The 142,042-nt window shown below is 35.8% G+C and overlaps 4 protein-coding genes across 4 annotated transcripts; 1 reads left to right on the forward strand and 3 right to left on the reverse strand.

The window, feature by feature from the left end:
- Window positions 1-636: 636 nt before the first annotated feature.
- On the reverse strand, window positions 637-10,424 carry LOC138304905 (glycoprotein 3-alpha-L-fucosyltransferase A-like). The gene is made up of 2 exons (XM_069245295.1): window positions 10,043-10,424; window positions 637-2,041 (listed from the first exon to the last, which is right to left on the reverse strand). Exons 1-2 carry the CDS (start codon window positions 10,068-10,070, stop codon window positions 780-782), a joined length of 1,290 nt encoding a protein of 429 aa, XP_069101396.1. The 5' UTR covers window positions 10,071-10,424; the 3' UTR covers window positions 637-779.
- A 10,440-nt stretch (window positions 10,425-20,864) lies between these two features.
- LOC138304904 (uncharacterized) lies at window positions 20,865-71,124 on the reverse strand. Its single transcript, XM_069245294.1, has 4 exons — window positions 69,520-71,124; window positions 68,397-68,550; window positions 53,606-53,729; window positions 20,865-22,073 (listed from the first exon to the last, which is right to left on the reverse strand). Exons 1-4 carry the CDS (start codon window positions 71,058-71,060, stop codon window positions 21,706-21,708), a joined length of 2,187 nt encoding a protein of 728 aa, XP_069101395.1. The 5' UTR covers window positions 71,061-71,124; the 3' UTR covers window positions 20,865-21,705.
- Window positions 71,125-96,183: 25,059 nt separating this feature from the next.
- On the reverse strand, window positions 96,184-98,774 carry LOC138304908 (ragulator complex protein LAMTOR5 homolog). Its single transcript, XM_069245300.1, has 4 exons — window positions 98,662-98,774; window positions 98,166-98,227; window positions 97,211-97,325; window positions 96,184-96,578 (listed from the first exon to the last, which is right to left on the reverse strand). The coding sequence occupies exons 1-4, from the start codon at window positions 98,694-98,696 to the stop codon at window positions 96,515-96,517; spliced, it is 276 nt and encodes a 91-aa protein (XP_069101401.1). The 5' UTR covers window positions 98,697-98,774; the 3' UTR covers window positions 96,184-96,514.
- Window positions 98,775-98,793: 19 nt separating this feature from the next.
- LOC138304907 (beta-TrCP-like) lies at window positions 98,794-134,695 on the forward strand. Its single transcript, XM_069245299.1, has 14 exons — window positions 98,794-98,886; window positions 100,734-101,912; window positions 106,386-106,451; window positions 108,070-108,214; window positions 109,746-109,906; window positions 110,146-110,236; window positions 110,480-110,544; window positions 111,813-111,938; window positions 112,216-112,305; window positions 118,178-118,266; window positions 123,218-123,296; window positions 124,206-124,399; window positions 125,260-125,317; window positions 125,826-134,695. Exons 2-14 carry the CDS (start codon window positions 101,145-101,147, stop codon window positions 125,967-125,969), a joined length of 2,076 nt encoding a protein of 691 aa, XP_069101400.1. The 5' UTR covers window positions 98,794-98,886; window positions 100,734-101,144; the 3' UTR covers window positions 125,970-134,695.
- The last annotated feature ends 7,347 nt before the right edge of the window (window positions 134,696-142,042 follow it).

The following is a 142,042-nucleotide window of genomic DNA, read 5'->3' on the forward strand; positions in this document are numbered from 1 at the left end:
TTTATTCGGGGAAACTTACCACCATACAATGTGTAGTGATAAGTTTCCGCCATAAAATATAGTGCATAAATAGAGAGCCAATGTTCTATTGTTTAATACTTTGAATGAGCAACTACCTGCTAAACAGTAAATGCAATGATATTTAAAAGTGATTGCGCTGTGAAAGTAGCCCGAAGTTGAGAGCAAATCAGAATCAAGATATCTTGGAGTTGACCAATCAGAGGCGCCGTAGGTGTTATCACATTAGAATAAGTAAACATAAACGATAACCAACTGCTATGGAATTTATCACATGGGTTTTCTATTGTGAAACATGCATAGTTATGGGATATAATGCAATCTCTCATAGCTTAAATGAAAAGCATTAAGGGCGAAATGTCACGCAACATATGTTGGCTACATGGTCTTGTCTAGACGTTCCGTTATACAACTTCTAAAATTTACTTATATCATATGTCGAGTAGCACAACGTTTAAATGCATTGGTCAGCGAAAGCGCATCATATTCTTTTGGGTTTTCTTATTTTTTTCTTTTTTTTTACGCTGAATGTTGAATGCCGTTGGTTGAGCCAACTTTAAGCAACAGATCGATAGTGAGATTAAAAATCCATTTAGATAATGAAAAGATAAAAACAGAAAAATCTAATGTTTTACTACAGAATTCGCCTTTATACAAAAACTGAGATCTTGAGAGGAAACCCCAATCAATAAGAACAGTCTAAGAATTATCTTAACGTTTTGACCAGTTCAGGTCATTTTATCCAGGCAATCTGGGTAAGATTATGAATCAGTCGGTGCATGACAAACTGGTGATATCGGATTGCGTGACCTAAACGAAGCGACCATGTTTCTGTTTACTCTTTGGTATTTACGCTGGTCATTTAATCGTTTGCAAATTTCGCAAAGGTTTTTCTGCAACACGGCACTGATATTTTCAACAGAAAAATACTTTTTCCAATGGAAATATCTCTCATAGGCGGCAAAATTGTGGCTTAGTAATTTGATATAATCTGCTAGTGCCTTAACGGATATGAAGTCCTTGGTATCCAGATAGGAGTTTGGAGGATGGAACAAAGAGCGGTTTGAGCCGTCTCTAATAATTGGTAAAATATCGTGACGTAACACGAGGTGGAGGGATTTTTCTGTGACGTAGTCCTCACATAAACTATTCTCGAAGGAAAGATAGAATTTATACTCGCTGTCAAGTACTCCAAAGCAATCTCTTTGCATTTCAAAATTCATTGACACGTTCCAAACCGCTTTTTTATTAGCCATTATTCCAAGTCCTGAATGACAACTCAAATTTCCACAAGATCCATATACATCTACATCAATGCCATGGCTGCGTAACTTCTGAATATATTGCAATCTGTTAGATTGGTCACGGCAATGACTGATAAAAGCTACGGCTGTCTTTGTCTTGGACTTAAATGTCGTATGCAATGCTCTCTTGTCGTAGGGATATGAAGCATTGGAAAATAATCCGTAATTTAATGTGAAATCTGTGTCCCGGCGATAGCTCATCGTCCAGTTAAACAAGTTAAAATTGCAGTGCGTTTTCAACTCTCTAAAGAAAAATCTCGTAGGTGGCTCGTGTTCGAATACTATCCAAACTTGCCCTCTTTTTGTTTTTCGTTTGCATTCATTTAAACTCCATTGTCTAAACACAACTGCGTCAGCTTTATGTAAAGTCAAACGATTTTTTGTCAAGACACACGTTGACACAGGACACTTTTTAAAGACATCTGAGGTGTCCAATTGATTCCCTATCCAGTCACCGAACCAGAACTTTGGCTCCCAAAACAAAATAAGTTCATTTGATGTATGCTTGTCATTACGATGTGTTTTACTGTTCATCACATCATGTTTAACCCCTAAGTTTACTTTTATTTGCGTATTCCTCTTATCTTCTGCACTGGTACCTTTTAAATATACGGTCATGGGTGGGGCCACGCTTCTTTGGTAATTCCTCATAAACTTCAGACTCAAAATAAATCCCAAAATTGAAAAAAGAAAAATCTTCATGAAAGTCAGTTTGTGTCCTGAAAACAGATGGAACAATCATGATCATGAAAGAAACTTAATCAACTGAATGCAAAAATTATAAAAATCGGTTCATTTTAAGAGTTTATCTCATCTTAGAGCATTTTGTTCAAACATTTAATTACAACAAAATACATTTGTACAGTTAATTAAAGTTGTGTTACAGTGATACTCCGATTTTCAGGTAAACTTGTACACATGATATAAAGAAACGATCAGTTTTAGCCAATTCTCAAATAGCACAATTTGGACCCAATATTTACGACATTAAAAATGTAATTGTTCATGCCTACATATATGTTTATGAAATAATGCAATCATGGATGTAAAGAAAGATTTTCATGCCTAAAGAATAATATGGCGATTTAATTATAAATGGAGCACAATTCCTCATTCTGGTGAACCCTCAGGGACCATAGATGGCACAGCTGAATTCTTTGTGGCCATAAATGATGTTTGCATTGAAGTTCAACTCTTTGCCAAGTCTGGAAAACACTGTAGAGAACTTTTTTTATGGAGAGTCTTCAATGGTGTCTCCACGAATACACCAGATGTGACACAACCATCACCTTCAAGGAGTGTGAAACGTCAGATCAATGGAAAATATTGAACATTTATTACCTCATTAATGACCTCGAGGATATCACCTGTGCAATCTTTGGTCGCGCGAAGGTCCACAACGTTGATGAATGGTGCTTCATACGAATTATGGAGCTATGTGCGAAGGAGAACCATTTCAACCATTCGAAGAATTTAGATCTGGTGTAATTTCCATTATGCCAGAGTAGTATGAAACAGCATGTACGATATGTTAGAATCTGAAGGAGATCCCGCTTCCTTGAACATGTTGTTTCTGATATGAACTCTGGTTATGGATGGGTCATAAAAGATAACAAGCTAGAACAACACTGGTAATGTAGTGTCACATCAGCTCATCGCCATCGAAGACGACGCACGATGATATCTCGGTTACTCTTATTCGGACTGCATGTACCAGCTACCAGACATGCCGAGTCACTTCAGTGGATAGAGCAGTGAGGGGAGAAAGCACGCACAATGATAAGTATTATCATTGAGAACCAGTGAAAGAAATATGTGATACTGTAGTAACCACCTGGCATTTTGCTTACGCTATGCATATGTAATAAACAATGGGTGTGTTAATTATCATAGACACACACATTTCGAAAACTATTAATGATATTAACGGAAACACAAGCTTAGCTTAGGTTACATTTGTTACGCTATCAGTAGGTGTTGTGCTGTAATAATTATTTTTGAGACGCTGCTAGTGTATAAAATTTCAAAAATGAAAATGGATTATGTTTGGAAATTTTGAAGTTAGGAAACTGTTATTTGTCCCATCTAGATATTCTGTCAATTTTACATTCATTATTTTCTACTTATAAATCTTCAATAGTCAATGTTCTATTTAAGGAATTTATAATACACCAGGAAACTGTAGTGTCAGTGGTTTGGAGTTCGAAAAATGGCATATGCCCAGTATACGCACCCGGTGATGTTTTGTAAACCTAAAGATGGTATGACAATAATTCTCTTTTGCATCTCTATATACTTTTTGTTTTACTGATTGATAAGAGGTCAAATGACTGATTAGAAATAATAGTTTGCTGTTGGGGAAACATTTGTGCTGCGTCAAGCAAATATAAAAAAATTGCTAAAAGATAAACATTTTTCAGCTTAAAATCTGTTTTTTATTTCCTGCGTAGAAATCACCACATATATTTGATTTTTTGGTCCAGATATGTATTTTTGTTCTATTGTGGTTATTTTGATACCTCACTAAGGCAGGATGTTAGAATTATGCCTGCTGCCCCACTGCATGATCGTGAACCAAGATGGTAACATAGATGAAAATATTAAAGTTCATATCTAATTAAACAAACTGAACCTTTTTCAATCTTTGAACTTTGGACTACAGTATGAAATAAGCGGAACAAAAAGGAACAAGAACTCATAACCTAAAATATCAGATCTGATCTTGAAATCGTTATTTTTATCTTTTATTTTAAAAAAGTATTTTGCGAAAAAGAATAAAATTTGAAGTCGAATTGTAAGAATATTGCACGTAATTATACCATCCTCTTTGATAAATTACAACATTATTACAATTAAATGTGTGATGTTAAAGAAGCCATGACACCATCTATGTTATCTATGCCATATCACACCATCTATGTTATCTATGTCATATCACACTGTCTATGTTATCTATGTCATATCACACTGTCTATGTTATCTATGCCATATCACACCATCTATGTTATCTATGTCATATCACACTGTCTATGTTATCTATGTCATATCACAACATCTATGTTATCTATGTCATATCACACCATCTATGTTATCTATGTCATATCACACTATCTATGCTATCTATGCTATATAACACCATCTATGTTATCTATGCCATATCACACCATCTATGTTATCTATGCCATATCACACCATCTATGTTATCTATGCCATATCACACCATCTATGTTATCTATGTCATATCACACCATCTATGTTATCTATGTCATATCACACCATCTATGTTATCTATGCCATATCACACCATCTATGTTATCTATGTCATATCACACCATCTATGTTATCTATGTCATATCACACCATCTATGTTATCTATGTCATATCACACCATCTATGTTATCTATGTCATATCACACCATCTATGTTATCTATGTCATATCACACCATCTATGTTATCTATGTCATATCACACCATCTATGTTATCTATGCCATATCACACCATCTATGTTATCTATGCCATATCACACCATCTATGTTATCTATGCCATATCACACCATATATGTTATCTATGCCATATCACACCATATATGTTATCTATGTCATATCACAACATCTATGTTATCTATGCCATATCACACCATCTATGTTATCTATGCCATATCATACCATATATGTACTATGCATATCACACCATCTATGTTATCTATGCATATCACACCATCTATGTTATCTATGCATATCATCACACATCTATGTATTTGTTATCTATGTCATATCACACCATCTATGTTATCTATGTCATATCACACCATCTATGTATCTATGCCATATCATCTATCTATGCATATCACACCATCTATGTTATCTATGCCATATCACACCATCTATGTTATCTATGCCATATCACACCATCTATGTTATCTATGCCATATCACAACATCTATGTTATCTATGCCATATCACACTATCTATGTTATCTATGCCATATCACACATCTATGTTATCTATGCCATATCAAACTATCTATATTATCTATGCCTGCCATATCACACAATCTATGTTATCTATGTCATATCACACTATTTATTTTATCTATGCAATTATCACACCATTATGTTATCTATGCTATATCACACCATCTATGCCATATCACACCATTTATGTTATCTATGTCATATCACACCATCTATGTGATCTATGTCATATCACACTATCTATGTTATCTATGTCATATCACACCATCTATGTAATATATGTCATATCACACAATCTATGTTATATATGCCATATCAACACATCTATGTTATCTATGCCATACCCACCATCTATGTTATCTATGTCATATCAACCATCTATGTTATCTATGTCATATCAACCATCTATGTTATCTATTCATATCACACCATCTATGTTATCTATGCATATCACACCATCTATGTTATCTATGCATCATCACACCATCTATGTTATCTATGCATATCACACCATCTATGTTATCTATGTCATATCACACCATCTATGTTATCTATGCCATATCACACCATCTATGTTATCTATGTCATATCACACCATCTATGTTATCTATGCCATATCACACCATCTATGTTATCTATGCCATATCACACCATCTATGTTATCTATGCCATATCACAATATCTATGTTATCTATGTCATATCACACCATCTATGTTATCTATGCATATCACACATCTATGTTATCTATGTCATATCACACCATCTATGTTATCTATGTCATATCACACCATCTATGTTATCTATGCATATACAAATCTATGTTATCTACATATCACACATCTATGTTATCTATGCCATATCACAACATCTATGTTATCTATGCCATATCACACTATCTATGTTATCTATGCCATATCACACCATCTATGTTATCTATGCCATATCACAACATCTATGTTATCTATGCCATATCACACTATCTATGTTATCTATGCCATATCACACATCTATGTTATCTATGCCATATCACACCATCTATGTTATCTATGCCATATCACACCATCTATGTTATCTATGCCATATCACACTATCTATGTTATCTATGCCATATCACACCATCTATGTTATCTATGTCATATCACACTATCTATGTTATCTATGCCATATCACACATCTATGTTATCTATGCCATATCACACCATCTATGTTATCTATGCCATATCACACCATCTATGTTATCTATGTCATATCACACCATCTATGTTATCTATGCCATATCACACCATCTATGTTATCTATGCCATATCACACTATCTATGTTATCTATGCCATATCACACCATCTATGTTATCTATGCCATATCACACCATCTATGTTATCTATGCCATATCACACCATCTATGTTATCTATGTCATATCACACCATCTATGTTATCTATGTCATATCACACCATCTATGTTATCTATGTCATATCACACCATCTATGTTATCTATGTCATATCACACCATCTATGTTATCTATGCCATATCACACCATCTATGTTATCTATGTCATATATCACACCATCTATGTTATCTATGTCATATCACACCATCTATGTTATCTATGCCATATCACACCATCTATGTTATCTATGCCATATCACACCATCTATGTTATCTATGCCATATCACACCATCTATGTTATCTATGCCATATCACACCATCTATGTTATCTATGCCATATCACACTATCTATGTTATCTATGCCATATCACACCATCTATGTTATCTATGCATATCACACCATCTATGTTATCTATGCTATATCACACCATCTATGTTATCTATGCCATATCACACCATCTATGTTATCTATGCCATATCACACCATCTATGTTATCTATGCTATATCACACCATCTATGTTATCTATGCCATATCACACCATCTATGTTATCTATGCCATATCACACCATCTATGTTATCTATGCCATATCACACCATCTATGTTATCTATGCCATATCACACCATCTATGTTATCTATGCCATATCACACATCTATGTTATCTATGCCATATCACACCATCTATGTTATCTATGCCATATACACCATCTATTTATCTATGCCTATACTATGCATATCACACACTATGTTATCTATGCTATATCACACCATCTATGTTATCTATGCTATATCACACATCTATGTTATCTATGCCATATCACACATCTATGTTATCTATGCCATATCACACATCTATGTTATCTATGCCATATCACACATCTATGTATCTATGCCATATCACAACTATGTATCTATGCCATATCACACACATCTATGTTATTCTATGCCATATCACACCATCTATGTTATCTATGCCATATCACACTATCTATGTTATCTATGCCATATCACACATCTATGTTATCTATGCCATATCACACCATCTATGTTATCTATGCCATATCACACCATCTATGTTATCTATGCCATATCACACTATCTATGTTATCTATGCATCTATATCACACCATCTATGCCATATCACACCATTATATGTAATGTATGTCATATCACACCATCTATGTGATCTATGTCATATCACACTATCTATGTTATCTATGTCATATCACACCATCTTTGTAATATATGTCATATCACACAATCTATGTTATATATGCCATATCAAACATCTATGTTATCTATGCCATACCGCACCATCTATGTTATCTATGTCATATCACACCATCTATGTTATCTATGTCATATCATACCATGTATGTTATCTATGTCATATCACACCATCTATGTTATCTATGTCATATCATACCATCTATGTTATCTATGTCATATCATACCATCTATGTTATCTATGCCATATCACACCATCTATGTTATCTATGCCATATCACAACATGTATGTTATCTATGTCATATCACACCATCTATGTTATCTATGGCATATCACAACATATATGTTATCTATGTCATATCACACCATCTATGTTATCTATGCCATATCACACCATCTATGTTATCTATGTCATATCACACCATCTATGTGATCTATGTCATGTCACACCGTCTATGTTATCTATGCCATATTCACAACATCTATGTTATCTATGCCATATCACACCATCTATGTTATCTATGCCATATCACACCAGCTATTATGTTATCTATGCCATATCACACATCTATGTTATCTATGTCATATCACACCATCTATGTTATCTATGTCATATCACACCATCTATGTTATCTATGTCATATCACACCATCTATGTTATCTATGCCATATCACAACATCTTTGTAATCTATGTCATATCACACCATCTATGTTATCTATGTCATATCACACCATCTATGTTATCTATGCTATATCACACATCTATGTTATCTATGCCATATCACAACATCTATGTTATCTATGCCATATCACACCATCTATGTTATCTATGCCATATCACAACATCTATGTTATCTATGCCATATCATCACACATCTATGTTATCTATGCCATATCACACATCTATGTTATCTATGCCATATCACACCATCTATGTTATCTATGCCATATCACACATCTATGTTATCTATGCCATCATCTATGTTATCTATGCCATAATCACACATCTATGTTATCTATGCATATCACCATCTATTATCTATGCCATATCACACATCTATGTTATCTATGCCACATATCACTATCAACATCTATGTTATCTATGCCATATCACACACATCTATGTTATCTATGCCATATCACACATCTATGTTATCTATGCCATATCACACACATCTATTTATGTTATCTATGCCATATCACACCATCTATGTTATCTATGCCATATCACACATCTATGTTATCTATGCCATATCACACTATCTATGTTATCTATGCCATATCACATATCTATGTTATCTATGCCATATCACACACTCATCTATGTTATCTATGCCATATCACACTATCTATGTTATCTATGCCATATCACACCATCTATGTTATCTATGCTATATCACACCATCTATGTTATCTATGCCATATCACACCATCTATGTTATCTATGCCATATCACACCATCTATGTTATCTATGCCATATCACACCATGCCATATCACACCATCTATTTTATCTATGCCATATCACACCATCTATGTTATCTATGCCATATCACACCATCTATGTTATCTATTTCATATCACACTATCTATGTTATCTATGCCATATCACACCATCTATGTTATCTATGCCATATCACAACATCTATGTTATCTATGCCATATCACACTATCTATGTTATCTATGCCATATCACACCATCTATGTTATCTATGTCATATCACACCATCTATGTTATCTATGTCATATCACACCATCTATGTTATCTATGTCATATCACACCATCTATGTTATCTATGTCATATCACACCATCTATGTTATCTATGTCATATCACACCATCTCTGTTATCTATGTCATATCACAACATCTATGTGATCTATGTCATATCACACCATCTATGTTATCTATGTCATATCACACCATCTATATTATCTATGTCATATCACAACATCTATGTGATCTATGCCATATCACACTATCTATGTTATCTATGTCATATCACACCATCTATATTATCTATGTCATATCACACCATCTATATTATCTATGTCATATCACATAATTCCTGTCATATTGCACGATATACTTTGCAAGATCGAACACAAATAAAGAAATAATGCCTACCTGTTATAGTATTACTGTAATAAGGCATTTCTGTGTAATCAGGTTTTGAATGTCAACATCACACTTTGCGTCCTTCTTGCTTACGAACTTATAAGTACCAGTTACACTCAGTTAAATATCATCACGGTGTATTGGACTCCGCCGAGATCATGCAGGAACGATAACTCATTACAGGTGGCGCCACTGCGCTAAGGTGCATAGAGTTCCGGCTCACTTCCGTAAACAAACACGCAAGGTCATTTAACGAAATACGAATATGCCGGGTAGATACTGTTGTGTGCCTGGATGTAAGAATCGGGGTGGCCACAAATTTCCAGCGAACCAGGCAACAGCATATGCATGGCGAGTAGCTGTCAAAAGAGTCGACCAATCAACCAAGAAACTTTGGCAACCCATGTCAGCTAATGTGGTATGCAAGGCTCATTTTGTTCCGGGGGATTATAAAGAGACTCTATTAGGTGAGAACACTTTTGCGAACATTCACATGAATTTTTATTTTTCAAATTATTATTTTTTCATGGTTTTGATCTTAATTACATTCCATCTTTCGTCTATCTCCATCGATATAAGTATTAAAATATCGTTATGATTTACATGTATATATATAAGCATATATTAGGGCCTACGATGTAATAACACTTAACAGATACATGTACTGACTAGATCTATGTAACAATGTAAGCTGACTGTACAAATGTGTAGTATAATGAAAAATAGTAATAATGAAAAAGTATCGTTTCTCACAGCACCTGTTGGTCAAACAATGTGAATTTTCTTTATCTTATCACTTCTCAGTTTACACAACATCTAGATATTTCTTCAATTATAAGTTGAAGTTTATGTCAAGTTGAGCGAGTGTATCTAAAGAGAACAAGAGGCCCAGAGGGCCTGTATCGCTCACCTGGTTTTTTTTAGTAGTTATCACGAAGACTCTGACAATTAGAAAAATTAGCAAAATTGACTCCCAAAGTTTAATTTTGAATCACAACCATACAATGATGCTATTGATACCATACAAATATGCTATCCAATACATAGGTTCAGAAACGAAGTAATTTATATGAAATAGTAGCCTAATTGACCTTTTTGACCCCGCATCTATTGCCGTCTAGGGCCCCAGGGGTCAGCGCTATCATTTGTACAATTTCAAATTCCAACCCTATAAGGATGCTACCATTGCATTATGAGTGCTCTTCCATGCTTAGTTGGAGAGAAGAAGTCGTTTATATGGAAATAGCTAAATTGACCCCTTTTGACCCCACCCTTCAGGACCCCCCCCCCGGGGGGGGGGGGGGGTCAGCCCCGTCATTTGCAAAATTTTGAATCCAAACCCTATAAGGATGTAACCATTGCATTATGAGCGTAATCCCATGTTAAGTTGCAGAGAAGAAGTCATTTATATGGAAATTGACCACTTTTGACCAGGCCCCTCAGGCCCCCATGGGGGTCAGTCCTATCATACGCACAATTTGGAATACCCATCCTATAAGGATGCTACCATTGCATTATAGGTGCTATCCCATGCTTGGTTTCAGAGAAGAAGTCGTTTATATGGAAATAGCCAAATTGACCCCTTTTGACCCCGCCCCTCTGCCCCCTCGGGGATCAGCCCTATCACTTGTACAATTTTGAATCCCCACCCTATAACGATACTACCATTGCATTATCAGTGCTATTTCATGCTTGGTTTCAGAGAAGAAGTCGTTTATATGGAAATAGCCAAATTGACCCCTTTTGACCCCGCCCCTCAGGCCCCCGGGGGTCAGCCCAATCTTTTGTACAATTTTTAATCCCCATTCTATAAGGATGCTACCATTGCATTATGGGTGCTATTCCATGCTTGGTTTCAGAGAAGAAGTCGTTGATATGGAAATAGCCAAATTAACCACTTTTGACCCCGCCCCTCAGGCCCCGGGGGATCAGCCCCATCATTTGTACAATTTTGAATCCCCACCCTATAAGGATGCTACCATTGCATTATGGGTGCTATTCCATGCTTGGTTTCAGAGAAGAAGTCGTTTATATGGAAATAGCCAAATTGACCTCTTTTGACCCCGCCCCTCAGGCCCCCGGGGGTCAGCCCAATCATTTGTACAATTTTGAATCCCAACGCTATAAGGATGCTACCATTGCATTATGGGTGCTATCCCATGCTTGGTTTCAGAGAAGTCGTTTATATGGAAATAGCCAAATTGACCCCTTTTTGCCCCGCCCCTCAGCCCCCTGGGGGGTCAGCCCCATCATTTGTTCAATTTTCAGTTAGTAGCCCATAAGGATGCTACCAGTCAAATTTTGTTGAAATTCGACCAGCGGTTATGGAGAAGAAGTCGATTGTTGACGGACGACGGACGCCGGACGCTGCGGTATCCCATAAGCTCACCTCGGTCCTTTGGACCAGGTGAGCTAAAAATGAGATGGAAATTGTTCAATAAAATTGTCATCTTTTATATTCGGTTTTAGTATTCATGAATTTATTACATACTAACCTTTGTTCACATTAACATGTTTTGTTCGCGTTTCTTTGTGGTTTCTTGTTTTGTTTTTACCAGGTTTCAACAGTCTGGAAACAAGATTGACACAGAACACAGCGAAGGGACTCAATTCTTGTAAGAAAACAAGCAAACCAGCCACTTTCTATAAATATCAGCAAAACTCCAATCCAAGAAGTGACCATTTCAGTTTTACATGTTTTAAGATTTTTTACAATGGATAATGAGTTGTCGCAAATAATAGATGGTTATATAAAATTTTAGATACACCACTTGCATCATCAAAATTGATCTTCTTATCCAGAATTATATTCATCTGCTTTGCCCTATGTAATTTTAGGCAAAGCATTGTTGGACCTTATGCATGAATACCTGGAACATTATTAGGATGAATACCTTTAACAAATTTTAATTGTCTGTATGCTTCTTTGTTACTAATCAATCTATATGGAAAGTAAATCTATACAATTTACCATGTACATGTACAGGTATATATACGTGATATTCATAATGTTTTGGATACAAATGGTCGAAAATGTTTGAAGTAAAATAAGTCCAATTTGGGCAGCATGCTGAAATTGCAGTATTCTATATCAATCTCTATTCCCTGTACAAATAAATCACAGAAGGTATAAACAACAAAATAGCATAACTGATGCTTTGACAGAAGCATCTGTCCCTGAATTTGGTCATAGTACTTGCTATGTACATTTAGAACAATCTGTCCATTTTCATCATATTTAAGGAAGTTGAAGTGAGGTCCTGGTTTAATGGATTCATTTCTTCCTGAGTATGGACACTTTACTTCCACTATTGCTTTTTTGTCTTCTTCTGTGATGATTCCATCAGGTGTTGCACCTAAGTATGGATAGTCCTTGTCAATAAAAAGTCCACATTTTTTACCTTCAAACCAGTTTTCTGTTCAAACTTAGTAATTGCCTTCCTCTCGTATGCCTTTCCATGAAACACAGATTTTTTGATAATAGGCTTCGAAGATAGAATGGATGAACACAATTTCTCCATGTTGCGTCTTGAGGTAGCGTGAGTCACATCCCCAAACTTTGAAGCAGTAATCCTCCACTTTCTATTATGGATTCAAGCTTGTGACTTTGCTTGTAGTTTTGTGTCACTCTGGATGTCCTGTGCTTGTCTCTCCGTTACCTACAAATAATAATATATTTATATTGGTAAGTCTAAAGACCTCTATGTCAAGTCATATACCTTCAAGATACATTGTATATACATGTCCAACATATACCGTATATAGAAGCAAGAACATTTTTATTTATATCTTAGGAAAAAGTTACACATCTTGACTCGGTGGAGTGTTAATGTTCCCAATATACATGTTTATACTTTTGTTTTTAGAAAAAAGATCGGTGTTTTGTTTTAAAGACCCTAATAATTAGCTTCTGTGCTCTATCAACCATGTGTTGTGTGAATGGAAGTTCTAGGTAATCATAGTCTTAAACTGCTGTCTTGATAAGAAGATTAAGAATTGCTATTGTAATACATTTAAGGATATTTAAGCATTACAAGAACTCCACACCATACAAGAGAATAAACTTGTATGCATATAAATAGTGCTTTGTTGGTCTTTACGAATTTTTGCAGTTATTTTAACATGATAATATTTATTTATATGCATGAATTTATATATATTAATTAATATAGAATAAAATTGATATAGTAATTTGCATATGTAATAGAAACAAATGTGAATTGCATACTGTGATCAAGTATTTATCATCAATATATTTCATTTGGTGATCCTATCCATCCCTTCTCAAAAGCATTGTAAATGAGGGGCAGCAGTATTAATGAGTATTTAAGTTGTGTGTTAAAATTAAGTACCTGTAAATCTGCAACTGGAATCAAATATCTCATGGCCATATCCATTGAAGATTGTGAGTAATAGTTGATTGTAGCATTATGAACATATGATGTGTATCCAGGGTTGTTTCGGTATTTAAATGGTCTTGGATCATCTAGTATGGTATCAGGATAACATATCTTAGTCGGTATGACTGCAGATGGAACAGGCTTTCCTGGAAGAAGGGAAACATTTATTATCATTAAAACAGGACTGTAAATTAGACGTGGTCGAATATTACCATGCAAGTCTGGCCATGGTGTAACCTGTACATATACCCAGATATACCTTACACATATACATAATTATACATGTATATATGGCTACCCAGAAAGTCCAACACTTATGGTATACACACAATATAAATCATAAACTGTTATTTTGGCTTTACACATACAGATCAAGATTTGCTTTACAATAATTGCTCTAGCAACATCCCCTTTTCCAGCAACAACAGTTGTTTGATAGGGATAGTGAAGGGGGAATTAATATAAGTGTACACTAGAATGTATTTTAATGCTAAGTACTTGCCTTCATATTGAAACTTGGGTTTGTGGAAGTTTTGAAGGTTCTCTGTACAGGACTTTTCTACTCTGATCTCTCCTGAATCTAGATAGTAGATAATTGAAAAATAAGTTATATTATTAATTTAAAAGAAAATTAAGTATTTTAATTCAGTTACACTCTGTTATATATATATTTATCAAATTTAAAGTGCTGATAAGTAACTCAAGTTCACCCAGGGCTACAGGTTTTTTTAAATGATACCGAAATCGAGACTGAGCTATAAAAACATGTTGTCATTCCTCAATTTGTTATAAGAATATCATATAAATCTTATAATTAGAAAAAATGTTATGAAAAGCTGTTGAACTGAAGTGACAATTCAGAGTAGCAGGATATGTGCTGTAACTGCTTTAACATTGAAAGTTTAAATTATTTTTGACATGATGAAATACCTGTAAATACTTCAAGCATAAGCAAAACAGCAGCAATGTGTTTGCAGGTACTGTGTGGTCCCATTCCTGCCGGACATTCACATTCTGAGTTTACAGGCTCCCCACTAACTTTCTCAAGCCGGAGGTTATAGTTATAAGAAAGCTGAAAAATATACATGCCAACAATGAAATTTAAGTTAAGTAACTTAAGTTTAAAGGCCCACTACCTTTTCGAAATGGCTTTTAAATTTTAAAATGGGAATGTAAAAAATATTTTTTAGTGTTGCGAAAGTTACTAATGTGTATCATCACCTTCTGAACAATTTGATTAAAATAATTAAATTGTTTATTTTCATAACGCGGGTTGTCTTATGTTTCCCGCCGTCGTCTTAAATACTATGAAACAGCAAAATGACTCTCCATTGTTATCATATATTACACAGGAAATCTTGCATATGTTTGGTGTTGTAATCTCAACTTAGGCCATCGGTGTATATTTTCTGATGTTATATTGTTATCAATGTTTTTTAAGAAGCCTTTATGTGTTGGTCCAAGAAGGTAGTGGACCTTTAATAATAAATATGATAATCTAAATAAACTTTAATTATTTAGTTTACATTTTAACTTTTCACAGATGACAGATTTGCTTTGAATTTTATACTAAAAAAACTATTTCGGTCTTCTATTTGTCTCAAGACTGATCCTTATATGCTGGTCATTAGCCTACTCGGTTGTATGAAGTGTAAACAAAGTTTCCTCGTTGTCGGATTACAAAATAATAATAAAGAGTTGTTATTAGATCCAATTAAAATGTATTTGACATCAAGTTTTGTTCAAGCATTGTAACGGTAATAAACAACAATCATTGGATTAGTGAAATTTTCATTTCTCATTTACTGTAAAATTTATGATTATATCTTCACTAAACTCATCAAGTAAGTGGAGAAAAGAGCTTTTAAGATTCTTGTTAAACTTTGTAAAATTTGTATTACCAGAAAATAGTGATCTTGATTTAAAAAATTGTCGTTAAACTGTGATCAGCTTAATCATCTTTTGAACAACTGGGCCCAGAGCTCAACCTCTGGTTTGATTCCTGACACTGGACAGGAATCATGTATGTTACCTTGTAAGTGTAGTTTGTCATATAGCATTACATCCATACAATGTATAGAGATTGAACAGTGTTTTGATTGCGTGAAAGGTGGTATGAATGCAATAGGATACAGACATATTCAATGTAATAACTGTTACATCGTACGTCTGAAGTAGGAAAACTGCAATCCGAGTCTGGCTTTGGTGTGTAGCGTTGAAAAAAATCCGCACGATATTTAAATTATATATTATACTATTCAAAAATATATCAGGAAAACAATACCATTACCTTTCTATCAAATCGATATTCCGACCAGTTACCACTGCCCCTCTCGCTCTCAATTCCGCTTTCAATTTGGGAATTGCCCAGTTTCGACAAGGCTTTGCCGTCATATTGTTTGTAATCGCTATGGACCATAGAACACTAGCGCCACCACAGAGTTACCGTTCCTGAGTGATCTCAGCGGAGTCCATTAACATTATCTTAAGGGCAACGCAACAATCTCTATAGATACAAAGTGCAATAACACCAACAGGACAATGCGTTGTGTATGGAACACTGGAGCTGCCCTAAGGTTGCATACACTATATTCTCTCATACCTACACGTGTAATACTGGCTGGTCTAAGGCAATACACTCATGTCCCATGAAGCTGTATTGCATGGCTACTGATGCAATAAAGCCTTGTGACGTCACAGCGTCAACAAAATTCTTATTTCTCGATGCAATTTTAGTTTTTTTTCCAGAAAGTAGGCTGCATTTACTTTAAAATATAAAAACAACGGGATTTGCGTTGAAAATATCACGCATATTTCCATATATGAGTATTGACATGCATTCGCGTGTTTTTTCCAATTTATTTCAAAATGGCGGAAAGTTATAAAAGTAAAGTTGCAATATAACGTCGAGGTATGAGAGAAAAATACTCTTTCATACGTTGATATGAAGGATAGGGATATTCTACCCTCGGCAAGCCTCGGGTTTTACAACATTTTGTGTTTGTTACCCTCGGATAGAAAATCCCTATCCTTCATATCTACATATGAAAGAGTCTGATATTATCCTGTTACCATCAAATATCACAAATACAAATTCGATATGGTCATGAATTTATAATATAATGTCAAATGATAATATCATATGGTCAACAGTCCATGATATAGTGTCAAATTGTTCTATCATATGGTCAACAATTTATGTTATAGTGACAAATTGTTATATCATATGGTCAACAAGTGATGTTATAGTGTCAAACTGTTATATCATATGGTCACCAATTTTTGTTATAGTGTCAAATTGTTATATCATATGGTCAACAATTTATGTTATAGTGTCAAATTGTTACATCATATGGTCAACAAGTGATATTATAGTGTCAAACTGTTATATCATCTGGTCACCAACTTTTGTTATAGTGACAAATTGTTATATCATATGGTCAACAAGTGATGTTATAGTGTCAAACTGTTATATCATATGGTCACCAATTTATGTTATAGTGACAAATTGTTATATCATATGGTCAACAAGTGATGTTATAGTGTCAATAAAGTGGTGTCAGGACAAAAATGAAGTGACGTCAGAATTTAGAGGTCGGCGAACCAAAATGTCCGTCTCTGCTGAATATTGCAGCAAATTATGGTTTTACAAATATTTTCAATGTCAGTTGGTATAACTATGTGATGAAAAATGTCTGAGAAGTTCTTGCTTTTACGAGCAACACCAATTTAAGATTCTGCACATATATAAATCGCGCGTTTGTTGTCTTTCTCCATGGATGACACTTGCAATAAAACACATACACAAACTCTGCCTATGGCTCGCTCCAGCAACTTTCTTATCTTCTTTGGTATACTGTCGACATAATTAAGTAATCATATTGACAATAAATGATTGCATTTCTATCTTAATTGATACATCGAGAAGCTAGCTGTGTTCACCATGCTTTCCTTATTTTTTTTAATTGTTTTTACGAAAGTCACCTATATCTTTTGAAATAGAAACCATTAACAAAGTACCGATATTATAGTTTATTTTCTGGTTAACAACTTTGATTAACTTAACGTCAACGTACAGGTCATTGTGACGAGTGGATGATAAACATGTTCCATACGTAAACCATTATCTATCAATTATGAGATCTAAAAGGAAAGTCTTTGGGAGATAACATACACTAACGTCATGTGGATGTAGAATATTGAATTATGGAGATATTGATTTTTTTCTATTTAGATTATTGTACAATATGCAGATTAACAGCTTCATAATAATATGACAAATGTCTCATCTCGTAAGAGCAATTAAAATGCTGTTTGTTCAGGCTAAGATCAAGGACAGTGACTCATTGACATTGATCTCTGGCACAATGACCTTGATCTCTGTACAACGTTATTTCATTATGTAATAAAAATAATGTTTATCAGACAAAATGTAACATGATCTTAACCTTTAAATCTATAACCTTGGCCCTTTCAGTCAACTCCCTGTGTAATTATGAACTATGCTTTATAAAGATTTAACAAAACGTTTATGTAGCTGTAAAACCCTTTTCGCTGAGCATCCATTTTAAATGCGATTAGTCCAAGGCGTTATACAGTAGATCTAGCTGGTATGGGGAAAATACCAACCAAAGGGATCAATGTCCTATTTCCTTCTTCGTAAATCATGGTTTGAAATATCCTTTTAATGGTTTCGTAAAATTGTCCCCTATAGATACAAAAACATATTTGAAATACAGAATATATGATACGATTATAGATGTTGGTGTTATGTGTTAGGACCTTTCTTCGCTTTGGATTTAACTTAGGGTGTATCTCTGAACGCCATTAATACAGTATGTGTACCAGTAAAGGTCACATGCTAATACTTTTCTGCAAGTGTTGACTAACAAATTGGTAATGCTTTATTAATTTCCATTTTATTAAGTGTTCAGAATTGAAATTTATGAAAACATATTGCAAAATTTGTGTTAAGCGTCACGAATAAAATAAAATGAGTGATTACGTAATCTAAAATTAATCAAAAGAACTGAATTCTAATTTCATTTAAAGAGTTTAACAAATTTAATATTGCAATAGTGTTATTACACATATTTATCACATACTCCGCCTGATATCCAATGACCTCGTCCATGCACTTTTTCTATGTATATGTCACTAGAGTAATGTAACCTAGAGCGTTTTTCATTGGCTGGAATTCCATTGCAACGTCATGACGTGACGTCATTAAACAATGACGTCAGGATTCGAAGACGTCGTGACAAAATGGCGGCCTCAGGAGGATTTTTGCAACACATTTTGATATTGAGATTTTTTCTTTCTTCAAATTTATGTTGTTTTAGTTATGTGATAAAAGGTATCTAAGTGTATGTTCATTTTCTATATAAGATTTTACGAAAGTCGTTTCAAAGTTTTAATGTTTGGCTAGGAAAATAAAAAAATTCTTCGACTCGTTTCATAAAGTTCAATATGAAATGAACATTTCTTAAATATGCTATATTTTAATATAACCTTATGACATGAATGAACGGGCCAATCAGTGCGTCCAGTAAAACATTTACGTCATGCATTTTATTTGTCACCATTTCACCATTTATCCTGTAAAATTCCGTTAAAAATGTTCATTTGCCAAAGAAGTCCTTAATATCATGTTGCAAGGCTGGTAAAGATTTCAAAGTACAAGCAAACTATACGATTGTTGACAGGATTTTGTTCTCCATGAAGTGTATATACCAGACATAATTTACACGTATCGTTTGTCTTCATAGTTAAACATGAACCAATGACTATCGTAATTGGCTGACAATCATAGATGTAACAAGTGATTTTTTGGTCATATGCTGCTATAATACCCTATCATAACACGGACTCTGGCTTTCCTGGCCGACTTTTTATTGTAAACATAACACGAAGATTAATAGGTAAATTTTAACATGATCACATTATCAACCACTGTCTAGAAGTGTGGTTACTAAGGGTCGTCGGGTGCTATCTCAGACTTTGCTTAGTGCATGCGTGTCATATTCATTATGTCGATGAATAGTTGGCCAATCATGATTGCGTTTACAACATAATTATTATACAATGTAACAGATAGTTTTAATCAGCTGATGGGAATATAAAGTGATTTATTACTAGCGCCATGGTAATGTATGGATCTAGAATTGCAATACCATGGCTGCACATACCTCGATATTTGCATAGTTCAGTAAAGTATTCGATCTTAAGATTCCAATTTTGTGTTCAGAATTATGACCTTTGATGATAAATTCCCTATACATATGAACAATATCAAAAAATGTCATATCTAAGTGCGAGGAGTTGTCGCGTCAATAGATAGTTAATATGGGTACCGTGTATATTTAACATTTTGGCGATAAGATATTTTCAAGAATAAGAGTCATGGTATTCTTATAATGAACACCCGGGTATTGAGTTACCTTCAAATTTATTAAGTAATACGACAGAAGGATGGTACATCAGACAGTGCATATGATTGAATTTAAAGCTGGCAAGCGAACGAACAAAATTAAAAAAAAATGATACAGTTTAGATCAATAATATTGGTTTAAAAACATAATGTTAACGTTTTTAACGTTTTTTTTCCGTTTACAGTCGTTGTCAGCCTTTGCTCAGCCATATCCAATAGACCAGGGGTTTCTAGAGGAGATCTACTCATGTAATCCGCCCTGTCTCCCGGACGAGTGCTGTATCCACGAATATGTACCAGACAACCCGATCGGTAGGCGAAATCCGGACTTTCCTTCCCGATTGAAGAACAAAAGAACTGTGAGTACCCACTGTGAGCCATTAAAGGCCGAGGGAGCGGAGTGTGCGGTACAGAAAGATGTCGAGATCTGTCCGTGTGGTCGCAATCTCGTCTGTGTTCCTAACCAGGGAAGCCTTGGCTTGTATTTCGGTACGTGTAGACCTTAGTGGCACCTGTGCAGCTTTTATCTCCAAGTTATCATCTTTCAGATGAATATTTTATCAGTGCAATCAGCGACTGTCTAGACATTTTCTATTAACTACATCATTTTTCCACAATAATCTATCTAATAAACGGCTGTGTGTCGTTCTCTGGACATTCCGTTATATCATTACGACATGTGCTTAATGGTTCCCCAGGTAAAATAAACAAAACTTTAAATGTTAATCAATATTCTTTTCATTGACAGCCGAATAAAAGTCAGTTTCTGACTTTCTTTTCTTTCTAAATATGCAAATTTGCGATGTTACGGCAACGCCGTCGCCACAGTGTCCAATCTGGAACTACTTCTGTGTAGCTCGTTTTGCGGAGCGATATGCATTTGATGGTGTTCGTACGTGAAGTCCACATGCGCGTCCGACAACGGAAGTATTCAAACAGAGATGAGTAGTAGAACCAGTAGATACTGCCATGCCTGGGACCCACGAGTCAGGACGTGGAACACAGAGGGCAGTCAGGACACCGAGGATAAATAACGACGCGATCCGCTCAGGTAACTCGGACGAAAAGTCAGTTGTCAGGCGCCCTGTTTTGAAATCTAACGAAGAGTTCCCTATAAGGAGGTCGAGGTTCCCGGATTCGTTAGGGAGGGATACATACAGACAACGTTCCTCTTTGCACAGGTATATCCTGAACCCCATAGAACCGTCTCCTGTAAATAGAAAGCAAATGTTAAAAAAAGATATTCATGAAGTTAACTTTAAAACCTTGATCTTAGGCCACACCAAATTAATCAGTTGTTCGTCGGGAAACCCGCTCATTTCGTCTAAGTTGAGAAAAAAAGTATAAAAAAAATTGCAGCGCACCTTCAAAAAAATCGGCAAATCCAGATTTTTTTTCAGACGTGTCCATACGGTTAAATCTGCTAATCCTAGCCATATCTACAAACCAGGCCGTAAAGCACTAGCCATGGCTTGATAATGAAGTAAAAAAGAGGTGTGAATACTCTCTGACCAACATCAGCAGTCATATGCGTACATTCATGTGTGTAACGTACAAAGGTGAATTAGCCTACAGCTGAGTCTGAGGTCGATCGGCTGCTTATTAAACAATCATCTGACTTTTCAAGGAATTTTGTGCATTATAGATAGTGAGTATTACTTCAAAAACAAACACTGTTTACAACTGTAAATGATTTACTCACGTTTTTAATGTTTAATACGCCTATCTATCCATGGACGTCAAAAACTTTGCAATCGTAATGGCCGCCATTTCGGCAAATTGTAAAAATGGATCCGGATCATGTGTTTTTAAAGGGGATTGATTTTCCGGAATTTTGATGTAGACTATATGTTGATAAAATAATAAAATTAACTATAGTTAATAAATATAAATCAATCAAATTTTAATTTCATTTTTTTTTTACTTTTTTCTCTCTCTCAGATTAGTTACATTGTGATTAATACTGTAACAGGTCTGATATGTTCTAAAGTTAGTACTTCTGATGAAATGAAAATTAAGTACATAACTTCATTATACATAATTGTGAAAAATGTCAAACTGTTGAATGTTAATTCAATGTAAAGCCTATTATTTTTTTTCCAATAACAGATATATTGAATAAGGGTATAATAAAATTGAAATACAGGCATCTTCATCGATAAACTTAGATAATTTAAGACAAGTAATTTCCAACTGCGAATCAAAGTTTCGATCTAGAGCTAGTCTGTTTTTTCCCACTTTGATTAAAATTTGATATGAACAGGGGCTCAGTTGAATCATTCAACTTTTGTTTGTTTGTTTTTGGGTTTTTCTTTTCAATAACATTGCTGTTAAGATATTTTTTTCAATGAAAGGGTGCAAAATTCGCCTCTGAAAATGAATATTTTATTGAAAATTAAAAAAAAATGGCTAGCTCGCACCCATTTTTTTTCTACAGTTCCCGAAGAACAACTGTTTTATTTGGTGTGGCCTTAAAGATGCTCCACCGCCGACAGAGCATAAGTGATATTCATTATTTGAACAATAATTGGTGTTTAATCGTGTATATATATGCCTAATTAACACAAAAACTAACATGAAATAATTTGTTTTGCCTTTGGTGCATGCGTAATCATTACTTCATTCTATATAAGATATAGTGCCACGGAATTTTTTCGGGATGCAATTAATTATTTTTCATATTTTTAACTTGAAGTAAAATTAGAAGCTCAAACTTTTCAATGGTGGTAATGGTGTAAAGTAAGTAACTTTTTTAACTGAAGAAAAATACAAAATCGTCTGCTCCTGTTTTTGATAGTGTAAAAATACCATTTGTCAGCGGTGGAGCATCTTTAATAAGTATAAATGCTACATTAAAAGCTATCAATAGTAAAAGAGTCGCCTCTGGCAGCCTTTAACGACATGGGATCGTTACAACGCAAGTACATTTAAGCCCCTTAGGCATCTTGAAATTACTAGTATCACAAATTCATGATTCATTCTACAAAATTATATACATGTATAATCAAAACAATACATCATCAAAATGTTGCTTTTATCCACAACAAGACTTATAATACTATATCAATGCAGTATCCAATGTCAAAATCAAGGAAACTTTAGTATAATTTGTTCCAATAGAGCTCTTGAAATTCTCAAAATCGATTATCAAAACGATGATTGTCTACACCACAACTAAATGTAACATTTACAATCATGTATCTAGACAAAAGGTCAACGTCAATTCTACCAAAATCTTGACCTTGTACATTGGGGCCGTGTGCTTCTTGTAATATTCTGTGTGTCAATATCTTTTAAAATTATTGTCCATAACCCATCACGGGGTAACAATTTAATTGTATTTTATTGACATTTCAATTCTAAGAATATCAAATGAAACCTTTGATCATAACCAATCAATCATCATCTGCCGCCGAACCCGTGTGTTGTTATACCTGTATCAATTAACATTGGTCGACAAGCTTTTCGCGTTAATGGAAGAACAGAAACATGTAGATTCTATAGATAGGGGATGTTACTATTTTGATAGGGAAATCTAATATTTGCGAAATTGAAAATTCACATATATTTACTGCCTATGTTTAAATGTGACCTTATTAAATCCATTGTAAGTATATATGGAGGAAATCCATTAAAAAATGAGAGGCTTCTTGATAAGAAACAAAGCAAATACAAGGACCTAACAATAAGTAACCACCAAATCTCGTTTGAGAGAAATTAATGACAATAAGAAGCAAAAACAATATGTCTCACACTTTTAGGGAGAAAATAATTAATTCATTAAAATATTCTAAATGTGCATCTATTTCTGGTATCTGTGGCATTAACTGTTTCCTAATGGTTTAACGGCAGATACGAAGCTCGGGTTCAAACTGTAGGCATAACGGTGACGTTTGTTAGTGAACACACGAGATATTTATAACAAATTGTCATTTATATAAAAACTCATTCCGGATAATCCGGGCCCATCACCATTCCGACTTGAGTGCCGCTGTGACATTTGACACCTGTATCGGATATATTGGTAGCACAGTTTCCGGGAACTGACATAGATGGATGTGACAAAAACTACTGACTGTCACATTGGTTTTATTACAACAGAATTAACAACTGAGGTTATGGAAAACGGCACAACCTTTCGGTACCATTTCCGGTTCCTCTCTAAGTTTTCCGGTTGAGCGGTAGCTAAGATACAGACCCTGCTGCTTCAGATCTGATTAAGTTAATGTCATCAAGGGAGGGGTACAAAAAGGTAAAGGGAATTGTGATATGGATATATGTATCATTAATCAATTTCCTCTCATTGTTTATTAGATTGGTGAATAGTTTCCTTGACAACAGGAGTCTAGGTATTTCCTCTATTGTACCTTATATTGCCGGGAAATGGAATTGGAATGGCAGAATTAGCGACGGTGTTTCCGGTCCAGAAATCACAAAATGTGGGTCGATGTTGCTATTGACACACATATATAACAACTACCATTTTGATACCTAACTTATAGCTTATCTGGGTGTAATGGTGAAATAGAGAAATATATGTCGCCTACATGAAACCATATCAATAAGCTGATTCCTATATCATCACCCAGTGATACATATCGATCACATTTTCGGAGGTAGATTGTAATCATAACAATGTGGCTACAAAAATATTAATTACTTCATATGATTTACCGAGAAAACAAATTCGTAATCCATATTTGCCTATCAATCTGCAACACGTTCTTAGAGAAAGAAAAGGTTCAAAACTGCTTTTTATAACTTTTTAAACAAGTCATTTTATACAATGTAATACCATCGGGTCCTAGAAAATGAAATACAATTTTTGACAATATAGATTATGAAACTTGGTGTAAAATATGAAAAAAATCCATTCAATGTTACAAAAAATAAAACACTACAGTGGTTGCAGTATAGATTAATCCATTTCATTATGAAATCATCATACTTGTAAAGCTGTACATTTACAGAATGAGATGTTTACACAGTTCAGTAAGCATCAACGCCTTTATCATCACAATTAAAGACCATTATATAATTCAAAAATATATTTCAAATAGTAAAGAAGAAAAAGTAAAACTTGAATCTGAAAATGAATGGAGAAAACGAGGAAAAGTAATCAAGTTATAACTTTGTCACACATTGGCTTTATTTAGCCTTTTAAATCCATAATTTTTATTTTTTTAACAACCCCCCCACCTCATATTTGGTTGTTATTGTATGTGTGTGGATGTATAATGTAACCGTGTGGCAATCATTAATAACAAGAATTCCACGGAAGTGAATGTGTCGCCTGCAAAGCATCACAAAAAATTAGTTATTTACAGTTGAAAATATTATTTGTAATTAGGGGAAGTTATCAAGTCCCGTAACTCTTGTAAATATTGATGGATTTTGACCAGTATCAAACCACTCCGAGATCTTCTTAATATAAAGCAAATTTGTTTTAAATTGGACAATAAATGATTAATTTATCGATCGGAAGCCATAGATTTATCTGTTTTGACGATTTTAAAGTCCCGTAATTCTTGCAAATATTGACGGATTGTGACCAGTTTCAACGCATCTAAGATCTCTTTGATATAAAACATCTAGCAAATTTTGTTGAAATCGGACAATAAACATTTAAGTTATCGAGCGGAAACCATGAATTCATCTGTTTTCACGATTTTAAAGTCCCGTAACTCTTGCAAATATTGACGGCCATTATCGAACTCATCCGAGATCACATTGATATAAAGCAATATACCAAATTTAGTTGACAATAAATACTAAAGTTATCGCACGGAAACTATTTCCTGGACGCCGACGCCGAAATATAAAGTGATACCTAAGTGTCGCCCTTGCGTAGCAGGCGACACAAAAATTATATATATACAATGTATATATATAGGTGAGTGTAAATGATGCACAGCTTGTAAACAGTTAAGAAAGCATGTGGAGGGTGGAATGAATATATCTGAATGCATCAGATACTGTACGTGCATGTGTTAAATATAGGAGTTTTTTTTACAGTATGTGTCCATGTGTTTGTGAGTCTATTGAGTGTATTTGTATATTGTATTGAATGGATATCCTGAATAAATATAGAATTATAATAAATATAGGAATCTGAATTACTGAACATGTTATCAACATATGTTGTTACGTGTTAGGTATGCAAACCCTAAAAAGGGTGATTTTTATCTGTTAAAAGAAAATAAATACAGAGAACAAAATAAAGCATGATATGTTAGTGTTCTAGCAGTAACGGCAACCAATACAGCAGATAATTAATATAAGGCCGAAATGTTTTTTGAAGCAAACATTTGTACTAAAGGTGTTTCGTAAGTGACCAACAGACCTAATTCATAATACCCGGAAGCGTTAGCGTCCTTGCGACATACATATGTACTTGAAGATCATTTACAGTGCTAAACCGAACATTGACCTTGAAAGGACAAGAAGCTTACAACCATTTTATGATATGAGATGGCGAAAATATCGTCAAAAACGGTGTAATGAAAGTCTGGAGGAAAGTAATATCACTTTACAATATATATTAATTGAATACTTATAGCTGCCTAGAAATTCAAGCGCAATGATTTAAGCTTTAGGTTCAGGTGAAAAACAATGTAGTATTAGTGTGGGTTGTGGGGGATGTAGGCGACAGGCTGAAGGAACATCATTGGTGTCCTGTGTTGTCGTCCTAATATCGATATCACCGTGACCACATACAAAACAATCGAGGCTATAAAACTTCGATTGACTTCAAAACACAATTAATAAAACACAGACGAAATCAGATAAAAAGAGACTGATCGTACAACACGCCATGTTTTTCATTGATCTACTTATTTTAAAGACAGTGTTATAAAGAATCGAATTTACATATAAAATTAAAGCTATCTTTAAGAGAGCTACACGTTACGGACTATGGATATATATGAGATCACAAGCTTGAGTATATATTACTTGGAAGTATATTGCAGTACATCAGAGAAGTTCTAGTCTTTTGAACCGATGCATTGGATCCTCGAAAGCGTGCAGATGGCGTAAATCGATATGCAGTTGCGTTGACCCTTTCTTTCGTTTCTGACGATCGTTACGAAATTATTTATGACTGGCGCTATATACGGGCTCTAGGCAGATGAAAAACACTAAACCCTGACACAAAGAACTGTAAACTGTGGCGGTAAGACTTTAAATGTAAATCAATTAGTGGCGCTCTCCTTAGGCCATGTCCCCAGCCACCTTTGTATAAGATGCCGATCATCGTTCTCAACCTAGGTTAATAATTGACAATTTACCGAGCACCCTGGTGGGTCTACGTAAATTAGACAGATACGGAAAATGTCGGCACTAAACCGTCATTCTTCCGATATAACTCATCTGTCTGACACACCAAATGGTAGTTACACGTCACTATCACCATTTGATCATGATGAGGTCTGCAGGATATTTTGAAATAAAATTAACTCATTTAATTATTAACTCAAACATCGATTGAACATTTTAATGAAATAATATACAACTATATACAGTAGATGGTCGTACAGACGTACGTCAGTAAACGTTTATGATGAAGACAATGTAAAGACTTGTTATGTAATTTACTCGAACGTTTATGATATTATTATACAATTTATGATATTATCATTTCCTCATTAGCTTGTTCAAATGTAATGACTAATTATCTTTTATGGATGGTGAATAATTACAGAATTAAGTAAAGAAAAAATAACAGTCTTAGGATTGGATAAATATATACACGTAAGCAATAGATTCGAAATGTAAACTAATTGTTTGCAATGATAGGCGAGCTTTACAAAATACTAGTTAGAATGCATGTGCAACTCCATGAATAAACATATTGATATGACAAAGTATTTCAACCATAGGTAGAAAATAATTTGGCGTCTCATATTCAGAAAGGCTAAAAAGGCAGAAATTACCAACACGCCAGAAATCAGAGGCGGTATGATTAAAGCATTCAAATTACCGAGTGATTTGTGACAAGGTGGCAGCAAATGTAGAGCAACTGTATACCATGTCAAGCAACAAATGGGTATTCACAACAGATCTACTTACGCACAACATAGTTAATTAGGCATCGGAATGTTTTTGTTTTTGTTTTTGTTTTGTTTGTTTTTTTGCGATGCGAGTTATCAAGATATGGAACAATCCCAGCAAAATCGAAAATCCATTTCAGGTCAAATTTGAACACACACTGGAAGGATCAAGAAGTGTACTTTAATTCATAAATCAAATATATCCAATCGTATGGTCCCGTACTGGTATAAAGAGGCCAAAGGGCCTTACGCTGTAACGGTGATGTAACAAGCTTTGCTAACAGTTAGCAAACACAGTTTTGAGATGATGATTGTGGCGCCCATCTTGAATTTGAGAAATAGTAAAAAATGTGTTTTCAAGATGGCGGCTATGGCGGCCATCTGGGATTTCGGATGGACCCGAATAATAACAACACTCTGTCGCGATTATGTCAGGCAAGTTTCAGCTCAATTTAACTGGTGGAACACGAGAAGAAGTTCAAAATCTGAAAAGTGTACATGTACATGCCGTGCACGGCAGGCGACGAGTGACGAAGCACGATAACTATCGTATTGGTCAAAGGGTCAGATGACCTAATAAACTTAAATAAACTTACAGCTTTAGGAAAGCTAAAATGAAATTTCGCTGTGTTCAAAAGAAATATAAAGGGAGATAGTTATCTTGTTGAACTTTCATTTCTTGTTAGCATTACTAATTATTACCCAAACGATTGGCAATGATAATAAGCGTTCTCGTTTACGTAACATAATATACTATGTAGCAAACCGTTGACGATATGACAGAACTACTGAGAATCCTTGGTAACAAGATAGTCATAACTCAAAAAACACCTCCGATGATTCTTAACAAGAAATTACACAGTAGTTCTAACTCACAGAGGCCACTAAAAAGGCGACTTTACAGTAAAAACCCAAATTTTAAAATAAAAACAACTCTTGAAAATTACAATTATGGGACAAAAAATAAATATAATGTAAAATGGATACGATTGAGATAGATATCCAGTTCATCTTTTAGATAAGTTAAATTGCATCGTTGTATGTTTACGGGTCAATTACGTACATATTATGTCGTGGTGAGTTGCACATGGTGTTAAGCTAAGAACATTGAATGCTATGAGACCAGGCTATATAAATCCCCAGTCCGTATTGGCCTCAGGGAGGTGTAAATGTCGTGTAAATCTGGAGAGGAGACGGGAAAGGTTAAATGCGATGTGACAAAGTAATGGGAAAGACAAATATGGTCCCGAAATAAACACAAACTTGTTTTGGTGTCCGTTCTTTGGGAAGGTAATTTTGATGCTACAGGGAAAATGATGCGGTATGTTCAGTAATGCGTATTAGAGAGGGGTTGCTGGCTCAATAACGCCAGCTAAATCTTATAATGGAATACATGTACCGACTTCAACGTCATTTTCCACATGTTCCCAAAGGAAAATCAGTAATTGGCATGGAATTAAGCCTCTGAACAGTATATACATCGGCTACTGAGGCTTGATAACGTTGCTATATCAAAACCGTACCAATTTATTTCTCTCGCTCTTACGATGCCTGAAACACATACACAGCGTGCATAAAAATCACATTTATCTGACCCTCAAAGTATAGTTCATTTAAACACGAATATGTACGTATACGAGAAAACCTAGTTGTTTAATTAGCTTTACATAATTGATATTCTGTTGGACTCTTGATTTCTTTTGATCAATTTTGAGATTTGAGATTTATCCCCCTCCCCCCCCCCATCAGAAATGAGTTTGATCTTTTTATCCCGGACGAGTCTCATCAGAATGATACAATTGTATCATCCACCTACTACATGTCAATTTTGAATACCTGAAATGTAGGCATTGAAGCAGCTGTTTTATTTGCATCATAGGTATATTTTCAATGCTCGTTTTTGTAGACTAGACAGTCTCAAATAACATATCATATAAATGTTTAAAGGTTTGGAAGTAGGAAGTATTACGTTGCAGAATATAGGTCATTCCTTGTAGGTGTACAGAACAGTATAAGGTCAAAACGTTCATTAATTTAAAACAATGTATCCTAACATTAGAGCCGATACTACAAATGCAATGATTTGATATAAGTGAAAGTTTTTTTATATAGCACTACATAACCCCATAATTAACACTGTTGAAATCTCAATATAACAAACCGTGCATAGTAAATAAAAGGATAATCGTATGTCTATCTGTGAATCCATTGTGATATCAATTTTTCTTGTGTGATACGAGAACATTCACCTTAAAAGCAATGAAGTAATAATTGAACTCAAAAGGAAGGTAATGTTTTAAACTGCAGGGTGAAATCCAAGTTAAGGACATACTTGTGTACAGTCATTATTTCCTAACCTGAATTTCAAATCAAGATTTCTTGACATGAAATTCACCTGAAATTGACCAGAATTTCACATGAATTTGACCAAAATTTGGCCTCAGCGAATTTTCATGTGAAATGTAGGTCAATATCACGTCAAATTCAGGTTTGTTCTTTAACTAATTTTTTTTTATAATTTTTTTTTTAAATCCTTTTCCATTTTTTGCATATAACACATTTACAAATACATGGGACATCAACATAAACTTGACATGACATATTCATTACATTTCTATCGGAAGGAAAAAAAGCACATAAGAAACATAAAATAGCATGCTGAGTAAGATGAATTTGCAAATTACTATATTTGATAAATTAGTTTTGTCGGCTATTAATCTTATAGGAAAAAATATACTTGTATGTGTATTTTGATTGATTTATGAACAACTATTAGTAATAATAATATTGGTAAGGGGAGGTAACCCAGATTCACTTTACTCAGCAGCTATAAAGACAGGGAAAAACAGAATAAAAACAAAAAAAGTCATACAAACTACACAATAATGAATAGGAGCCTATAGGTATAAGTATATGTAGACAGCATATTGATTTTCAAAGCTAGAGATATCTAATAAACTAAAAAAAATATAGCAACCAATATGTAAATTCAATACTACGCACATGTAAATAGATAGAGAAATCATGAACTGAAGATGGTTTGCCAGCCTTCCCATAATTTGTTGAAGTGATCCATACTAATATTTTTCTGTGCAATTGTTTTTTTCAATATTAAATCGATATATCAAATATTTTTTAATATTATTGAAAGTAAGCTTATTACCTTTCCTGGAATAAACATAGATAAGGTATTTTGTATGAAGTATTAAAATGTTTAGAGGAAAGTAAGTTTGATAACTGTTGTTTTTCCCGAATAGGATTGACATAAGATCTAGTTCTACATTTGTATCGATTGTATTTTTAATCCATCTAATTAGGTGTTGCCAAAGAATTTTAGTTTCATCACATTCCGAAAAACATGAAATTGACTTTCTGCTCCTTTCAAATCAATTTCAGGTCAGAATTTTAACCAAACATTCTGGTCAATTTCAGGTCAATTGCAGGTTAGGACATATTGGCTCTGTAAGAGTACAACAATAATGGATAAGCATTGTCCATAGATTGAATACATGACGACCTTAAAGTGATAGGTCATAACCAGTGAGCCTAAACATAGCATTAAATCATATTCTGTAAAGTGCATGTCCTACTTACCGACTACAAGCGTTCATCAAACCGTGTTTCACGCTTGACCTATTATACCCATAAATTTTAATCAAAGAACAGTGCATGACATGTAAAATTCACGTCACTGCTGACATACGCTGCGTGATTTATGTAACCTTCAAAGACTGATGTCGGAGTAAAATTATAATAAATTAATTGGGTTATGTAATTGAGTTCTCCATGCTTGTAATGGTAACACAGATGGCATATTCAGTGTAACAAACATGGGTATAGAAATAACCCATATGTCTCAAGAAGTGGAGTTGTTTTTAGAAATCAAGGTGACATTAGATGTTAAGGTGTCAAATTATTATTTTAAAACTATAAATGCATTGAAAGAACGAGTAGCGATATATTGAAGGATTTGTTGTGAAATCTTCAAAACTAATGATTAATATTATGATAAATATCATTAGGAGCACGCTACACAAAACTGAAATCAATACAATAGTAAAGGGCGAAAGGAATAACTGTAATAATATATATCTTAATGGTAGTCTGCACAACATTCAATCTTTGTACACAATGATTTATCCTAAATCGCAATTAAATTAATATAATTGGAATGATATCATGCATGTTACGACAAACTTTGGACTACGAATTGACCCAGTTTATCTGTTATCTGCCTTAGGATAGCGTGTTGAAGATTTTGATGGAATATATACAGTCTCCAACCGTTTGCATTTTTTTAAAATTATTGTGTACCCTATTATTTTTGTTAGTAAGCTAGCTAACTACTTTCTAACCTTAAGTTTCAGTATGGAATCATCCTCGGTAACAGGTGTATGTACGTATCACTTTCGCTCATTATCCTTGGGACTATTGCAAGGAGATGGTTTACGTCCTCGATGTATTGTAACAAATACTTTTCTTAAATTCATCAGTACTTTAAAATGTGAAATTATTTTGAACTTTGTTATTAATTATGTTTTTTGTTACATAGAAGTGTGTTTATCATCATATTGATACGATAGACCTGTTTCGCTGTTCAAAATAGTCGTCCGCTAGAACACCGTCCAGTCTCTGTGCACGTGGTGACTTACCTGTGCCACGCTTGAACGCCATTCTGGGGTAAATTGACCGATCGCCAGGTGTAATATAGCCACGCCTCGCGCTCACAAACGCACGTGTTTCTATTCAATGTCGGAGCAAACATCGTAGCGCACACAATACAAAATGCAAAGTCACGTGCGGTTTGATTGACAGCTGGCGATCTGTCAAATTTAAATCTAAAGCTCCGACACCAAGACAGACATTTTTTAAGGTTTTTATTTTGTTACGCAAGGTTGGGTAATAGGTAAAATGTATTATTGCTCGGATGATGTTTCCACGACCACAACGTCCACTAAATAGCGAATATATCAACCCCGCAAACATTAAAGTAAATCGTATAGGGTTTCATGTAAATACATCCTTTTTTACGTATCAAACATGCAAAATGAAGCAGAAGTCAAGTTGGATCCAATGGTGAAAATGGTTACATTCATATTCAAATAAAGAACTTTCCAATAAAAGCAAACATCCCTTGCGCTGTGGCGACATAAATAACAGGAAACCTAGATGAAACAGAACCAAATAAATGCGACCGCAAAGGTATTTTTTATCAAAGTCACCCATAATTCTAAGATCACATAAAGAATAAGGTTTCCGCTGGTACACCGACTACGGGTCATTCCGACAACAATACATATGTCTACAGAAGGAGAATTAATAACAAGGAGATATTAAAACCGATGTATGCGAAATCAAATACGGTAAATATCAATTTCTCAAGAACGCCATTTACTTAGCGACAAAGGGATCAATAAGCAGAATTTTGAGACATATGTTTGGTAAAGTACCGGCGCTCTCAGGCGTATACATCATCAATATGACGATATCCTATGATAGGATTTGGTATCGCCAATATCTTGGCAAAGTACAAGAGTCTGACAGTGTGATATACTTAATACACGTAGACCAATATTTTGTTTATATATCATCTTAAATGTATTTCAAAGAGTGGCTGGTATGTTATTTTATTTCGTCTATCACATCTTATTTGGATGACTGTGTTGTAAGGCATTTAAAACATTTATTTTCAAAATAAAATACTGTAACTAATACGAAATCTAAAGTAACAGTATCCTATTAGCCGTAAAAGGGTAATGGAAAGTATCGTCTACATGATGCCTAAAACAACGTGTCCTATAACAGGATGTTTTAATATTCGCCCTTTCGAGACGCATCCCTTATGCCTCTTGGTTTTCCAACAATAAAGTGTTCCTTTTGGATACCCGACTATCTAGCCCTGAGGCCAGACCCATGGTCTCAACCACATTTCTCGTACCTCTATTCATGCTGCAAACTTTTAGTAACTATCCATTGAAACTAACACAGGGAACCCAGGTCAACATTGTGGTGCAATTAGAACAACCATAAAAACGGGATGACATGATACTATTACGTCCTGACAAGCCTATACAATACTCAATGTAATATGTTACTTATACAGTATAAGGCTCGCATAGATTTGTACCAGAGTAAGGCTAGGTAAGGGTTGTTCAAACCATTTACTCCCTGTAAAATATAACGCACTTTCAAACAATAAGGAATTATATTCTCCAGACTTATAAATACATCATTGGCACCATCATGAAATACAGAATGCTATCTGACATGGGATTATAAATCGATTTGTGTGAAACAAAAAATAACTGAATATGATTAATTAATTAGACTGTTCAGTTTCCGAATTACATCATAAGGAAATTTCCCAAGGATAATTGTTAATAATTGATAAATGTTCATAATGACAAACAATGGAAAAAAACAGATGTTAAAATGTCAATAACCTCATCTGATACCAGTCACAACATGTCGCAGTAGATAAAATAAATACAGCTTGCTTTCATTATACAAAATCATCGCGATATGTCAATATTAGCCCAACTACTGTACAATGCTATAAACAATTGGCAGCAAGATGTTGGTCCTGTTTATTGTTATATAAGCATAAGTAAAACAATACATTTACCTTACTTCATTAATTCTAAACGTCTGGTTTTGTTTCATTTTTTTTATATTGCAATGCGTTTAGTTCAGTGCACAGAGTTACAGATGAGAGATAGATAAATCAATTAATAGCTTAAATCAATATCATTGTTGTCGGGGTATCATAAATTCTAAATTTCTATTTTGTTTGTAAATTTGAATGTGTTAAGTTACGTTGAGTATAGTATAGATGAGAGATGAAATAATTCAGGTTCAAATCTAACAGCAGTATCATCGATTGAATGGAGTCGAAGAGTCACAATGGCCAAGTGGTTAAGATGTCCCTACATAATACCTTAAGCCCATCACCTCTGGGTCACGAGTGTGAATCCCATGTGAAACCGTGGCAGGTATTGACCCGTGATCTTTTAAGTGAGTGTACTCCGGCATCCCTCTACCATATCAATCTGGCACGTCCTTAAATGGCCGTGATTTTTAAAGGAACGTTACACAAAATCTGAGTGGTGATTTGAGTGGTGGCATCGTGTGTACGTTCATCAATGTTAGCATGTCCTCCATCGACAATTTACATTACACTTGTGTAGACGTAGCATATCGAACTCATCAGTATTTTACAGAACATTAATTAAGAAAATTAACAAAAGCGTGTACCATGTAAGATGATGAGTATGATAAACTATCGATAAGGAGACCATAAGACTCCGTATTTACGAATCAAAGATGAAGTACATTTGCAATATGTATCAGAAATCGGGGAAAGAAGTTGCACTAAAAACGTGAACTCCTCTTCTATTGCGGGGGAAATATATTGAAATTGATGATGATCCGTAATTGTCCAGACCGACCGTCAGGCCATGATGAGCCTCTTGACGTGGTAACAGACAATATAAGGGTATTATTGCTTTTGTGGCGTATAAGCTACGATGTCATATATATAAAATTATATCGTCGGCATTGACCCAATATCTTATAAATATTTCTACTTAGTAGGTGGATCATGGCGGCGAAGTACAATTGAATATTCGCAGCTATACATCACAGCTGATGTGGGCGTGATTTGGTGTCCGTCCGCTTCCTTGTCCCTACGTGATTTACGTCCGCTTACTGTCCCTACGTGATTTATTCATTGGCTCTCGGTGATGGCGATATTGAATATGTCATCTGCAGCAATGTTTTAAACTTTTTCAGTTTTGTTTTGTAGAAGAAAAATGAGTGTTCTGAGCAACTGATAAAACAACATTTTTTTACCGGAAAATAGCACAAACTTACATGTACTAATGTCATACATAAAAGCATAATCGTTATCGTATCAAATCATTACTAAGTTATCAAGACTATCAAAACATATTTAAAAGAACAAATGGTGAATGCAAAAACACGTACGTGGTCACATCAATTAATTCGCATGAGAAAATTGACAACATTAAAACCACCAAAAGGAAGAAATAAAAGAAGGAAACACGTGGGTGACAAAAAGGTCGGGATGACGTCTTCAATATACCAACTTAGTTTTATGACATCATACTATATAACCATAGGGATGAAAACGGTTAATGGTGAAAATTGATATTAAAACCTTATGTAACATGCAATATTCTAACAGGGTCAGAAATACATATATATTACAGGTATTAACCGGTTGTAGTACTGACCTGATTTGTCAGTCGTATTTATCGGTGTGACGAATTAAAACAAAACATGCCAGAGCGGAGTAGACCTATATACTTGGTATTCATTGCCGAAGATGAAGTCTATAGAGAAGCACCAGTAACACTTACATGGTTGTACATCTTATTGATTGAACAACACGATGTATTTGACTAGTACATAAAGCAAACTGCCTTAAAGTACATACGAAATGTATGTAGGTCAGAGATAATTTAATTCCAATGTTGAAGGCAGATGCTGAAGACATATACAATTAACCTGTATTTTTTCAAGCCTTTGAAAACAGTGGACCTAAAATATAAAATAATTACCTAAAATATTGAAAGTAATCAGTTATATACCAAAAATTAGATATATAGGATTTTAAATGAGTGTTCATTTCAAAAAATAATATTTTATGAAAAGAGTGGGAAAAGTTTTATTTTTCTAAGCCTTGGCGAGCCAATCTCAAGACGTCTAAACAAGTTTAATAAAATCTCGTATGAACTGTCGATTCTTGGAAGCTTTTTTTCAAGCCAAGGCTATTTTCTTAAAAGCTCATATAACACAAAATAATTTTATTATCACATAGCTACAACAACCTTCATTTTGAAGAATTTCACCGTCAAAATGTATTGAATCTTGACGTCACTTCATTGTTTATTGACGTCAAGCCATGACGTCACAACGGATTTCCAGCCAATGGAAAGTGCTTCTGGTTATATCAAACTGGTGACATATTACATGGGCGATGTCACTAGATATCAGGAGGATTTTCTGATAAAATGTGTTTCAGCACTTTGTGTTACAAATGCAGTATACAGAGGTTACACAACGAGTGGTTTAGCGAGTGATTTTGTAACTGTAAGGTTTTCCCCTTTTCCTTTATCTAACGGTATCTAACTTCTCACACCAATGCTTAAAGTTTTTATTCTCAATTTTCTATCAAGAACATATTCTGTCGGCTGTACATATATATATTCCTTTGTCAGGCGGCTGACCAAGAAAACGACATACACGGAAATATTCAATCAAGTTTTATTTAAAGCACAATCAAAGATTTCACAGTACTTGCACATAATATATTCAAATCGAAATCCGAAATATGTAATCCAGGAGTCTAAATTCCTAGGTTAATTTCCAATATAAACCGAATGGTAACTGAAGTATAAGTTCCTCAATGTATCTATCTAAGCAGTCACAAGTTTTTACACAACACAAAACTATAAACAACACAGTCTCAAATACAATCCAAAATCAGAACACTAACAACTGGCAATCTCTATCACAACTCTCAGTACAGTATCTAAACTCTAACAGAACAACTGCCCACACAAAGAACTACAGAACCACAGAACTAACAGAAACAAAAAGCCCCAAATAAGGCCCAACAGCCCTTTTTATACGGACTATTTAAAACTTATGAGATCACTTTCTACTTTTAGCTACAGCATAGATATACATGTATGTACCACAGAAATCTAAGTTTAGAATGACATCATATATATATTCAATAAAGAACCTTTCCTGAAAGTGTCCACCACCACAAACTACCCCCTCCCCAAATGACCTCATACTTATTTTTAACCCAAAAGTTGAGACCGTGGGAACTTGACCAACTAAGCCCAGATCAGACCCCAACACCCTGGGAACTGGACATTTTAACTCCATAACAATGATCTCATACCTCCATACCTATTTATACACTACAGTCCCTCGATCAGACTCTGTATCGTGTACTAATACACTTAGGACAATTACATATTTACTTCTTATAAACACATTAATCAACAAACTCTAAGATCACTTATCTAAACAGTCAAATTTACTAATAACGCTAACTCAACTAATTAAAACTGAGAACACTACATGAAGTCTTATCTCTCCTATTGTTAATTAGCGACTACTTATCTAGAATAGATTTTTTCCTTACACAAACTGCTACCAACCATCTAGTTATTGGGGCAGGTATCAAACATTGTCCATTTAGTGATCACGAGGCAATAGATATCAAAGTAACATTGAATAAATATGAAAAAGGGCCAGGCACCTGGAAAATGAACAGCAATGTAATACAAAGTGACTTATTTGATAAAACTTTGCGTGCCTGTTGGGATATATGGCTTAATGAAAGACTCTATGAAACAGATATACTCACATGGTGGGATCTAATTAAGATAAGAATAAAATCATTAACAATCGAAATAGGGAAAAAAATCAAGAAGAAGGATGTTAAAGATATGGAAAACGAGTTAGCTAAATTGCTTGAAAGTAACCAAACAGATGAAATGATAGAACAAATAGATTTGATAAAATTAAAACTTAAACAATACTACAATAATAAAGCAGAGGCTGCAAGAATTAGATCTCGCACACAAATCTATGAGGAGAATGAAAAATCAACAAAATATTTTTTTGATCTAGAGAAGAAAAATGCTGAAAACAAACTGTGGCACAGAGTAAAATGTGAAGATGGAAATTATAAAACAGGGATAAAAAATATGCTCAAGGAACAAGGTTAAATTTTATACGAAGCTGTTTACATCTGAAGGATGTGATGATGAAAAGGGAAATTATTTACTGCAGTATGTAGAAAATAAAATATCTGATAATGACAGACATAATATTGATAGACAAATCCAAGATGAAGAAATAGAGAAAGCGATAAAATCATTGAAAAACGATAAATCGCCAGGCGAAGACGGAATAATAGCAGAGTTCTATAAAAAGTTTTGGGTATTAGTTAAACCAGAAATTACAAAAGTTATAAAGAAAATATTCTCAGAAAAGAAAATGACAGAATCACAGGGCAGGGGAATACTAAAACTGTTATACAAAAAGGGGGATAGGGATGAAATAAAAAACTGGAGACCATTGACATTGCTTAATACAGACTACAAAATTATTTCTAAAATACTAGCCTTTAGATTGAAGAGCACTTTAAATACAATCATACATCCTGACCAAAAAGGATTTGTTCCAGGACGGAAAATTTCGGAAGCAAACAGACTTATCCAAGACATTATAGAATATAGCGACAGAGAAAATAAAGAGGGTAGTATTATTTTTCTAGACCAAAAAAAAGCATTTGATAGAATCGAGTGGGAGTGGGTGATGAAATGTCTAAAGAAATTCAATTTTGGCCAAAACTTTTGTGATTGGATTGAAATGCTACTAAAAGATGCCAAAACATGTATTCAAACTAATGGATTTACATCATCTTATTTTAATATAACTAGATCTGCTAGACAAGGATGCCCAATTTCTCCGTTAATCTATATTGTACAAGCAGAGCCACTCGCCTGTGCAATACGAGCTAACAATAACATTAGGGGGATGCAACTACCTGGTCCGGGAAATGTAGAAGCAAAATTATGCATGTTTGCAGATGACACCCAACTTTTTAATAGATCAGAAAACTCAATAAAAGAAGCCTTCAAACTATTAGAAGTTTATGAGAAAGCATCAGGAGCCAGTATAAATTATGAAAAAACAGAAGGTTTATATCTTGGACCATGGAAAAATAAAAACCCTGATTTCACGAAAATTAAATGGTCTAAGACATCAGTAAAAACATTGGGAATTTATCATGGACACCAAATAAACAATGAAAAAGTGTGGTTGGAGAAAATAGAAAAAATAAAAAATTGTTTACAAATATGGAAGAGAAGGAATTTAACTTTTATTGGAAAAACCTTGATTGTAAAAACTTTCATATTGTCTGTAATTGGATATGAAATCGATGTATACCATTAAAATTCCAAAATGAAATAAACCGACTTATTTGGAACTTCATTTGGGACGGCAAACCAAATCAAATAGATCGTAAAGTATGCTGCACAGAAACTGGAAAAAGGGGTATGGGGATGATAAGCTTGGACACTTTTATTGAAAGTAGGTACATCAAAACAATTTACAACATTTACCACTCAACAAATGAAAGTTGGAGTAGGATAGGAATGTTCTATTTGAATAAATATGACCAAAAATTTGATACAAAAAACTTCTTAATGAAGTGTTCATGTGTAACTGGTTTGAATTTAGATAGTTTACCAGGTTTTTACAAAATTGCAATAAAGGCATGGGCAAAACTAAGATGCACACTGAATAAAAACCCGTTAACTATCAATGAAGTTCTTGAGGAACCTTTGTTTGGCAACTCAAACATCCTGTACAAGAATGAACCTCTATTCATACAATCATTTTTAAAGAGCAAAATAACTAAAATATCAGATATTTGGGATGTTAATGCAAATAGCTTCCTAAATAGCAGATCAATCCTAAATAAACTGATACAAAAACATAACTGGATTTCAGAAATTTCAAAAATAAAAACAGCCATACCTAAAGAGTATACAACGAAATTATCAAGAACTGACCTAGGTGACATAGATAGATTAAACACACCTGAAGTAAATGTAAAAGGTGGAAATGTAATATTTATAAACGAACATTTAAAAATACTGAACTCAAGTACTGAAAATATTATAAAACCGAGAAATCTAAAGCCTTCTGTCCTACAACAGATCTTAAATGATGCATCGAGGCCCAAGTGTGAAACAAGTTGGGAAACAGAATTTAATTTGCCACTAGACTTGAAAGTAATTTGGACCAATATAAAGAATTCAATAGTGACAAACAAAATTAAAGAGTTTCAATTCAAAATCACACATAGAATACTCTACACTGAAGACAGACTGCAGAAAATGAACAGATCAAATGGAGCTTGTCATTTATGTGATGGTAATAGGGAAACATTATCCCACCTATTTTATAACTGTCCATACACAACTCAATTATTTGAGAAAGTTAGTACTCAGATTTTAGAAAAATTACCAAATCCGGAACCTGCTACAGAAAAAGATATACTCTTAGGATCTCTCTTAACCATAACCAAACAACAAATTGCATAAAAAATACAATACTCTTGTCTATGAAGTACATAATATGGTTGATAAGGAACCAGAAAAAATACCATAACAAAGCAACTGGACTCAACTCTGCTTTTATACAATTAAAGAATCTATTACTCACACATATCAATCTCTATGTCAAAACTAGCTACAACAAAGACAAAGAAAAAGAGATGGAAATAATTAGATTGAAAGAGATAGTGAAAGCATGTGGTGTATAGTGGAGTATAGTTATATGTTGTATGGATATAGTAGATATATATGTAAGTACATGATTTGTAATTTAATTTACTGTACATGTTGGTGTATTGTAAAGCAACCTAACACGTGTTTGTATAATACATTTCGAAGGAAAGGGTTTCGTAATAAAATACTTATATTTGGGGACAAATATTTCCCACTTACAGTCAGTATTTACATGGCTAACGTAACTTAAGAACGATGAAATATAATTTAAGCTTTCGTATGCAAACAAAATCATGAAAACAAGACAATACTACCTTTTTATTACTGTTGACATATCCCAACCGGAAACGTGTCACGTTGTATAAACTTATGAAAAAAGGGGTCAAATTAGGTAGGAGAAATCCGGAATATTCAGTATCATATATGTAGGCTACATTTTAAAGCGTACTATATTTGATTAGGGTACATAAGATATGAAAGTGTTCATATATAAGTGTATTTATATATTCATATATATTAGTAACACATATCATAATATAAATATTCTTTATATCATATTAAATTGCAACTAAAGTAAATTTGAAGAGAGTTGTTTCCCTTCTATTTTTTTACCATAAGGAATTGTCTCCCCTGTTATTATTTTTTCTTGTATAAAAGAATACGGTTGTAGTCACATTAAGAAAGTTGGTTGTGTGGATATTTATTGTGATTGTTTATAATATAGAATGTTGGATGTATGGTTTGTAATAAAGAGAGAGAGATGTAAGTTTGTTTTAAAATACAATTATAAAATATGGAAATTGTGTGAAAGTCCTTCTACGAAAGGAACATATATTGTATAAAACGTACTGTTGAATAAAACAATTTTTTGTGAAAAAAAAAATAGCGACTAATTCATACAATTATCACTGACCATAGACTGGCCCCCACAACACAATCTCATATTGACTCACACACAAACCAAAGGGGTATAATCCAAAGGGACATAATCCAGTAAATGTTCCAAACTAAAACTTCACATAACTTTAAAAAATAACTTACCGAACTCCTTTTTGAAAACTAGATTTTTATATGTACCTGCACTTCCCGCCAAATAATAATCAAACAAGTTAAGTCCTACCTAGGTTCGTTAATTCTACGGAAATCACCCCAGGGTCTTCGTACGGCAAGATATACACTATATATATGCACTACTAAACAAAAGACAATTATGAGTTTTGAGTCGATAGTTTACGCTACGAATACGAAAATTTGAAAGATCCCGATGTCATCAAACATCCGATTTCAACATATGTTTGTTCTGCAACCAGCGATCGAAGTACAACAACATGACGTCATTTCATATTTGATGACTTCAACATATTTGTGACGTAACAATGAGAAAAAAGTAGTCCGGGTCAAAGTTTTAAATCTCGATCAATCAAAAGACCGGAAGATGTTATTCCGGTAGCAGTGTACAGTAGATTCGAAAAATTCAGCAAAATAAAGTGCAGGCTTTAATTATGTCCACCAGCAGCTTTTTTACATTAAATAACACCTATATAAAAGTAGATATATATTTAATTTACACAACATTTGCAATTGTTATGCAAATGTTAATAAGTTCATTTTCGGACAGGTCTACTTTTTGTGGTTTTGTGAACCTGTAAAAACAATGCTAGGGATTTTTTTTTAAACTGCAAAAAAACGAGATTTTAACCCAAATTTACACCCCCTCTAGGTTATTTTTTTTCTTGAACACAGTTTAAAACCAAGCATCACTGTCGTGATAGCGGAACTGAGCCTATATCGACATAGGTATAATATTAAACTTTTGAGCAACCTTACCTCGTACCGCGGCTATCAATTTCTGCTGCTACAGTATTGAGTTTTTCCATCTTACACGCACATTCGGATACTCTCTAAACCATTAATCTTGAACCCTTTTTGTTGAATTTCTTTATGCAAATGTGAAGCCTGCATAAACTGTCTAGATTGAATTCACTAACTTTAAGGACATATACATAGTTTTTTTTTTATATTTTGTTATGCATATATTAAAACAGGGGCTTTCTGCTTAATAAAAATCTCACCCATGGCCATTCGGTCTAACTGTGAACTGCTACTTCCACTAGTGGAATATGATTTTATTTATCCGACACCCAGCAAATTTACACAATGGCATGAGAGTGGAATAACAAGACGTATTGTGGCAGAAAATATGTATTAAAAATTGATTAGATGTAATCTGATACCGGGTGTGGTTGCAAGCTGAAATGTGTGATTGAACCGCAGTCCGATGATGCAATAAAACCAAATATAACATACCATATTCTATTTCCTCTCTTAGTTTATACATATGCGTAAGCATTTGTAAACCAACGCGACGGATTCTGTCACAAGTCTTCTTAAACGTTAGTAGAAATAATAACCGTCAAAATGTTCATTTGACGATCATTTTCTATTTACAACAGGTAGTAACACATTTTAAATTTCCAAAATTAAAATCAACATGAAAACGGACAAATGAACATGCTAAACAAAAACCAAACCACAAAACAAAAGACCCCCTGAAAACGTCCAACATCAGAGGAGACACCTAGCTAGAAACAGTTGTATGATGTCCTCAGCCTCAGAAACACGTTCATGGAAGACGTCTCGGGGAAGTGACGGACCAGCAGTAACGTATCCCTAGAACCACTTGATATTGCTAAAGGACGAATAAGCTGTTAATTGTGGTTCAGTTCATTAAGTCCCTCTCGTTACAGGTTTTATCATATTTTCTGTTTTATCATCTTGCATGTCATTGTTTCAAACTTATTCACTTGTCATTCATTATTGGTACAAAATGATGGAGCAGTTTGACGTAAACACAGACACAGAATAACATCTCTCTCTCTCACAAGCGATTCGATACAGCAATACGAACAAAGACATGCGTACTGTAATCATGAGAATATCAGAAGAAGAAAACCATGCATGGCAGATTTGTTTGTAGTTCAGGTACAAAATATATCCAATAAAAACTGAAATGAAGATGACATAATAGAAAACCATTTTGTTTTATTAAATATCGTAAAGATGTCGCTTAAGACAGTTTTGTGATTTAAACCACTCAAATTGACTATGATATAATAATAAAGACTTAAGTGATATACACCCCGAACGTCAACTAGTGTCTTACTGCCATTACAATGTATATCAATCCTTGGAATATTTCAGAAAAAACCCTGAAGGCAGTTCAGTAGAAATTAACCATTCAATTACAAAGACAGCAACTTCCAACTTCAAAGCCATTCAGCCAATCAGAGTGTACCGTTATTCAAGTCTTTTGGTGTACATCGCACACAAAGCCTTCAGTTTTGCTATCAAATATACCACGGTTGAATATAACGACTGTGACAGTAACCCCTGAAATATCGAGGATGCGGTAAATGATTTCGATATTCTTACTCTTTCTATGACAGGATACAAGATTGCAGATTTATTTTATCAAGACATCTGGTATCCTATCATAATTTAATTTCATATGTTACATCCATTTCTATTGGTTACATCTTTGAGGTCATTTTTCCATAGACCGAAAGAATTGTACGTCACGTATTATGACGTCATAAATACAAAACATTTTTTCGCGGGGGATTTTAAAAGCGGCACAGTCATTGGCCAAATTGAATTATTGCATAAGATATCAATGAGCCACAACTCAATTTGTTTTATTGTAAAAGTAAGTAAAATTACGGAAATGTATGCCTAATTAGTACCTGTGTGAGTTATCTGAATTAAATCATAAGCATTATTCTCAATATCTGTTGGAGTTATGAAGTCATAGACAAAAAACGGACGGACATTTTTTGTCTATGACTTCATAACCCCAACAGATATTGAGAATAATGCTTAAATAATCCCTCTATATATAGTTGACAAATTATTTGTAAAAAAGTTGATCGACATTGATTTTCCTGGTACTGCATTCTTCCTTTTTTCTAAACCTTTTAAGACAAACATAATCTACCGGTGGATTTAATGTACTTCCTCAAGTTGTAATGGCTCTCAATGCTTTACCTCGTAGTATACAATAGTAATACATGACGTTAACAAACACAAATCTATTCAGCTTCTCAAACTCATTCCGATAAACAAATGAAATCATCTCCGGTTGAACTGAAAGCACAATAAAACTGGGAAGGATTTTCAAGTTTGCATCGATTATTGATTAACAGATTCAGTAATGTAGGAATGCATCAGTTTTCTAATACAAAGCACATGCTTTAATTCTGAATGTCTTTTTTCCTTTGATGATAACTTGCCATCATCTTGAATTAATGATTTTCTCTTCGTCAGTATTAGATCCATATCAGTTTCCTATAATGCATTAATTATTCGTTTCTGTTACAACTTTTCACAATGTCAATAATGCATCTTCTACGTATACAATATATATTACATGAGTTCGATAAAGTGCAAATACATTTATGTCAGTATAATGAAACTAAAGTCATTCCAGCTACTCAATGTTAAGTATCTAATTGTTCTCGTTTACTTCAACGAACAAAGCCTATCCAGCGAGGATGTGAGTGTTGGATATATTGAAATGCTTTGATGAATGTTTTGAAATGTTTCTCTTAAAGTAAGGTAAATTGTTGTAGTTATGTAATAAAAAAGTATCTTTTAGTATCTTGTATTTGTGTTCTTTTCATGAGATTTTTTAAAAAACTTTTCACAAAGTTCGAATTTTTGCAAAAATTCATCCATCAAATACAGCCTAAAAGGTTTCAGAAAGGTAAATATTTCATAACAAAACAGTAAAATATAACTTAGCTCAGCTAAAATGATTCCGATCGTAACAAGATTGGAATAGAGTGTTTGTTTTAACTGTAGTAAAGTGAGAAAGAGAACAAAAGAGCATAAATGAGAAGAATACTACCAAAATGTCAAAATGAAAATTATATATATATATATACCAATAAATCATTTAAAAAAATTATACAAATGACAAAATTACATAAATATAAGATGATGATATGGATCCGTGCAAGAGGCACGAAATATGATATCAAACAGATAAATATTATTAGTTATATAGTCAGTTACTGACCCCCTATAAAGGCATAGAGGGTCAGTAAGATTTATAGGGGGCGAGGGCGATAGCCGCCATATTGCACCATAATAAAATTTACAGACCCCCTATAAAGTGTTAAGGGGTCACCACGTGACGACTCTCCGCCAATCATTTGGAGACATTTCTGTCCGAGGTGCGATAATAAACAATAACAGGTACTTTCACAGCATTTAATATTAATAACTTTTGGACATTTTATATTTTATTCTATTTCCAAGGATCATTTTTTAATGTATAAATGTAAATATAAATTTTCCATGCCTATGGTATGATGTTGTCTATGCTCTGTATTGATGCATGACGAAATAATTCTGAGTACAAAAAGAGACTCTGTGCATTACGTGATAGGATGGGGTGATAATAGAACGTCTAAGTATGCTTGCTGAGTGTAACAAACGAGGACAACAGGATAATGATCTGTTCATCCCGATGTTGGTCTCGCCATTTGACAGATTGCAGGATGACATGTAAAGAATATCTCGGTCGAATTAGTTGGTAGTAAAACAAAATACGTGGCCTCCACTCGCTGGGTTCGTGTCAGCAATGATCAACATCAAGCTAACACAAGTCACTTTATTCCACATCAATGCCTAATCCATTACGTCATATATAATTTAAGTTTCTCATGTTGTTCTCCAAACACAGACATATCAAAATGTTAATTTTTATTTTTCTTCTACTACTTCCTGGACTATATTTCAATCGAAATCTTAGTAGAGCTAGATTTTATACTACACTATGTATTTATAACGTATAGAAAAAGACGTTAACAACCAAACCACGGTAACATTTATTCGCCACATAAATTGAGATAAGTTTATATGCCAATTCATAATCTGTAATATGAACTGAACGGATCCATGATATATATATATACTAATAGCACTGACTCAGAAAATATTTTCTATAGATCATACGCCAGTTTTTTTTATCAAGCTATATCTAATCAGACGGTTGTAAAAAATACACTGACAATTTGAAAATCTCAATTTTGTTCATTAATCACCAAAGAGAATCTTGGTGGTTTTTTTGCTTAGGAAACATAAGCAAAAATTCAGGGACAACATAAAAGCACTTAGTAATTAACACATCAAAGTCATTAAAGTGTAAATATCTTGTAAGATTCCTCTTAACTGTAATATTTTGTGTAATTTCCAAGCTCCAAAATGATACACGTGTTTGTGAGAAACGTATGTTGTGAGTGGATCAAATGATAACCTTCTATAAATCAAAGTTTACATTATACTAGCTTTCTTAAAGTGTCATCTAAAACATAATCTTATTGGAACAAAGTAATTCTTCAAAAATCTATATTTGTCGTAGACATGTAAAAATCCCTCCTACCATATTCTCCAAAAGAGTTGATCTGTGTCATCCTTAACATCTTAGGGGTTATTATCACTGCCGAAATATGAATATAACGATAGTGAAAGTTATGCATGGAATACCGAAGATAGTAACCTATGGAACAACGACGATGGTCACCCCTAGATAATTGAGGATAACAACCTCTGGAATATCAGTAATGGAAACCCATGGAATATCGAGGACGGTAAGCCCTGATGGATATCGGGGACGATTACGCCTGGTGGATATCGGGGACGAAACCGCCTGGTGGATATCGGGGACGATAACGCTTGGTGGATATCGGGGACGATAACGCATAGTGGATATCGGGGACGGTACCGCCTTGTGGATATCGTGGACGGTAACCCCTGGTGGATATCGAGGATGGTAACGCCTGGTGGATATCGGGGACGATAACGCCTGGTGGATATCGGGGACGATAACGCCTGGTGGATATCGGGGAAAGTAACGCCTGGTGGATATCGGGGACGGTAAAGCCTGGTAGATATCGGGGACGGTAACGCCTGGTGGATATCGGGGACGATAACGCCTGGTGGATATCGGGGATGGTAACGCCTGGTGGATATCGAGGACGATAACGCCTGGTGGATATCGGGGGCGATAACGCCTGGTGGATATCGTGGACGGTAACGCCTGGTGGATATCGAGGATGGTAACGCATGGTGGATATCGGGAACGATAACGCCTGGTGGATATCTGGGATGATAACGCCTAGTGGATATCGAGGACGATAACGCCTGGTCGATATCGGGGATAGTAACGCCTGGTAGATATCGAGGACGATAACACCTTGTGGATATCGGGGACGATAACGCCTGGTGGATAACGGGGATGGTAACGCCTGGTGGATATCGGGGATGGTAACGCCTGGTGGATATCGAGGATGGTAACGCCTGGTAGATATCGGGGACGATAACGCCTGGTGGATATCTTGGATGGTCAGCCCTGGTGGATATCGGGGACGATAACGCCTGGTGGATATCGGGGATAGTTACGCCTGGTAGATATCGGAGATGGTAACGCCTGGTGGATATCGGGGATTGTAACGCCTGGTGGATATCGAGGACGTTAAGCCCTGATGGATATCGGCAATGGTAACGCCTGGTGGATATCGGACACGGTAACGCCCGGTGGATATCGGGGCAGGTAACGCCTGGTGGATATCGGGGACGATTACGCCTGGTGGATATCGAGGTCGATAACGCCTGGTGGATATCGGGGATGGTAACGCCTGGTGGATATCGGGGATGGTAACGCCTGGTAGATATCGGGGACGATAACGCCTGGTGGATATCGGGGACGGTACCGCCTTGTGGATATCGGGGACAATAACGCCTGGTGAATATCGGGGACGATAAACGCCTGGTGGATATCGGGGACGATAACGCCTGGTGGATATCGGAGATGGTAACGCCTGGTGGATATCGGGGATGGTAACGCCTGGTGGATATCGGTGACGATAACGTCTGGTGGATATCGTTGATGGTAACGCCTGGTGGATATCGGGGACGATAACGCCTGGTGGATATCGGGGACGGTACCGACTTGTGGATATCGGAGACGATAACGCCTGGTGGATATCGGGGACGATAAACGCCTGGTGGATATCGGGGACGATAACGCTTGGTGGTTATCGGGGATGGTAACGTCTGGTGGATATCGTGGACGATAACGCCTGGTGGATATCGGGGATGGTAACGCCTGGTGGATATCGTGGACGATAACGCCTGGTGGATATCGGGGACGGTAACACCTGGTGGATATCGGTAACGATAACGCCTGTTGGATATCGGGGACGGTACCGACTTGTGGATATCGGGGACGATAACGCCTGGCGGATATCGGGGACGATAAACGCCTGGTGGATATCGGGGACGATAACGCTTGGTGGATATCGGGGATGGTAACGCCTGGTGGATATCAGGGATGGTAACGCTTGGTGGACATCGGGGACGATAACGCCTGGTGGATGTCTGGGATGGTAACGCCTGTTGGATATCACAAATTGTAATGCCTGTTGGATATCACAGATGGTAACCCCTAGAATATCGGTGATGATCTGTGTAGACGATACGCAGAATAGAACTCATGAACTCTCGGAAATAGTTTCCATTGAAACTGCGAAATATGACTTAAAAGAGGAATGTGTGGTAAACGTTATTAAAGTGTACGAGGGGATGATGTAATAGCATTTGTAGGCCTTTATTTGTTTTACAAATGGCATGCATGTTAATCTCTGATTTCTCTGCTTCATTTGTTGCGTTTCTGAGGACACACATAATAGGACCAATGATCATATATCAAATGCAGATCTGTCTAAATAACACTGAAATTCATCCACATCAATGGCTAGCGATGGGTTTGAAACATCTCTTCAAACTTCCTTTATCTAAAGAATATCAAATATCATTACCTCATAGTGTTCATACGGTATCATGCTTTATCGGTTTTTATTGAAAAAATTCATTTCAAAAGTGGCACTGATATTAACAATAGGTTATCTAACATCACGAAATGCATATCAGTTGTGCTCTCTCATATCAAACATGAATTGAGTTTGGAAAATAACAACACAACAATCTTATCACGAAATATGACACAATCATATTGTTCAGTGACTTTTCAGAACAAGTGGTTACAAACATCAATCGATAGCCACCTGTCAACAACATCGTTTTTGGATTTGTCCGAAATCAGTTTTTGCGTAAACACCTATGTGCAAGAGAACGTTTCACATTAAAACAAAAGGCCGATGGGCCTTTGTGGTCATCTTAAAATTGACACAATACAACACTTCAAAGGATATAGTAGTGGCAAATAATTAAGGCTATACAAAATAAGTCATTAACTTGAAGAAGTTCAGGTTTTGATATATTTGGTGAATTAGATCATGAATGAGAGTCCCTTGATCCCCACCATGCTGCAAATCCAAAATCTAGTTTCTAGGCCTCTTAGTTATTCACAAGAGTTGTTTTGAGATTTTAGCCGATTTGATCGCTGTGACTTTGAATGAAGGTCAACGACATTCATTTGAACAAACCTTGTAGCCCTTCATCCCAGCATGTCACAGGCCCAATATCAGGTCTCTAGGCCTCTTACTTAATCACAAGATTCGTTTAAAGATAGAAGCCTATTTGACCCCTGTGACAATGAATACAGATCAAGGTCATTCATTTGGACAAACTTGGTAGCACTTCATCGCAGCATGTCCCAAGCCCAATATCATGTCTCTACACCTCTTAGTTATTCACAAGTCGTTTAAAGATTTGAGTTTATTTGACCCCTGTGTTTATTTGAATGAAGGTCAAGGTCATTCATTTGAACAAACTTGGTATTCCTTCATCCCAGCATGCCGCAGGTCCAATAAAAATACCCTTGGCCTTTTGGTTCTTGAGAAAAGTTAAGTTTTTAGCTTATTTGACCTCTGTGACCTTTAACGAAGGTCAATGTCTTTCATTTTAATAAACTTGGTAGCCCTTCCTTCACCCCATCATACCGTAAGCCCAATATCAGTGCCCTTGGTCATAGAAACTTTCTAAACGAATGTTGTTTGATAAAAAATGTTTCATAAGTCGAAGTCCTAATAAAACTCAAGTTCCGCCGGCTAGCATATTGAAAATATTCGCAGTTTTCCTTTCTTCTCTTTAAAAAAAAAAAAAGCAAATAAGTTTGGAACATTTCTCGTATATATCTTGTTGAGACTGATGAGAGACAGCATGTTATAACACCATTGGAATAAAAGGTTCCAGGAAAACTTACATACAACACCTTTAAATAAGGACCTACTTCTGTGGAAGTAGGGATAGAAGGAATGCCATAACTGGGCGAAAATTTTACATGTTATTTTTTCTTCGGTATTCTATTGAAAACCAATTAAGCTATGAAAGTCATTCAAATGGCAACAGATGTCTTGTAAACGTTAGTTACAAAACAGAAATTATATACAGTGACTGTAAAATTGGTGTTTTTATACCTTATAAATGTTTAGATGAAACTTTCCTGCAGAAATCACTTTACAATTACTAATAACACTGTAAAATGTGAAATGAAATTGTAGACTACAAATCTGACCATATGTATTTGTTCAATTCACTATCGATGTAAATTTAATGATTATTGACAGTACTGCCAAAATCATTTTCACCTCTTATTTGATCTTGTAAAATTAAAACTTATATATTGAAAAAAGTGTAATTCTCAAAATTATGCTAACTTTTGGTAATAAATGACATATTAAAAGCTTGTCTTGATTCGTGAGTATGAAAATTATGCCACTTATAACGTTAAGTGTGAACTACACTATTCATTTTTTATTTATTGTGCGATGATATCTCACAAAGTCTACTAGTCGCTTACAAATTGCTTCCATTATTCAATCGTGATCCCTTTAGTGATTAAAATGCATTATTACCACTCTTGCTACTTAGGTGACAAAAATGACTTCATCAGGAAAACTGTCTAGAAAATTCTTTGATTTATGAACCATCAAAGTGAAGAAATTCCATGATAACATTAGAACATTCCATGATAAAATTAGAATATTCCATGATAACATTATAACATTCCATGATAACATTAGAATATTCCATGATTCCGTGATAACATTAGAACATTCCATGAAAACATTAGAACATTCCATGATAACATTAGAACATTCCATGATAACATTAGAACATTCTCTGAAAGATCCGACGGAACCAACAAATATGGAGAGAATGTCATGATAATATGTAAAATAACTAAATATCTAAAATAACAAAAAGGGAAACCTTTGATGATAACTATCTAGACCATTCCTTGATGGATCTATCTGGTTTACACTCAGTAATTAACATGAGACCTCGTGAGCGGCCACTTCATGTGTTCTACTAACCTTTCTCCGGGCCTGGGATCCACCTGCCGGCAATCACACCCCAGTCACCATCATTATCCTTGATAAGGAATGCGCGCTCGCCATTGGCTGGGGACAGACATACATCACGACCAGAGCTAGATACCTATAAATAGCAACGACAGAATAACGTCAATGTGTTCAGACTGTGAGAAACGGTGATATTATTGACGTCACAATATGGAAGGTGAAAAGAGCGTAAAATGACAGTTATACTCATTATGTTTAGATATATATCCCCTCACCTACAATAGTTAGGTAATTTTTATGTTAAAATTATTTAGTTATATAAATACAAAGAATATGATGTATTCTTACATGTGTACTTGCTACAGAGTTTGTATCAAGTCAATGTTGTTTTCCATGTCGTTTTAATAAAACGGCCATTTCAATCAAAATCTGATGTTTTGGTTATTTTTACTATTGTACTATTGCATAGCTTGCTGCTGGTCTGCCTTATGCAATTCATGCAACATAAATTGTACAAATCTAAAACAAAAAATATGTTATTTTTCCATTTTGTTATCTATAATCCGACAATATAACGATACCAGATTGACTTCCTTTGTTGTCATACTAGATCTGACTTTCTGATTAGTTGAATCTTTTTGTTGCTATACAAATATGAAAACACATCTAAAAAATAGCTAGAAAACACGCCGTTATCGTGACGTCAAAATAAACACTGACATTGCGGCATATTGATTTAGAAAAGTAATCCCTTAAAAGGTCAATGGAATTGTAAATTATATAGTATTTTTATTGATATTGTTGACATTCTAAAGTTTGTTGTTAGGCCAAGTCTAAAACACTCTCCATTTTTCATCTCACAAATAGTGTTTCGATTGGCTAAACAAATATATTTCATAATCCTGGTATAAGAAGAATTTACATCTCAAACGTTAGCGCACTGGACGACAAAAATAGTATTCCAAGAATTAAAAAAAGTGTTTTAATTGTCTTATAATAATTGTCCGTAACCCATTCAATTAAATCTTTAAACAGGAGCAATTAGGTATTGATTGGATGAAATGTGTTCAGTAACATCCCGTCATTGTGCTACCCCGTGTCAATTCCTGGCATGGTATCGCTCATATTACTGCATAACACACGACTAGGAGATGATATCAAGCTGAAACAGTAACCAATATCTCACTGTTAAAACATTATTAGAAGGACTCGTGTAACCTTCAGAAAAATATCCAATTCGAGGATACCAAGAGGATGGGTTTCACGGAAACTACAACGCCAGTGTGTCGTCTCTTGAACATGTCAACAACATCACGTCTGGAACGTAGTGACGGACTGTGTCTCTTCTATCGTCTTTTTAAATATAGTAACACAACTTGTTTGCACGCAGCTTAATTAAATTCGCATTTTCACACTTTAGTATTGTTTCAATGACTGACAGTCTAATGGTTCTTAATTACCTGCACTTTATATTTTTAATGGTTATCTATATTTAAAATCGGCAGCAAATTAATGAAATTTAATCGTACGCGAACATGTGGTTTACAATAAGTTTTTAGTCAATACATAAAGTGGTTTACAAGAGGTTTTCAATCAATACATAAAGTGGTTTACAAAAGGTTTTAAGTCAATAGTGGTTTACAATAGGTTTTTAGTCAATTATAACACACCGGAAACTCATCCCCTTGAAAATAATCGAATACTAAAAATCCTGACGAATACTTGTTTCTATATAGGATTCTGTGCATGCTCCGTCAAGGAACATGTGACAAGATGTGAGAACACGAAATCCCCAACCAACTGACAAATAGTTTAAAAACACTACTACAGGACGCTTCGGAGAAAACGACGTGAATTGCGCTCACAAAATAATAACTGATGAATATCGCAGATTACGTAAAAGTCAGTTGGAACCAACGCATGAAGAACTTCAACTTCTTGGAAATTGCATAATAATGTAACAGCCATATTAAAATTATATAACAATTTGTTGCATTGTAAAGACGCCAAGACTTTGTGATAATCAATATAATAATAATTATTATTATTACTATTTGTTTTAGAAGAATATCTTTATAAACAAACTTAAATCGTTTAATAAAAGTTTCATATTAATAAATTTTACTTTCACAAGTTGACATCACTAGATCAAAATGAATGGTATTTCAATTTATGTAAAGATTTTTTTTCTATCTATGTAGGTTATTTTTTCTTCAAAGATTTTAGGTCGACGAAATTCTCACACCACTACAATACAATAGAACACTCCAAAAAAAATTGTGACCCTCCAGATTGTGAAATCCTTTGCCACAAATGATCAACATAATGGAAGGGGGGGTTGAAGTTTCACTACATTGTTTCATAATTGTTTAAAATGAAGGGGGGGGGGGGGTCTTACATAATTTTAAAGAAAACCAGAAATATAAACAATTTTACATTTTAATTTTACTTCATGAAATCATAAATGTTCTTATTGTTTTACTGGCAAAGTCATATGACAATTGGATAAAGCATACAGAATGTATGGGTCATTTCGGTTTTCAGGCTTACATGACTTACAGATAATGTAAACATCTTTATATGGTATTAACTAAACTGGTATATTTAGTAAGTGTTATACATATATATATATATATATATATATATAAAATAGGCTGTGAAACATGTGGAAGCATTGTATTTATACCAATTTATGTGGCAAATAAATGCTGATTAATAGGGATATAAAATTAACTGCCAATGTTGATAAGGTCTATTATGTTCTGTATGGAAGAATACACGTCATTTATAAATTGATATTGTTCAAGGTCAAATGTTAGTAATTTTAGCATCTGACCAGAAAGGTCACTATTGTCAACGGTCAAAGGTTTTGAGACATTTCATTGTTCATTATTTTTTCAATAGGCTGAAATTACAGCATCACTTCAGGTCACCATTACTAACCTAAAGTTTGTCTTACCATAAATTTGATTTCAACTTTGGAGTGTTGCAAAATTGAGATATATCAAACTTTATAAATGTTCACATATATGATGTTTTCTTATTTTCCTGATTTTTCCGAAACTTCGACTTTGGCTTTTTTCGCGTTCAAATACTAATAACTTTCATTCGAAAAAGCTTCATCTGCTTCAACGACTCGTACCTATATTTGTCGTACCGTTTAGCTGTACCACAAAAATTGTTACAACGATTGAATACGAAAAGACCTTTTAAAAGCACACTAGCATCAAATAAGATTAAAACAAATCGTATTTGTTGCTTCTCGTCGCTTTACTAATCATTGAATAAAACGTCTATCTCACATTTCTCAAAATCTATAACTTAGGCCTACAATATAGGCACATTACAGACAGGAGACGTCTAATAAACCCTATGAATCTGGGTTGTCTTTAAAATCATTCCTGTTTGGATACGTCTGGTAAAAGCCCGTAGAAAAAGAGCTTCGATAACAAATTTTTTGGATATAGTGCCATCAGTGGTACTGGAAACAGCTGTGCTATCTGATATTACGCACAAGATTCTGTCTCATACGGGTTTTAAGCCAGAATAGACAAGTTTTCTGTTAATAGACTGTTAATGTTTCTTCGCAACTATAAAACGTCCCTTCAGCACAAAAAATGCATGTCAGCACATCACCAAATTGTTCAAAAGACTTCAAACAAAATGACACCTATTTTTTAAGTATGTTAGAAAATTGCCATCATTTATGCCATTAAGAAACCGACTATAACAGCTTAAGTATTCTCGGCGTAGACATTTTCGCTTGTCTGGCTTTCATTAAATCGAATTTCGAATAACCACAGCATTGCATATTTTACATGTAAATATTTGTTATCAAAGATGCACAGTGTACAAATTACTTGGTCGGAAAGCGAGTTTAAGGTTGATTTAGCAGGAAACAATATCCATATTCACAACATCTGACCTGGAGCTAGAAAAGCGAGCTTAAGGTTGATTTGACAGGAAACAATATCCATATTCACAACCTCTGACCTGGAGCTAGAAAAGCGAGCTTAAGGTTGATATTCACAACATCTGACCTGGAGCTAGAAAAGCGAGCTTAAGGTTGATTTGGCAGGAAACAATATCCATATTCACAACATCTGACCTGGAGCTAGAAAAGCGAGCTTAAGGTTGATTTGGCAGGAAACAATATCCATATTCACAACATCTGACCTGGAGCTAGAAAAGCGAGCTTAAGGTTGATTTGGCAGGAAACAATATCCATATTCACACCATCTGACCTGGAGCTAGAAAAGCGAGCTTAAGGTTGATTTGGCAGGAAACAATATCCATATTCACAACATCTGACCTGGAGCTAGAAAAGCGAGCTTAAGGTTGATTTGGCGGGAAACAATATCCATATTCACAACATCTGACCTGGAGCTAGAAAAGCGAGCTTAAGGTTGATTTGGCAGGAAACAATATCCATATTCACAACATCTGACCTGGAGCTAGAAAAGCGAGCTTAAGGTTGATTTGGCAGGAAACAATATCCATATTCATAACATCTGACCTGGAGCTAAAAAAGCGAGCTTAAGGTTGATTTGGCAGGAAACAATATCCATATTCACAACATCTGACCTGGAGCTAGAAAAGCGAGCTTAAGGTTGATTTGGCAGGAAACAATATCCATATTCACAACATCTGACCTGGAGCTAGAAAAGCGAGCTTAAGGTTGATTTGGCAGGAAAAAATATCCATATTCACAACATCTGACCTGGAGCTAGAAAAGCAAGCATTTGGCGGAAACAATATCCATATTCACAACATCTGACCTGGAGCTAGAAAAGCGAGCTTAAGGTTGATTTGGCAGGAAACAATATCCATATTCACAACATCTGACCTGGAGCTAGAAAAGCGAGCTTAAGGTTGATTTGGCAGGAAACAATATCCATATTCACAACATCTGATCTGGAGCTAGTAAGCGAGCTTAAGGTTGATTTGGCGAGAAACAATATCCATATTTCCAACATCTGACCTGGAGCTAGAAAAGCGAGCTTAAGGTTGATTTGGCGGGAAACAATATCCATATTCACAACATCTGACCTGGAGCTAGAAAAGCGAGCTTAAGGTTGATTTGGCGGGAAACAATATCCATATTCACAGCATCTGACCTGGAGCTAGAAAAGCGAGCTTAAGGTTGATTTGGCAGGAAACAATATCCATATTCACAACATCTGACCTGGAGCTAGAAAAGCGAGCTTAAGGTTGATTTGGCAGGAAGCAATATCCATATTCACAACATCTGACCTGGAGCTAGAAAAGCGAGCTTAAGGTTGATTTGGCGGGAAATAATATCCATATTCACAACATCTGACCTGGAGCTAGAAAAGCGAGCTTAAGGTTGATTTGGCAGGAAACAATATCCATATTCACAGCATCTGACCTGGAGCTAGAAAAGCGAGCTTAAGGTTGATTTGGCAGGAAACAATACCCATATTCACAACATCTGACCTGGAGCTAGAATTGTTTGTTTGTTTGTTTGATTTATTAACGTCCTATTAACAGCTATGGTCATGTAAGGACGGCCTCCCATGTATGCGGTGTGTTGCGTGTATGTTGTGCGAGGTGAGTGTACTGGGAGACTGCGGTATGTTCGTGTTGTGTCTACTTGTATAGTGGAACTGTTGCCCTTTTTATAGTGCTATATCACTGAAGCATGTCGCCGAAGACACCAAGCAACACACCCCACCCGGTCACATTATACTGACAACGGGCGAATCAGTCGTCCCACTCCCTGTATGCTGAACTAGAAAAGCGAGCTTAAGGTTGATTTGGCAGGAAACAATACCCATATTCACAACATCTGACCTGGAGCTAGAAAAGAAAAGCGAGCTTAAGGTTGATTTGGCAGGAAACAATATCCATATTCACAACATCTGACCTGGAGCTAGAAAAGCGAGCTTAAGGTTGATTTGGCGGGAAACAATATCCATATTTCCAACATCTGACCTGGAGCTAGAAAAGCGAGCTTAAGGTTGATTTGGCGGGAAACAATATCCATATTCACAGCATCTGACCTGGAGCTAGAAAAGCGAGCTTAAGGTTGATTTGGCGGGAAACAATATCCATATTCACAGCATCTGACCTGGAGCTAGAAAAGCGAGCTTAAGGTTGATTTGGCAGGAAACAATATCCATATTCACAGCATCTGACCTAGAGCTAGAAAAGCGAGCTTAAGGTTGATTTGGCGGGAAACAATATCCATATTCACAGCATCTGACCTGGAGCTAGAAAAGCGAGCTTAAGGTTGATTTGGCAGGAAACAATATCCATATTCACAACATCTGACCTGGAGCTAGAATTGTTTGTTTGTTTGTTTGATTTATTAACGTCCTATTAACAGCTATGGTCATGTAAGGACGGCCTCCCATGTATGCGGTGTGTTGCGTGTATGTTCTGCGAGGTGAGTGTACTGGGAGACTGCGGTATGTTCGTGTTGTGTCTACTTGTATAGTGGAATTGTTGCCCTTTTTATAGTGCTATATCACTGAAGCATGTCGCCGAAGACACCAAGCAACAAACCCCACCCGGTCACATTATACTGACAACGGGCGAACCAGTCGTCCCACTCCCTGTATGCTGAACTAGAAAAGCGAGCTTAAGGTTGATTTGGCAGGAAACAATACCCATATTCACAACATCTGGTCTGGAGCTAGAAAAGAAAAGCGAGCTTAAGGTTGATTTGGCAGGAAACAATATCCATATTCACAACATCTGACCTGGAGCTAGAAAAGCGAGCTTAAGGTTGATTTTGCAGGAAACAATATCCATATTCACAACATCTGACCTGGAACTAGAAAAGCGAGCTTAAGGTTGATTTGGCGGGAAACAATATCCATATTCACAACATCTGACCTGGAGCTAGAAAAGCGAGCTTAAGGTTGATTTGGCGGGAAACAATATCCATATTCACAGACATCTGACCTGGAGCTAGAAAAGCGAGCTTAAGGTTGATTTGGCAGGAAACAATATCCATATTCACAACATCTGACCTGGAGCTAGAAAAGCGAGCTTAAGGTTGATTTGGCAGGAAACAATATCCATATTCACAACATCTGACCTGGAGCTAGAAAAGCGAGCTTAAGGTTGATTTGGCGGGAAACAATATCCATATTCACAACATCTGACCTGGAGCTAGAAAAGCGAGCTTAAGGTTGATTTGGCGGGAAACAATATCCATATTCACAACATCTGACCTGGAGCTAGAAAAGCGAGCTTAAGGTTGATTTGGCGGGAAACAATATCCATATTCACAACATCTGACCTGGAGCTAGAAACATCTGACCTGGAGCTAGAAAAGCGAGCTTAAGGTTGATTTGGCAGGAAACAATATCCATATTCACAACATCTGACCTGGAGCTAGAAAAGCGAGCTTAAGGTTGATTTGGCAGGAAACAATATCCATATTCACAACATCTGACCTGGAGCTAGAAAAGCGAGCTTAAGGTTGATTTGGCAGGAAACAATATCCATATTCACAACATCTGACCTGGAGCTAGAAAAGCGAGCTTAAGGTTGATTTGGCGGGAAACAATATCCATATTCACAACATCTGACCTGGAGCTAGAAAAGCGAGCTTAAGGTTGATTTGGCAGGAAACAATATCCATATTCACAACATCTGACCTGGAGCTAGAAAAGCGAGCTTAAGGTTGATTTGGCGGGAAACAATATCCATATTCACAGCATCTGACCTGGAGCTAGAAAAGCGAGCTTAAGGTTGATTTGGCGGGAAACAATATCCATATTCACAGCATCTGACCTAGAGCTAGAAAAGCGAGCTTAAGGTTGATTTGGCAGGAAACAATATCCATATTCACAACATCTGACCTGGAGCTAGAAAAGCGAGCTTAAGGTTGATTTGGCAGGAAACAATATCCATATTCACAACATCTGACCTGGAGCTAGAAAAGCGAGCTTAAGGTTGATTTGGCGGGAAACAATATCCATATTCACAACATCTGACCTGGAGCTAGAAAAGCGAGCTTAAGGTTGATTTGGCGGGAAACAATATCCATATTCACAACATCTGACCTGGAGCTAGAAAAGCGAGCTTAAGGTTGATTTGGCAGGAAACAATATCCATATTCACAACATCTGACCTGGAGCTAGAAAAGCGAGCTTAAGGTTGATTTGGCAGGAAACAATATCCATATTCACAACATCTGACCTGGAGCTAGAAAAGCGAGCTTAAGGTTGATTTGGCAGGAAACAATATCCATATTCACAACATCTGACCTGGAGCTAGAAAAGCGAGCTTAAGGTTGATTTGGCAGGAAACAATATCCATATTCACAACATCTGACCTGGAGCTAGAATTGTTTGTTTGTTTGTTTGATTTATTAACGTCCTATTAACAGCTATGGTCATGTAAGGACGGCCTCCCATGTATGCGGTGTGTTGCGTGTATGTTGTGCGAGGTGAGTGTACTGGGAGACTGCGGTATGTTCGTGTTGTGTCTACTTGTATAGTGGAACTGTTGCCCTTTTTATAGTGCTATATCACTGAAGCATGTCGCCGAAGACACCAAGCAACACACCCCACCCGGTCACATTATACTGACAACGGGCGAACCAGTCGTCCCACTCCCTGTATGCTGAACTAGAAAAGCGAGCTTAAGGTTGATTTGGCAGGAAACAATACCCATATTCACAACATCTGACCTGGAGCTAGAAAAGAAAAGCGAGCTTAAGGTTGATTTGGCAGGAAACAATATCCATATTCACAACATCTGACCTGGAGCTAGAAAAGCGAGCTTAAGGTTGATTTGGCAGGAAACAATATCCATATTCACAACATCTGACCTGGAGCTAGAAAAGCGAGCTTAAGGTTGATTTGGCGGGAAACAATATCCATATTCACAACATCTGACCTGGAGCTAGAAAAGCGAGCTTAAGGTGATTTGGCAGGAAACAATATCCATATTGAACATCTGACCTGGAGCTAAAAACGAGCTTAAGGTGATTTGGCAGGAAACAATATCCATATTCACAACATCTGACCTGGAGCTAGAAAAGCGAGCTTAAGGTTGATTTGGCAGGAAACAATATCCATATTCACAACATCTGACCTGGAGCTAGAAAAGCGAGCTTAAGGTTGATTTGGCAGGAAACAATATCCATATTCACAACATCTGACCTGGAGCTAGAAAAGCGAGCTTAAGGTTGATTTGGCAGGAAACAATATCCATATTCACAACATCTGACCTGGAGCTAGAAAAGCGAGCTTAAGGTTGATTTGGCGGGAAACAATATCCATATTCACAGCATCTGACCTGGAGCTAGAAAAGCGAGCTTAAGGTTGATTTGGCGGGAAACAATATCCATATTCACAACATCTGACCTGGAGCTAGAAAAGCGAGCTTAAGGTTGATTTGGCGAGAAACAATATCCATATTCACAACATCTGACCTGGAGCTAGAAAAGCGAGCTTAAGGTTGATTTGGCGGGAAACAATATCCATATTCACAGCATCTGACCTGGAGCTAGAAAAGCGAGCTTAAGGTTGATTTGGCAGGAAACAATATCCATATTCACAACATCTGACCTGGAGCTAGAAAAGCGAGCTTAAGGTTGATTTGGCAGGAAACAATATCCATATTCACAACATCTGACCTGGAGCTAGAAAAGCGAGCTTAAGGTTGATTTGGCAGGAAACAATATCCATATCACAACATCTGACCTGGAGCTAGAAAAGCGAGCTTAAGGTTGATTTGGCGGAAACAATATCCATATTCACAACATCTGACCTGGAGCTAGAAAAGCGAGCTTAAGGTTGATTTGGCAGGAAACAATATCCATATTCACAACATCTGACCTGGAGCTAGAAAAGCGAGCTTAAGGTTGATTTGGCGGGAAACAATATCCATATTCACAACATCTGACCTGGAGCTAGAAAAGCGAGCTTAAGGTTGATTTGGCAGGAAACAATATCCATATTCACAACATCTGACCTGGAGCTAGAAAAGCGAGCTTAAGGTTGATTTGGAGGGGAAACAATATCCATATTCACAGCATCTGACCTGGAGCTAGAAAAGCGAGCTTAAGGTTGATTTGGCAGGAAACAATATCCATATTCACACCATCTGACCTGGAGCTAGAAAAGCGAGCTTAAGGTTGATTTGGCAGGAAACAATATCCATATTCACAACATCTGACCTGGAGCTAGAAAAGCGAGCTTAAGGTTGATTTGGCGGGAAACAATATCCATATTCACAACATCTGACCTGGAGCTAGAAAAGCGAGCTTAAGGTTGATTTGGCGGGAAACAATATCCATATTCACAGCATCTGACCTGGAGCTAGAAAAGCGAGCTTAAGGTTGATTTGGCAGGAAACAATATCCATATTCACAACATCTGACCTGGAGCTAGAAAAGCGAGCTTAAGGTTGATTTGGCAGGAAACAATATCCATATTCACAACATCTGACCTGGAGCTAGAAAAGCGAGCTTAAGGTTGATTTGGCAGGAAACAATATCCATATTCACAACATCTGACCTGGAGCTAGAAAAGCGAGCTTAAGGTTGATTTGGCAGGAAACAATATCCATATTCACAACATCTGACCTGGAGCTAGAATTGTTTGTTTGTTTGTTTGTTTGAATTATTAACGTCCTATTAACAGCTATGGTCATGTAAGGACGGCCTCCCATGTATGCGGTGTGTTGCGTGTATGTTGTGCGAGGTGAGTGTACTGGGAGACTGCGGTATGTTCGTGTTGTGTCTACTTGTATAGTGCAATTGTTGCCCTTTTTATAGTGCTATATCACTGAAGCATGTCGCCGAAGACACCAAGCAACACACCCCACCCGGTCACATTATACTGACAACGGGCGAACCAGTCGTCCCACTCCCTGTATGCTGAACTAGAAAAGCGAGCTTAAGGTTGATTTGGCAGGAAACAATACCCATATTCACAACATCTGACCTGGAGCTAGAAAAGAAAAGCGAGCTTAAGGTTGATTTGGCAGGAAACAATATCCATATTCACAACATCTGACCTGGAGCTAGAAAAGCGAGCTTAAGGTTGATTTGGCAGGAAACAATATCCATATTCACAACATCTGACCTGGAGCTAGAAAAGCGAGCTTAAGGTTGATTTGGCAGGAAACAATATCCATATTCACAACATCTGACCTGGAGCTAGAAAAGCGAGCTTAAGGTTGATTTGGCGGGAAACAATATCCATATTCACAACATCTGACCTGGAGCTAGAAAAGCGAGCTTAAGGTTGATTTGGCGGGAAACAATATCCATATTCACAACATCTGACCTGGAGCTAGAAAAGCGAGCTTAAGGTTGATTTGGCAGGAAACAATATCCATATTCACAACATCTGACCTGGAGCTAGAAAAGCGAGCTTAAGGTTGATTTGGCGGGAAACAATATCCATATTCACAGCATCTGACCTGGAGCTAGAAAAGCGAGCTTAAGGTTGATTTGGCAGGAAACAATATCCATATTCACAACATCTGACCTGGAGCTAGAAAAGCGAGCTTAAGGTTGATTTGGCAGGAAACAATATCCATATTCACAACATCTGACCTGGAGCTAGAAAAGCGAGCTTAAGGTTGATTTGGCAGGAAACAATATCCATATTCACAACATCTGACCTGGAGCTAGAAAAGCGAGCTTAAGGTTGATTTGGCGGGAAACAATATCCATATTCACAGCATCTGACCTGGAGCTAGAAAAGCGAGCTTAAGGTTGATTTGGCAGGAAACAATATCCATATTCACAACATCTGACCTGGAGCTAGAAAAGCGAGCTTAAGGTTGATTTGGCAGGAAACAATATCCATATTCACAACATCTGACCTGGAGCTAGAAAAGCGAGCTTAAGGTTGATTTGGCGGGAAACAATATCCATATTCACAACATCTGACCTGGAGCTAGAAAAGCGAGCTTAAGGTTGATTTGGCAGGAAACAATATCCATATTCACAACATCTGACCTGGAGCTAGAAAAGCGAGCTTAAGGTTGATTTGGCAGGAAACAATATCCATATTCACAACATCTGACCTGGAGCTAGAAAAGCGAGCTTAAGGTTGATTTGGCAGGAAACAATATCCATATTCACAACATCTGACCTGGAGCTAGAATTGTTTGTTTGTTTGTTTGTTTGATTTATTAACGTCCTATTAACAGCTATGGTCATGTAAGGACGGCCTCCCATGTATGCGGTGTGTTGCGTGTATGTTGTGCGAGGTGAGTGTACTGGGAGACTGCGGTATGTTCGTGTTGTGTCTACTTGTATAGTGGAACTGTTGCCCTTTTTATAGTGCTATATCACTGAAGCATGTCGCCGAAGACACCAAGCAACACACCCCACCCGGTCACATTATACTGACAACGGGCGAACCAGTCGTCCCACTCCCTGTATGCTGAACTAGAAAAGCGAGCTTAAGGTTGATTTGGCAGGAAACAATATCCATATTCACAACATCTGACCTGGAGCTAGAAAAGCGAGCTTAAGGTTGATTTGGCAGGAAACAATATCCATATTCACAACATCTGACCTGGAGCTAGAAAAGCGAGCTTAAGGTTGATTTGGCAGGAAACAATATCCATATTCACAACATCTGACCTGGAGCTAGAATTGTTTGTTTGTTTGTTTGTTTGATTTATTAACGTCCTATTAACAGCTATGGTCATGTAAGGACGGCCTCCCAGGTATGCGGTGTGTTGCGTGTATGTTGTGCGAGGTGAGTGTACTGGGAGAGTGCGGTATGTTCGTGTTGTGTCTTCTTGTATAGTGGAACTGTTGCCCTTTTTATAGTGCTATATCACTGAAGCATGCCGCCGAAGACACCAAGCAACACACCCCACCCGGTCACATTATACTGACAACGGGCGAACCAGTCGTCCCACTCCCTGTATGCTGAACTAGAAAAGCGAGCTTAAGGTTGATTTGGCAGGAAACAATATCCATATTCACAACATCTGACCTGGAGCTAGAAAAGCGAGCTTAAGGTTGATTTGGCAGGAAACAATATCCATATTCACAACATCTGACCTGGAGCTAGAAAAGCGAGCTTAAGGTTGATTTGACAGGAAACAATATCCATATTCACAACATCTGACCTGGAGCTAGAAAAGCGAGCTTAAGGTTGATTTGGCAGGAAACAATATCCATATTCACAACATCTGACCTGGAGCTAGAAAAGCGAGCTTAAGGTTGATTTGGCAGGAAACAATATCCATATTCACAACATCTGACCTGGAGCTAGAAAAGCGAGCTTAAGGTTGATTTGGCGGGAAACAATATCCATATTTTCAACATCTGACCTGGACCTAGAAAAGGGAGCTTAAGGTTGATTTGGCGGGAAACAATATCCATATTCACCGCATCTGACCTGGAGCTAGAAAAGCGAGCTTAAGGTTGATTTGGCAGGAAACAATATCCATATTCACAACATCTGACCTGGAGCTAGAAAAGCGAGCTTAAGGTTGATTTGTCAGAAAAGAATGTCTATATTTACAGCATCTGACCTGGAGCTAGAAAAGCGAGCTTAAGGTTGATTTGGCGGGAAACAATATCCATATTCACAGCATCTGACCTGGAGCTAGAAAAGCGAGCTTAAGGTTGATTTGGCAGGAAACAATATCCATATTCACAACATCTGACCTGGAGCTAGAAAAGCGAGTTTAAGGTTGATTTGGCAGGAAACAATATCCATATTCACAACATCTGACCTGGAGCTAGAAAATCGAGTTTAAGGTTGATTTGGCAGGAAACAATATCCATATTCACAACATCTGACCTGGAGCTAGAAAAGCGAGCTTAAAGTTGATTTAGCAGGAAAAAATATCCACAGTTACAATATCTGACCCGGAAATAAAAGCGACATTTCGCGAACAAACAGAAATCGCAAAAATCTATCGCCACGAAAGTGTCGAACCATAGGGCTCTAACCAGTGAAATTGAATCGGCATGGAAATGTCGTTAGCACAGGTAAAGTGGAACCAAAAGGCTCTTGCTCGTGAAATTTAATCGGCGTGAAAATGTTGTTCGCACAGGTAAAGTGGAACCATAGGGCTCTAACCCGTGATATTTATTCCGCGTGAAAATGTTGTTCGGACAGGTAAAGTGGAACCATAGTGCTCTAACCCATGAAATTTAATAGGTTTGAACATTTTGTTTTCACAGGTTAAGTGGAACCATAGGGCTCTAACTCGTGAAATTAAATCGGCGTGCAAATGTTATTCGCACAGGTTAAGTGGAACCATAGTGCTCTAACCCGTGAAATTTAATCGGTTTGAACATTTTGTTTTCACAGGTAAAGTGGAACCATAGTGCTCTAACTCGTGAAATTAAATCGGTTTGAACATTTTGTTTTCACAGGTTAAGTGGAACCATAGGGCTCTAACTCGTGAAATTAAATCGGTTTGAACATTTTGTTTTCACAGGTAAAGTGGAACCATAGTGCTCTAACTCGTGAAATTAAATCGGCGTGAAAATGTCGTTAGACATGATAACGCGAAACATTTTACAGTATTTATATTGATGCGGTTTATTCTGATACACAAACCCTCGACATTTTGACATATAGATGTAAACTGTCTAAATTTGAAGACAGGACCAGGCTAAACCCCAGTCATCCCGACATGAAATTAGAATTTAAACAGGTCAACGGCGCATAGTGTATATGGTGTATAATGTTTGAATTAGATATATAAACCACTAAGTAACTCGTAAGGGACGAAACAAGAGGATGCTATGACGCTTGCCCTGTACGGGCCTCGAACGAACGATAAAGGGCATCCCAAAATGGCGTATGGTTATATAGTTAGTACGTACCTGTCTCGGGAGTGGTAGCTGAGCAGAGTCTATACTTGTGGCCACAGCTAATAACCTATTGTCACCGTCATACACCTGGACCTTTGATTGTAGATGATTGACATTGTGTAACACGCATACCTTGAAAACATCTTGGCTGGAAGCATCCATTAGTCTTCAAAATACAACACATGAATAAGTAATTCAGTAGTTTACAAATGCAAAAACCAATTTAAGTAATTTCGGGCGGTTTTGGTATAGGGAATTTGATACCGTCGTCATAAACTTATAAAAGGACGAAATTAATTACATTGACATTGAATTGTTTTGTAAATACTGTACAGTGTACATCGTGGGGATTCTATTTCATGAAAGGGTTTTAATATGTGTGGACATTTCATGTTTCTTAAAGCAACGAGGCCCACACAATCCCACTGGGCATAACCTGTTACAGCAACGAGTCCCACACAACCCCACTGAGCATAAACTGTTTAAGTAACGAGTCCCACACAATCACACTGGGCATAACCTGTTAAAGCAACGAGTCCCACACAATCCCACTGAGCATAACCTGTTAAAGCAACGAGTCCCACACAATCCCACTGGGCATAACCTGTTAAAGCAACGAGTCCCACACAATCCCACTGGGCATAACCTGTTAAAGTAACGAGTCCCACACAACCCCACTGAGCATAAACTGTTAAAGCAACGAGTCCCACACAACCCCACTGAGCATAAACTGTTAAAGTAACGAGTACCACACAATCCCACTGGGCATAACCTGTTAAAGCAACGAGTCCCACACAACCCCACTGAGCATAAACTGTTAAAGCAACGAGTCCCACACAGCCCCATTGAGCACAAACTGTTAAAGCAACGAGTCCCACACAACCCCACTGAGCATAAACTGTTAAAGCAACAAGTCCCACATAACCCTACTGAGCATAAACTGTTAGAGCAATGAGTCCCACATAACCCTACTGAGCATAAACTGTTAAAGCAATGAGTCCCACATAACCCTACTGAGCATAAACTGTTAAAGCAATGAGTCCCACATAACCCTACTGAGCATAAACTGTTAAAGCATACATCCTGACATGAACATGTGTTTAAGATAGGAATATTGATAAGAGTAAATCTTCACCTGTGGGTTGCTATACTTGTGGCACAGCACTTGTCGATCCCCTCCTCCCACGGCTGTAACGGCTCCTGAAGATCAAAGTTTGCAGGTTCTCTGTAGTCACCAAAGTCACCGGTCTCCAGTGTCAGAACCTGTGTGGTGGTAACCGCCCGCACGCCTCCATCGACGTACAGCTTGTTCTCACAGTTCGACGACTTAAACTCGATCTCTTTCGAAAAGTTAGATTGGTATCTATACACTAAGTATTTGAAAATTGTAGCGCTTTCTATTTCAACCTTCGCGACATCTTCCTTTCGGCCCAATATCCCAGATCGCCTAACCATAACAAATTCTATCGAATCGCCTCTTTGCATATTGAATTTAGCCTTATTCAATTGTTCGTCAGTCCATACCAAATAAGGCCCTCTAAGTTCTATAATCAGCTTCCGGTCAGACTTTTGTTTAGGCACGTGGTACAACAGTAACGAAAACTTAGCCTTGTATCCCGCCGGATTCGTTTGTAACGCCAAACAGTGGATAAACAAAGATACCGGAAGTTCTTCTGTGTCTACCTCCGAGTTGTTTGTGATAAAGTCAGACATTGTTCCCCTAGAGGTAGGTCCCCGGTACATCGCTCCTGGGGAGCTGTAGTTTTCTCCGAATGCCTCATTCCATAACTTGCAGGTGTTTGCATATGATAAATTTAATACAGAGCCGGGCGATCGGTCATCTGTAGAGTCGTCATGGTTCAGTACTCGTCCCAGAATCCTTTCTGTATCCTGCCTGTACAACAGTGGGAAGAGCTGGTGTGTGTGCCACGCTAGGTCGTTATCATAGCACGGCACTAGGAACACCTTCCCTTGTTTCCTCTTCAGGAAGAGGAACTGCTGGTACCGGAGGACACACTTAGTGATGAACTGGCGGTCCCTGTAGTGAGGAAGGGATACATTATAGTAAAACAGAGACTGACGTCCCGCCGCAGCTCGAATGTCATATTTGAGCTCAGACTTGAATTCCGAGTCGTCATCCTCTTTAGGTTCTCTCCCAAGAGGAAGGTCTATTTTAAACGGTTCCTTTTCTCCATATTTCTCCAGCCACAATTTCTTTGATACCTCTAAAGCTGCCTTCCGATCCTGTGGACCTAGAAGACGATGGTCTACAATATGTCCGACATAAGATTCGCAGTCTCGTTTGTACGCCAATGGAGACAGTATATGACAATGCCATACCCACTCAATGTCTAAAGGAGCCGACAATATCTTATCTTTATGTTCGGCAGCTAACGGTAGCCATAATGTTTCGTATCTTCGCAACGCCTCATCAAGGTGCTTCCCTTTCCTCAAACAAGGGTGCTGGTCAACTTTGTAGAGAATGTTAAGATGGTAAAGAACTGATTCGACTAGGTCTAAACTAAACTCAAGCTTGCTCGCCGCCTCCACCGCCGCCTTACCATCATTTGCCTCGGAATCGTTTCGCTGGGTGTCCATTCCAGACAAATCCCCGGCATCTTTCTGGGGATTGTTTTGGAGCAAATCCATTTCGGCAGTTTTTTTGTGTACTTCCATTGTAACACTACATTATGTTCTTCATTATACACCTAAAAACGTGAAACAATGTGAAAGTGTTAAAATATTTTATAAAATAAATACCACAATAACCGTCACAATAAGCCATTTCTGGTGTTGTTTAGATAAGTAGAACAGATTATTTCTATATGCACGCGAATCATCAAACACAATGAGGTATGTCATTGCCAATCACTTTCTTGAGTATTGTTTTAAATCGGCTTCATTACACTGTGCATACGAAACCGGATGTAGCTCGCATGCCTCGGTTAATATGTCCTATATCTGAGACAAAGAATGGCACACAATGATTCCAAGAGTGGTGAAGACTGGTATCAGTTTACACCTAAAATAGAGACGTAAAAATGTGATAAATGAAGTATTCCTTGTTACTTGATTAATAACAGTTAACGTTACTTTAGATCTCGTGAGGTGGCAGCTTTGATATTTTCACCCGTGCCTCGATGAAATATAAATGTATTTCATCAAAAAACAAGGAATATCCTTTGCTTCAGCAGTGTAATCGCACAGACATTTTACAAATAGTGACAAATCATAACGTTGTGTTTGAAATGTATCACCGAAACACATATATTCATGTCATCATGTTGATTCATATGTATCTATATACATGTATGTCAAATGTAAAAACTCCAAAGAAGTTTCTCATTGCATGTGCTCCTTGACAATGATTGACGGATTTTCAGCAAAACATTTTTTTGATTTATTAAGGCATATCAAGTGAATATGTACAAAAATAGGAGCTAGATAGATGGGATAATTTCTATTTGCATTATTCAAGACCGATCAAATATAATCAAAGCGTAAGTTTATTCTACCTGACGTGCCTACGTGCCTACAGACCATATACATTACAGAGACAAAAATACACCACATTCTACATTATTGGTCTTATTACTAAGACTTAAAATAACCTTCTCCCTTCACTTTGACACATACATATACAAGGAAAACAGAAAATATCATACTATTGTAAGGCTACATATATTCTCGTTTTAATAGCAAATGTCGAACATGTCAGAAACGAATTGTCTTTACACAAATATGAGTGAAGCAACATCAAACAATTGGGAAAACTTAGGAAGTATAGACTGTAATTAGTATAGACTGTAATTAGTATAAACTGTCATTAGTATAAACTGTCATTAGTATAAACTGTAATTAGCATAGACTGTCATTAGTATAGACTGTCATTAGTATAAACTGTCATTAGTATAGACTGTCATTAGTATAAACTGTCATTAGTATAAACTGTCATTAGTATAGACTGTCATTAGTATAGACTGTCATTAGTATAGACTGTCATTAGTATAAACTGTCATTAGTATAGACTGTCATTAGTATAGACTGTCATTAGTATAAACTGTCATTAGTATAAACTGTCATTAGTATAGACTGTCATTAGTATAGACTGTCATTAGTATAGAACTGTCATTGTATAGTAATATAAACTGTCATTAGTATAGACTGTCATTAGTATAGTATAACTGTCATTAGTATAAACTGTCATTAGTATAGACTGTCATTAGTATAGACTGTAACTGTCATTAGTATAGACTGTCATTAGTATAAACTGTCATTAGTATAGACTGTCATTAGTATAGACTGTCATTAGTATAAACTGTCATTAGTATAGACTGTCATTAGTATAAACTGTCATTAGTATAAATGTCATTAGTATAAACTGTCATTAGTATAGACTGTCATTAGTATAGACTGTCATTAGTATAAACTGTCATTAGTATAGACTGTCATTAGTATAAACTGTCATTAGTATAAACTGTCATTAGTATAGACTGTCATTAGTATAGACTGTCATTAGTATAGACTGTCATTAGTATAAACTGTCATTAGTATAGACTGTCATTAGTATAAACTGTCATTAGTATATACTGTCATTAGTATAGACTGTAATTAGTATAGACTGTCATTAGTATAAACTGTATGTCATATACTGTCATTAGTATAAACTGTCATTAGTATAAACTGTCATTAGTATAAACTGTCATTAGTATAGACTGTCATTAGTATAGACTGTCATTAGTATAGACTGTCATTAGTATAAACTGTCATTAGTATAAACTGTCATTAGTATAAACTGTCATTAGTATAGACTGTAATTAGTATAGACTGTCATTAGTATAGACTGTCATTAGTATAAACTGTCATTAGTATAAACTGTCATTAGTATAGACTGTCATTAGTATAGACTGTCATTAGTATAGACTGTAATTAGTATAGACTGTCATTAGTATAAACTGTCATTAGTATAGACTGTCATTAGTATAGACTGTCATTAGTATAGACTGTCATTAGTATAAACTGTCATTAGTATAAACTGTCATTAGTATAAACTGTCATTAGTATAGACTGTAATTAGTATAGACTGTAATTAGTATAGACTGCCATTAGTATAAACTGTCATTAGTATAGACTGTAATTAGTATAGACTGTAATTAGTATAGACTGTAATTAGTATAGACTGTCATTAGTATAAACTGTCATTAGTATAGACTGTAATTAGTATAAACTGTCATTAGTATAAACTGTCATTAGTATAAACTGTCATTAGTATAAACTGTCATTAGTATAGACTGTAATTAGTATAGACTGTCATTAGTATAAACTGTCATTAGTATAGACTGTCATTAGTATAAACTGTCATTAGTATAAACTGTCATTAGTATAGACTGTAATTAGCACAGACTGTCATTAGTATAGACTGTCATTAGTATAAACTGTCATTACTATAAACTGTCATTAGTATAGACTGTAATTAGTATAAACTGTCATTAGTATAGACTGTCATTAGTATAAAATGTCATTAGTATAAACTGTCATTAGTATAGACTGTAATTAGCATAGACTGTCATTAGTATAAACTGTAATTAGTATAGACTGTCATTAGTATAGACTGTCATTAGTATAAACTGTCATTAGTAAAGACTGTCATTAGTATAGACTGTAATTAGTATAGACTGTAATTAGTATAGACTGTAAATTAGTATAAACTGTCATTAGTATAAACTGTCATTAGTATAGACTGTCATTAGTATAGACTGTAATTAGTATAGACTGTAATTAGTATAAACTGTCATTAGTATAGACTGTAATTAGTATAGACTGTCATTAGTATAAACTGTCATTAGTATAGACTGTCATTAGTATAGACTGTCATTAGTATAGACTGTAATTAGTATAGACTGTACATTAGTATAGACTGTCATTAGTATAGACTGTCATTAGTATAGACTGTCATTAGTATAGACTGTCATTAGTATAGATGTAGTAGTATAGACTGTCATTAGTATAGACTGTAATTAGTATAGACTGTCATTAGTATAGACTGTCATTAGTATAGTACTGTCATTAGTATAGACTGTCATTAGTATAGACTGTAATTAGTATAGACTGTCATTAGTATAGACTGTCATTAGTATAAACTGTCATTAGTATAGACTGTCATTAGTATAAACTGTCATTAGTATAGACTGTCATTAGTATAGACTGTCATTAGTATAAACTGTCATTAGTATAAACTGTCATTAGTATAGACTGTAATTAGTATAGACTGTCATTAGTATAGACTGTCATTAGTATAAACTGTCATTAGTATAGACTGTCATTAGTATAAACTGTCATTAGTATAAACTGTCATTAGTATAAACTGTCATTAGTATAACTGTCATTAGTATAAACTGTCATTAGTATAGACTGTCATTAGTATAGACTGTAATTAGTATAGACTGTCATTAGTATAGACTGTAATTAGTATAAACTGTCATTAGTATAAACTGTCATTAGTATAAACTGTCATTAGTATAAACTGTCATTAGTATAGACTGTCATTAGTATAAACTGTCATTAGTATAGACTGTAATTAGTATAAACTGTCATTAGTATAAACTGTCATTAGTATAGACTGTCATTAGTATAAACTGTCATTAGTATAAACTGTCATTAGTATAAACTGTCATTAGTATAAACTGTCATTAGTATAAACTGTAATTAGTATAAAACTGTCATTAGTATAAACTGTCATTAGTATAGACTGTCATTAGTATAAACTGTCATTAGTATAGACTGTCATTAGTATAAACTGTCATTAGTATAGACTGTCATTAGTATAAACTGTCATTAGTATAGACTGTCATTAGTATAAGACTGTCATTAGTATAAACTGTCATTAGTATAAACTGTCATTAGTATAAACTGTCATTAGTATAGACTGTCATTAGTATAGACTGTCATTAGTATAAACTGTCATTAGTATAAACTGTCATTAGTATAAACTGTCATTAGTATAAACTGTCATTACTGTATATAAACTGTCATTAGTATAGACTGTATTAACTGTCATTAGTTATAGACTGTCATTAGTATAAACTGTAATTAGTATAGACTGTCATTAGTATAAACTGTCATTAGTATAAACTGTCATTAGTATAAACTGTCATTAGTATAAACTGTCATTAGTATAGACTGTCATTAGTATAAACTGTCATTAGTATAGACTGTAATTTTAGTAAACTGTCATTAGTATAGACTGTCATTAGTATAGACTGTCATTAGTATAACTGTCATTAGTATAAACTGTCATTAGTATAACTGTCATTAGTATAAACTGTCATTAGTATAAACTGTCATTAGTATAAACTGTCATTAGTATAAACTGTCATTAGTATAAACTGTCATTAGTATAAACTGTCATTAGTATAGACTGTCATTAGTATAGACTGTCATTAGTATAAACTGTCATTAGTATAGACTGTCATTAGTATAGACTGTCATTAGTATAAACTGTCATTAGTATAGACTGTCATTAGTATAAACTGTCATTAGTATAAACTGTCATTAGTATAAACTGTCATTAGTATAAACTGTCATTAGTATAGAACTGTCATTAGTATAAACTGTCATTAGTATAGACTGTCATTTATAGTATAAACTGTCATTAGTATAGACTGTCATTAGTATAAACTGTCATTAGTATAAACTGTCATTAGTATAGACTGTCATTAGTATAGACTGTCATTAGTATAAACTGTCATTAGTATAAACTGTCATTAGTATAGACTGTCATTAGTATAAACTGTCATTAGTATAAACTGTCATTAGTATAAACTGTCATTAGTATAGACTGTCATTAGTATAAACTGTCATTAGTATAAACTGTCATTAGTATAGACTGTCATTAGTATAAACTGTCATTAGTATAAACTGTCATTAGTATAGACTGTAATTAGTATAAACTGTCATTAGTATAGACTGTCATTAGTATAGACTGTCATTAGTATAAACTGTCATTAGTATAAACTGTCATTAGTATAGACTGTCATTAGTATAAACTGTAATTAGTATAGACTGTCATTAGTATAAACTGTCATTAGTATAAACTGTCATTAGTATAAACTGTCATTAGTATAAACTGTCATTAGTATAAACTGTCATTAGTATAAACTGTCATTAGTATAAACTGTCATTAGTATAAACTGTCATTAGTATAGACTGTCATTAGTATAAACTGTCATTAGTATAAACTGTCATTAGTATAAACTGTCATTAGTATAAACTGTCATTAGTATAAACTGTCATTAGTATAGACTGTCATTAGTATAAACTGTCATTAGTATAAACTGTCATTAGTATAAACTGTCATTAGTATAAACTGTAATTAGTATAAACTGTCATTAGTATAGACTGTCATTAGTATAAACTGTCATTAGTATAACTGTCATTAGTATAAACTGTCATTAGTATAAACTGTCATTAGATAAAACTGTATTAGTATAGACTGTCATTAGTATAAACTGTCATTAGTACTGCATAGTATAAACTGTCATTAGTATAAACTGTCATTAGTATAGACTGTCATTAGTATAGACTGTCATTAGTATAGACTGTCATTAGTATAAACTGTCATTAGTATAAACTGTCATTAGTATAAACTGTCATTAGTATAGACTGTAATTAGTATAAACTGTCATTAGTATAGACTGTCATTAGTATAAACTGTCATTAGTATAAACTGTCATTAGTATAGACTGTCATTAGTATAGACTGTCATTAGTATAAACTGTCATTAGTATAAACTGTCATTAGTATAGACTGTCATTAGTATAAACTGTCATTAGTATAAACTGTCATTAGTATAAACTGTCATTAGTATAGACTGTCATTAGTATAGACTGTCATTAGTATAGACTGTCATTAGTATAAACTGTCATTAGTATAGACTGTCATTAGTATAAACTGTCATTAGTATAAACTGTATTATAGTATAACTGTAATTAGATAGTATAAACTGTCATTAGTATAAACTGTCATTAGTATAAACTGTCATTAGTATAAACTGTCATTAGTATAAACTGTCATTAGTATAAACGTATTAGATAACTGTCATTAGTATAGACTGTCATTAGTATAAACTGTCATTAGTATAAACTGTCATTAGTATAGACTGTCATTAGTATAAACTGTCATTAGTATAGACTGTAATTAGTATAAACTGTCATTAGTATAAACTGTCATTAGTATAAACTGTCATTAGTATAGACTGTCATTAGTATAGACTGTCATTAGTATAGACTGTAATTAGTATAGACTGTCATTAGTATAGACTGTAATTAGTATAGACTGTCATTAGTATAGATGTCATTAGTATAAACTGTCATTAGTATAGACTGTCATTAGTATAGACTGTCATTAGTATAGACTGTCATTAGTATAGACTGTCATTAGTATAGACTGTCATTAGTATAGACTGTCATTAGTATAGACTGTCATTAGTATAGACTGTCATTAGTATAGACTGTCATTAGTATAGACTGTCATTAGTATAGACTGTCATTAGTATAGACTGTCATTAGTATAGACTGTCATTAGTATAGACTGACTGTCATTAGTATAGACGTATAGACTGTCATTAGTATAAACTGTCATTAGTATAGACTGTCATTAGTATAGACTGTCATTAGTATAGACTGTCATTAGTATAGACTGTCATTAGTATAGACTGTCATTAGTATAGACTGTCATTAGTATAGACTGTCATTAGTATAGACTGTCATTAGTATAGACTGTAATTAGTATAGACTGTCATTAGTATAAACTGTCATTAGTATAGACTGTCATTAGTATAGACTGTCATTAGTATAGACTGTCATTAGTATAGACTGTCATTAGTATAAACTGTCATTAGTATAGACTGTCATTAGTATAGACTGTAATTAGTATAGACTGTCATTAGTATAGACTGTAATTAGTATAGACTGTCATTAGTATAAACTGTCATTAGTATAGACTGTAATTAGTATAAACTGTCATTAGTATAAACTGTCATTAGTATAAACTGTCATTAGTATAAACTGTCATTAGTATAGACTGTAATTAGTATAGAATGTCATTAGTATAAACTGTCATTAGTATAGACTGTCATTAGTATAAACTGTCATTAGTATAGACTGTAAATAGTATTAACTGTAATTAGTAATTAATCAGATTATGATACTATACTAAACTTCAAAGATAGAAAGGTTATAATCGCCGCAAGTCAAGTAATTGTGAAGACAAAATGCCATCAAAATAAAAACTCTTCATTATATAAACACACAAATGAATTCTATGTAAGGCAGTTGCCATGTAAACTGACAGCTGGTCAATGTTTTTTTCTCTGGGTACTGTAATGTTCCTTTACCCTCTAAATATGACACATCCTTAATCTTCTGCCGACAGAGCATAAATGATATTCATCATTTGAACAATATTTGGTGTTTAATCGTTTATATATATGTGTAATTAACACAAAAAATGATATAAAATAATTTATTTGCCTTTGGTGCATGCTCAATCAATACTTCATTCCATATAGGATATAGTGGCATGGAATTTTTTCGGGATGCAATTAATTATTTTTCATATCTTTAACTTGAAGTAAAATTAGAAGCACTAACTTTTCAATGGTGGTAATGGAGTAAAGTAAGTAACTTTTGTAACTGAAGAAAAATACTAAATCGTCTGCTCCTGTTTTTGATAGTGAAAAATATCATTTCTCAGCGGTGGAGCATCTTTAATTTTAACCTGGTTGTTTTAAAGGACTACATGTGTGTGTAGTTTTGGCTCTCATCGACAACCAAATATTTGTTTTTGAAATATATGTATTAAGTGTATCTCGGATTCAATTTATGATGGCAGTTTTCTATATTCGAAGATGTACATGTACATGAACTTACTATGGAACCATTCAATAATAATTTGTTTGTTTGTTTGACTAATTAACATCCTATTAACAGCTATGGTCATGTAAGGACGGCCTCCCATGTATGCGGTGTGTTGCATATTTGTTGTGCGAGGTGCGTGTTTTGGGAGACTACAGTATATTCATGTTGTGTCTTCTTGTATAGTGGAACTGTTGCCCTTTTTATAGTGCTATATCACTGAAGTATGCTGCCGAAGACACCAAGCAACACACCCCACCCGGTCACATTATATTGACAACGGGTGAACCAGTCGTCCCACTCCCTGTATGCTGAGCGCTAAGCAGGAGCAGAAACTACCACTTTTATAGACTTTGGTGTGTCTCGGCCAGGGGACAGAACACAAGAGCCTTCCTCACAGAGGCGACGCTCTACTCAAGGCAAAAGTGGGGCGGTGCCAATTCAAGGGAGGCATAAGGAAAGGTAAAGTCAGTTAGAAAGAAGAGAAAAGATAAGATCCTAAATTTAGTCGCCTTTTACGATCATGCAATAGGAGCAGCAGGTACAATTTATTATCTATATATATAAACTTAGCGAATGTAAAGATTTGGTCATTTTCGCTTGTATTTTGATAGTTTTCCCACAGCAATGAGACAGTGCGCTCTTGAAGAAACTTATCATTTACTGAGAATATCCAGTTAGAGGCATCTTCAGGAGAAATATAAAGTTTATTCGAGGATGCGCTCTTCTGATTTCAGCTACATCTTCATTGACACACAACTGTCAAATCTATTGCATTTACTGATGCAGAATATACTTGATATTTGGAATTCAATAATTTAATCGCTAAATAACATGTTTGAAAAGTTGACCAAAAACAACCCGAACCATGCACAGATTTATGTAACCTAATACCTAAATACAGCTGTGACAATATGCTGCAGCACCGCCGACGTCCTCGGCTGAGGCCATCCCTCATTGCGTGTTTCGACCCCTTACTCGGGGCCCAGCGTGATGATCAGTCACTGCGCGTCGGTGGTGGGTGTCCAGCTACTGGTGTCCTTCTTTATCCACACCCAACATGAAGATCGTTCTGCTGTCTAAGCCATCCTCTATACTGCTGTCCTTTTCGTCCAGTCCGACAACCCTAATGCAGATAGCATTCTCCACACAGACTGTGCGGGGAAGTATCTGTATCTGACCTCAACTGGGTAGTTCCATGTATGCTAGCCCTGCTGCCTGCATTCCGTCAACAGTGTCCATACTTTGTCCGCTTCCTTTCGTGTGCTTCACTACATCTTTCCTCCCATGGGACTGTCAGTCAGATAATGATGATTTTCTTTGTTTCTGGTGACCATAAAACCATATCCGGTCTGAGGTTGATGGGAACGATATCCGGAAAAGAGATCTACCTCCAACCTCCAGTTCCCTGTCTGGCTGATAATTTTGGCTGATTTCTCAAATCTGGATGTCCTTGTTTCACTTTCCCTCACAAACCTAAACTGCGTATGCTTGGACCTTGGTTGACTGGACCAGACGCTCTGCCACTCTTTTCCAAAACATCAGCCAGCTCCATTAGGACTTGCTTGTGGGGCCACCAAAATATCTCCTCTGTGATAAGGCCACATAACAAGAGGTGAGTATGTGTTAGAAAGTTCCTCTCTGTCCACATAGAGGGCAGTCTGGTGTTTCTACAAGGTCCCATCTATGGAGAGTTGATAGTGTTGGTAGCACATCATACACAGATCGGAGGAGAAACTGCATTTGGAATTGCGGGTACTTTCAGATTTCTGTCCAGGATAGAACACATGGTTCTGTGTCTCATCTTTTCCAAGCCCCCTGAAAACCCAGTTCTACTACGTCTTTCTTATTTCTTTCTTCTTCCCTACTTCTTATCTCCTTCTGTACCAATGTTCGTCTCTGTGCGACATCTGTTTTATTCCAGAGAGTGGTTTTAGCTGCTCCAAGGCCCTGCCTCCCTACTGCGGTTGTCCTCACATGCTCACAATATCTTTGTGTCGCAACCGGCTCTCCACGTCGTCGACTGCCTGGAGTATTAATGCCGAGCACTTTCTGCCAGTGCGTACTTCTACGCCCACTATCCACACCTTGTTACATGTATCCTTTGACTCATTTAAGGTCATGACGAGTCTTGCCTTGCCTGTCTTTAATTCTTCAACTAATTAAGAGAGAGGAAGTTGGAGTTTTGCCTTTCCGCTGTATAAGCCTACTGCAGTAAAGCTTGGAGAGACTACCAACCTCTTCATTAGGTGTTGATTGATGATTCGCTCCATCCTCTCCCCCGTTGAAGTTGAGATCTCATAGAGCATCAGGGGCCAGGCTAGGTGTTGCAAGAGACCATGGTGCTGATATATCGAGGTTTTGAACTTCCCTGAGACACCTATTTTGTCTCATATCTCCATGATCCTGTCGTTCAATTCCTCTGATGTTGCTTTTGACCCTAGTGATTCATCAAACCACATTCCAAGGCATTTGATGTGGTTTCCGATTATTGTTGGTATCTCCTCCCATTGATCTTCAGTTAAAATGTTTATGACTATGTTCGCTATAAATGTGTAATACAGGACTCAATGCTCATGAATTTGCGACACCAGTTTGTAGTTTTACCATTAAATTGCATGTACATATACTCCAACTCCCCGCCAATAGAATGTTAAAGCAATCAAGTACTGATCTACATGTACATATTTCTATGAAATAACGACTTCATTCAAACCGTTGAAGATTATGCCCTATGGAGAAGCGGAGTTGTGGAATAAAAGCAGCAGATGAGAAAGGAAAGGAATTTATAAATTTCATGGTAGCCCATTTTTTCAGCGCGTTTTTTGTGAAGTTAAAATTGTAGAGGATCTTACATGATGAGAGACTACATCGTGTAAAACAAGTTGGATGATTTACAACGAGCCATTACTTAACATGTGTAATATTATGTGTGTCACATACATAAACATGTTTTAGTACTGGATACAAATGTATATATATTATGTAGACGAAAACCATATAATTTCATTTCTCTATAAGTGAGGCAAAATCGGGTTCTGTTAATTGTGACGATCCCGTCTACTGAGACAATCGTGTGACATCATATTTTGATTATAACGCCATATTACCTGTAACGTCACAATCGCGTGCCTTATGATATTACCAATACATACAATGTACACCGCGGATGAACGGACCATGCATGATGATAGAAGATACATATGTATGGTTGGTGGTAATGTAACCATTTAGAGGACAAATTAATCACCATATGAAATACAGGTCTGATAACATCTCGCTTTTTCAAACTGTTTTATCGCCTGATTGATAGATGTCCACATTAACCCCTTAACTCCCAAGAATTTTTAGCAGCTAGAGTTCCCGAAAATCCGACATTTTCTTTCAAAGTGATTTTTCACCCTTTTGCATCAACAATTTTGGTAATCAACCCATATATATATTTAGAAACTTTAGATCACAACCTTTTCAAATTTTGTAAGAAAAATAATGTTTTCACATTAATTATGTTACCATGGCAACCGAAACTTTGGAATCTGACAAAAAAGTTAAAGTTTCCTACATTTATCACTCTTAAGATAACGAAACTTATTTAAATGTCCATTCTTCAACCTGATCATCAAGTATATTATTGCAGAAGGGTTGAACATTTTATTGAATGCCATAATTTCAATTTAATTTTTAATGTTACCATGGTAACCAACAACATTTAAAACTGAAGATTTATGAAAATGTTAAAATCAGTGTTTTACCTGTCTTGCTTCAACTACAGAAAGTTTAATTTATATATCAGGCTTAGTAATCTTTTAACTTTCATATTAATTTCAAAAGAGGACGTGGCCAGAATGAGTATCAAATCATTATTTTTTTTGCGTAAAAAATGTTACCATGGCAACCAAAATATAAACTACGAAAAAATGCTGTTTTGCGCTGATAGAACCATTTCCATGGGTTTCAGTCGAATAACACATCGAAAAAAGGTATTGTGTTGCAAAATTGTTTGTTTGACATGTTACTGTTTACAACATTAAATATTTATATTCATACTCAGATCAATTCATTTTTTTTGGAACGCCAACAATCACCAGTATAACATTATTTCATATCAATCATTTCCTTTGTCATCGTAGCAAGACGACTTACAAATAGGTATGCGTGTGTTCTCCCAAATCAAGATGTTTAGATAAGATGTCTAAAATATATATGTACTCGATGTACGAAAAAATGCAATGCAAGACATACCTATACTGCAGTAATTTTAAGTTAACAAGGCAACTATTTATCCATTTATATAGTGTCAGTTTCTTTAATTTATCCACACAAAAGTATCAACATCCATCAACAAAATAAATCAATTCAGATTTAAAAGACAAGTAGACAAGTGTGCTTTCATGGACATAAATTGTGTATTTTACTTTTACATGCACTCATGATAATTTGCATGTACATATCTTATATTGATAGGAAAAAACCCATCTCTATTCATCATTTATTATCTGTGTGTTCTATGTCCGGTCCTATATTGCTTCATAACCAAAAAGACAAGTTTATATGGTAGAAACCCCCACTTTCCCCCAAATATACATGGATGCATTTACAAACAAAATGCAGCGTGCATATTCGTGTGTATATGTGTGATATACTTTGCCATTATTGTAGACACCATGTAATACACATACTTGTGTATTATGTCTTTACATGTACCATATTATAGATACATTGCATGCAGTGTCTACAAACATGTATCTTTACCATATTACATTGTATACATTGTCTACAAACATGTATGTGTTATGTCTTTACCTTATTGTATATACACTGCAGTGTCTATACATGTATATGTTTTATGCATTGACCTTATTGTAGATACACTGCAGTGTCTACATACATGTATATGTATTGACCATACAGCATTATCTACATGTAAATGTATATTGTATGTTTATGTCTTATTTAGATTGTAGATACACTTAACATGTATGTTTTATGTATAGTCCATATTGTAGATACACTGAAGTATCTATACAAGTATGTTTTATGTATAGTCCATATTGTAGATACACTGCAGTATCTATACAAGTATGTTTTATGTATAGTCCATATTGTAGATACACTGCAGTATCTATACAAGTATGTTTTATGTATAGTCCATATTGTAGATACACTGCAGTATCTATACAAGTATGTTTTATGTATAGTCCATATTGTAGATACACTGCAGTATCTATACAAGTATGTTTTATGTATAGTCCATATTGTAGATACACTGCAGTATCTATACAAGTATGTTTTATGTATAGTCCATATTGTAGATACACTGCAGTATCTATACAAGTATGTTTTATGTATGGTCCATATTGTAGATACACTGCAGTATCTATACATCTATATACTACATATACATGTCCATTGTAATTTATAGGACAGGAGCCCCCATCCACTAAATCCCCATATACATGTATACAAATGTACATACATGTACTGTGATATGTCTTGTTTAGTTTGTAGACACTGCACCGTATATATATGTCTTGTCCATTTCATAGATACACTGCTGTATTTACAAACATATACATGTACATGTATGTTGTCTTGAGTCTGTTGTGACTGCGGTACTCGAACAGAGAAGTAACTGTACTTCAAAACAAAGCTTGTCGATATTTCCTTGGAGCATCACAACACTCCAGTAACTTGGCCACTAGAGGCGACATGTCCATATTTTCCTTGGAGCATCCACAACACTCCAGTAACTTGGCCACTAGAGGGGCGACATGGCGTGGACATCCACTACTACTAAACAGTCAGTTGAAGTTTTAAGACTTTATTTGAAAATTACAAATACGGATAGTGATAGAACGGTTAGTAAAATCCATAAATGGTCCAGATGTCTTCGTAATTCGTGGGATTCACGTGTACATGATTTAATAGTGAAGAATAACTTATTGGATGTATTTACAACACAGAACTCGGTTCCGTGGAAGATGGGGAAAATTAAAGAAAGATTATATAACACGGATGCCGATAGTTGGCAAATTCAATTGTGGAACGACAAAGGAAATGTTAATGGTAACAAACTACGACTTTATAGAACATTTAAATATGAGCCAACAACAAGTGACTATGTAAAATGTGTTAGATATAGAGAAAGGAGGGGCCTATTATGTAATTTAAGATGTGGATCACTTTCTTTTAAAATCGAAAAGGGTCGGCATACCAGGCCGATAGTGCCAGTAAACGATAGGATTTTTAAACTTTGTTTATCAAACGAGGCTGAGGACGAAATCCATTTTTTAACACAATGTGAGTTTTATAATGATTTACGATGGCCTCTTTTAGCTGATGCTCAGAAATATGTTGATTTTAATATTATGGACAATCTTAACCAATTTAAATACCTTATTGATAATTCTCCTCCAAATCTACTATCAAATCAACTTTATGCAATGTGGAGGAGGAGAAGTAACTTTTTGTAAATTTTATATCCTGTAAAATAACGTGGCTATATACTAACCATTTTTAATAGCATGGGACAGTCTTACCTTGTTATCTTTTAGTATGTAACATTTTAGACTATTCCGTTTTATGTAATTACTTGTATATATATAGTGTCTAAGTAAGCCATCATTGGCTGGACATGTCTTACATTTGATGTAGTATTACTTTTATGAAATGTTTTTACATGTAGGTTGTAAGATGTTTGACACTTTAATAAAACAATTGAATTGAATTGAATTGAATTGTAGCACCTATAGCTGGAAGCCTGTGTGCTTTACGGCCACAGTGCTGAAAGGTATGTTTATTTAATATATAACTAGAAAAAAAGTAATTAACTTATTCTTCATTATGAAATATAATTAATATACTTAATAGATTTCTGTTATAACTTCTTTAAATAAATTGTCCATAAACCTTTATAATTTGTATATGTATAACAAAGGATCGCACGTAGTCCGTCAGGTTCAGGTAGTGTATTGGGTAAAGTGATTGTAAACTACAATTGTAAATGTAATAAACATGAAATTAAAATAGAATTTACTATAAATATATAATAAATAAATACCTGTATATTATATTTATTACTTTACAGTATAAATATGGCATATTATAGCTGGTACATTTATGTGTCCCTATGTATTGTCAGGTATTGTTCTTTTTATTTCAGGTTATCTGTCTCCGTTTGTGTGTAATAAATATTGTCAACTGTTTATAGCTGTTGGATTCTATTTATGTACTCGTGAACAAATACCCATATTATAATCACTCTCGTGACATATATATACAGATGTATTTCAATATATGAATAAAATACTGTTAAATAAACGAAGGGAAAATATCCCCGATACATGGAAGAAGGGCATAATTATTCCGATTTATAAAGGCAACAACAAGCCGAGATCAAATCCCGATAACTATCGACCCATATCGTTGCTACCTGTAATGTACAAGATATATGAAACTATCGTTCATAAACGACTTGTTACCTGGCTCCAGGAAAACTGTCCGGCGTTCCCAAATGAACATCAACAAGGTTTTCAACGTTTCGTTGGTTGCGAAACAGTGTCGTTCATCCTTCAGGAAACGATTTTTGCAAACATTGAACAGCATAACAAGGTATTTGTAGCTTTCCTGGACATAAAGAAAGCGTTCGATACCGTTTGTCATAGGGGACTTATACAAAAATTGAAGCGGAAAGGAACCCATGGTAGAATATTAAGCATTGTGGAAAACACATATTCAGGACTTAAAAGCGCTATTCTTTGCAATGGAACCAAATCGCGATGGATCGAAATGAAGCGAGGATTGCGACAAGGTGGGACGATGTCCACGTTATACTATTTGATCGTCATCGACGATCTCCTGAACGACTTATCTAAATCTAACTCTGGTGCCCCACTTAATGCTTTACATTGTGGTAACTCTACACTTGCTGATGATATCACCTTACTCGCCCTGTCACCGCGCTCCTTACAGTATATGCTTAATATATGTCAGGATTATTCAATGCAGTGGAAATTTTCATTCAGTACTACCAAAAGCTGTACCATGGTCTTTGGTGGTCGATTCGATAAGGATATTTTTCAATGGAGATTAGGTGGAGTAGAACTGGAAATGAAGGATAACCATGAACACCTTGGAATACCTATATCTAACAACATGTCATGTACAAAAAAGATTGAAAAGAGCTATAAAAAGGGACGCGCATCGCTGTTTGCTCATCCTCGATACTCCAGGGGTTCCGATCACTTTCGATCTCTACACCCCTGGACTATCTCAGAACAGGTAATTTAGTCATTTGATGTACATCAAAAGAGCCGTATAACGGTACACTGTGGTTGACTGTGTGGCTTAGATGTTAGACGTCGCTCTCTCTGTAGTCTTCAAAGGAAATCTTTGCTAGCCTGTGATTGGTCAAATGTTTTCCGCTGAGCTGCCTTCAATTTCACTATGAGATAATCCAGGGGTGTAGAGATCGTAAGTGATCGGAAGCCCTGGAGTATCGAGGATGCTGTTTGCTATACTCGGCATTGGTGCATATACCTCAACCTATACAGAAAAGTTGTACTGCCATCCGCACTCTAGATCTATGGATCTGAAACATGGAACAACATCCGAACAAACGATAACGACAAATTTTCCCGATTTCAACACCTTGCAGTTAAAAAAATTCAGGATTTTCCTACGCGCACAAGATCTGACATCGCGGAGAGCATGCTCGGTCTCTTTCGTATTGGAGCAGAAATTGATAAGCGAAAACTACAATTTCTCCATCGACTTATAAAACTACCGAACGATTACCTTGCAAAGAAAGTCTTTTTAGTGCGTGTATACACAGGGACCTGGCACGACTTTTTTTAAACTAACAGTATACATGTATATATATTATAGTATCAAGGGTATGAACTCGGCGGTCGAGAAAAACGGACCTATTTTTTTAAAACCATGATTATTTTAATAAATGGGTTCTATACAACATTGACTGATATCTTACCCTAAAGAAAAATAATTTATCTTTCCATTGAGTGCTTGACGAACAAAATTGGCCAAGTATTGACGAAGTTATGGCTTGATGAATCGGGAAATTTACGAAAAATATGCTAGGTACACATTTCCCTGTCCGGTCGAAATGTCGTCTCGGCTCTAATGGGTACCTCAAAAACCAAGCCAAAATCACAAAATCTACGCTTGTGGCGCTAAACACTACCCATAACTGTGTTCATCCACAATCTCCTTTGGAGGTGTCATGACCCTTACTTTGTAGAAACTCCATTTAAACATCGTGTAGCTCACTTACTTTAACCGTCACCGCCATGTTCATTTTTCTTTCGGAACGCTTCTCGACTTTACATATCGTGACTACATTATGCAAATTATGTTATGTTGTGCTTGTCGGTAAACTCGAGAAGCGTTCCGAAGAACAAATGAACATGGCGGTGACGGTTAAAGTAAGTGAGATATACGATGTTTAAATGGAGTTTCTACAAAGTACGGGCCATGACACCTCCAAAGGAGATTGTGGATGAACACAGTTTATGGGTACTGTTTACCGCTACAAGCGTAGATTTTGTGATTTTGGCTTGGTTTTTGATGTGCCCATTAGAGCCGAGACGACATTTCGACCGGACAGGGAAATGTCTACCTAGCATATTTTTCGTAAATTTCCCGATTCATCAAGCCATAACTTCGTCAATACTTGGCCAATTTTGTTCACCAATCAATCAATGGAATGATAAATTATTTCTCTTTAAGGTAAGATATCCGTCAATGTTGTATAGAACCCATTTATTAAAATAATCACGGTTTTAAAAAAAATAGGTCCGTTTTTCTCGACCGCCGAGTTCATACCCTTGATACTATAATATATATATGTATACTATTGGTTAAAAATTTTCGTGCCACGTCCCTGTGCGTGTATATACCTATCTAAACGACGATGTTCCGGAACAAAAAGGATTCATACCAGATATTTGTAATATCTTAACAAAGTACAATTTAATGGATTTATTCGCTCGTTATATCACTACCAAGACGGAGTTTCCTTCAAAATCGAATTGGAAACTATATATTAAGCACGCTATTAGAAACCGTGAAACTGATCTGTGGCGTGATAGAATGAACAATCAGAGTGACTTCGACAGATTCAGATACATACACAAGCAGATATATCCACACGTATTATGGATCAACGCAACATCCACAGCGGATCTCGCTTGTGCGAGATTTGTATCTAAATTATTGACATATCCACCACAATCTCAAGAAAAAACATGCAAAAAATGTGGTAAAGTATTCACAGATCTCATCCGCCATTACGTCACACATTGTGACGTCACCGTATGTATCAGAGACAGATTCACCACACAAGTACTTGATATTTGTGGTATTGATACATTTTTAACAGTAGATAATGCATCAGACGAAGAATTTGTCCAAATTGTCTTCGGAAGATACAGCCCAAACACAGATCCTAACAAAGACTTTGAATTGATGGCCACACGCTTCATCAGAGCAGCGTCCCACGCATTCCTGGCGGCTGAGGACAGGTTCTAACTGAAATGACTGTGTAAATTGTTATTATTATTTCTTTTTTTTTTCGCGATAACGTAATGTGTTGAACTTTTCTTTTTCACTCTCTTTTTGAATTTATTGAACATATATTGTATCTCTTTTAGAGGAAATAAAGAATGAATGAATGAATAAAATACTGTTAAATAAACGAAGGGAAAATGCCTATAAACCAATGGAGAGTTATTTATATAGCTGTTTTACCGTCTGGCGCAGTGATAATCAACTACCGCGCGGTATTTAGGACGACGGCGGGAACATAAGACGACCCGCGTTATGAAAATTTACATTTTATTTATTTTAATCAAATTGTTCAGAAGGTGGTGATACGTATAGTTTTAACGATAAGTTTTGCGACTCTATAAAATTATCGATCTCGTTTTACATTCTCTTTTAAAAATTAAAAGCCGTTTCGGAAAGTTTGTGGGCCTTTAATTAGATTGCAATTTTATAAACTTACATGTAAACCCCATATTTTCCAATATCGTTGCTAAAATGTCATATTTTTATATTATACAGTGGTGTCTGACTTTTTTAAAGTCCTTTGTGTTCTTTACGTGTGAAGTTTGATTGTACGTCGTATTTACACATTAATTACTAGAGTCACTTAATTAAGGGTGTGAACTGGTTGATGTAGGAAGTGGAAGGCAACAGGAGAAAACCACCGACAGCGGTCAGTCATGACAACAGCTCTATGGTATTCGAACTTGCGACCCAGAGGTGGAGGTTTCTTGGTAGTATGTAGGGATTTTTTAACCACTTTCTTGTACGTGAATAAAACAAGCATTTGTTCTTTTGTTACTTGTTTGCTGGATACGTGTAATCTTTTTGAAACATAACGACTTTTAATAAGCCATCACTTGACTGAAAGTTATGAATGTAGTTCTGAAACTTTAGCGATTGATCAAAGATAATTTTATGTATGTTTTCGTCAAATCTTCATTTACTGGTATGTTTGTTTTCGTGTGGTTGTAGTGGCGTTTTCATAAGGTTGTTTTAAATCTTCTGTAAATCAGACAGTTTTAACCATTTAAAAGGTGAATTGATACAACTGAAATCGATCCAAATGAATTATTAGTGCTCGGCCTATAACTCGCGGATTTGAGTGCTACAACATTCTATGTGTACAGACACTATTTCCTCCACGATACTTCAGGGGTTACTATCACTGAAGAAATATCTACCCCTGGACTATCTCATCGTGAAACTAAAGGCAACAGAAAACCCAGGTAAATTGATCCTTTGATGCACATCAAAAGAATAGAATAACGATACACTGTGGTTTACTGTGTGGATTTGAAGTTGGGCGTCGCTCTTGCTGTAATCTTCAAAGGAAGTCTATGCAGGCCTATGATTGGTCAGTTTTTCTCATGAACAGCCTTAAGTTTTACTGTGAGATAGTTTAGGGAAGGATTAGCTACTAACATAGCGGAAAAGATAATAATCACCTTCTGACAAGGTGATATCTTTTCCGCTACTGTAACAACAGTAGCTACATGTAGAAGTGCGTATAACTGAACAGTGATGGTAACACACTATTTAAAAAGCAAGGCCCTGTGTTGTACTAAATCAGCTGTAGTAGAAATAAAAAAATGTTGGTAACATTTCCGGGAAATTCTAAGATTCTACAGTGACGTTCATTGGTCTAGCCTAGCTATTTGATCTTTAAAACAGAAACTTTTAGAAATGTGTTAAGTGTAATAATCACAAACGTGGCAAATGCTTGTCTTCGGGTATTGTAACAGACAGCGGAGCCGTTTTTTGATAATCCTGCTAATAATTTGTATATACACAAAGTATAAACTTATAGGAATGACCGATCGACCCAAGTTTACATATTTTAAATCAGTTTATCTACACCAACATCGTCAATAATTGTCAGATCAAAACTGACGGCTCTGTAGGCAGGCAGGTACGTATTTGGTCCTTTTATGTCAATCTAAAGAAACGAATAACGGTACATTGCATGGCTTTGAAGTTTGGCATCGCTATCTGAATCTTTCGTATACGGGCATGATTGATTAGGATTTTTTCTCCCGACCATTAATTTCACTATGACATACTTAGTTATACAGGGATGGATATTACGACAGTGATAGTAACCACTGGAATATATATCGAGGATGCTACACCAATAGCAAATCATCTAAGGAATTATGTGTTCTAATAAAGACTCCCTTCAGTTTGAATTTATTTGAATAGATATTACAGCGATATCGCTTTTTCAACTGTGTCCTCTACACTCTCTTTGTTGTTGTCATTATTCAGTCACAGCACATGGATAGAGTTTTTGCGGCCTTGTTGTACCAGTGGTTTCTTTTCATCTCCAATTCGTTGATTCATTCATGTGCTCTTTCTAGTTCTTTGCCTAGTACTGTAAATTTATGTTTCAAGAAGTCATTACTGCGTTCTAATTGAAAACGGTTCCCTGCTTAGATGGCCAATCAGAAAAGTTTTGCAAACTGATCGTCTGATCATCGTCGAGCTGTGTGGGAGATAAAAAGGGCTCCAAACTATTTACCGTTACAAGTTTTGCTGGATAATAAGCGGTATCGCCGTATATATCTGTGTGTAATTTAGATATATAACTACGGAGCCCGCGAAGGGACATGGAAATATATCCGTGCACACGGTTTGTCAATCCGTTCGCATGGGTTATCAATCCGTGCACACGGTTTGCCAATCCGTCCGCACGGTTTGTCAATCCGTGCACACGGTTTACTAATCCGTGCACACGGTTTGCCAATCCGTCCGCACGGTTTGTCAATCCGTTCGCACGGATTACTAATCCGTGCACACGGTTTGTGAATCCGTTCGCACGGTTTACCAATCCGTGCACACGGTTTGCCAATTCGTCCGCACTGTTTACTAATCCGTGCACACGGTTTGTGAATCCGTTCGCACGGTTTACCAATCCGTGCACACGGTTTATTAGTCCGCTAAACCTGCCTATATCATTAGGCTTTTTTTTTATATTAGGCAAAAAAAAAATAATAAAAAAGCCTAATAATAAAGGCACGGTTTACCAATCCGTGCATACGGTTTATCAATTCGTGCATAGACCCCATCTTAAAATACAAGTATTTATTTTTCTAGTATTTTGACTATAAAATGATAAAACGCGCGTAAGTATAATGATTACATTGTATGTAGATAATCGCTTGTAATGTAAAATATAATTTCTAATCTTTTCTAAACAACATATTATATTAGAAACATAACAAAACTATTTGTATGTTATATCACATTGATAATTATTCACATTTGTAATTATACAAAAGTATTTGCATTTTCAGTTTATTTTCGTTCAATACAGATGAAAAATAAAATCAACTTCGAGTTTCATGTTTTTCTCACTTTCTGTTCCGAATATTTTTTGCTGTGTTTACCATATTTCCAGAACTTATTCTTTGTTTCCAACCATTTTCCGTATAAGTTTCCGGGGCCTGAATTTCCGTGATTTTGCTTGCTGTTCGACAGAACTCGTTGCGTGGCAGTTCCAATCCCATTCCAGGCTGGTTTTTGTAGAAGTGTCGTCCGACTTTTCAGTTTCTGTCTTAGATGGAGAAAATGTGGCGGCCGACTCGTAGAACAAACTACTGGCAGTCTGTCCATCCCAAGTGTCAACAATGGTGGTGAGGAAGTACAGCTTACACTGTTCGTATCCTCTCCTCGCTAAGAACAGTTCCTTGGGACATTTCTGACTTCCCAATCCGTTCTTACTGTCACCTCCTGGGAGAGGCGCCACCTTACAACACGATATCTTCTTTGGGACGGTGTTTGTCGACATTTTATGGGAATTTTAGCGATTCAGAAACACTGCTGAAGGAATACAGGTGTATGTTTCCAAGAGAGACTTATTTATGACGTCACAATCATCGATCTGTACTTCAATGACGTCACAAGTACATTACGTCAGTTACAGTCAGCAAAATATATTACATGTACAATGTTACACAAAGTGTTCTTTTAACAATTTTGATTTCTTAATACAATAATGAGGCTGACAGTGTAGAGATGTACAGTAGCAGACTGAAGCTTTATTTTGTGTGACAAACTCAATACTACTACAAAACCCATGTACGTCTCGATGGAAAAAAAAAAAAAAAAAAAAAAAAAAAACGATATTTAAGAATACTGAAACTTTTAATTACTTTTGTTTAGATAAATAATCTAACTTCCAACGAAACATCCACTTGAGGTTCTAGAATTTTGATAAAAATTCGATAAAAAATAATATTTTATAATTCAATTTCATTTGCTATACTCATTTCCGTTGGTGGGAAGCTAAGGTTATTTTTGCATAACATGTTTTGCATTTTTCCACTTAGTATTATGACGTTATCTAGACGAAGAACATTTACGCGGGAATTTAATGTTGAACAATGTATTGACATCTTGGCTGATTGTTTAGTTTGGCAAATAAATGTGTCGCTTTTTAATATGGATAAAAAATCGGATATCAATGCCTAAGTAGTACCTCACTGAGTTAATTAATTTAATTATAAAGCACTATTCTCCAAATATTGTTTTGAAGTAAAAAAAACTGTTTTGTCTATGACTACATAAATCTAAAAGATATTGAGAATAATTATGAACGAATGAAAGTTAGCTCTCGGCTCTAATACGTCTAAAAATGGTCTCAGGGAACTCTGGTGGGTCTATAATGATATGAACTGTAACTAATTCTCATATCTCTGTGAATGGAAACGAAAATGGGAAAAATCCAGGATTCGTATATATGTATATATCGATGTGTCATCAGTTTTAGAAGACGGGGCTTTAAATAATGTGTTCAACATTTTCCATTAGCATACCCCAGACCTTTACTAATTAAATTGCTTTGCTCAATATTAATCCTAAAAGCCAAACATTAACCTAATCCCTTTCATTCCTACAAAAGATGAAGGATTTAAAGAATTTGCACTAAAAGCCAAACATTAACCTAATCCCTTTCATTCCTACAAAAGATGAAGGATTTAAAGAATTTGCACAATTGCCACTCTTGGTGCCCTGAAAAGCACAGATTATGATTCCCATTTAGCAGTCTCTTAGGCATCCTCAATGCTCCAGGGGTTCCGATCACTAATGATCTCTACACCCCTGGACTACAATCAGAACACCTCGTCCACTTCTGAGAATCCAGTTTTAGATAAAATGACTGGTGATCCGATTGCCCTGGACTATCTCATAGTGAAATGGAAGGCAACAGAACAGGTAATTTAGTCGTTTGATGTACATCAAAAGAGTTGTATAAAGGCACACTGATTGACTGTGTGGCTTTGATGTTTGGTGTGCTGTCTCTGTAGCCTTCAAAGGAAATATTACCAGACCTGTGATTGGTTCGACTGTTTATCGCTGAGCTGCCTCAAATTTGACTATAAGATAGTCCAGGGGTGTAGAGACTGTAAGTGATTGGAACCCCTGGAGTATTGAGGATGTATTTTAGGATGCTTTAAACCTTTTGTAAGAACTATTCAGTCGTTTATAACTAGTAGCTTTTTAAGTCCATTTCACACATTCATGGATGAGACACTGGGTCAGACAGCAATAGTAATGGTAACCACTCTGACTATGGCCGTTTTTGATTATGCGGTTTGACTGGTTGAACCTAGTTGTTCGTTTATGAATTAAAGACGGACCTGATGATTTTATATTGTTTTCAGACGAGCTTTGACAAAGCCCTCACAGGCCTGTATCATAAACTGCAGGTCAGTCAGGATTTATACTTGAAATAATGACGTTTACAAACTGTTGAACAGGTTGTTCCGAATAAACGAAAAAGACTTCCATCTGTCCGTCCATCCGCATTTTCGTACCTCAAATCACTACTAGTCTTTAAAGATATGTAGTAATTGTGTTCCATATAACGAAGTGGTGTAACAAATCTGATCCATCCCCGAAGACACACGTGGACTCATTTAATTCAAGAACTGGAACAGTCCATTATGAAAGTTCAGGGGTGTGTGGGTTAATATATAGGTCAAGGTCATTTAACATCATAGAGATTGTGAAGCTTTATAGGAGGGGTGGGTGTATATACTGCAAGGCATCCAGTTCTCCCCATGAGAGTTAGATTTGACTACCATCAATCAGATTTGACCCTTGCATTTGAAGCACATGTCTATTTGTGATATGTTTTGACTCTTCAGATTTATGAGAAATTGTTATTTGACCTCCAAAACTGCTAAAAGTCAAAGGTCAATTTGATGCCCTGATATATGCTCTTTTTAAATGCTTCGATTCTAAGATATTCTCCTATAAAGAGGTTGACAACAGGCATATGCATTTGCCTTATACACCAGTGAGTCACAAAGACAAAGTCAAAAGCATTAAATAATTTATTCTTTTTCATGATATAAAACTTCCATGTTATACAAGCGTAAATGGCATCACATTTTCTACATCATAGATAATCCAGTACATTTGTTCCCTTGACAGTGTGTGTGTGATCCTTTTTTCCCCATTAGAGAAGGGTCCGCCATTGCACTCTACCCAAAATGTCTCTCATAATATAGACAATATTATGTATTAGATAATATAATCTGTGTTTGAATCAAAGTTTAATTAATGATTCACAACATGTTCTCACAGTTCTCTCACTCTCGCAGAAATGCCTTGAACAGCTGATACCCAAATACTAGGTCAAGCTGGTCAAGACATAGGTGATTTATAGACAGCCATGGTGATATCCGATTCACTCTTTATCAAAACCGTTCTGAAAAAAAATACAGAAATAAAATAAATAAAACAAGTCCATTTTTTTCATACAAATATTTTCACAAAATATGAAAGATAATTATTGCATGTCTAGGACATATTTTTATGTCCTGATTAAGGGCAGAGTGCCTTGAAATTTTGACAGTACATGTCATTTTTATTCACACCTCTTTGGTCCATAAAAACACTCCTCTTATTATACCTATTATCCACCTTCATATACATTGAACTCCTACGACAAACTTCAGCCGAATGAAGTAAAAATTGATTATTTTATAAAGTATGGTTGTTGGACATGACACCTATATAGTCCTTTCCACTGCTTTCTCTGACTATGCAAAGTGTGCTGCTGATCAGTGTATCTGTTACTAAGAATGCTATTTATTTCTCTCAAACATATCATCCCTGTGACATTGACTAAGTTTGTTTAAAATAAATAGAAATAAAAGATGACATGTAGCTGTGCCACCGTACAACCAACCAACTTCTGGCTATATAGAGTACTAGTGATACTGATTACAGATGTAACTGCTGTGCCTGTCAGTGACTAATTACACTTTCCAAATGTCCTGCTTTTGCCCAGGCCCCCTCCCCACACAGTTACTAAATTTGTAACTGTGTGATGCATACCCTCCATCTGCCTCTATAGCGATGACAGGACTGGGGTTTACAGGATGTAACTGCTGGGCCTGTCGGGCTAGACTTGCCAACTGTCCTGCTGTCTCCTTTTTGGCAATACCCTTGGCTGTAAAATGAAATTAAAATACATTGTAGCATGACCTAATTATATAATCTTAAATCTGATTTCCAACAAAAGAAAGATCCACAGCCAGCTCCAATAGAATGCCAGAGTCAGTGGAAAGTAATGAGTGTTAAGAATTATACCATGTACCTTTTAAAAAGCTTATAAATATGTGACAGTCACTTGTCAATTATATAATTCAGCAAAGCTACAATAAGTTTACAATTACTAACTGCAATTGCCACAGGCTGACAAGTTTAAAGATTGCTAACAGAAAAGAATGACTTTTCTTGTCAAAAGGTACTCTAGAATTAGTAAAGTCACATTGCATGGTATTCCTAGCTACATTTTTGTATTATATAGTAAAACCTTTTGTGATGCAAATCTTTCAAGAGACCAGCATAACTGATTCATAATACATTAACAATAGGCACAATAACATATTTAGCGGGTTAGTTAGATAGAGCCCTTTGGATGACATACAATGTACAAGTGTTGAAAACATGATATATATTTACAATAGGGTTATCCTTCATATTTCTTAGGATAAATATCACTGTCATAATATCAATCCTGGCATAAATGTTCTAACAAAACTGAAGGTTCAGTGTATGACAACAGGAACAGAAAAGACAGATAATTTGGTCATTTGATGTTCATCATCAAGGATGCACTAGTTGTGATATGTATATTGGCTATATAGAGCATCCTTGATGATATACACACAAGATCAAATATTGACTGATCATGTACAGAATCTGCCTCTGTTTGATCAGCAATGGTTAACAAATATGAAACTTACACAAATCTATAATCAGTGGTTGAAATTATGATAAAACTTACATGATAAACAGAGTCCATGTTCATCTGCACATAACACTCCAGCGACACCTGGGACTCTAAACCTAAAAGATCAAATCATGATTATAATGTCAAAACAAGTATTAGGAAGTTTCTCAATATCGAGCAATACATCTTATGCCATTGGATTAGACTAGAACTTGTATAACTAAAAGCAGTTGCTTTAACTTTAACCACAAATGAAAATATTATCAATTTATTTATCATACATCTAAATTTAAACAATCCAATAAGGTTTCTATTGTTGTTGAATTAAAGAGAAACAATCTATGAAGTACGATTGACTTAATACAAAAAGGGTTCGTGTTATCAACATCATTGATCTGTGTCCAATACTGTCCACTGATCTCATCATGATGCATATTAATATTGTGATCAGAATCTCCGCCCACACATCGTCATGAGTGATTAGCATGAAGACATTTTAAGTGGCATGATATCATACATAAAACTGGCTATTATGTAAGAAATGACATACGTTTCTTCCATAGATTTTTCAAGAGTTTTCTCCATTTTTGTAGCAAATAGGTATAATCGAGTAGTTTGTTGTAATGTGACCGGAAGTAAATATTTGTAGTGTTCTTTTCTACCTCCACGCGAGTTCACATTAGAGAGTTCCAACATAATTCGCTTTAGAAGAGAAAACATACGTTTCATATTTTGAAATGGAATCCGTGATATTATTAAAATGGGAACAACTCAGGTAGAGTATATTTCATAATTAAAGTCATTTTATGTTGTGGTTATGTTTGAATAGACAATTAGAGAACGATTTGTGTTGTAAATGTGTATGATTACTTTGTTCTAATTGGCAATTTTGAAATATTTTTAACATCACTCATCATGATGATCCAAACAAGTTAATGTGATAATCGGATGTCCTGAATGTGCACCCGACCGCTAACAATGTCCGGGATATTAAATGACAATTGTCACGCAGGCATGTACAATACCCCTACATAGGCTACAATACTTGCATGAATGAATTAATGAATAAATTAAGTTGTTACATTGAAGCTAGGCCTACCATACTCTTACTATTACATGTATATCAATAGCCATCCTAATTTACAAAATGTAAGAATAACTTTAGGCCAGGATATGTAAGGGACATGTTCTATAGCCAGCGACTCTATGTATTACAATTGTCTTAATTTGATATGCAGTGTATACATGTATAATAGGGCCTGAACAGTATTAAAAGGTTCTCTAGCACCGCTAAATCTGGCTACATATAGCTAGATTTGACTATATAGCCAAATCTGACAACATGTATAATGGACAAATGTAAACAAAAAAATGCAATGATGGATTTTGAAAAATCATCAGAAATCATCTTGGATGACAAAAATATTTTGTTTTGTTGATTCTCAAGATTTATACGTCATTCAATTTTGATGTGTACCATGATTTTATGGCCAGGTATGTCACTTTTGATTACATTTGTCCTTTATACGTGTTGTCAGATTTGACTATTGAGTCAAATCTAGCTATATAGCCAGATTTACCAGTGCTACCGGACCTGATATTAATTTAAGCAGAATTTATACATTTTTTGATCTATATTATATTGTTGTCTAGGTTTTGTGCTTGAGCATTCCATGTATGTATGCTGATGATGATTGTTTAAATAATGAATTATATACTTACAAAAAATACCTATATAAACTGTTAAGTACATTGTATGTATGTGCACTGATCTATCATAATGTATTTTAGCGGGAGTACATTAACTCAATTAAGATACAATGTAGATCGTCAGCAACCAGTTCAACTACATGTGGCTCAATATTTGATAAAACATATTGCATCCCTTTTGTAATGAAAGGTTTGGTTAGAAGCATGGTTTGGTCACTGCATTTTGTACTCTCCTCTCTCCTTTTACCATCGATACTCCAGGGGTTCCCATCACTTACGATCTCTATACACCCCTAGACTATCTCATAGTAAAATTGGAGGCAGCTCAGCAGAAAACATCTGAACCATTCACAGGCCTGTAAAGATTTGAAGACTACAGATAGAGTGTCGCCGTACATCAAGGCCACACAATCAATCACAGTGTACCATTATACAGCTCTTTTGATGTAGATCAAAAAACTGAATTACCTGTTCTGTGTGTGCCTGTTCTGTTGCCTTCAATTGGAGCAACGGTTCCACTATACAAGAAGACACAACACGAACATACCGCAGTCTCCCAAAACTTCACACACACTTCACACTGCATACATGGGAGGCCGTTCTTAAACAAAACCCGGGCTGTTAATTAGAAGTTAAAATAATCAAACAAACAAAATTGAAAACCTCTACTACAATTGACTATCATATATAGTTAATTGATAATTTGTAGCGGGATTGGACTGGGTCGATATATATATAGATGAAGTGTTGGTCTCTAAGATAGATGAACCCTATAGCAATTCTAATGTTTGCATTACCATATGTCACTTATATGCAATGGTACTGCCTTGCATGTATATCATACTATTTGTTCAACAATTATAACAAAACTGATATATTTTAACATTTGTTTGTGATATCTATTATCAGGAGGTGATGAAGCAGGGATATCAAGGAGCACAATGCCACCATTCATATCAAGCTGCTCAAAATTGAGAATTGGTGTGAACCAACCTACAGAGAAAGGTCAACTATGAAAATCCTCAGACATTAACATTGATGACAGAATGTGAAGCAGAGATAAAGTTCAAGTTTAAGAAATTGCAATCATTTGCAATTTCTTCCTTCATGTAGGATGTTTTAATATTGAAAAACATATCAATTTCTTTGGTTGTGAATAAATCATTTAAGGTGCATGTTTCTAGATGAGTTTATACATTGTATTTAAATGAATATATATTTATAATGTCCATTTTGACATTTGGAGTAATGGTGATTTATGCCATTCACAAACAAAGGTTGTTATTTTTTCAATTAATTTCTGAGTTGTGAATTTAAATAATCATGTCTGTGACTGTAAATGGAAGTGGTAACACAAGCAATGGATATGGTAACCATGACAATGGAGCTGTTGACCTTGGTGACGACCCTGTTGTCCATGACAACAGTAGTCATGGACACCAGGACAGGGTAAAAAGGAGGGGATGTACTAGACAGCTATCATCTGTTCCCAGTGACAAGTATCTATGTCAGAAAGACTCCAATACATCAGAAATGTGTCATTCTAGTTCATTCCACTACTCAAGTGACCAAGAAGTTTGTTGTATGGAGTCACAGAATGAGAGTTCCTGTTGTAGTCAGATAGAATCTGAATGGGGAGAATCTCACCACAGAAATCCTTGTACGAGTGCTGCAGATAGTGGTAATGTAGATGATGGTGATGAAATGGATGGGAATGTATCCCCTGACAGTGCAGATATGGTGTTCAATAGAACAGAACAGGACCCCTCCGACCCTGGATGGGAGTTCAGGTCCACATGTCCTGTCACTTCCTGGGGCCATTTCTCCAAGAGTCGTAAGGAACAATACAAATACAGGCGTAGTGACTATTCTAGTGACAGCGAGGAGGATTCTTCCAGTAAAACGACAATACAGCCTCTCTCTCCGCCTGACAGTATTCAGAGGTCACACCTTCCTATGTGTGACCATACACTAAGTCCACTCCTCAATGTTTCACTGAAAAAGAAGGATGCTGTCATCAACGGAAATTCTCGTCTCAGCTGTAGAAACAAAGATGGGGTTAAACCAGCAGTTTTTAAAGAAAAAATTGCAGTGAGTATAAATTGTTGATATATATATATATACAAAACAATTATATAATGTGCTTTTAGCCTTTTAAATTAAAAGCTAATACAAAAAAGTAAACAACTTTTATTTTCTGATTTACAAGTCAAACCTGTCTATAAAGACCTACTGTATTTAATTCAGTCTGAAAGGGAAAAAGCAACAATGATTCCATATATAGCCAAGAGGTCTTTTACGCACAGGTCATCAGGGGTTTCATTATCTTTCAGGAGAGGGGGTACAATGGCAATTTCAGGGGGTACATGTATACTATCTGTATGCTATCTAATGTAATTAATTTAGTCTAAATCAGGCGGTACCACTCACAGGTTTAACCAGTAAAAAATACCGGGTACCTCCTGATATTGAAACCCCTGGGTCATTAGCCATTTGGGGACTGTATTGTAATACACGTGGTCCTCTTAATCATATAAGTAGGTGGTCTTTACAGAGAGTTGATCATAAACTTAAGACAAGTTGTATTTGACTGTCTGTATTAATTACAAAATTGATATATAAGATTGAAAGGATCAGTCACTCAGTAACTACAGTAACTGAGATAATGGAAGTTTAAAGATGCTGCACCTCTGACAAATGTTTATTTTCTCTATCAAAAACGGGAGCAGACGATTTATTATTTTTTTTCCAGTTACAAAAATTACTTATTTTACACCATTGCCACCATTGAAAAATCTGAGCTTCTAATTTTACTCCAGTGATAAAAATATTAAAAATAAGTTCTTGCATTAGTTGTAAATGCAGTACTGATTGCACATGCACTGAAAGCAAAACAAATTATCTAAAATTATTTTTTGTATTAATTAGACATATATAAACACAATTAAACACCTATCATTGTTCAAATGATAAGTATCATTTATGCTCTGTTGGCGGTGGAGCATCTTTAATGAATTATATCCATGAGAAATGGTAGGACACCAGCTGTATACATGCAGTTAGTACAAACATTGGAACAGGGTAAAGTTAGATTTTGGTCTGGTGTATATATGTATACACTGACACACAAAAGTACTGCTTATATTTTCATTTGCTCAGTAATATAAATTATGTAGATCATGATCTCTTTTACTAAATACCAGTTTATGCTAATTGATGAAAATGTTTCAGGAAACTTTAAACATTCAGACTTTGTGGCCATCAGTTATTTGTATATATGAATTTAAAGCTTTATAATTATAATCCAGCCAATATTTCACATTACTTCATTGTGATTTGATCACACTAGAAATTGTTTTATTGAATATATGTGACATTTTAAAGGTGTCCTTCATCTTTAGTGCATATTATAAATGGGACTCTGTGAAAAAAGATAAATGTTTTGAATCCTTCTGAAGTATCAAAAAGAGGTCAAAATTTTTTGTGTTTCTGTGATGCATTTTGTTTGATCTTCAAATCATGAAATGGTCTAGCTAGATTGTTAGTTGAATTAATATTCCTGATCTACTATATGTATGCACGCAAGATTTTTTGCTGCTCTGTGTAATGTCAAGTCTGTATGTACTGCGAAGCAGTTGTTTTTGTTACGTCTATACCACCTGTATTTAGGTATATATAAGTCGAAAACAGGTTTTATTTTCGACGTATGGAATATTTTTCATAAATACAACTTGCAGTCGTTTGTTTATGATTATTTAAAGTCAACCTGGATTCCAAGCAAACGTACATGGAAATATATTGTTAAAAATGTCTTACTTCTTGAGGAAAGTAATCAATGGAAACAGCGTCTGACATTAAACCCTGAATTGCGCAGGTTCAGAAATATTCACATGGAATTTTCTCCATCGATTTTGTGGTCAATTTCCAAAGTTTCTCCATCTTTTTCTGGTATCTGTAAACGCGTCTCCAAATTATGGATTACTCCCCCTGATTGTGAGTTACACTGTGCCAAATGCAATTTGTGTGTGTCTGACGCTGTTGCCCATTGTACTTTAGATTGTAGAAATATAGATATAGTCGCAATTAGAGATACGTTTTTTACAAAAGTTGTGAATATATATCCCGTTCGTGTATATGTTCTATTAGACCAAGTGGACAGGGAAGAACAAATACATATTATTCTTGGCCGCCCAAATGAGAACATTATTCTAGCTCTCGGTGATGATAATACCGTATATTCATTCGTTTAAGATTGTTTGTGTTTCGCAGATAAAGTGTCTGCATTGACCTTTCAGTAATTAAATGCTCTATATACCATTCGCTGTATAGTGTAGCTATTTGATGTCTTTTCTCATAACTGTATTTGTAAATTTATACTTACTTTTCAATTAGTGGCAATACAGTAGATTCAATTCAACATATTTGTTGATAGTCAAAGTTAAACTGATGCTTTCCTGTGCATTCATATAGATTACAATTAATGATACTATTTCTATTCTATTTCCTTTTTACTTTTTTGCTTTGTGTTCTCCCTTTCCTTAATGCTATCTCACCTTTTTTTGTTTTGTTATTACCTTGCACCTATTTTTGTTTGTATTCTTATATGTTCATGTAACTCTTCGTTTACGGAGGAATAAAGATATGAATGAATGAATGAACGCTGTTTTTCGGTATAATCACATACAATTACTTTATTAATTAATTACCTTCAAAGAGATGAATCACCATCAGATGCTGACTTCTGTCCTGATGGAACAAAAACTACTATCTAAATTAATAAATTGCAGTCTGTGACGCTTATTATTTTCGCTGCTAGTCATTTGGACTAGTAAACCCCAAAATTAAATGGACAGCCATTTTGCTTCAGCACTTCAAATTCAGCCATGATCAGTTCACAATTTTTTACCCAAATTGCAGTCTGGATGCTTTCGTGAACAAAAATTATCACAAAATGATGCATCCAGACTGAAATAATCGTGTAAAGAATGCACTCAAAATGTGTTGAGAAATGAAATTGACCACCGCTCTTGTAAATGTAGCATTTAACAATATTAATCGAATGGGGAGCCACAAATCCATTCGGATTAGTTCTTTACAATTGGCACTAGTCTGGCTGTAAAATTACTAGTCCTTGGCATCAAAATATAATGCCAACTAAAGTCACAGACTGAAATATTAATTGTAGTGACATTTTTGAAAAGAAGGTTTTTTTTTTTCCGGGACTGGAAGTCCAAGATGGTCATGCCAGGATATATGTACTAGGGCCAACTTCCTGTTTTCAGGTGTCAGTCTCAGATCTCAATGAAAATTAGCCATGGTCTATAGGGGTTTTAAGGGTTGGCGAACAACATGCAAACAAAGATTTTGGTGCCGCAGGCTCATTTCCTGTTCTTTTGGTTTCGGTCTCCGATCTCAATGAACATTGGTCTATAGAGGTTTTAAGGGATGGCGAACAACATGCAAATATTATCGTAAAGAGTTTTGTATTCCAAGATGGCAGCTAGGCCAACTTCCTGTTTTTATATTTAGGTCTCCGATTTTCAATGAAAATTGGTATATAGAGGTGTTAAGGGATGCTGATCAATATGATAAAAATCTAGAATAAATATGATTGTCTCTGGGCCAACTTCCTATTTTCAAATTTTCTCCCAAGATGTTCATACGTACACTGTGCAACTGCATTTTTGATTTATTGCAGGTGGGAGGTGGGGAGTCGTTTGGGGAACTATGTGATTGTGTCCATTACCATATATGAGTACTTGTTTTTAATGCATATGAGGATAATGGCAATACATGTACAATAAAACTTGTTTATAATGATTCCTAACGAAACTTGAAATTATAGATATATTTGTCTTATAAAAGGACATTAGTTTGTTCTATAGATACTTTGTAGAATGAAAAAGTAAGGAATAGTTTTTATTTTGTCAAGTAATTGCAGTCAGAAAATATTACAGTTGATTGACATTTTGATGCTGTATTTGAGTGTTTATTAACTACTCTGAAGATTAACACATTATATAAAGAACAAGCTTGTTAGAGCAAACAATTTGTTAAGTAGAGTATGTAACTTATAAAATGGTAATACAATGGATTTATTATTAGATAATACAATTATGTTACAGAGCTAAAGTCAGGGATTGGCTTTTGTTTCCTTCTACTCGAAAATTTGTGTTATTTGGTATTAGTCTTAGTTTGTTCATCCCACCAGATTTAATTTACATATCTATATATAATGATTAATATAAAAGTGCATGTAAAAGTTATTGGTTTTTAATTTTCCTCTCAATATCTTTGTCTATGATCGCAATAAAAAAGTGTATACAACATTTTCCAGCTTCGAGCTTCCCCCAATGCCGCCAAATTAAAGTGCCCCCTAAGTCAGAGCACACTGATTCTGTTAACCTTCTCCACATGTTTAGTGGTATATAGATATTAGCATTAATTTTATCAAAGGTTAATATTTCGTATTAATATTTGCCACAAGTTCACTCCCTCAGACCAAATTTAATTACGCATTCTGTGGTAACTCTTGGTACTTATAATTAAATTTTTATCTTACAGACTATATTAAGATGGTTCAACGACTGCAGTGATTCTCAGAAGAATATGATTCTGAAAGGGATGTTGGTGAGTCTATTACGCTTTATATAGTAGGTATGCAGTGTGTGCTATATATATGTACATGTTGTTCGTGTTTTTGTCGTATTATTTGTACCACCTATTTACATATTAATAATTCGTGATAAACAAAATATGCAGATCTTGAAAAGGGTTTTCATTGAGGATTCAGTTAAAATTACTTAAATCAATCATTTAATATAAAAAGGTACGTATGATGAAAACCTAGGTGTATATTATTGAGTTGACCTGAAGTCTTTTTTTTTGGAGTCTGTCTAGTAAATATACACACTTCCTGTGAGGAAGCTCTCCCTAGATTATACACACGTACAGAAAATGGCAGTATGCGTAGTAACCCCTCGTTTGGTGACCAATTAGTCGTATAATTGCCCGACTGTCTATGAAGCAGTGTGATGGTGTGGCAGGGTGTCTGCTGCTCATCAGAAATGGTAATAATTGTATCATGTTTTCTCTGTTTACTTTCACATTAACTGCTCAGGTCATTGACATGTGCATCGGTACATGCACTGATACAGACAGATATTAACTTTTCTATTAATAACTGTCAATATATACTTCTTAAGCTATCAAAAGAAATGTTTTGGACTTGCATTATGGTACTTTTCCTAGATGACTATTGATAACTACACAGTGTACTTGCAAATTTTCAATATTCTTGAACTTTATTTAAGTACATGTAACAAGAAATCACCTACATCTTATATATGTATACTACTTAATGTCTTTAACCACTTAAGCCTGTTTATAGATATACAGCATGCTTCCTGGATTTAGTCTAAGAGATAACAAACTGTGACCTGTGCTATTTAATATATGCCAAGACACAGTGAAATATTATACAATACATAGAAACTGTAAACTGTGCTAAAATACGTATATATACCTAGACTGTGACCTAGCTAGCAGTGCTAACATATCTAGAGACTATGACTTAGTGGTGCTAAAATACCTAGATACTATGACCTAGCTGTGCTAACATATCTAGAGACTGTGACCTAGCTGTACTAACATATCTAGAGATTGTGACCTAGCTGTGCTAACATATCTAGAGATTGTGACCTAGCTGTGCTAACATATCTAGAGATTGTGACCTAGCTGTGCTAACATATCTAGAGATTGTGACCTAGCTGTGGTAACATATCTAGAGATTGTGACCTAGCTGTGCTAACATATCTAGAGACTGTGACCTGTGTTAAAATACCTAGACTGTGACCTAGCTGTGCTAGCAATTATCTAGAGACTGATCCATGCTAATTAAATACCTAGAGACTATGACCTGTGCTAACATATCTAGAGACTGGGACCTAGCTGTGCTATATATTATATCTAAAGACTGACTTGTGCTAAAATACCTAGAGACTGTGACATTGCTTTGCTAACATATCTAGAGACTATGACCTAGCTGTGCTAAAATACCTAGAGATTGTGACATTGCTTTGCTAACATATCAAGAGACTGTGTGCTTAAATACCAACAGACATGTTTTAATATCTTATTGAATAGATATACTGTGACCTGTTTGTTTTAATATACGTTCTTTACAATTATCATTGTTGAATACCATGCAACACAAATCTGGCTAAACATCCTTCAATCAATGTAATAGAGGGACTGTGACCTGCCCCAGTTACACCTGCTATCTGTGAAGATGGGCCCTAACCTCCATCGTGGCTGTCCCCCAAACTGTCAGGACATCATTACATGGCTACCTCCAGACATCGCCAGTAAAATCATGTCCTTCCTCGACCCAGGTAAGTACTCTTCTAGGTCATAATATAGTCTGTGTTACAGTGTGTCAGTGTTACTGTGGATTGTGTTACTTAATAAAAGTGGTGTAACTGGAAATCTTTTTGAGTTTCAGTGAGTCTGTATTACTGTAAATTTGTTTGAGTTACAATCAGTCTGTGTTACTATGAATTTGTTTAAGTTACAGTGAGTCGGTGTTACTTGAAATCTGTTTGAGTAACAGTGAGTCTGTGCTACTGTAAATCTGTTTGAGTTACAGTGAGTATGTTTAAGTTACAGTGAGTATGTTTGAGTAACAGTGAGTCTGTATTAATTACTGTAAATTTGTTTGAATTACAGTGAGTCTGTGTTCCTTGAAATCTGTTTGAGTTACAGTGAGTCTGTGTTACTGTAAATCTGTTTGAGTTATAGTGAGTCTGTGTTACTGTAAATCTGTTTGAGTTACAGTGAGTCTGTGTTACTGTAAATCTGTCTGAGTTACAGTGAGTCTGTTTGAGTAACAGTGAGTATGTTTGAGTTACAGTGAGTCTGTGTAACTGTAAATCTGTTTGGGTTACAGTGAGTCTGTTTGAGTTTCAATGAGTCTGTTTGAGTTACAGTGAGGCTGTATTACTGTAAATTTGTTTGAGTTATAGTGAGTCTGTGTTACTGTTATTCTGTTTGAGTTATAGTGAGTCTGTGTTACTGTAATTCTGTTTGAGTTACAGTGAGTCTGTGTTATTGTAAATCTGAGTTATAGTGAGTCTGTGTTACTGTAAATCTGTTTGAGTAACAGTCAGTCTGTGTTATTGTAAATTTGTTTGAGTAACAGTCAGTCTGTGTTACTGTAAATCTGTTTGAGTTACAGTGAATCTGTGTTATTTTAAATCTGTTTGAGTTAGTGAGTCTGTTTGAGTTTCAGTGAGTCTGTGTTACTGTAAATCTGTTTGAGATATAGTGAGTCTGTTTGCGTAACACTGAGTCTGTTTTATTTACAGTTAGTCTGTTTGATTACAGTGAGTGTATTAATAATTTGTATTATAATAAGTCTGTTTAAGTTACAGTGAATCTATTTGATTTTACAGTGAGTCTGTTTGAGTTACAGTGAGTCTGTTTGAGTTACAGTGAGTCTGTTTGAGTTACAGTGAGTCTGTTTAAGTTACAGTGAATCTATTTGATTTTACAGTGAGTCTGTTTGAGTTACAGTGAATCTATTTGATTTTACAGTGAGTCTGTGTTACTGTAAATCTGTCTGAGTTACAGTGAGTCTGTTTGAGTTACAGTGAGTACGTTTGAGTTACAGTGAGTGTGTTAATAATGTGTTACAGTAAGTCTGTTTAAGTTACAGTGAATTTATTTGAATTACAGTGAGTCTGTTTCAGTTACAGTGAGTCTGTTTGAGTTGCAGTGAGTCTGTTTGAATTACAGTGAGTGTCTGTTTGAGTTACAGTAAGTCTGTTTGAGTTACAGTGAGTTAGAGTTACGCTGCAGAGTCTGTGTGTTTTACAGTGAGTCTATTTGTGTTACAGTGAATGTAATAATAATCTTGTGTTACAGTGAGTCTGTGTCATGCTGCTCAAGTCTGTAAGGTTTGGAGACATGTTGCTGAAGAAGCCTCATTCTGGAGAAAGTTCTGCTGTCAACCAAAATGGCGTCTGTCTAAGGCAGCTGAACACCAACAAGTGATTAGTCACATGTCCTCAGAGGGAAGCATTATGGTGAGTTTATATCTCCTATAATAACTCATTGCCATTATGGAAACTGATCATCTTATATGGCTTCATGCCCAGATAATATAAAGTATAAAGCTGTAATTTACTAGAATATGATTGATCAGTACATGTTTGACTAAATTCTGATTATCTGGGTTGCACTCTTAATCCCAAAATCTTTTTAATCTTTTAAATGAAACCTTTGATTATAGATAATAAGTTGATGATTGAATTCTCAATTCCAGTGGAAGAAAGTTTTTGCTGAGCGTTTCCGTTTGCGTAACAATTGGCTAAGTGGTCGATGTACTGTGAGGACGTTTGAAGGTCATTCTCAAGGTAACTTGTCCTATCTGGGAAATGTTTAGTTGGTTAAACATGACTTACCAATTTTAAAGGATTACAGATATCTATTCCCATGTTATTGTATTAAATTTTAACAATATAACCCCATGTATTGTCAGTGACACCATTACAGTTATTGTAGGTGCTTCACTGTGATCTGTTACCTGAGCATCGTCACCTAGCTGATTTAGCAGAAATTACTGAATGTAATCTCATTAAATGCCTTAATTCTTACAGGTATATCATGTGTCCAGTTTGATGATACTCGTATAGTCAGTGGCTCATCCGACAAAACTATTAAGGTGAGCAATATATGAACAAGAAATTTGACCCTTGAGTCAACCATCGGGTATATTTTGAATAACCTCATCCTCAATTTTCCAGGGGTTATGATCACTTACGATCTATTCACCCCTGGATTATCTCATAGTAAAACTGGAGACAACAGAATAGAACAGATAATTTAGTGATTTGATGTACATCAAAAGAGCCATATGTAACGGTACAATGTGGTTGACTGTGTGGCTTTGATGTTAGGCGTCGCTCTCTCTGTGGTCTTCAAAGGAAATCTTGCTAGCCTGTGATTGGTCAAATGTTTTCCACTGAGCTGCCTTCAATTTCATTATGAGATAGCCCAGGGGTGTAGAGATTGTAAGTGATCGGAACCCCTGGAGTATGGAGGATGGAATAGCCCAAATTCTAAGGGATAAAAATTCTCTGAAGCTGTGAATCAGAAGTAATTTGTATACTGTGGAATGGATCTTTTATAAACACTGGAAACGGGAAAGTAAATGTTTACAAAGCATGTCAAGTAATAAAATTGATTTGGTTTATTTAAGATATGATTTTGATTTTTTGTTGTTTACTAGTGTGTTTTTTTTGTGTTTTTTTTTTTTTCATTTCAAAATATTTGATTAAATCATTCAATTTAATAGTGTGTTAACTGCATTTGTTGGACAGATATTTTAATTGACTTGTGTTATTATGTTGCAATATCTGTCCAACAAATGCAGTTAACACACCAGTAAACAACAAAAAATTGAAATCATTCCTTAAATTAACATTTCACCCGACTACCTCTTTTAAATTAATGTTCTAATGTAATAAAACTTACTTATCTCAGTATTATATAATTGATGTAACAGCCGGTTATTTGATTGAATCGCGGAGCAGCTGGCTCCAATTTGGAGGGAAATGTTGTTAAGTTTAGAAAGTATACGCTAAATTTAGTTCTATTTGGTTTTTAATTTAGTTTTATTTTTTTATTTTCAATACATTAAAATTGTTTATATTGAAAAATTAAAAATACAGAAACAATTGCCCAAATCTGATGCACGTTAACACTACTTGCAGAAGTCAGTGTTCCTGTATATGTATTCTTGTATAACAATCGACTGCATTTACACAAGTGTAAACGATTTCCCAGTTGGTAAGGTTATATAGCAAAGATAAAACGGAAAATATACATTATACACCTGAATATATAAAAAACCAAATGTAACGGCTATAGAATTTAGGAATATTAATTATTTTGTGTACTACCTGAATTCTGTATATTTTACATTGATAGGTTTGGAATATTCGAACAAATGCTCCCTGGTCCGTCCAAACACTGGTGGGCCATAGTGGTACTGTACGATGTCTCCACCTGGAGGGGAAAAGACTTGTCAGCGGCTCAACAGATAAGTCAATCAAGGTACCCAACTCTGCATGTCTAAATTGTAAAACTGAAAGTCGACAACTGCTAGATATTGATGAGATTCTTGCACTTACAGTTGTTTACATCAAGATATGTTATATATTATAGCATGATTGTTCTATCATTTGAGTTTGATACATTGAGGTCTTTATGTACAAATATATGTAGTCAGAGAACAATTATTGTTTCATTTAAGAATAAATTGAAAAAAAAATGTGTTGTATTTATGGCTTTTCTTTTAGCGTTTTATAATATTGATGGTATGCATTTTTAGGTGTGGGACTTGTCAACCCAAGAGAGTTGGTCCAGTATCGCCTGTAAGGTGACCATGGTAGGACACACAGACACGGTCAGATGTCTACAGGTATGTAATAATTATACACAGACACTGTCAGGTGTCTACAGGTATGTAATAATTATACACAGACACTGTCAGGTGTCTACAGGTATGTAATAATTATACACAGACACTGTCAGGTGTCTACAGGTATGTAATAATTATACACAGACACGGTCAGGTGTCTACAGGTATGTAATAATTATACACAGACACTGTCAGATGTCTACAGGTATGTAATAATTATACACAGACACGGTCAGTTGTCTACAGGTATGTAATAATTATACACAGACACTGTCAGGTGTCTACATGTATGTAATAATTATACACAGACACTGTCAGGTGTCTACAGGTATGTAATAATTATACACAGACACTGTCAGGTGTCTACAGGTATGTAATAATTATACACAGACATGGTCAGATGTCTACAGGTATGTTATAATTATACACAGACACTGTCAGATGTCTACAGGTAGGTAATGATTATACACAGACACTGTCAGGTGTCTACAGGTATGTAATGATTATACACAAACACTGTCAGGTGTCTACAGGTATGTAATAATTATACACAGACACGGTCAGTTGTCTACAGGTATGTAATAATTATACACAGATACTGTCAGGTGTCTACATGTATGTAATGATTATACACAGACATGGTCAGGTGTCTACAGGTATGTAATAATTATACACAGACACTGTCATTTGTCTACAGGTAGGTAATGATTATACACAGACACGGTCAGATGTCTACAGGTATGTAATAATTATACACAGACACGGTCAGTTGTCTACAGGTATGTAATAATTATACACAGACTCTGTCAGATGTCTACAGATATGTGATAATTATACACAGACACTGTCAGGTGTCTACAGGTAGGTAATAATTATACACAGACACTGTCAGGTGTCTACAGGTATGTGATAATTATACACAGACACTGTCAGGTGTCTACAGGTAGGTAATAATTATACACAGACACTGTCAGGTGTCTACAGGTATGTAATAATTATATACACAGACACGGTCAGATGTCTACAGGTATGTAATAATTATACACAGACATGGTCAGATGTCTACAGGTATGTTATAATTATACACAGACACTGTCAGATGTCTACAGGTATGTAATAATTATACACAGACACTGTCAGGTGTCTACAGGTATGTAATAATTATACACAGACACTGTCAGGTGTCTACAGGTATGTAATAATTATACACAGACATGGTCAGGTGTCTACAGGTATGTAATAATTATACACAGACACGGTCAGATGTCTACAGGTATGTAATAATTATACACAGACACGGTCAGTTGTCTACAGGTATGTAATAATTATACACAGACACTGTCAGGTGTCTACAGGTATGTGATAATTATACACAGACACTGTCAGGTGTCTACAGGTAGGTAATAATTATACACAGACACTGTCAGGTGTCTACAGGTATGTAATAATTATACACAGACACGGTCAGATGTCTACAGGTATGTAATAATTATACACAGACATGGTCAGATGTCTATAGGTATGTTATAAATATACACAGACACTGTCAGATGTCTACAGGTAGGTAATGATTAAACACAGACACTGTCAGGTGTCTACAGGTATGTAATGATTATACACAAACACTGTCAGGTGTCTACAGGTATGTAATAATTATACACAGACACTGTCAGGTGTCTACAGGTATGTAATAATTATACACAGACACTGTCAGGTGTCTACAGGTATGTAATAATTATACACAGACACGGTCAGTTGTCTACAGGTATGTAATAATTATACACAGATACTGTCAGGTGTCTACATGTATGTAATGATTATACACAGACATGGTCAGGTGTCTACAGGTATGTAATAATTATACACAGACACTGTCATTTGTCTACATGTAGGTAATGATTATACACAGACACTGTCAGATGTCTACAGGTAGGTAATAATTATACACAGACATGGTCAGGTGTCTACAGGTATGTTATAATTATACACAGACACGGTCAGGTGTCTACAGGTATGTAATAATTATACACAGACACTGTCAGGTGTCTACAGGTATGTAATAATTATACACAGACACTGTCAGGTGTCTACAGGTATGTAATAATTATACACAGACACGGTCAGATGTCTACAGGTATGTAATAATTATACACAGACACGGTCAGATGTCTACAGGTATGTAATAATTATACACAGACACTGTCAGGTATCTACAGATATGTGATAATTATACACAGACACTGTCAGGTGTCTACAGATATGTGATAATTATACACAGACACTGTCAGGTGTCTACATGTATGTAATAATTATACACAGACACGGTCAGATGTCTACAGGTATGTAATAATTATACACAGACACTGTCAGATGTCTACAGGTATGTTATAATTATACACAGACACTGTCAGGTGTCTACAGGTATGTAATAATTATACACAGACACTGTCAGGTGTCTACAGGTATGTAATAATTATACACAGACACTGTCAGGTGTCTACAGGTATGTAATGATTATACACAGACACTGTCAGGTGTCTACAGGTATGTAATGATTATACACAGACACTGTCAGATGTCTACAGGTATGTAATAATTATACACAGACACGGTCAGATGTCTACAGGTATGTAATGATTATACACAGACACTGTCAGGTGTCTACAGGTATGTAATGATTATACACAGACACTGTCAGATATCTACAGGTATGTAATAATTATACACAGACACGGTTAGGTGTCTACATGTATGTAATAATTATACACAGACACTGTCAGTTGTCTACAGGTATGTAATAATTATACACAGATACTGTCAGGTGTCTACATGTATGTAATGATTATACACAGACATGGTCAGGTGTCTACAGGTATGAAATAATTATACACAGACACTGTCAGGTGTCTACAGGTAGGTAATGATTATACACAGACACTGTCAGGTGTCTACAGGTAGGTAATAATTATACACAGACACGGTCAGGTGTCTACAGGTATGTAATAATTATACACAGACATGGTCAGGTGTCTACAGGCTACAGGTATGTAATAATTATACACAGACACGGTCAGGTGTCTACAGGTATGTAATAATTATACACAGACACGGTCAGATGTCTACAGGTATGTAATAATTATACACAGACACGGTCAGATGTCTACAGGTATGTAATAATTATACACAGACACTGTCAGGTGTCTACAGGTATGTAATAATTATACACAGACACTGTCAGGTGTCTACAGGTATGTAATAATTATACACAGACATGGTCAGATGTCTACAGGTATGTAATAATTATACACAGACACTGTCAGGTGTCTACAGGTATGTAATAATTATACACAGACATGGTCAGATGTCTACAGGTAGGTAATGATTATACACAGACACTGTCAGATGTCTACAGGTATGTAATAATTATACACAGACACTGTCAGGTGTCTACAGGTATGTAATAATTATACACAGACACTGTCAGATGTCTACAGGTAGGTAATAATTATACACAGACACTGTCAGGTGTCTATAGGTATGTAATAATTATACACAGACACGGTCAGATGTCTACAGGTAAGTAATAATTATACACAGACACGGTCAGTTGTCTACAGGTATGTAATGATTATACACAGACACTGTCAGATGTCTACAGGTAGGTAATAATTATACACAGACACAGTCAGTTGTCTACAGGTATGTAATGATTATACACAGACACTGTCAGGTGTCTACAGGTATGTAATAATTATACACAGACATGGTCAGTTGTCTACAGGTAGGTAATAATTATACACAGACACGGTCAGATGTCTACAGGTATGTAATAATTATACACAGACACTGTCAGGTATCTACAGGTATGTAATAATTATACACAGACACTGTCAGGTGTCTACAGGTATGTAATAATTATACACAGACACGGTCAGATGTCTACAGGTATGTAATAATTATACACAGACACTGTCAGGTATCTACAGGTATGTAATAATTATACACAGACACTGTCAGGTGTCTACATGTATGTAATAAATATACACATACACAGACACTGTCAGATGTCTACAGGTATGTAATAATTATACACAGACATGGTCAGATGTCTACAGGTATGTAATAATTATACACAGACACTGTCAGGTGTCTACAGGTATGTAATAATTATACACAGACACTGTCAGGTGTCTACAGGTATGTAATAATTATACACAGACACTGTCAGGTGTCTACAGGTATGTAATAATTATACACAGACACGGTCAGATGTCTACAGGTATGTAATAATTATACACAGACACGGTCAGATGTCTACAGGTATGTAATAATTATACACAGACACTGTCAGGTGTCTACATGTATGTAATAATTATACACAGACACTGTCAGATGTCTACAGGTATGTTATAATTATACACAGACACGGTCAGATGTCTACAGGTATGTTATAATTATACACAGACACGGTCAGATGTCTACAGGTAAGTAATAATTATACACAGACACTGTCAGGAGTCTGCAGGTATGTAATAATTATAAACAGACACTGTCAGGTGTCTACATGTATGTAATAATTATACACAGACACTGTCAGATGTCTACAGGTATGTTATAATTATACACAGACACTGTCAGGAGTCTGCAGGTATGTAATAATTATACACAGACACTGTCAGGTGTCTACATGTATGTAATAATTATACACAGACACTGTCAGGTGTCTACAGGTATGTAATAATTATACACAGACAATGTCAGTTGTCTACAGGTATGTAATAATTATACACAGACATGGTCAGATGTCTACAGGTATGTAATAATTATACATAGACAGGGTCAGATGTCTACAGGTATGTAATAATTATACACAGACACGGTCAGATGTCTACAGGTATGTAATAATTATACACAGACACTGTCAGGTGTCTACAGGTATGTAATAATTATACACAGACAAGGTCAGGTGTCTACAGGTATGTAATAATTATACACAGACACTGTCAGGTGTCTACAGGTATGTAATAATTATACACAGACAATGTCAGTTGTCTACAGGTATGTAATAATTAAACACAGACACGGTCAGGTGTCTACAGGTACACATGTAGGTAATAATTATACACAGACATGGTCAGGTGTCTACAGGCTACAGGTATGTAATAATTATACACGACTCTTATTAAGGTCACATGTCTCATGTAAAGGCCTTAGTGTATCCCTATTCTTCTTTCTGTCTGTCTCTATGTTCGTCAACAACAACAAAAAAAGAAAGATTTTTTTTATATAAGGCCTCATTTCTTGTTTTGAAATTTAGGGCTGTAAATGCTGTTTCAGTCATTAACCAATGTTCTCTAAGCATTTTACTGTTGACAGTGATAAATGAGATGTTGTCTTTCAAATGATAAAAAAATATCTCTTCCCATTGAACCATGACAGAGGCTTCTGATTGCTTAAGTTATAGAAGCTGTCAACCAACTCTTCCCTTGTACTAAATGTGGCAATGGATTTCAAAACAAATTTGTGAAGATCAACATTGGCAGAAAATGAAATAGAAATTCCTTTTTTATTAATATATTATATCGTGTAAATATTGATTTATTGAGATTAACTTTTGTGACTTAACTATTATCTCAAAATGCACAAAAGTAAGTAGCATGCAAAAGAAAGTGGGTTTTTATTAATGCCCATATCTTTTGAAAATAAAGTTTTTAGATGAATACAACTAACAGCGTCACCATGACAATGGGTGTACCTCTTCGCTTAAATTAAAAAAAAAATTATATTGTTACTAAATATTTTCATTTGATAAAATATTGTATCCTTATTGATTGTGAAGTGATTAGTGTTAATGAGAGGATTGTGTTGCTAGGTGGACGACGACAAGGTGATAAGTGGGTCCTACGACACAACACTAAAGGTATGGGATCTACGTACTGGCCACTGTCGGATGACTCTCAGGTAAAATTTCATTTTTTTATTTACCCTATTCTACACTTCTCACTGATATAATATTGTAAGAATGATATATATGATCTACCTGTTCTTATATTTCATAGCGGTTCCCTAGCTGTTAAAATCTTGGTATATGTAGTTGAAGTTATGATGATTTAAAAATCTTTTTATGTCAGATAGTTCTATAGATGTCTTTTAGTCATTAGACTAAAGGAGGTGTGCATTCTATAGATGGTCTGTTAGTCATTAGACTAAAGGAGGTGTGCATTCTATAGATGGTCTGTTAGTCATTAGACTAAAGGAGGTGTGCGTTCTATAGATGTCTGTTAGTCATTAGACTAAAGGAGGTGTGTGTTCTATAGATGATCTGTTAGTCATTAGACTAAACGAGGTGTGCGTTCTATAGATGGTCTGTTAGTCATTAGACTAAAGGAGGTGTGCGTTCTATAGATGTCTGTTAGTCATTAGACTAAACGAGGTGTGTGTTCTATAGATGTCTGTTAGTCATTAGACTAAAGGAGGTGTGCGTTCTATAGATGTCTGTTAGTCATTAGACTAAACGAGGTTTGCATTCTATAGATGGTCTGTTAGTCATTAGACTAAACGAGGTGTGCGTTCTATAGATGGTCTGTTAGTCATTAGACTAAAGGAGTTGTGCATTCTATAGATGATCTGTTAGTCATTAGACTAAATGAGGTGTGCATTCTATAAGATGTCTGTTAGTCATTAGACTAAACGAGGTGTGCGTTCTATAGATGTCTGTTAGTCATTAGACTAAAGGAGGTGTGCATTCTATAGATGGTCTGTTAGTCATTAGACTAAAGGAGGTGTGCATTCTATAGATGGTCTGTTAGTCATTAGACTAAAGGAGGTGTGCATTCTATAGATGATCTGTTAGTCATTAGACTAAAGGAGGTGTGCATTCTATAGATGGTCTGTTTAGTCATTATACTAAAGGAGGTGTGCATTCTATAGATGGTCTGTTAGTCATTAGACTAAATGAGGTGTGCATTCTATAGATGGTCTGTTAGTCATTAGACTAAAGGAGGTGTGCATTCTATAGATGGTCTGTTAGTCATTAGACTAAAGGAGGTGTGCATTCTATAGATGGTCTGTTAGTCATTAGACTAAAAGGAGGTGTGCATTCTATAGATGGTCTGTTAGTCATTAGACTAAAGGAGGTGTGCATTCTATAGATGGTCTGTTAGTCATTAGACTAAAGGAGGTGTGCATTCTATAGATGGTCTGTTAGTCATTAGACTAAAGGAGGTGTGCATTCTATAGATGTCTGTTAGTCATTAGACTAAAGAGGTGTGCGTTCTATAGATGGTCTGTTAGTCATTAGACTAAAGGAGGTGTGCGTTCTATAGATGGTCTGTTAGTCATTAGACTAAAGGAGGTGTGCGTTCTATAGATGGTCTGTTAGTCATTAGACTAAAGGAGGTGTGCGTTCTATAGATGGTCTGTTAGTCATTAGACTAAAGGAGGTGTGCATTCTATAGATGGTCTGTTAGTCATTAGACTAAAGGAGGTGTGCATTCTATAGATGGTCTGTTAGTCATTAGACTAAACGAGGTGTGCGTTCTATAGATGGTCTGTTAGTCATTAGACTAAAGGAGGTGTGCATTCTATAGATGGTCTGTTAGTCATTAGACTAAAGGAGGTGTGCATTCTATAGATGGTCTGTTAGTCATTAGACTAAAGGAGGTGTGCGTTCTATAGATGTCTGTTAGTCATTAGACTAAAGGAGGTGTGCGTTCTATAGATGGTCTGTTAGTCATTAGACTAAAGGAGGTGTGCATTCTATAGATGGTCTGTTAGTCATTAGACTAAAGGAGGTGTGCATTCTATAGATGGTCTGTTAGTCATTAGACTAAAGGAGGTGTGCATTCTATAGATGGTCTGTTAGTCATTAGACTAAAGGAGGTGTGCATTCTATAGATGTCTGTTAGTCATTAGACTAAAGGAGGTGTGCGTTCTATAGATGTCTGTTAGTCATTAGACTAAAGGAGGTGTGCGTTCTATAGATGTCTGTTAGTCATTAGACTAAAGGAGGTGTGCATTCTATAGATGTCTGTTAGTCATTAGACTAAAGGAGGTGTGGTGTGCATTCTATAGATGTCTGTTAGTCATTAGACTAAAGGAGGTGTGCATTCTATAGATGGTCTGTTAGTCATTAGACTAAAGGAGGTGTGTGTTCTATAGATGTCTGTTAGTCATTAGACTAAAGGAGGTGTGCATTCTATAGATGGTCTGTTAGTCATTAGACTAAAGGAGGTGTGCATTCTATAGATGGTCTGTTAGTCATTAGACTAAAGGAGGTGTGCATTCTATAGATGGTCTGTTAGTCATTAGACTAAAGGAGGTGTGCGTTCTATAGATGTCTGTTAGTCATTAGACTAAAGGAGGTGTGCATTCTATAGATGGTCTGTTAGTCATTAGACTAAAGGAGGTGTGCATTCTATAGATGGTCTGTTAGTCATTAGACTAAAGGAGGTGTGCATTCTATAGATGGTCTGTTAGTCATTAGACTAAAGGAGGTGTGCATTCTATAGATGGTCTGTTAGTCATTAGACTAAAGGAGGTGTGCATTCTATAGATGGTCTGTTAGTCATTAGACTAAAGGAGGTGTGCATTCTATAGATGGTCTGTTAGTCATTAGACTAAAGGAGGTGTGCATTCTATAGATGGTCTGTTAGTCATTAGACTAAAGGAGGTGTGCATTCTATAGATGGTCTGTTAGTCATTAGACTAAAGGAGGTGTGCATTCTATAGATGGTCTGTTAGTCATTAGACTAAAGGAGGTGTGCATTCTATAGATGGTCTGTTAGTCATTAGACTAAAGGAGGTGTGCATTCTATAGATGGTCTGTTAGTCATTAGACTAAACGAGGTGTGTGTTCTATAGATGGTCTGTTAGTCATTAGACTAAAGGAGGTGTGCATTCTATAGATGGTCTGTTAGTCATTAGACTAAAGGAGGTGTGCATTCTATAGATGTCTGTTAGTCATTAGACTAAAGGAGGTGTGCATTCTATAGATGTCTGTTAGTCATTAGACTAAAGGAGGTGTGCATTCTATAGATGTCTGTTAGTCATTAGACTAAAGGAGGTGTGCATTCTATAGATGTCTGTTAGTCATTAGACTAAAGGAGGTGTGACTAAAGGAGGGTCTTCTATAGATGGTCTGTTAGTCATTAGACTAAAGGAGGTGTGCATTCTATAGATGTCTGTTAGTCATTAGACTAAAGGAGGTGTGCATTCTATAGATGGTCTGTTAGTCATTAGACTAAAGGAGGTGTGCATTCTATAGATGGTCTGTTAGTCATTAGCTCTAAAGGAGGTGTGCATTCTATAGATGGTCTGTTAGTCATTAGACTAAAGGAGGTGTGCATTCTATAGATGTCTGTTAGTCATTAGACTAAAGGAGGTGTGCATTCTATAGATGGTCTGTTAGTCATTAGACTAAAGGAGGTGTGCATTCTATAGATGTCTGTTAGTCTTAGACTAAAGGAGGTGTGCTTCTATAGATGGTCTGTTAGTCATTAGACTAAAGGAGGTGTGCATTATAGATGGTCTGTTAGTGCATTCTAAAGAGGTGTGCATTCTATAGATGGTCTGTTAGTCATTAGACTAAAAGGAGGTGTGTCTACTGAGTTGTTGTCTTTAGTAGATGTCTGTTAGTCATTAGACTAAAGGAGGTGTGCATTCTATAGATGTCATCTGTTAGTCATTAGACTAAAGGAGGTGTGCATTATAGATGTCTTTAGTCATTAGATAAGAGGTGTGCATTCTATAGATGTCTGTTAGTCATTAGACTAAAGGAGGTGTGCATTTTATAGATGTCTGTTAGTCATTAGACTAAAGGAGGTGTGCTTCTATAGATGTCATTAGCATTAGACTAAAGGAGGTGTGCATTCTATAGATGATGTCTTAGTCATTAGACTAAGAGGATGTGTGCTAGATTCTAGTTGACTAAAGGGTGGCATTATATGGTCTGTGGTCATTTAGACTGTTAGTCTTAGACTAAAGGAGGTGTGCATTCTATAGATGGTCTGTTAGTCATTAGACTAAAGGAGGTGTGCATTCTATAGATGGTCTGTTAGTCATTAGACTAAAGGAGGTGTGCATTCTATAGATGGTCTGTTAGTCATTAGACTAAAGGAGGTGTGCATTCTATAGATGGTCTGTTAGTCATTAGACTAAAGGAGGTGTGCATTCTATAGATGGTCTGTTAGTCATTAGACTAAAGGAGGTGTGCGTTCTATAGATGGTCTGTTAGTCATTAGACTAAAGGAGGTGTGCATTCTATAGATGGTCTGTTAGTCATTAGACTAAAGGAGGTGTGCATTCTATAGATGGTCTGTTAGTCATTAGACTAAAGGAGGTGTGCATTCTATAGATGTCTGTTAGTCATTAGACTAAAGGAGGTGTGCATTCTATAGATGGTCTGTTAGTCATTAGACTAAAGGAGGTGTGCATTCTATAGATGGTCTGTTAGTCATTAGACTAAAGGAGGTGTGCATTCTATAGATGGTCTGTTAGTCATTAGACTAAAGGAGGTGTGCATTCTATAGATGGTCTGTTAGTCATTAGACTAAAGGAGGTGTGCATTCTATAGATGGTCTGTTAGTCATTAGACTAAAGGAGGTGTGCATTCTATAGATGGTCTGTTAGTCATTAGACTAAAGGAGGTGTGCATTCTATAGATGGTCTGTTAGTCATTAGACTAAAGGAGGTGTGCATTCTATAGATGGTCTGTTAGTCATTAGACTAAAGGAGGTGTGCATTCTATAGATGGTCTGTTAGATGGTCTGTTAGTCATTAGACTAAAGGAGGTGTGCATTCTATAGATGGTCTTTTAGTCATTAGACTTAACGAGGTGTGTCTCCTCTACCCCTTACAGTTGTTTGTACTGCAATTGTCTCATATATATATATTGATTGTTTAATTTTTGCAGGGGACATTTAGCGGCAGTTTTATGTGTACACTTCAGTGACACTAAAATAGTGTCTGGGTCATGTGACAAAGCTATTAAAGTAAGTAAGACTGGCACAGTGATTGTCAATGTATACAGAATCACTAATATTTAAAAAGTATTTAAAGCGTTCCATCATTAGAATGCATGTGTTGTTAGTTACCACAAAGGTACTGAATTTCAGATGATCCTAATTTCTAATAAATCAAAAAACCTATTACCGGTACATATGTACTGAAATAATGAATTTCTGAACCAGATATTAATTATCTATTATGGCCTGTTTGTGAGGGCACTATTGCCTCATAGTATTGTCGATGGAGGGAATATAGTGCCTGAGCCGAAGGCTCGGGCACTAATCCATCACGAGACAACACTATGAGGCAATAGTGCCCTCTCAAACAGGCCATAATGGGATTAGTACATCACCCTCACATGAAACCTGTTTTCATGTCATCGAAACAGAAGCACATCAAGCGACACCTCATAAAGCTATCTTCATTTCCACACCACGTTGTTGCATTAAGTACAACATATGAATTGTCGCAGAAATTTTTGTTTCTATAAAAAGGGATTCAGCTTCATGAAGATTAAAAGTAGATCAATATAGAACATGAGTGAACTGTCCTCTAAAGAAAAGCAACGTTTGATTCCATCCCATCACACAAAGCCTGTCCGCCATCTTGACGTCTTGGTCGAAGCGCAACGTTATAATGATGTCATATAATGGTGACGTCACAATACATTCACGTTCAATTTTGCACCACTTCAATAGTGCCCGCTTGCCCGGGCACTATTGCAAATAGAACCCATGTGTGTAGCCAATCAGAATCCAGTATTCTATCACGTGATGTACTAATATATATGAATCAAACCCCATTAATATGGCACCCATCTTAACAAAACAACCTACCAGCCATATATTTATAAGTAACCCTGTTAGTATTAGAATTTATATGTGTCGTTGCAGGTGTGGAACTACTTTGGGGACTGTGTGCGGACACTGACTGGTCACCAGGATGCTGTTACTTGTTTACAGTTTGACTCTACGCGGATCGTCAGTGGATCTCTTGACTGTAACCTCAAATTCTGGGACATCCACAGTGGGGAATGTATGAATACAATTGACTGGAAGGCAGCTGAAGGTCATACTGGGGTTGTAAGGTAAATATGTCAAACAGGGGGAATCATAGGATAAAAGGTCATGCAGAGGTCATAAGGTAAAAAGGTCAAACAGGGGATCATAGGATAAGAAGGCCATACAAAGGTTGCTAGGTGAATACATGTAGGTCAGTCAAGGGAATCATAGGATAAAAGGTCATTCAGAGGTAATAACTATAATATATAAAGGTAAAAAGGTCAAACAGGGGATCATAGAATAATAAGGCCATACAAGGGTTGCTAGGTGAATACATGTAGGTCAGTCAGGGGATCATAGGATAAAAGGTCTTAAAAAGGTTGTAAGGTAAGAAGGTCATACAAGGTTTATACACTGTATACGAGTTATGAGGTATAAATACTATAGATGGGCTCTTAAAGAAGCAAAGTCATATTTGAGTCATAGAGAGATCCTAATGTTAAAATGATCATTGTGTAGTCATAATCTCTTCATGAAGAGAGCAATATGTGATTGTTACTGTCAAAGTATAAAGTGACCATATTACTTGTTGACAATTCCTGATATGTTAAATTTTACACGAACACACTGATTATTCTCAGGTAATTCGCAGGTGATTGGCCTCGTTGAAAGTCAGGGGACTTATGGAGAGGCATTGATGTGGCTCTGTGCTTGCAATGTCTGATAGGGGTCTTTTAACCCCTTCCTACACGACTAGAATTGGATTTCCGGTTGCACATGCAATTAAAAACGTAGTATTTACAAGTTAAAATACTAAAAATATATATAGCTTAAAACAAACAGTTCTACAAAATACCAACAGTTTGCTTTTATGATATACTTATTTTGAAGAGTTGTACAATTTTTTTATGATAGTATTCTAGTGTTACTGACGACTATGTTACAGGTGTCTACAAGCTGATAGCTGGCGACTTGTTAGTGCCGCTGATGACAAGACAATTAAGGTAAAATTTTATCGCTAAAATCAATTCAAGTTTTAATATTTTCAATTAACAAAAACCCACAAATTAAGTCTAGAGTAGATCATTCATAATCATGTATATTTACAAGATTTAAAGCACATTTCAATAAGTTAATTATTTTATGTCATAAAAATCAAATGTAGTTTCAGAGATCAAATAGATAAAACATTTTAAGCAGCATTATTTCTATTCAATGACAACAAAGACGCCAACAAATCACCTGAATCATACTGAATGAAGGACTACCAAGTTTGTTAAGTTGTGTTATCTTGACCTTCATCGAAGGTCACCCTGGTATTAAGGGTCAAGTTGAACAGAATATTTTATCAATGGCCAAAAGGCCTATACTGACTAGAAACACACAATTCACATGAATGATTCTGGTATATAACTGGCCTTTATGTGATCATGTTTTATATTAAAAATGAATTAAGTGTCCAAGAGAAAACTCTAATTCAAAGTTAGTAAAAATACAATATTTTTTGTGAAGGTATGGAACCTGGAGACAGGTAAACGCTTGGTGACGCTAAGGAATCATACGGACGGAGTTACCTGTTTACAGTTTAATGACTTTATTATTGTATCAGGCTCATATGATAAAACTGTCAAACTCTGGGACTTCAGCTGCTGCTGACAGAATGCTCACTGTTAACTAGCTCTTAGTGATGGAACACTTACTGTCAAACTCTGGGACTTCAGCTGCTGCTGACAGAACGCTCACTGTTAACTAGCTCTTAGTGATGGAACACTTACTGTCAAACTCTGAGACTTAAGCTGCTGCTGAGAGAGCGCTCACTGTTAACTAGCTCTTAGTGATGGAACACTTCCTGTGAAACATGGGACTTCAGCTGCTGCTGACAGAACGCTCACTGTTAACTAGCTCTTAGTGATGGAACACTTACTGTCAAACTCTGGGACTTCAGCTGCTGTTGACAGAACGCTCACTGTCAACTAGCTCTTAGTGATGGAACACTTACTGTCAAACTCTGGGACTTCAGCTGCTGCTGACAGAACGCTCACTGTCAACTAGCTCTTAGTGATGGAACACTTACTGTCAAACTCTGGGACTTCAGCTGCTGCTGACAGAACGCTCACTGTCAACTAGCTCTTAGTGATGGAACACCTCCTGTGAAACATGGGACTTCAGCTCTTGTCAACGGTAGCCTGACGGAATGCTCAATGTGTAACTTTGAAGTTTCAGCTACTCCTGATGAAGTTTCAGCTACTCCTGATGAAGTTTCAGCTACTCCTGATGAAGTTTCAGCTACTCCTGATGAAGTTTCAGCTACTCCTGATGAAGTTTCAGCTACTCAAATCCTTCTGCTTCAGCTGCTGATGTTTTCATAGTAAGGGAACAATGCTGATGACTAATGTCTTGGGGGTGACTAGCATGTCCTCAAGAACTCCATTTGACATGTTTTGTTAGTTTGTCTGTTTCTCTATCAAAAAGAGGAGCAGACGAATTCGTATTTTTCTACAGTTACAAAAGGTACTTAAACTTTACACAGTTACCACCATTGAAAAGTTTGAGCTTCTTATTTCAATTCTAGAAATATGAAAAAAATACTTTATTTCCTATATGGAATGGAATGAATTCGAAGTACTGATTGTGCATACACCAAAAGCAAAATAAGTTATATGTATTTTTGTGTTAATTTGACACATATAAACTGATTAAACGGATTAAACACCAATTATTGTTCAAATGATAAGTATTGTTTATGCTCTGTCGGCAGTGGAGCATCTTTAAGATCGTTAATACTCTCATACATAGTGTACATAAACTGGACTTAAGGAATATAAGAATTTAGATATGCTATGAAATAAGACAAAGACTAGATAACAATGTCTGTTATATATAGTTTTAAAGCTTTAATCCTCTAACTGAATTCCTTGTCAACTGTTACACATAGGTATTTGCTCTATAAGGCCAGTATAGAACTCCAGCTTTAATTTATTTAGACCAGCATTTGTAATTTATGTTTGTCTTTATTCATTAGAGGGCTAAAAGTACAATCAACCTTCAGTTTCTATCATACCCCTAACATTATATGGACGGGCTATGCACATGCATCTCGTCCCTTCTTGGCCTAGTTTGATGTATGGAAGCAGAGGGAGTTTTGTCTAATAGATTTAGACATTTCTAGTTTCCATCGGAATGTTTGTTGATCGTACCATTGTATGTTACCACATTGACAGAGTTGTCAGTATTTCCTACACACAACATATGTTACCATAGTGACCGAGATGTCAGTAGTTCCTACCATTGTATGTTTCCATAGTGACCGAGATGTCAGTAGTTCCTACCATTGTATGTTACCATAGTGACCGAGATGTCAGTAGTTCCTACCATTGTATGTTACCATAGTAACCGAGTAGTCAGTAGTTCCTACCATTGTATGTTACCATAGTGACCGAGATGTCAGTAGTTCCTACCATTTTATGTTACCATAGTGACCAAGATGTCAGTAGTTCCTACCATTTTATGTTACCATAGTGACCAAGATGTCAGTAGTTCCTACCATTGTATGTTACCATAGTGACCGAGCTGTCAGTAGTTCCAACATTGTATGTTACCATAGTGACCAAGATGTCAGTAGTTCCTACCATTTTATGTTACCATAGTGACCGAGATGTCAGTAGTTCCTACCATTGTATGTTACCATAGTGACTAAGATGTCAGTAGTTCCTGCCATTTTATGTTACCATAGTGACCGATATGTCAGTAGTTCCTACCATTGTATGTTACCATAGTGACCAAGCTGTCAGTAGTTCCAACATTGTATGTCACCATAGTGACCGAGATGTCAGTAGTTCCTACCATTGTATGTTACCATAGTGACCGAGCTGTCAGTAGTTCCAACATTGTATGTCACCATAGTGACCGATATGCCAGTAGTTCCTACCATTTTATGTTACCATAGTGACCAAGTTGTCAGTAGTTCCAACATTGTATGTCACCATAGTGACCGAGAAGTCAGTAGTAGTTAGTCCCTTATCAACAAGAGCAGGTAACTCTTTACAAGATAATGCATTAAATAGGAATGAAAGCATTAGGAAATCCAGTCTGTAAAATGAGCAGGGCATCACAAAAAACTTATAGAAATATATGACACACAGATATAAATGTATTGTCAATAATTAAATATTTTTCCGTCTTTACATATGACAGAGTACCCTTACGGGTAGGCATCCATTGTGATTTCATTCTTTTGTAAGTAAAATTCACATCATTTTCTCCGAAGAATATGATATTACGCTTGCAAACGCATGATGTCATAATCAATAATGATGCGGAAGGGCAGATAAATCTGTAATATGCAAATACAGAATTCCTTAGGTTGTGTGAATCTATCCATCAAGCAGATCAGACTCATTTATTATGCTAACTCTCAATTTAATACTTTATTAATACCTGGATTATTCATAATTATAAGTAAAACATTTTCTTTCTTGTTAGCTCACCTGGTCAGAAGGACCAAGGTGGGCTTATAATGGGATACCGCGGTGTCCGACGTCCGTCAACAATCAACTTCTTCTCCATAACCGCTGCTCGGTTTTTAACAAAATTTGACTGGTAGCATCCTTATGGGCTACTAACTGAAAATTGTTCAAATGATGGGGCTGATCCCCCAGGAGCCTGAAAGGCGTGGTCAAAAGTGGTCAATTTGACTATTTCCATATAAACGACTTCTTCTCTGCAACTAAACATGAGATTGCGCTCATAATGCAATGGTAGTATCCTTATAGGGTGGGAATTCAAAATTGTGCAAATGATGGGGCAGACCCCCCGGGGGCCTTAGGGGCGGGGTCAAAAGGGATCAATTTGGCTGTTATCATATAAACGACTTCTTCTCTGCAACTAAGCATGGAAGGGCACTCATGGTAGCATCCTTATAATGTGGGGCCTTAGACGCGGGGCCAAAAATGTCAATTAGACGCGGGGCCAAAAATGTCAATTAGGCTACAATTTTCATTACTTTTTCTCTGAACCTATGTTTTTGATAGCATATTTGTATGATATCTATAGCATCGTTATATGGTTGTGATTCAAAATTGATCAAATTTTATAGTCAATTTTGCTAATTTTTCTAATTGTAAGAGTCTTTGTGATAATTACTAAAAAACAACCAGGTGAGCGATACATGCTCTCTGGGCCTCTTGTTAATTGAAAATGTGCCGTTGATACATGCTAAAAAATATTACCTAGAGCTTAACCATGATACATGTACATTGCATATGTAAATTTTTGATATCGTATTATGATACATACAGATTTTGGTACATTTAAAACCTGTGATTGACATAGAGGTATATTTTAGTTATAAAGGTCACAGTGCTACACAAATCCTTTTGACCTTTGTCTGATTAGTCCCGTCTTGTCCATCACATCTGATGACCAATTTTACCTGCTATGGATCAGTTACCTGTTAAGTTAGACCTTGTCTTACTGAATGTGTCAGAATGTGTACCAGAACGTTTATAGTAAACCAAATGTCTTTTGCGACGACTAATTTTCGTAATTCCCATTTCAAAACAAGTTCACGAAGCTAGATTAACATTTGCAGATTAAAACATTGATTGAAAATTACTAACAATATAAAATATGTAGATTCAATTCTATTCATTTGCTGAGATAAACTTTCGCAACCTAACTTCAGTTGCAAAATTTGCGAAAGTAAACACCCACACGAATGACAATAGCTTTACAGTAATATTATTGCATTAAATTAGCAGACTTATCTAATACTAATATAATAGTGACTCTTATTTTTGTTGTGAATTTGACCTTTCACTTGATAATTCAATTCAGTTTAAAGCAATTTACATTTTATCTTTATAGTTTTGGTTCATGTTCTACAGATATAAAAAATATAGTCAAATTGGGACCAATAAAATATGTTAAATTAAGATGTCATATGAAAGAAGTTCAAGGAAACCTGTAAAATGTATTGTAGTAGATATCAGAAGCTGTGACTGGCTGGTGAACTTAATGTTATTTTTGTATCATCAGCTGTATTATCTTAAGTTATTAACTAGTCGCTCAAAGATCAAAATGAAGGTAGATTGTATCTACAAAGTGTTTATCCTGAGTAGCCCTATCATCGTTATTGCCCCTATATTGTTTCTTTATAGCCTGGTGCCTGTATGAGGGATTACATAATTATACGTATACTTGCTTCCTAAAACCTTCATATCTCTGTCTGTAAACAATATTGTATTTTACTAGCATGACAGTTTCTATAAAAATAAATTATAAATGGCACAATTTTATTTTCATATCTATTTTCAACTTTGATATTTTTCAAATGGTTGTTTTACTATTTGAAATACTCATTGATTGTATTTTAAATTATTAATGTCAATTCTGGCCAGAGCACATTTATATTAAACTGAATCTGGTGATCAGTGTAAATATCCTGTATTTGATTAGCTTTATTCTGTGTACTTTATTTTTTATGAAATAGCTATTACTTATGTAATTACTGGTGCTGCTCCTACTTATCCTGATCTATCAGAGTTACTTCCCCTTGTTTCACTTTGTCAGTACTCTGGCTCCGATAGATCAGAATGGTTATCTCATATATCCTAGCCTACTATTGCTAACAACTGTTCACTTTTGATAATTGTTGCCTCTGTATAATCTACAAACTATATTTTTTCCTAATTTTTGTTTTGTAAACAAGCTTCTAAATGTTGTTGCTTTATAGCCCTATATGTAGTTGATGTAGCTAGATATTTATATTTTATAGCCATTCTTCATTACATATTTAATTGATGGTGCTTTTTGTTTACATGATCATTATTTTTTTGTATTATAATCAGGCACTAAGTTTTTGTTCTTCTTTTTTTCCCTTTGTTATTAATACTTGACAATTAAATGTACAATCGTTCAAAATTGTATGTTTAACTTTTTCACTGTTGCATAGTTCTGTTAATGTTTCAAATCTCTAAATTCAATTTCTTGATTTTATATAACTGTAATACGTTTCGGATAAAATTTGGAAGCTAGTATTCTAGATAAACATTCAATGCAAACTTTGTCACAAATGAAATTAATTTTTGCTCCGTTCTATCAATTTTACTCCAAACTTGCTCAGAAACAGCATACAAATGTTTGATAGACAATAGACAGTAATTTTCTTGAAGTTCGTTTATCCTGGATGCTTCCTTTACTTCATATATGGTTGCATATTTTATCTAACGATTACTTGAATCAACTGTTACAATATGTAAATATGTGATGCTATAATCTCAGGTAGTGATCAAAGACTTATTCTATAGAACCAGAAAGCCTGGAGTCAAGGGGTGCATTAAAGTTTTCATGGTCTTGTGTAGTATATTTTAATGAATTACCTTAATTCAAAATGATTTCTTTTCAATGAGAATGAAATTAAGTCAATTTGTATAACATGCATCAATAATATTTTATCATTTTTCCATGCAGCATAATGCTTACAGTAATATCGGCCATCTGTTTTTTGTTTTGTTTACAATATTATTAATTGAAGAAATATATTCACATAAAAGATATGTAATTACGAGGGTTTCGAGATACCATAACGACGTGGGTAAAGTACAGTTTACCTTTGAATAGTCCCACTTTGTGGTGATTATGACGTCACGAAACTCATGGCAAATGGACTTAGCAACGGTAAATTGTTCTTTATCCATGTTCTTTTGAGATCTTGAAGCCCCCATGTTCTTTTCATCAGAATCAAGGATAAAATTATTAAATTTCAAATTACATTCAAACATACTCAAAACAATTATTGCTGGCATGTTATATTACTTCTTTGTGTACTGCAGATTATCTCTGTTTGTGTGTGGAAATTGATTGTTACGTCATGTGGTTGTGAGCGTAACAATAAAGTTATTTTTTCACACCTACCATGACGTAAATACCTATCCTCAAGGGCAGATAACTCTTGACTATAAAATGCAAAGATAGAATACAAAAAGTAGGTTGGCATTCTAAGAAAAAAAAACAATATTTTGTAAGTGTTAATTTAAACTATCGTCATATCAGTCCCATGACTTAATAATCTTTGATTGTGGTTAAAAAATTACACAGGTAGAATAAAAGCAGGTGTCTTTTTTCACAGAATGATACACACAGTTTCATTTGTTGTAGGACTTTAAGGAATTTAGAGGAAATTTTAGAACATGTTTAGATGTCATTATTATTTGCCAGACAGGATAGTTTTTGTTGTTATACAATGTGTATGATTGGGTTGTCGTGTCTACAACATGTGACCAGCGGTCAGTAATACTCCTTTGTTATTATCATGTCGGTTATATACTGTTATTGTAATGATCTCGTTATTGTGTAGCTGTTTTTGTTTGTATATATTGTCATATACATCCTGTAAATATTATGTATATTTCCAAAACTTATATGTTTAGTCTGAATTCAGTCATTAAAGCATTAAGATATTTTATTAATCATTTTAAATTTCATTATACATGTACATGTTATTATTTCATTGCACATTCTATATGATGTATCTTCAAAAACGATTTGTTGATAGCGAACCCACTACAAAACGATGCCAATTAATTTCAACATTTTGTATTTATTCTTCAGATCATGTATTTTTTCTAATCATATAGATTCTGAAATTATATCAAACTTTATATTTGGTTGTCTTGTCAAGCAAATCTTTTTTTTTGTCTAGCAAATTGTTTAATGCAAACACTTGTCTTTCAAAAATGATTAAGCAAAATATTATTTTAGTTTTGGAAATTTAATTACCATTACTGTATTCAACCTAATAAGTGCCAAAGGTGCTTAAAAAGTTAAAAAAAAAACCAAAAAAAAAAACTAATAAGTGCTTAAAAGTACCAAATTTGGACTAACCCTTTCATAAATCTATTGCACAAAGTTAGCCATAAAAGGCATAAATCAATTTGCAAAAGATATTAAATAAAGAAACCTACATGGAAGGGTAACAAGGGGGTGGGAGGGGTGCTTATAGGGATACTAGGGGTACTTATCGGGTCGATTACAGTATATGGTATTAATCACAACGGTTCAAGTAACTTTCTTTGGTAAGTCTCTCTTTGTCTTATTGGTCTGCTGTCATGGAACAAAGATGATCACGTTTCTGTACAATAGGTAGCTATCAAACATGTAAATATATCATGTGACCTTGCCAGCAGGTTAATTCTCCAGCTTGTCTTTACACTGAAGTATCAGTGTCACCTATCGATGGCTATTCTGAATTCACATATTACTGAGTTATATTGAAGTTAATGCAGGATTCACTCACGTAAAAATTACACCACAGTGACTACCTGTCCACAAGGGAGGTAACTCTACAATATATAAATATGGAATATCTACTGCCGTAACCTCACGTCGTCATATTATAGTAATACTTACTGTTGTTTGTAGTTATATAGTTCATAAAACTATTAGTCAATATTCATTGTATTATCATATAAATGTATATTTTACCTTACAAGTATTTATGTCTGATAAGTGTATAAGAGTGTTTTGTTTTAATACGGAGTCCCCAGTGGTTGTGATTTTTATGTTGTTATGTACCAAAACAGGTATAAATATGTTTTCTCTTTCTTAGACATGCATGGCCGAAATGTAGAAATTATTTTCTAACTCCTGTCATTTCGAACAAAATATAGAAATTTATCATTTCAGTACTGCTAGTCTTCTCAAACTCCACTTAAACTACCCAATAATGTAATTTTAAGCTTCCTCATTAGCTCATACTGAAATAATTTTTAATATTATACTGTTTTCAAACTATGACTATAAAGAAAATTCCAGAATTTATTTTGTTCCCAAAATTTCAAGATAAAGCATTTTATAAGATGTACATATTAGTTTAGATATACAAGTATCTAGATAATTAATCTGTAGAACCTCTGTGTCAGTGCATTGTATGCTTGATACTTTGTCCTGAAACTTCTATAATTTTGTTGTATTTATTGTAATATGATAAACTATAATCTGAAAGTATGTGTTCAAATCAGTAGTGTTCACATTCAATGTGATTCAAGGAAATCCAGCTTGTATTTTTTGAAGAGAAAACATGCATTGTATTAAATGTATACATTATGTGTACCGTGCCAGTACATTTCTAAGTTGACTCAAATTATAGCGAATCAATTTAGGGATTAGTTGTCCTGGTGCAGTTTTCCTATACTTACTTACTCTCTGTGGTATCTGGAAACTAATGGTTTCTCGTTAAGCAAAGGAAATATAAGCATTTACTGTATAGTTACAAACATGAATTGTCGGCATAATACACATGTGTGACATAAAGTCAGAACGTATCTCGGGAGAAGTATGATATGTCCAAACTAATGCTCAATAAACTATCCCTTTATACACTACTCTTATCCATTTAATGTTTTGTATCCAGGAGTTATCTTATAATGATGTATCTATGGAGTTTTCTATAATTAATGTTAAATTGGTTGGGCTAGAAACCCCTCAAATGTGTAACTTTGTGAAGAATAACCAATATCTATAACCAATATGACAAAAAATCATACTGGTTGATGGTGTATCCCGGATATATCAATAATGATAGACACTAAGAGTATTCATAGAGAATATCTGTGGTATTTTTGATAACCATGGTGATTGGAGACTGTATAGTGGTTAAATATCATAGATGGTTTATTTTAACATTTTCGCTATAATCCACAAATTTTCAGAAATTCTATAAATATCTAAGAATAGTAGTTAAAGGAATTATTGAAGTGAGAAATTTAACCTTCGTGAATATTCCCCGTATACGGAACAGTAAAATATTGTCCCTGTTTACATTTGTGTATTAATCATGATGGTGTGGAGATTATAACCATGGTGATCTGGGGATTATAACAATGATGATCTGGGGATTATACTTATGGTGATCTAGGGATTTTAACCATGGTGATCAGGGGATTATAACCATGGTGATCTGGAGATTATAACCATGGTGATTTGGGGATTACAACCACAGTGATCTGGAGATTATAACTACAGTGATCTGGGGATTATAACCATGGTGATCTGGGGATTATAACCATGGTGATCTGGGGATTATAACCATGGTGATCTGGGGATTATAACCACGGTGATCTGGGGATTATAACCATGGTGATCTGGGGATTATAACCATGGTGATCTGGATTAAACCAGATTGGGATATAACCACGGTGATCTGATCTATAACATTGAGATTATAACCATGGTGATCTGGGGATTATAACCACGGTGATCTGGGGATTATAACCATGGTGATCTGTGGATTATAACCATGGTGATCTGGGGATTATAACATGGTGATTGGGATTGATGGATTATAACCATGGTGATCTGGAGATTATAACACCACTGGTGATCTGTGGATTATAACCATGGTGATCTGGGATTATAACACGGTGATCTGTGTGGGATTGGATATAACCACGGTGATCTGTGGATTATAATCACGGTGATCTGGAGATTATAACCACGGTGATCTTGGATTATAACCATGGTGATCTGGAGATTATAACCATGGTGATCTGGGGATTATAACCACGATGATCTGGGGATTATAACCATGGTGATCTGTGGATTATAACCATGGTGATCTGTGGATTATAACCATGGTAATCTGGAGATTATAACCACGGTGATCTGGGGATTACAACCACAGTGATCTGGGGATTATAACCATGGTGATCTGGGGATTATAACCATGGTGATCTGGGGATTACAACCACGGTGATCTGGGGATTATAACCATGATGATCTGGGGATTATAACCACGGTGATCTGGGGATTATAACCACGGTGATCTGGAGATTATAACCACGGTGATCTGGAGATTATAACCATGGTGATCTGGGGATTATAACCACGGTGATCTGGAGATTATAACCATGGTGATCTGGGGATTACAATCAAAGTGATCTGGAGATTATAACCACGGTGATCTGGGGATTATAACCATGGTGATCTGGGGATTATAACCACGGTGATCTTCGGATTATAACCACGGTGATCTGGAGATTATAACCATGGTGATCTGTGGATTATAACCATGGTGATCTGGGGATTATAACATTGGTGATCTGGAGATTATAACCATGGTGATCTGGAGATTATAACCACGGTGATCTGTGGATTATAACCATGGTGATCTGTGGATTATAACCACGGTGATCTGTGGATTATAATCACGGTGATCTGTGGATTATAATCACGGTGATCTGGAGATTATAACCACGGTGATCTTTGGATTATAACCATGGTGATCTGGGGATTATAACCATGGTGATCTGGGGATTATAACCACGGTGATCTGGGGATTATAACCATGGTGATCTGTGGATTATAACCATGGTGATCTGTGGATTATAACCATGGTGATCTGGAGATTATAACCACGGTGATCTGGGGATTACAACCACAGTGATCTGGATATTATAACCACGGTGATCTGGGGATTATAACCATGGTGATCTGGGGATTACAACCACGGTGATCTGGGGATTATAACCACGGTGATCTGGGGATTATAACCACGGTGATCTGGGGATTATAACCACGGTGATCTGGAGATTATAACCATGGTGATCTGGGGATTATAACCATGGTGATCTGGGGATTATAACCATGGTGATCTGTGGATTATAACCATGGTGATTTGTGGATTATAACCATGGTGATCTGTGGATTATAACCATGGTGATCTGTGGATTATAACCATGGTGATCTGGAGATTATAACCACGGTGATCTGGAGATTATAACCATGGTGATCTGTGGATTATAACCACGGTGATCTGTGGATTATAACCACGGTGATCTGTGGATTATAACCATGGTGATCTGTGGATTATAACCATGGTGATCTGGAGATTATAACCACGGTGATCTGGAGATTATAACCATGGTGATCTGGAGATTATAACCATGGTGATCTGTGGATTATAACCATGGTGATCTGTGGATTATAACCATGGTGATCTGTGGATTATAACCATGGTGATCTGTGGATTATAACCATGGTGATCTGGGGATTATAACCACGGTGATCTGGAGATTATCCATTAATGATTCTAAACATAATCTTAACTAGAAGTATATTAGATTCCAAAATGATATATTTACAGAGCAAGTAAAGTTGAAGTTTGAAATTGTATGCGTCAAAACAGTGTGTCCATAGTGTAGAAAAATGTCTGCCAAATGTTTTATCTCTGGTCTGACTGTGGCAGATAATATATCAATATATTTTAACTGATGGTTAATATCTGTATGATTATTTTATACTTAGAGATATCCATGTTTGTAATAGTACATCATCTGATTTCATCCTTTATGTAACAGTTCTCAGTACAGTCCACAAATTCTTCGTTTAAAGTTGTACATTATCACATTTTGTTCTTTTTACTCTTTAAAAAGAGAAGGAACATTTCCTATGGTTATGATAAAGTTTTGTATCTTTTACAATTTTTTCCATATAAAATCCCCAACAATCTACTATACTGTGTTTTGTTGTCTTTATCTTACTGCTGGTAGACTGGCTGGAGTTGTTCCGATGTCACATTACATTGCAGATTGAACAATTAATAAGACCTTCCTATCAACAAATACATTGTACGATGTAGATGATAATTTTAGAGATAAACTTTTGCAAATTTACTTGGATCATGAAATTTGCTAAACAGCGCACAAAAGAAAGTTGATTTACAGTAAATGCATCCAGGCACCATGCCCAGTTACGACTTATCAAGGGACCATGCCCAGTTACGACTTATCCAGGGACCATGCCAAGTTACGACTTATCCAGGGACCATGCCCAGTTAGGACTTATCAAGGGACCATGCCCAGTTATGACTTATCCAGGGGCCATGCCCAGTTACGACTTATCCAGGGACCATGCCCAGTTATGACTTATCCAGGGACCATGCCCAGTTATGACTTATCCAGGGGCCATGCCCAGTTACGACTTATCCAGGGACCATGCCTAGTTATGACTTATCCAGGGGCCATGCCCACTTATCACTTATCCAGGGACCATGCCCACTTATCACTTATCCAGGGACCATGCCCAGTTATCACTTATCCAGGGACCATGCCCAGTTATGACTTATCCAGGCACCATGTCCAGTTATGACTTATCCAGGGGCCATGCCCAGTTACGACTTATCCAGGGACCATGCCTAGTTATGACTTATCCAGGGACCATGCCCAGTTATGACTTATCCTAGGACCATGCCCAGTTACGACTTATCCAGGAACCATGCCCAGTTATGACTTATCCAGGGACCATGCCCAGTTATGACTTATCCAGGGACCATGCCCAGTTATGACTTATCAAGGGACCATGCCCAGTTATGACTTATCAAGGGACCATGCCCAGTTATGACTTATCAAGGGACCATGCCCAGTTATGACTTATCAAGGGACCATGCCCAGTTATGACTTATCAAGGGACCATGCCCAGTTATGACTTATCAAGGGACCATGCCCAGTTAGGACATATCCAGGGACTTTGCCCAGTTACGACTTATCAAGGGACCATGCCCAGTTATGACTTATCCAGGGACCATGCCCAGTTATGACTTATCAAGGGACCATGCCCAGTTATGACTTATCAAGGGACCATGCCCAGTTATGACTTATCCAGGGACCATGCCCAGTTATGACTTATCCAGGGACCATGCCCAGTTATGACTTATCCAGGGACCATGCCCAGTTATGACTTATCCTAGGACCATGCCCAGTTATGACTTATCAAGGGACCATGCCCAGTTATGACTTATCCAGGTACCATGCCCAGTTATGACTTATCAAGGGACCATGCCCAGTTATGACTTATCCAGGGACCATGTCCAGTTATGACTTATCCAGGGACCATGCCCAGTTATGACTTATCCAGGGACCATGCCCAGTTATGACTTATCAAGGGACCACGCCCAGTTACGACTTATCCAGGGACCATGCCAAGTTACGACTTATCCAGGGACCATGCCCAGTTAGGACATATCCAGGGACTTTGCCCAGTTACGACTTATCAAGGGACCATGCCCAGTTATGACTTATCCAGGGGCCATGCCCAGTTATGACTTATCCAGGGACCATGCCCAGTTATGACTTATCCAGGGACCATGCCTAGTTATGACTTATCCAGGGACCATGCCCAGTTATGACTTATCCTAGGACCATGCCCAGTTACAACTTATCCAGGGACCATGCCCAGTTATGACTTATTCAGGGACCATGCCCAGTTATGACTTATCCAGGGGCCATGCCCAGTTACGACTTATCCAGGGACCATGCCTAGTTTATGACTTATCCAGGGGCCATGCCCACTTATCACTTATCCAGGGACCATGCCCACTTATCACTTATCCAGGGACCATGCCCAGTTATCACTTATCCAGGGACCATGCCCAGTTATGACTTATCCAGGCACCATGGCCATGCCCAGTTATGACTTATCCAGGGGCCATGCCCAGTTACGACTTATCCAGGGACCATGCCTAGTTATGACTTATCCAGGGACCATGCCCAGTTATGACTTATCCAGGGACCATGCCCAGTTACGACTTATCCAGGAACCATGCCCAGTTATGACTTATCCAGGGACCATGCCCAGTTATGACTTATCCAGGGACCATGCCCAGTTATGACTTATCAAGGGACCATGCCCAGTTATGACTTATCAAGGGACCATGCCCAGTTATGACTTATCCAGGGACCATGCCCAGTTATGACTTATCAAGGGACCATGCCCAGTTATGACTTATCAAGGGACCATGCCCAGTTATGACTTATCCAGGGACCATGCCCAGTTAGGACTTATCCAGGGACCATGCCCAGTTACGACTTATCCAGGGACCATGCCCAGTTATGACTTATCCAGGGACCATGCCCAGTTATGACTTATCAAGGGACCATGCCCAGTTATGACTTATCAAGGGACCATGCCCAGTTATGACTTATCCAGGGACCATGCCCAGTTATGACTTATCCAGGGACCATGCCCAGTTATGACTTATCCAGGGACCATGCCCAGTTATGACTTATCCAGGGACCATGCCCAGTTATGACTTATCCAGGGACCATGCCCAGTTATGACTTATCCAGGACCATGCCCAGTTATGACTTATCAAGGGACCATGCCCAGTTATGACTTATCCAGGGACCATGTCCAGTTATGACTTATCCAGGGACCATGCCCAGTTATGACTTATCCAGGGACCATGCCCAGTTATGACTTATCAAGGGACCACGCCCAGTTACGACTTATCCAGGGACCATGCCAAGTTACGACTTATCCAGGGACCATGCCCAGTTAGGACATATCCAGGGACTTTGCCCAGTTACGACTTATCAAGGGACCATGCCCAGTTATGACTTATCCAGGGGCCATGCCCAGTTATGACTTATCCAGGGACCATGCCCAGTTATGACTTATCCAGGGACCATGCCTAGTTATGACTTATCCAGGGACCATGCCCAGTTATGACTTATCCTAGGACCATGCCCAGTTACAACTTATCCAGGGACCATGCCCAGTTATGACTTATTCAGGGACCATGCCCAGTTATGACTTATCCAGGGACCATGCCCACTTATCACTTATCCAGGGACCATGCCCAGTTATGACTTATCCAGGCACCATGTCCAGTTATGACTTATCCAGGCACCATGTCCAGTTATGACTTATCCAGGGGCCATGCCCAGTTAGGACTTATCCAGGGACCATGCCTAGTTATGACTTATCCAGGGACTATGCCCAGTTATGACTTAACCCAGATGTACATATCCACTATTTTTCTGAGATTCTTGTCGTAATTTATGCGTTTTGTCACAAAAAACAACAATATATATATACAGATACTGTTAAAAGTAATACTTATATTGATCGCACCTCGGACAGAAATGTGCCAAAATGATTGGCGGAGAGCCGTCACGCGGTGACCCCCTAACACTTTATAGGGGGTCAGTAAATTTTATTATGGTGCAATATGGCAGCTCTCGCCCTCGCTTCAAAATATAATCACGTCCTCTTTTTTAACTAAATATACCATTTCATAACCCAAAAACTATATATCACTTGTTATTTTTTGTGTAAAATTAACTTTAATCATTTTAAAACTTCAAATTAAGTAAAATGCATTTCTTAAATACGAGTTGCTTCGCCTACGCCAGTTTGAAAGTTGGTGACGCGGTGAAAGTCATATGTAACAATTCAAACGTTTTCTCAAATGTGATTATAAACAAATGGAGGAATTTGTAACATAGCCTAGATAAATCCTCACTCTACAGTCAAGGTATCGGCATAACTTTTAAATGATTACATGTATATCCACGAGAATGCAGAGATGATCAAGGAGATAGTGTTTTAAATGTTGGATGGATGTTTGTTTCACTTTTGTTTGTGATGTTTTCAATATACCGCCATTCTGATGTCGTATTGAGGTAGGCCTACTGTGCAGTGTGCACTAGGAATGTCAAAATTATTGTTGATTTACCGGTATGAATTAGGCCTATTCAGTTCTTATCCAGCAGTTTCCTTATACAGCATGTTCAAAGATTCCGGAAAGAAATACGGAAATAAATTTGTAGGCATATGCTTCTTCAGAAGGATTTTAAAAGGGATGATTGTTTGCATCGTTCGCCAACAAGATTCTTGACAAAATAGGTAGTAAACAAAGACCTAATGAAACCATTCATTGGTCCTTGATGCGA

The sequence above is a fragment of the Argopecten irradians genome, chromosome 12 (genome assembly GCF_041381155.1).
Source record: "Argopecten irradians isolate NY chromosome 12, Ai_NY, whole genome shotgun sequence".
NCBI lineage: Eukaryota > Metazoa > Mollusca > Bivalvia > Pectinida > Pectinidae > Argopecten > Argopecten irradians.

What these genes read in the sequence shown, in the direction of transcription:
- LOC138304905 (XM_069245295.1), bottom strand. Translation starts at nt 10,070, where the DNA reads ATGCCTTATTACAGTAATACTATAACAG. An exon ending in TTACAGTAATACTATAACAG is followed by an intron (nt 2,042 to 10,042) that starts GTAGGCATTATT and finishes ATCTGTTTTCAG; the next exon opens with GACACAAACTGACTTTCATG.
- LOC138304904 (XM_069245294.1), bottom strand. Translation starts at nt 71,060, where the DNA reads ATGGAAGTACACAAAAAAACTGCCGAAATGGATTTGCTCCAAAACAAT. An exon ending in AGCTACCACTCCCGAGACAG is followed by an intron (nt 53,730 to 68,396) that starts GTACGTACTAAC and finishes TGCTATTTATAG; the next exon opens with GTATCTAGCTCTGGTCGTGA. An exon ending in GATCCCAGGCCCGGAGAAAG is followed by an intron (nt 22,074 to 53,605) that starts GTTAGTAGAACA and finishes TTCTATTTACAG; the next exon opens with GAGACGGTTCTATGGGGTTC.
- LOC138304908 (XM_069245300.1), bottom strand. Translation starts at nt 98,696, where the DNA reads ATGGAGAAAACTCTTGAAAAATCTATGGAAGAAAC. An exon ending in GAAAAATCTATGGAAGAAAC is followed by an intron (nt 98,228 to 98,661) that starts GTATGTCATTTC and finishes TTGATCTTTTAG; the next exon opens with GTTTAGAGTCCCAGGTGTCG. An exon ending in GCTATAGAGGCAGATGGAGG is followed by an intron (nt 96,579 to 97,210) that starts GTATGCATCACA and finishes ATTTTTTTTCAG; the next exon opens with AACGGTTTTGATAAAGAGTG.
- LOC138304907 (XM_069245299.1), top strand. Translation starts at nt 101,145, where the DNA reads ATGTCTGTGACTGTAAATGGAAGTGGTAACACAAGCAATGGATATGGT. An exon ending in CAACAGATAAGTCAATCAAG is followed by an intron (nt 111,939 to 112,215) that starts GTACCCAACTCT and finishes ATGCATTTTTAG; the next exon opens with GTGTGGGACTTGTCAACCCA. An exon ending in ACACGGTCAGATGTCTACAG is followed by an intron (nt 112,306 to 118,177) that starts GTATGTAATAAT and finishes TTGTGTTGCTAG; the next exon opens with GTGGACGACGACAAGGTGAT.